This window comes from Pleurodeles waltl, chromosome 7, assembly GCF_031143425.1.
Source record: "Pleurodeles waltl isolate 20211129_DDA chromosome 7, aPleWal1.hap1.20221129, whole genome shotgun sequence".
NCBI lineage: Eukaryota > Metazoa > Chordata > Amphibia > Caudata > Salamandridae > Pleurodeles > Pleurodeles waltl.
In genome coordinates this window covers 132,583,908-132,711,801 of record NC_090446.1, presented here as the reverse complement: position 1 = coordinate 132,711,801, position 127,894 = coordinate 132,583,908, and the positions used below count along the sequence as shown (strand labels likewise).

Genomic DNA, 127,894 nt, shown 5'->3' with positions numbered 1-127,894 from the left:
CTCTGCATGCTTGTATGTGTAGTCTGGTTGGTACAAGCATGGTGTGTATGTCAGAACCAGAGTAATGGGGCCTGTGAGATCCAGTCTGGATACACTTAGCCTAGCTTTGAGCACCTGTTGTGGATACTCCAGGGTGAATACTACCCTGTTGTGTGGAATACCACTCTACACAAAGCCTACACCTGGAGAGCAGCCAGACACTTGAAAGGAGAACCACCCAAAACCAGTTCTGAAAGTGCAGTATGGATCCATAGCTCCAGTCTGCTGTGACTCGTTAAAAATGAAGCCCACTAACCAAACAGTGTTTCCAGTTACAAGTTCTATTTGACCAAGGACGGGAGTGATCCACAAAGTAGTAATGTACAACCAGAGCTGGAAGCTACCTAGGAGAGCCTGCTTTCCAGAAGTGAAGACATCACCTGAGCCTACGAATTCTGTAAGAATTAGACAGACGTCTTGAAGCACCTAGATCACCTGCTGAGCGAGGAAAGGAGCCTGGCTACTTCGTGGTAGAAGTATCTATCCAGTAGGTGCGCAACCCCAGTGTGGTGTGTCTAAAGGAGTGTAACACCATAGAGAGCGATCTCTGTACTATTGTATTAGCAGGTCCCCATATCCCTCTACAATTTCTAACAAGAATCATAAAGATGTAGCGTTGCTCGTCATTGTTCTTGAAGTAGTTACAACGCAGCATTACCTAAGCAACAGCACCTGAACTAACAGCCTGCCACTCTGCCCAGGTTGTGACGGTGCTGAATAACCTGAACCGTTGCAAGCAAAGTAACAGACCAAGACTGTGGCATGACCTTAGCCATGCTCTCCCAACTACCTGAACTCCTCAATGTCTAACACCAATCAGCACCTGCAGAGCCAAGGCGGACTACACAGCCAATCCAGCCAAAACCCAGAACCTTCCTGAGTCACCACTGACAGCTCTGAGCGGCCATAGATGCAACTGCAGAGGAGTCCAAAAAAGGCCTGCTGTCTTGCCACGAGCCCCAGAAGCAAGGGAGTGGCAGAAGGAATCAGAGTGTACACTGAAATAATAGGCCCAGCAGAAAGGAAAAGAAACTCAACCAGAATGGACGAGGAAAAAGGATTTTCCTTTTAGAAAAGCCCTCACCCACCAGGGTTACCTCTTGATGGCATGCTTCCTCATTGGGTTCCTCCTGTTCTGCTACGGAACGGGGTGTGCTACGTCGACGAAATACGCGGAAAGACACCACATTAGTTAAGTGAATTGCACCTTATCACGTAGCATTATTTATGCTTACACTAGTGGTAGTTATACAAGGAGTGGAACCAGGGAATCAACCTTGGTCCTGAAGAGGAGCGTAGGAGTAATGCTCCGAAACATGTAGACCTGGAAGGAAGGTACATGGTATACCCAACTTCCATAGCACCCTTTTTAACCATACCGTCTCCTGGAGATCTATTAAACCATTGGCACCACTAGGAAGCATGTATTTTAATTTATCAAGACACCACCACTCATATCCCTCATTTGATTTAAAGTGACATGACTACATCAGTGCTCTCACCTATTTTGTTGGTCGAGGCACGCCCGTTCCGTAGCGGAACAGAAGGAACCCACTGATGAAGCATGCCACCAAGGGGTAACCCTGGTGGGTGAGGGTTTTTCTAAAAGAGAAATTATTTTTCCTCGACTATCCTGTGGGAGTTTCTTTTCCTTTCTGCTGGGCCTTTTTTTGTAATGTTACTTGGGCCATAAGGAGGACAAACCCAGCTAGACAACCTCCTTCTCCCTCTTTGTCTTTTGCTGAAACAGTAGCCCAATCTCCATCTTGGATGAGACCCAGTTACAAAAGACTAATATACTGCTCACTAATCTGAGCTAAAAGTTGGGAGAGGCAACAACGCACTAGGACACTAAGTAGGTTTGTGAATGTAACTGTGTGAGGAATTTAGTCTAGTGTAAATTAAAGTACTGGGTTAGACAATCTTTTGTTATATTGAGGTGTGCTTGTTGTGTGCTGAGGATAAGCAACCTCATCTACCTCACTGAGAAGCCTGGGACTGCTCATCGGCATAACCACTCAGAGTCACGCGCTGAAGGAGCTGCACTTGGCAGCATTCTGGTTTGCAGAGTTAAACATAACTTGCAAATTTTGCGTATTTTTTTATTTTAGTTTGTAACCAAAGTGGTGAAACTGTATTTTTCAGAGAATTGCAAAATGTTTTTGTGAGCATAAATTAACTTGAGGATATCCTGCCTAACTCATTGTGATTAACTGCCGCTGTAGGCCACAGGGTCTGCCCTTCAACCAGGTACTGCACTCAACCCTGTGACTGGTCAACTCACACTGTGCACAGCTTTCAGCCATGCATAGAAAAAGTTGGCTGTAGGCCCCAACCACCATGAATTAACCCTTTGAAGTTGACAACACCCTTTCGTAATGCAAATACCTCAAAAACTACTGAATAGGTTTACATCAAAGCAAGCTACACCTCTGAGTAGAGTTCTACTTCAATGCGCCACTTGGTGTAATACAGTTGACCACTTTGTGCTGTAGCAGAGGTAAGATTCCCAATGTAGTGAAAACACTTTTTTTGACCTCCACCTTTACTCTTTCTCCACACTGGGCATATTTGTATGAAACGTGGCAGGAAACCCTAAAGTAGGTATATTATCTCTATTTACAAACATGAATCCAGCAGCTTGTAAAACCAGTCCCTTTAGTGTGAGCATCACCTGAATGTTTTATTGTAAATGAGATGATGCACTACATCATCCAAATTGTGGCTGTATGGTTGTAAAGTGTTTATATGCATAATTAGGCAGGATTCTATGTGTCTTAACTTTGTTGGTCTGTCCTCGCCTCTTTCAATTCCATTTGTTCATGTTATAAATATCAACAGATCGTTATTGCCTTCATATTTGTAGTGTGCACAAAAAAGTGTGCAGATGTTCCAAAATGTACTTTACATTTACTTCTTCCACTTAAATAGGTATCACAAGGACAGCTTAGTGCATAAACATAGTTAATCTCACTGGTGATCACCACCTTGATTTCCCTTCTTTATTTATCATCTTTTAAATTCCTTTACTTTCAAGCCATGTTTACAAGCTTTACACTTATTGCATGCCCCAAAATCCTTGTTGACTGTTTCCAAGACAACTGTTTCTTTAATTTGCCACAATATGGCTTTGTATCACAAGTTGTAAATGTATGTAACTCTTTCATATCTTATTGGTGTCTAGACCCTATTGAAGCTTGTAAGCATTCAACCTCATAATATAGGTCAATGTTGCTCTAAGATGTCACTTTCTTATTTTGTACCTTGACTACATTCGTTATAAATTCTACATTGCCAGTCTCTTCATTTAAAGGCTCTACAATTACTTTCCGATCTTTTGATCTTACTTGTTCCTTTTGTAGCTTTATCTAACAAGTTTCACCAATAATCTGTGTGGTCGAACATATACATATACATATAGAACTGTCGATACTTAAGATATTCTTCTCTGAAAGAGCAATCAATTTCCTCAATAGCTGTCCATAAAAATGCTACTGTTAAGGACAGATTGGTAGATGCTTTTAGTGTGAGTATTGTTAGCTGGTGTCTTCTGAAGTAAAGTGGTTGGAATCTTCACATTCTGTAAGTAAACTTCTGGATTAAGTAAAGGTACTTTAGAGCCACTGGAATATCTTTATAAACATCTGATTTAACCCATTCACACTTGATATCTGCAGATATTCTTGAAATTGTCCTTAACATCCATCCCATATGATAAAAGGAATGTTTATTTACCATAACTGCAGGATTGTTGCGTGCACTAATGGATCGACTTTCTTCTAACACCCCAGCTCTTTCATCCACCACACCAATGCTAGGTTCACATAACAGGGTGCTAAAGACCTACCTATTGCAATTGCACATATATGCTTTTAAATCTGTTAATTGAATAAAAAATGTTGTTATTCAGACAGATTGAGAGCATTTATAGCAACATTTTAATATGTCGCAATTTTTGTAAATGTTCTTTTAGAAAGTATTCACAGGCCACAACACTGGCCTATGGGTATGTGGTTTTAGTCATCCTCAGAGAGGCAATTTTGGCTTTTGCTGGTGTAAACATAAAACCTGTAATAAATTTAGCAAGTCGGGTACTACTGGGACTAAATGTATGATCACGCTTTTAGTCTGTATTGTTGATAATTTACTGGTGCAGAAGTAGAGGACTCTATAATTTGCTAACTCCGTTTTTTTTTTTTTCCCCTATACCCTGGCCAAGATCTCTTTGAATGTGAATACATCTTCTACTTGTGACAGTCTAACTGTGGAAATGGATGCACAAACTGGACAATAGTTGTCCCATGTAGGCATGCTAAATCAAGATGAAATTCTTAATGACTATGGGTTATAGCCGAGCTAGTCTAGTTTCTAACAAATTGTGGTATTAAAAACTGGACACACAAGGAAATTAGAACATTTCCCAGGAGCATAGTCAACTCCCTTAACTCTAACTTTGTCAAGTGGCCTGTTATGGGTCTTGGCTTGCTCATCTTTACATACAATAAAGATAACATTAACAAAATGTATCGTCCTGCTACAGGCTTGTACAATAGTAAGATCTTCTTTGCTGCAAAAGCACTTAATGCATTCGGTGGTGTATTCAATTTTCAGCATCGATTACCATGTGATGCAAAGATTTGATACAATCAACGCTATCCTCAATGCCTGTAGGTCTTTAGCCTTCTACGTCAGGTTCACAGTCCATGTACTTGGTAAAAGTATACTTCAACTGCAATTGACTGTTTCTCAGTAAAGCAGGCTTTGAATTTGACAGGTTTCCAAGTAGCAGGTTAATTTCAGACACCAATGAAGTTGTGGGTGATTGTGATAACGTAAAGGAGACAGATGTTTGGCAGGAATGCCTCAGATACTACCGCAACTCAATACTCTTGAAGACGAGTGGGATGCAGTCAAAGCTGAGCAGTCATCTTCCAGATGCTGATCACTATGCTGAGAATGCACTTGTGCCACTGTACATTTCTTCAGGGTTGCCAATTCCCCCTCAGGCTAGTATACTCTTGATCTCTTCAGTCCTTCATAAAAAGATAACAGGCACATACATATACCAGGACTATGGATCTTTCATTGATTTCATTCTGAAACAGTGACCACAAAATGAATGTGTAAGGAGAAGAAACAAAGCGAAAATGTACCTTCTTGCCAAATAAACTGATGTGAATAAAAGAAAACGTAATACAGTGCAACTGAAGCAAAACATTTGAAGAATATTCCCAATCAGGAAAATTGTTAAAAAAAATAGCAAAGTGTTTGGATCCTTAAAAAGGAGCAGGAATGTGTGGCCACTGTGTTCCATGCTGGGATGAGGTGGCCCATTGGCGTCCTTGAAGTAACAGTGCAGTTTTTAAGGTCATGCCTACAGACGGCTTTTAGCTATCATCAAATACCTATTGTGGATAATACAAATACTTACAGGGGACTTTTGGCCAGCCCACTGCTTACATAGGTTGGCTTGTTTTCAATTTAATTTTCTTACATCATAGTCAAATAGTTTTCTTCTTCTTGTTTTTTGTACCTCCTCATAAGCATAACCCTGCAGCGCCTTAAGTTCCTTTATTTATCACCCACTACCGCCCAGACTTCATGACTTTTAAATAAACTAAAAGTCTTAATTTTTTGGGAGGGGCCAAACAGCTGCAATTTGCTGTGACAATGCTCCTTTTTCATGACATGCTTTTGCAAACATTTCTTTTTTTTTTTTTAGTCACTCAAAGACGCTATCCGTATTGGGCCAGTGAATAAACTATGAACTATAACACAAAGATGTCACCACAGCGAGCGATGTCCAACCAGTCAAGAGTAAAAGGGAAGACTGTAAGGAAGCATGTGTAACTTGCAGGGGTCCCTCTGTTAGGTGTATGATTTAGCCCCAAGAAGCAAATTGGGGAATGATCTGGAAGTAGTAGATGGATAGGAGGGAGGGCATACAATTTCTAATGCCTTGGTTTGCAAGACCCACTAACTGCTTCCTAACATTATTATTATTATTTACAATTACTATTGCTTTTTCTGCTCCAGGATAAGAACTGTTCATTATTTTGACTTAGTCGTACTAACACAGAATACACTACATTTCAAAAGCTGGGTTCCCTTTTAAACATAACCTCAGAAAGAAAGGTAATACGAATCCATAGAGTGGGTTTTTGGGTCATTTCAAGTGTCTTTTAAAGGATTTGCGCCTTCTAACCTCAGTAGAAGCAGATGATGATTTTGAGGCGAGTGTATCTCTGCCAGCTCTAAGAACAAAGTCCAAACTAATAGGGTTTGTAACCAATTAACATACATCACTGAAGCTTATGGCTTTTAGGGTTCTGAAGAGTAGATTTCCAGTAGGTAGTGCAGCAAATAACTTTCATCATGCATACTCTAAAGACAAACACATATTAAATCAAGATGTAAACTGAGAAGTAGGTTACTGTACATGATTTAATAGTGGCATCCAGAGAGCTGAATTTGAGTGCCATTTTATAGAAGAATCTTGGTAATCTCATTTTAGGTTTATGCCTAGTTCCTTTACTCCCAAATAACGTAATCAAGAACTAACAGGAGAGCATTAAAAAGTAATTGTACCATATCTTCTATAGTTAATAAAACGCATATAGCCAGTGGACATGATCTTGTCCATGTGGGTTGTTTCCTCCATGATTCTGACTTAGGTGTTTGTGGATCCACCAACACTCAATAAATATACAGAGGAGGCCTGGCTTGTTCCTGACTCTTGGCTAAAAGCTATTACCCCTATTTAAACAAATGATACATTGTCACCTAAAATTACCATTCGGTTTAATCACTGGACACAATAGGGACACTTTTCAGTAAATTGCTATGCTCCAAGCTGAGGATGACCTGGAAACAGGGATATTGCTGATGAATTGACAAAAAGGTTTCAGACAATGTTATACGGCTTTGGCCTTGGTTATAAACTCGACGACGATCAGCACAGCCACTGCATTTGCAGAACACCAGCTGTAGACTTTACTGGATGAAAACTCCTTTCGAGAGTGGAAGTTTTTTGTCTTTGGACAGATCTCTGGAAAAATCCAAGATAAGTTCTACAGCCAGAAGCACAGCTCAGTACAGAACACAAACAGACCTCCTTTTACAAAATATTTGTATTGTATGCAGTCAGGCCAGCTTCTACTGAATGACACTCATGAAACATCTTCGTCTGCACAGACAGGTTTAATACCTTAGAAAGCAAGTCAACAATACAAAATGTAAAAATGACATGTTTTCCTTTTTTCCCACCTAATAATTAAACTTGACAACAAAAATACTTATGGGAAAGGTTATGGGTGGCTGAAGCTGGACGTAAGTTAGAAAGGGGTTTAGGGAAGGCACAAAGACAGCAGAGGTGGTAGCAGTGCCTTTCCACAAAAATGGGGAAAGGGGTTGGGACCCACGCCTGTTCACACAGGGAGTGGGGATGCAATAATACCTGCTCACGAAGACATGGGATAGCGAGAATGCTTGCTCACAGAGTCAGCAGGTATGGTAACAGAGTATGTTCACACAGATACAGGGTATAGCAAGAGCAACACTCGAGGATAAGAGCATCCAGAGAGTGACTGCTCGCAGAGACACTGAATGTCAGAATCTGCTGTTTGCACAATCACTGTATGTACTGAGAGTGCCTGCTCACACGCGGTATGCTAAGACTGCTGCCATAGACATCAGGTTTTGTAGCGATCTCTGTACAGACAGCCAGGATCTCAGCAGTGCCTGTTTGCACCGATTCAGGATAGTGAGAGCACTGGTTCATATGGGCATAGGATCATGGCAGTGGATGCACACTTGAGACACTGGCGGGATGGTACATTGCCTGCCCACAAAGATCAGACAGTGTGGTGTTAAGGCCACCCACACACAAATAGGGATGTTAACAGATCTTTGTCTCAGATGTACATAGTTGGGAGTTCCTTTTCAAATAGAGGTGGAAGCACCTGCTTGCACAGACACCACAACGAAGGTAACAGTACCTGCTCACACAAACATGAGCAACCACGCGTAAAGAAATAGCTGCGGGTGGGTGTCAGCACACAAACCTGAAGGCACCTACTTGCACAGGCACATCAGGTATGATCTAACACATGCTTAGAGAGATAAACAGGAGATCATGAACCACTTGCCTGCACTCAAACATGAAGGTGCCTGTTCTCACAGATAAAACATGAATGGCAAGAGTGTCTGCCTGCACAGACACAGCTGAGATGAGAACCTGCTCGCACAGAACAGTGGGGTGGTGGGAATGCCTACTTTTACAAATAGTTGAAGTGTCCATGGGCGACGCAGTGGGAATGTCCCACAAGCACAGACACAGTACAGATGGTAGGAATGTCTCCTTTTAGACAGAGGGGATATAGGAGGTGACTGCTGGCACAGGCAGTCCAAGGATAGTAATGTGCCTGCTCAAGCAGGCAAGGGATTCTGAAGTCTGCCCTCTATTTTCCCAAAGTTTTTTTTTTCCTCCTGAAATAGGGGGCAAACACTTAGCAGTGTTTTTCTATTGGTTTGGGACGACGGATCCAGGCTGGCATCACGAGGACATATTCAGTTGACATCAACATCAATTGTCTTTCTTCTCAATCTCTTTCTCACTTTCAGTGGCTTCAGAACCTTCCTTTGGGCTCTCGTCATACCTGTGGACAAGGAAACAGAGAAAATATTATACTCAACCCATAAATCTCAATCCTTCTGCATCTGATCTGGGGAGGGGGTGGGTGGGGCCTAGGTGGGAGCACATTACTGTCTGGCATAAGGAGGGTGTTGTACTGTCTAAGAAGGGGGTGGGGTGTTCAGGAGGAACACACTGCTGCTGGTGCACAAAGTCTGCTTTAGAGTCTCAAAGGGTGCCCTCAAAAGGGGTGTAAATAGAACCTCAGTGCAGGTCCTGGTCACACCAGCATCCCTGTGACCAGATACTGCTTTGCAGAGCCTGGGCCTGAGCGCATCTGGTTTAGGGGGGCTGGGATACTCTGCACTGGATGGCTGAAGGCCTTACACAGCTGACTTCAGTGGGACTAACGATAAGCACGGGAACTGGCCATAGGCTAATCTATGCAGAAGCAGTTCCTGGGCATAGCTGGTTTGAGAGTTAGGGTCTGGATGCAAGCAAGGTCTTTCCCTGACCCGACTCTCTACCCCAAGACCGCTGCATTTTGCTGCTGATTGCTGCATTCAGGCAAATGTCATACAAAGCTGTTTTCCAGGAGATTGGGGCTGAACGCTGATCCTGCTAGTTTGGTTGTTAACTAATTTGGGTAGGACATGATTCCTCACATGAAATCTGCTAGGTTGATGATGGGCACAAGGCCTTGGTGTTGAGAACATCTGCTATGAATGGGTCAGGGGTCTGCGTGGTACATCATAGAAAAAGAAATTCAATGAAAAGCTTTATTAAAGCTAGCTTGTGATGACCTTTGCTGACATAAAATTAACACATGCTAATAAGAAGCTCAAAAGTGACCTTTAAAAAATTACCTGTAAAAAGCTGTTATAGTTACAATGAAAAATCTGTAGAAAGGAAATTCGCCACTTTGGGGTAAGCAGCGCATGCCATAACTCATAACCCTGCCTGTGTACCTCAAGAAAGCATTAAGACATCTGAAATGACATCCATCACTGGGAAAAAAGTTTAACCAGACCACACTGTGCGCTACCTAAAAGAAGGAGTTGTTAGTACTGTGATCTTGAGTTTTAGGGAGTTAAAAAAAGATAAGTACATGTAGTCAAAGGCAATGTGCCTTAAAAAGTTGACATTGATGGCATCATGAGATGCAGAGTCCCCAGTCCACATGACCAAAGTATCTGCTCTGTTGACTAACAATTTTACAGGTACCATATCCGCAGTTTCACCCTTTCCGAAGCACTAGGTACACCATGATTTTTGTCATGTTCAGTTACTTGGAGATTATTTGAAATGATAAAGTGCTGTCTTCAAGTGTTTCTTGTACTTATTTCTCACTCACAAACTCATCACACATTATGCAAAGACCATGTGCAAGGCCCTAAACAATTTGTTTTAATCACAATTACCACTGCCCCACATCGTTTGACTCTTTTGGCCAGTCCTGACTCTAGCTAAATGTACTTAGTATACATGGTCTCAGAGAGCCTAGTGTGCAATGCAAAAAGAATAAATACATTTCTCAGAATTCAAAGACATCCTGGTGCAAAAGCTAGAAGCGACTATGGTGACTCCTAGGCAGCAGTCAACATTTTTTTTATTACCAGGGCAGCCCGCAAAAATGGATAGCCCCCAACCCAAAGGTAATATTTTTGCCGAATTAACATGAAGACCATAAACTAAAATGTTACACCATGGCTTTCTTGACAAGAAAAGTATATAAATTATATTTAATCATGCTTACGGTATTACAAATCTATGTAATGTAAATAAACTGAAGCAAGTCGAATATTTCATGAGTGTTTTAAAAGAAATGCCCCAAAATGAAAATGTCACTTACCCAGTGTACATCTGTTCGTGGCATTAGTCGCTGCAGATTCACATGTTTGGCACAGTCCGCTGCCTGGTGTTGGGCTCGGAGTATTACAAGTTGTTTTTCTTCGAAGAAGTCTTTTTGGTCACGGGACCGAAGGACTCCTCCCTCTTTGGCTCCATTGCGCATGGGCGTCGACTCCATCTTAGATTGTTTTCCCCGCAGAGGGTGAGGATGGAGTTGTTTGGTATAAATAGTGCCCATGCAATGGAGTGAATATGTATGTATGATAAGAGTTTCTAAAAATTATTTACAAATGTTCAGATGTTTAAGGTTTATGATCTACTTCTAAACGGCTACAGGCTTCCCGGGGAGGTGGGAGGGTACATGTGAATCTGCAGCGACTAATGCCACGAACAGATGTACACTGGGTAAGTGACATTTTCAGTTCGATGGCATATGTTGCTGCAGATACACATGTTTGGCATAGACTATAAAGCAGTTACCTCCCCTAAAAGCGGTGGTTTAGCCTGTAGGAGTTGAAGTAGTTTGGAATAATGTTCTTAGTACAGCTTGGCCCACTGTAGCTTGTTGTGCATTTAGTACGTCTACACAGTAGTGTTTAGTAAACGTATGAGGCGTAGACCAGGTTGCAGCCTTACATATTTCGCTCATAGGAATGTTTCCTAGAAAGGCCATTGTAGCACCTTTCTTTCTGGTTGAGTGTGCCTTTGGTGTAATAGGCAATTCTCTTTTGGCTTTAAGATAGCATGTTTGAATGCACCTGACTATCCATCTAGCAATGCCTTGTTTAGAGATTGGATTTCCTATGTGTGGTTTTTGAAAAGCTATGAACAGTTGTTTTGTTTTCCTGATTAGCTTTGTTCTGTCAATGTAATACATTAGTGCTCTTTTGATGTCCAATGTATGTAGTGCCCTTTCAGCCACAGAATTTGGTTGTGGGAAGAACACTGGCAATTCTACTGTTTGATTTAAATGGAATGGTGAGATTACTTTTGGCAGAAATTTAGGATTTGTTCTTAGAACTATTTTATTGTTGTGTATTTGAATAAATGGTTCTTGTATGGTAAATGCCTGTATTTCACTTACTCTTCTGAGGGATGTGATTGCAATGAGAAATGCGACCTTCCAGGTTAGATATTGCATTTCACAGGAATGCATGGGTTCGAAAGGGGGACCCATGAGTCTTGTTAAGACGATGTTAAGGTTCCATGAAGGAACTGGTGGTGTTCTTGGTGGTATAATTCTTTTTAGCCCTTCCATGAATGCTTTAATAACTGGTATTCTAAATAGAGACGATGAATGAGTAGTTTGTAGGTAAGCAGATATAGCTGCGAGGTGTATTTTTATAGATGAAAAAGCGAGATTCGCTTTTTGCAAATGTAGTAAGTATCCTACTATGTCTTTAGTAGAGGCATGTACTGGTTGTATTTGATTGGCATGGCAGTAGTAAACAAATCTTTTCCACTTAGATGCATAGCAGTGTCTAGTGGAAGGTTTTCTAGCTTGTTTTATGACCTCCATGCATTCTTGTGTGAGGTCCAAGTGTCCAAATTCTAGGATTTCAGGAGCCAAATTGCCAGATTCAATGATGCTGGGTTTGGATGTCTGATCTGTTGTTTGTGTTGTGTTAACAGATCTGGCCTGTTGGGTAGTTTGACATGCGGTACTAGTGAAAGGTCTAGTAGAGTTGTATACCAAGGTTGTCTTGCCCATGTGGGTGCTATCAGTATGAGTTTGAGTTGGTTTTGACTCAACTTGTTTACTAGATATGGAAGGAGAGGGAGAGGGGGAAAAGCGTACGCAAATATCCCTGACCAATTCATCCATAGAGCATTGCCTTGTGATTCGCGGTGTGGGTACCTGGATGCGAAGTTTTGGCATTTTGAGTTTTCTCTTGTTGCGAACAAATCTATCTGGGGTGTTCCCCAAATTTGAAAGTACTTGTTCAGAACTTGGGGGTGAATTTCCCATTCGTGGACTTGTTGGTGGTCTCGCGAAAGGTTGTCTGCTAGTTGGTTTTGTATTCCTGGAATAAATTGTGCTATTAGGCGAATGTTGTTGTGAATCGCCCACTGCCAAATTTTTTGTGTTAGGAGGCACAATTGTGTTGAGTGTGTTCCTCCTTGTTTGTTTAGATAATACATTGTTGTCATGTTGTCTGTTTTGACAAGAATGTATTTGTGTGTTATTATGGGTTGGAAGGCTTTTAACGCTAGAAATACTGCCAACAGTTCTAGGTAATTGATATGAAGTTTTGTTTCGTGTATATCCCATTGTCCTTGAATGCTGTGGTGATTGAGGTGTGCTCCCCACCCTGTCATGGAAGCATCTGTTGTTATAACGTATTGAGGCACTGGGTCCTGAAATGTCCGCCCTTTGTTTAAATTTTTGCTGTTCCACCATAGAAGCGAGAGGTATGTTTGGCGGTCTACCAACACCAGATTTTGAAGTTGACCCTGTGCCTGTGACCATTGTGATGCTAGACACTGTTGTAAGGGTCGCATGTGTAGTCTTGCGTTTGGGACAATGGCTATGCATGATGACATCATGCCTAGAAGTTTTAGCACAAGTTTTGCTTGTATCTTTTGGTTTGGAAACATAGCACTTATTAGCTTGTGGAATGCTTGCACTCTTTGTGGACTTGGAGTGGTAATTCCTTTTGATGTGTTGATGGTTGCTCCTAGATATTGTTGTGTTTGACACGGTTCTAGGTGTGATTTTGTGTAGTTGATGGAAAACCCCAGTTTGTGAAGGGTTTGTATGACAAAGGTGGTGTCGTTTGCGCATTTTTTTACTGTGTTGGTTTTGATTAGCCAGTCGTCTAGGTAAGGGAACACATGTATCTGTTGTCTCCTGATGTGTGCTGCTACTACTGCTAGACATTTTGTGAACACTCTTGGTGCAGTTGTTATTCCGAATGGCAACACCTTGAATTGGTAATGTATTCCTTTGAATACGAACCGTAGGTACTTTCTGTGAGAAGGGTGTATTGGTATATGAAAGTACGCATCCTTTAGGTCTAATGTGGTCATGTAATCTTGCTGTTTGAGCAGTGGAATGATGTCTTGTAGTGTGACCATGTGAAAATGGTCCGATATGATGTAGGTATTTAGTGTCCTGAGATCTAATATTGGTCTTAATGTTTCGTCTCTTTTTGGAATTAGAAAGTACAGGGAGTAAACTCCTGTGTTTTTTTGTTGTACTGGTACTAATTCTATTGCATCCTTTTGCAGTAGTGCTTGAACTTCTAGTCCTAAAAGTTCTAAATGATGTTGTGACATTTTGCGTGTTTTGGGGGGGATGTTTGGTGGGAAGTTGTGGAATTCTATGCAATAGCCATGTTGGATTATTGCTAATACCCAATTGTCTGTTGTAATCTGTTGCCAAGCTTGGTAGAATTGGCTTAGTCTTCCCCCCACTGGTGTTGAGTGAAGGGGTTGCGTGACTTGAAAGTCACTGTTTAGGTGGAGGTGTTTTTGGAGTCTGGAATCTTCCCCTACTCCTTGGGAATTGACCCCCCCGATATCCCCTGAAACCACCCCTTTGGAAGGAACCCTGATATGGTGTGGTTCTTGATTGTTGGCTGGTGGTGTCTGTGGGTTGGCCACGAAACCCCCCTCTAAATGGAGTTTTTCTGAAAGAGCCTCTGCTCTGCGGGGAGTAGAGTGCGCCCATGGCTTTGGCCGTGTCTGTGTCCTTTTTAAGTTTTTCAATGGCTGTATCCACTTCCGAGCCAAACAGTTGTTTCTCGTTGAAGGGCATATTAAGGACAGCCTGCTGGATTTCAGGTTTGAAGCCTGAAGTGCGTAGCCAAGCGTGTCTCCTTATGGTGACAGCAGTGTTGACTGTTCTTGCTGCAGTATCGGCTGCGTCTAGTGAAGAGCGGATTTGATTGTTTGAGATCGTTTGTCCCTCTTCCACTATTTGCTGCGCCCTTTTTTGGTATTCCTGGGGAAGATGGTCTACGAGAAGTTGCATCTCGTCCCAGTGTGCGCGGTCATATCTGGCCAGCAGCGCTTGTGAATTTGCGATGCGCCACTGGTTGGCTGCCTGTGACGCCACTCTTTTCCCTGCCGCGTCAAATTTTCTGCTTTCTTTGTCCGGAGGTGGGGCGTCGCCAGATGTATGTGAATTTGCTCTTTTGCGAGCTGCCCCTACTACCACAGAGTCGGGTGGTAACTGTGAAGTAATAAACACTGGGTCTGTGGGTGGTGGTTTGTATTTCTTATCCACCCTTGGGGTGATGGCTCTTGATTTTACGGGCTCCTCAAAAATTTGTTTTGCGTGCCGTAACATCCCTGGTAGCATTGGGAGACATTGATATTGGCTATGTGTAGCCGAGAGGGTGTTAAATAAGAAATCATCCTCTATAGGATCGGAATGCAGTTGGACATTGTGGAAGTCTGCAGCCCTAGCCACCAGTTGCGAGTATGAGGTACTGTCCTCTGGCGGTGACGGCTTTGTGGGGTATGACTCGGGATCATTGTCCGGCACTGGGGTGTCATACAGGTCCCAAGCGTCTTGATCCTGATCGTCATGACTTATGGTAGTTTGCGCTGGTGAGTGCATTTGTGGCGGTGTTTGTGCCGGCGATGCCTGTGGAGGAGAGGGCGGAGGCGTGACTTTTTTAACCACTTTGGCTTGTGGTTGTGTGTCATCCTTTGGAAGTCCGATCTTTCTTTTCCTCATGATTGGGGGAAGGGTTGATATCTTCCCTGTATCTTGCTGGATGCACAGTCTCTTTTGTGTGTAGTCCGATTCTACACTTTGGAGCTCTTGTCCAAATTTGTGCATTTGGCCACTTAGTCCTTGTTCCTCTGAGTAGGATGAAGGTGTGGTATTTTTCGGCGCCGAGAGAGAATGGTTTTTCGGTTTCGGCACCGACAGAATTTTTGTTCCTTTCGGCATGGATTCTCGGTGCCGATGTCTTTCGGTGCCGGTATCTTGTTTTTGTCTCTCGGAGCCGCTTTCTCGGCTCCGAGGTTGCTCCATGGCGGTCCCTCGACCGGAGTCGGGTGTCTTCGCTATGGGCGTGCCCTTTTTCGGCCCCTTCGACGGGTCGCCTGATTTATGGGTCGAGCCATGGCCTGTTGGCAGTGGCGTCCCCTGGGCTTGTGGTTTGTCGATGGATTTACTTTTCGACGTCTTACTCACAGTTTGTTGCTGTTGTTCGACGTCGGAGTCTCCGGATTCTGATTCCGGAACCGAGAATGTTTCCTCTTCGTCGTCGAAACGTTGTTTTGTCGACGTGGACGCCATTTGGTGACGCCTGGCTCTTCGGTCCCGGAGTGTTTTTCTGGACCGGAAGGCTCGACAGGCTTCACAGGTATCCTCCTTGTGCTCGGGGGACAAGCACAAGTTACAGACCAAGTGCTGATCTGTATAAGGATACTTACTGTGACATTTTGGGCAGAAACGAAACGGGGTCCGTTCCATCGGCTTCGATGTCGCACGCGGTCGGGCCGACCAGGCCCCGATGGGGGATCGAAACTGCCCCAAAGTCTTCCGATGATCGGTGTCGATGTACCTAACTATCCCGATACCGAACGGAACAATACCGACGCTTTCTTCCGAGATTCTGACTAACTTTCCGAACCGAAACACGGAGCGAAAAGGAATACGTCCGAACCCGACAGCGGAAAAAAACAATCTAAGATGGAGTCGACGCCCATGCGCAATGGAGCCAAAGAGGGAGGAGTCCTTCGGTCCCGTGACCAAAAAGACTTCTTCGAAGAAAAACAACTTGTAATACTCCGAGCCCAACACCAGGCAGCGGACTGTGCCAAACATGTGTATCTGCAGCAACATATGCCATCGAACTTAATATTTTGTTTTTTCCCCCTAACACATACGTGAAATTCTAAGTTGTGTGGGTGGAAGGTACATTCACCAAGAGATATTTCTGAAAGGCGTGTTCAACAGTACCGTTACTTTCTCAGTATAATATCTAATTCTGAAGATACGAGAATGACATTGAGTCCTGTTTCAAAGCACATTTTACCAAGTACATCTTCACATCACTGGTTTTAGGGGCACATGCTGAAAAGGGCTGACCGAGGCTTCCACATGCTTGCCAAAGCCAGCCCCTTGACATCCTTTTTTACCTGTAGTGGAGCTCACCTTTACCTTTGAACATATGCCTTTATTTCAAAAGGTCAGAAGACTGCTATACTGTGCTCTGCAGTCAGCAGAGACTGACATGCATACCCTGGATCAGACAATAGGTTTCTTTCAAAACCAGAGATGGGTCTTTGTATTGCTTTCATGGTGTGATGGACAGACTAGCCTCCTAAACCAAAGCATGGGTTTTCGGGCCCTTTTAGAGGAGCAGATTCAATTAAGACAAATCAGCAGTATTCCCTACCTGGACAATGGGAGAAAAAGTGCTAGGGAGGAGGGAACAGGCTCCCACCCCTACATGGTGCTGGGGTTGAGCTGCCGACGTCGGCGGGGAGAAGCAGACTTCTGCTGCATGGAGTTAGCGAGGCTGGCTGGAGAGCCGGAAACCGTAGGAAAGTGAGTGAGCCGTGGTGTATGTGGCAAGATTTCAGTAGAGGATTCATAGCTGCAGAAAAGAAGCGGAAGAAAGGAGTCCAGTGGAGAGAAAGGGAGGAGACAGCAAGAAGGAAGAACATGTAAGAAAGTTTCTTCTAGTAGCTATTTTGCTTTCCACCCATCCCATCAATATTTCTTTAAATTTCTCTGTATTCACCCTCCGGTCTAATCACATTGCAAAAAATGTACCACTAACATCATTTTTTACTGGCACAGGCCTTAGGGTTAGTAGCACAGCCTTACATCATTTAATATGATGAGATGACAATATTGGGATTGAAATGTCAGCCCAAAATACATCAGCTGTAGATTTCACTAGACAAACACATTTACCTGATCTGCGTTGTATTGAGGAGCTCCTCTCAAAGCCTCACAAGTACTTCAGGTTCAGTCACTATAGCCATGGTTCTGGGGTCTACAGAAATCCTCACCATTAAGTGGCTACTGGGGCAGAATCTGAAAGTCTGGATATGGTGCGGAGCAAACACTTGCCACTTCTATTTCATATACTTATGGCAAACATCTTCTGCATACCACTGTGATTGATGGGACACAAGTGACTACCCACAATGCAACAGGCAGTTCCTATGAATTAAGCTCAACACCTTATGACTTTCCTTCATGGAGAGGTAGGAATGTAAAGGCAATGCATAGAAACGTTGATAGTAAATGTAGTCATTACTTCCTAATTCAATGAATAATCATGTCTGAATAGAGATTTATTTGGGGCACTACAAATTGTTTTTCCAGACCTTCACTGGTTAGAGTGGCTAGACAATGATAGAAGAAAAATTCAGAATCAAAAAACTAAAAGAAAATTAAGTAGCACCTGCTATAGAGAAATAAACCATGTGCAGTACATTTGTTGGGTTGCTTCAAACTCTGGATACAGAGTAACAAATGCAATACACTTCAGTACTCAGAAGACTTTAAGAAAACTGAACATGCCAACAAATGTGAGTCTTCAGTAAGGTATCTTCTTGGGGTCCAGGGCTTGGTGACATTAGCCATCATATAATTAGAGGGAGAGCAACTCAGAACAGGTAAACTTGTTTTGAATATGAACAAACCCCAAGTCAATGCCACACTATTTTAGTGTAATTCTTTCTGCAGTCACATGCTTCCTTCTGGAACTGCCCCTTTGGTCTCATTCCATTAAGAGGAGAAAAAAATCCTCCATGTCTTCTTGACAACAGCGCCGGCCTTCAATGCCTAATACAAGTTAGCAGCTCTGAAATCAGGGTGCCCTCTCAATAGCTATACAAATTTTACAGTGGAACACATAAGATTGTGAAAATAAGTAGGTAGAATTGACATACAGCTGCCAACTCCCTCAGCTTTGAATGGATATTTTCATTCATTCATTGCTTACAATATCATGCCGTGGCACGTGTAATGTATGTGCCTTAAAGTGTTAGAAAACACCTTGCGATCCTAAATAGTGAAGAATCAACACATTTAGCTACCTGTTAATGCGCAAGAGTGCAATTTTGCAAAGGATATGCCTGAAAAAGGCATCAAAATTTTCAACCAAGGTTGTCTTGTCACCGGTTATCTAATTTATTTCTCTTACAGTCTTATTTTTCAGGTTAATCCGTTTCTTTTCTCTTAGGTGTTCTTTTCTCACAAGCTAATACCGCTGTGCGGCCAAATCAACACAGTCAAACAAATGGAACACTTTGTGGTGGTTTCCTATTCTTTTTTCCAGGACAAATAAATGCTTAGTTAAATATGAAAGAATTCATTTGGAGGTTAAATATCTTGGGCGCCCATGTCCAACTTCACTTTTTCAAAAATCTCACTCGTAATTTCAGGAACTATGAGACATATCTCAGATTCTATTTAGGAGTTTTACCAAGAAAACAAACAATACACATGTGCACAAATCTGCACACACACAAAAAGTCAACACGTGCTCCTCCATGCTGATTCACATATCATTATCATTTTTCTGTCTCCAATACCTTAAAATATGCACAAACCTAACACTTAACCAAGCCCTAACTGAAATCTAAACCTAGTCATCCCAAATATTTGCACTTCATCTAACGCTCCCTCTAATCTGAACTAACCATGTTTATTCATAACCTTAACAGTGACATCAATCATAACACTTTGTATGTATATCTTCCTTTAAAAGTTGTCACTAGTGTTTTCTGAGTTTTGTTTAACAATGAATAGAGCTTTGACACCCCCTCCCCCGATGTCTGATACAAAAGAAAGCTATATTATGGTAAATTTATTTATTAGCGCATGAACATGAAGAATGCTTGAACAGGCTAGCCATTACTTGTAACAAACACAAAGTAAAACAACTGCTTATGAATCCATGTACTCAATATTCTGGTAAAATAAACCAGGAAATTGTAGACCTAAGGAAAAGAGGACTCAAGTTCCAAATCCTCTGTGCGTGACGCAGAAAGCAACATGCTGTACTGTCCATGTTTAGTGGATATAGAAGAAAAAACATTAAAAAAAAAAAAACACAAAGCACATGTCGGTCGAGCAAGAGCACACCAGGAGAACTGAAGGCTAAAAACTGAGCATTGTTCTGGTGGATGGCCTTGCGCAGGACAGTCATAGAATTAAAAACAAGCATTTGCAATACAATGGGTCTTGCGTATGCTCGAGTTAGAGCTATTGACATTGTACTCCGACTGCGGATCATCCGTATCTGTCAATGCATTTGTTTTCCATTCAGAGGCGAAAGCAAATGCCAATGAAGTGGTCCACTGGCTGGAGCTAAAAGAGACCCGAATTATAATCTCAGCCCACTAAATGTCGATTTTTCTGTGCACATCACTTTATTGCTATGTGTAAATTTTGAAATCTGCCAACACTTTGCAGATCCATAAACAATCCAATTCAAAGCGCCACCACCGCCATGAGTGTGAGAGTTATTGCCTCCCTGTGTGAATGTCTAAAAAATATTGTGGCTGGGATGAAAGGCAAACCGGAAGAGGGGCCATCACATGATGTAACAGGAGGAAGCGTCACGTAGTATGATGGCCAACGGAAATGTTCACTTAGTTAAGACTCCTAGAGAGGGACCTCAGCACACAAAGGAAGGACATTTCACAAAGTGCACAAACAAAAATGAAGCATTTAAGACAAGAACAACAAAGAATGAATGGCAAGAGTGGGCGTGGCTAAACCCATAGAGAGATTACAACAGGCTACAGCGCCTGCGCGCTCGACCCTAATAACCTTGTTTCATCCAGACAACCAGTGGCGCGACCTCAGGTCTAGAAGTGTGAAAATGTGTGTCACTTACTTTTGCATAATTGTGAAAAAATGTTGAGAAAATTACAGAAAATGCAAATCCATCGTTCAGCATTCTATTTTAGCGCAAAATGCATCTGTCAGTTTTTGATGAAAGGACATATTTTGGCTTTAAAAAATTGCATAAATATATAAGTGCGTCAAACAAAAGCTGCTCACTTCCCGATTATTCTCATTGTTTCCTGCACCGTTGTGCTAAAACTTTGCTACAAACAGTAGCGTAGTAACACAATATGGTCTAATGGCACAATTTGAGGACTTTTGCATTCCAAGCATAACGCAAAAGTTTCGAAATTATGCAAATTACATTGGTGTAATTTAAATTTCACCTGGGTCTACTTTGGATTGGGGAAATGTTCTCTTGCCTAGAAGGGCCCGAGATTACAAGGGCAGCAATGAAATAGTGGCCTGGCAACATGACCGAGCAGTATCACTTCTACATAGCTCCCCGCTGGCCCCTTAATACTCCGGCATAATCCACCTCATATAGTCCCCAAAAGTTTCCCATCAGTAATTTCTCCCCCATCATGACCCCCATAAACCAGTCCACTCCCCGTTTGGGCACTAAAATGTAGAGGAGTGCGGTGGTGAACCGATTTGCCTTGTGGCCGGGCCCGCTGGTTTCGGAGGTGGGCCGTGGTGCAAGGAGAGAGGGACGCTGGTGTTCTACGCCAAGCCCCTGAGTGCTGCTGGAGGTGACGTCGCCCAGAAACAGTGAGGAGACCACATTGTCTTTCTGGCCGGAAAGTGGAGGGGAGGCAGAGAAGATGGCAGCTGGGCGGCCTGACGCAGATGGGGTGTGGTTGACCTCCTGCGTTTGATTGGAGGTGTCTGGGCTCCCTGATGGCTTGCGGTGAGGGGGCGGCCCCAGGTGACTTGACAATCCTGTATCGGGGAGGGCCGGTGCTGTGCCGACCTGTGAGGTCTTGTAGGTGGCGAGGGCCCGTTTGCCTGGCGGAGCAGCCGCCAGTGCCGGTGTGTTGGTCCTTGATCCCCTGGGGTCCTCAATACATTCCTAAAGTAACCCTCACTCTGGGGGGTGTTGAGCCCTACATATGTTATGGGGACACTCTGCTCACCATTTCTTTTTGAGGACGATATTGAGGGGACACTGCTGTACAACGACCTGGTGGTGAGCGGCTCAGTCCGTGCCTGCACCCCGTTTCCCAGAAGTTCTAAGGGCATTGGGGCGCGTCTGGTCTGTGAGGGCATACGTATTCCCCCTTGTGACTTTGACTTCCTGAGTAAGTATTTATCTGCCCAGGGACTAGAAGACTGCTGACCTGCAAAGGGTGTTGTACAACGCATTACTGGGGCCTGTCCGGCGGCCATGATGGCAAAGGATAAACTGCCAAAAGCGGCTTAAAGACAATCTGCAGAATTGTTCTTTGAGAACAGGTTAACTACAGTCCTGAAGCCCAAGGAGCTCGCTAAATTCTTTACTACTGAGCGCACACATCGAGCGTTGGCGCCAATGCCTAGGCCAGGGGTGTCACCTTCAGCCATCATTGCCGGTCTATTTAATTTTCAGGACAGAGACGCCTTATTACAACATGTTTTAGTTGCAAGGTCCAAAATCTACGCACAGCCTATGACGATTAAAAAATAAAAATAAATAAATAAAAAAAAGACAGCAAAACCTTTGATACAGTCTCATGTTCCTGGCCAAGCTGCGGGTACAACACAAGGCCTGGGCACTATATTCCTCGCTTCCCCCTGAAGAGGCTCATGGTTGGCTGGATACCCTGGGCCGTACACCCACTGGACCGTGGCCTGAGTCAAGGTCAGGAGGCACTGCGAATCCCGGGAAGCTTCAAAAACGCTCCTTGGATCCGCTCATAGTGCAGGCAGTTGCCTGACAGGGAGGGTGCTGGTGTGCCCCGAAGGAACCCTGGCAGACTAACTGTGTACTGGATACTGGGGACTCCTTCCAGGGCCACAGGGAAGGTACCAACTGTTGCAGGGATGGCACAGACTGATGGCTGGTGCCAATTTGGTAACGTGTGGCATAACTGATTGGATCCTCCATGGTTGAACTGGAGTTGTAGTGACATTGGGGGGTGAGTTCTCAGTCTGCATGCGATTACGCTGTACTTGTCTGGGGCGCAAAACTTAATGCTTGTGTACTCTACAGGGGAGGGGTTCTGCAGAATGAATCAATAATGAAGCTTCATAAGACAATGCTGTTTGAGGGGGATTGTTTGGAACTTGCTGGCGGGGTGTTCATTGTGGGATGAGGTCCAGTTGCTGGTGGCTCGAGCGTCTTTGGCCTCACCACCTGGGTGGGATGCAAGACGCGCAACACAAAGTGACTTTTGCAGTTATGATCTGATTCTTTGGGGGAGTCGGGGGATGGTAGGAGGTTGTGGGACTCAGTGGTAGGCAGAACATTCTGGGGCCCCAGTTGTTTAGACTCACTGCCGTGGGAGAAGCATATCATTTTCTACATTTATTGTGTTATGGTTCTACTGCTGTATAGGTATTGACTGACTGATAATGACGCTTTGCAGCTCCCTTACTGGAACGTCTGGAGCACGTCAGTATGATCTTGGTCACCAGCAGTGCAATGTGGGATGCTTGAGAACTGGAGAACAACGGCAGGTGACTGGAAGTTGTTGACTTGAAAGGTACATGGTTTGGGACAGTCTGAGAAACAAAAAAATTGTGCTATGGGGGCATCAGTGATATTTCGACAAGAAATGCGCATCTGGGGGAACTGTGTGACCCCCTTGAGATGCAGGTGGAGGGGACAGCTCTTTGCTACCTCATATTCCAGTTACGCCAGAGATGTTCATATCTGGGAGGCCCTGGGGTCCCCTTTGTTGCCTGGAAAACCATGACTGATCCCCAGGGGAGGTATGTGATTATTGTGGGAGCACTGGATGCTAGGGATGACTGCCTGGTGAATGTCTATGCACCTATTACGGATGATGGGAGCTTATTTGTTACGCTGATGGGTTCAGTGGCTAAGAATATGAGTACCAAGATCCTATTTATGGGGGACCTCAACTATTTGCTCGATGGGAAGTTAGATCGCCTCCCCCCTCGAGAGGATATTAAGCCTGCTAACACTGGCGCCCTTAAAGGAGTGATGGCTGTGGCAGGTCTTCAGGATGTATGGAGAGTGAGGAATCTGCAAACTAAGTTGTATTCCTGCCATGGGCCCGCAGCTGGGACTTCTAGTCGCTCAGACTACTGTTTGTTGACTGGCTCAATGCTACACTGAGTGGAAGCCGTGGCCTACCTGAAGCCTTATATTTCTGACCACTCCCCTTTGTTGGTGACATTCCAACTGTCCGGAGACCCCCAAGCATACCCATGTGGAGGAGGACTTAGGCGCTCACTGATCCCATGATTAATGAGGCGGTGCAAGAGACCTCCAAACATAATTTCACAGAAAATTGGGGCAGTGTGTCAGCAAGAGGGGTAGAATGGCATCCTATGAAAGTGGTGCTGCGGGGGTGAGTAACCTACGGGGTGGGTGGAACAACAACTGTTCCAGAGAGTCTAGGGATCTGGTTAATGACTAGGCACTCTGGAAAACATGGCGATAGAGCGGCTCCCGGCACATATGGAGTGGAGGGAGTGTAAGTGTGATCTATTAGAAACCTGGGACCACCTAGACAAATTAGTACACACCAGCTATTGGCAGCTGCTTCATTTGGAGGGAGATAAGGCTAGTAGAATGCCCGCCACTCTCCACCACAAAGAAACGCTGGTTCCCCTGTTGGCAGGGATTCGTGACAAGTCAGAGGACAGGGCTTGTACACAACAGGACATAACCGAGGTATTTGTCTCACATCTGGAGTCGCTCTATGCCAGTTCGCCACCTAGCTTGGCACAGACAATATTGCGTTATCTAGAGGGATTGGATTTACCCGCCCTGTCCCAGGAAGAGAGAGATAGATTCGGGGCCCCTTCGACCAAGGATGAGATAGTGGTGGCTATACAGATGATGAAGACGGCTAAGGCTCCAACTACTGATAACTTACCTGTGGAATTTTATCAGCGCAGGGTGTGGGTGATGGTTGAAAGGCTCCCAGAAGTATATACGGAGGCATTTGGAAAGGGTACGCTCCCGGTTTCCATGCAGGAAGCCATTGTGGTGTTGCTGCCCAAGCCACATAGAGATGCGGAGTACGTCACTTCGTACTGGCCCCTTTCTATGCGCTATTTAGACAAAGAGCCTGAGCAAGGTCTTGGCAGTGCAACTCTTGCCCTACCTGTCCCACTCAATTCACGAAGATTAATGTATTTTATTCCACTAAGAATACCATCTGTAAATTGAAGAGATTTGCGTTGGTCTGGCATGCCTTTGCCCCTGACGAGGACCTGTATGGGCTGGCAATCTTAGATATCGAAAGGGCCTTTGATTCCTTATCTTGGGGACTTTTTATGGGATGTCTTACACAGGGCAGGCATTTGGGACACTTTCCTGCGTTGGGTTCAGTTGCTTTATAAGCAGCTCTAGCCAGGTTTGGGGGGGGGGGGGGGGGTTTGGGTAGCAGTGTCCGACCGGTTATCTCTGCATTGTGGTACTACTCAGCAAGGGTTTGGCATGCCGACTTCAAGATGCTTTACGGGGATGGGGCGTACAGATTGGTGAGAGCACTCACGTGATCTCACTGTATACTGATCACGCCATAATTTATTTGAGACAACCTGAATATTCAGCCCCTATTTTTTGACACTTCTAGCTTGGTTCAGCAAGTTATCCATTCTATCCGTCAACTGCCCCAAATCTAGGCTGTTCCCCATGGGAGTGCTAGCTGGTAGGCCTCTGACGCCTCTCCCCTAGACAGACATACCCTGGGTAACTGAAAATATAAGGTAGTTAGGCATCAGGTTGGCTCATGGTCCGAACTGCTATAGGGAGAGTACTGAAAACACTGAAGCCTTCCATGAAGATTCTGGAACACTTTACACTTATCTCCAATGGGAAAAGTGGAGCTAGTTTTCTGGGTAGGGGAAGGGGTGTCTCTTTGTTGCTTTGAATAGAATAATGGAGGGATAGAGGAGGGAGGAATCCAAATGTTAACTGAGAGATCATAACAGTAAGATAAAGTTTGGAAGGAGTAAAGGAGAGATGGAAGAGTCTATAGAAAGGGATTAGGGAGTTCGTAGTAATTAAATGGGCCTTAGGATGAGTCAAAGGAAAGATAAATGAGGGAGAATGTAGATGGGTTGTTTGGGAGATCATAGTCATAAACTGACTTTTGGGTGAGCTGGGAGGAGTAGAGGAGGGAAGAGTCTAGGAAGGGTTATTATGGAGCTCATAGTAGTAGAAAGGGTTTGGAGTGAGTGAGAGTGGAGCTAGAGGATAGTTTGATGGAGGTATAGGGTGATGGTCAGATAGAGTAAAGAATTTCTGAGTATTTTTCTTTCCTCTTCTAAAGTAGGATTAGAGTAGTAAATATACAGATACCTGATTACATAATTAAGGTAATAAAATGAACAAAGAACATAATATATATACATTGAGATTTAAAGTTGTATTGTATAAACACGGTCTTTCAAGAGTTACAGTTTTTAAAGTTAATCTGTGTACTTTTATAACATTATTTTATCTTTCCTCAATATTTCAATAGTGAAATGCTTGTAGATAAATAGTTAAGATAATATTTACCTATTGTGATAGCTATATTGAAAACAGAGACTTATAAGCATCTAATCAAGCAACGTATATAGAAACTTTGCAATGACCTATGAACATGTCAAGTGAAGAATACACATACACCTACAAATACATACATATATAGGCCTAAAGAGTATGTATATATTTTAAGATAGAATAGTTATTATATGTATTTGTACAAAGAAGTACACATATCTAGATATATACACAAACACACTATCAAATTACAACATGTTTACATACAGAGGGATCTGCAGTCCATTGCTGTTTGAGTATGGTGGTTACGTGGGAAAGAGCCAAATCTTGAGTAGTCTTCTGAAGATTAGATAGTTATCCGTAGATCTTATATTTTGAGGTAATGGTTTCCATAGTTTGTCCGCTTGAACAAATAAAGATGCACTCGGTATTGTCCTTTTCCTATATGGTGGTGTTTTGAGGCAGGATGCCAAGCATGAACGGAGGTTTCTTTGTTGAATGTAGCTGGTGATTTTATTCCTGATGAAAAGTGGTCCAGTTCCATGTATTGCTTTGTGGGTGACACAAAGACTTTATTCATATGATATGGGGCTGCCTGGACATGGTGGGATACCTGGACGACATACTGATCTCCCTTGGCAGGGCCACAAGGTGGGATTCCCCCAGATATATTGGACAATGCCTATTGGGTCAGGTCCTGATTAAAAAGAAGAAGAAGCCGGATGTTTTTATTGCTGGAGCTCACACTGGCCAGGCGTAGGTTAGCTTTACAGTGGTTGTCCCCAAGGGCTCCAACGCCTGCTGAGTGGAAGAGGGACGTGGCTGAATGGGCAAAATGCACAGGAGTGCCATATGCGGAACACCTGTAGAGATGCTAAACTTGCAGATGATTTGTGGGCTTGGATGGCTATACTGGCTGATCTGTTGGACCCTCCCTCCTACCAGATACCCGTCCTCCTTGGGGACCCCAGGAGCGATCTGAATTGTGTGATTTTTGGAAACGGACAGGATTAGCTTCTCATAGTACTTTAGGGTATCAGGATGAAAGTTGAAAGGCTCAGGGATCATTCTTGTTGCTGGACGTACATGCTACGTATGCTTACTGTCGTCATGCTGATCTGTGTTATGTCGTCTTGATAATGTATAAATGCCCCAAAACGAGTTTCAGTAGTCGAGTCTCGGCAAGAATAAAGAAATGCTGAAGGTACATGAAGGTGGGATCCCAAGAAAGGCAGGATTTTCTTTAATAATTTCTGGAGAGCAAAAAAACAGTTACTTACCTTGTTGACTTGGCAGTGAAAAGGAAGGGATGCAACAAGATTGATACCCACATTTCTTACAGCTTTCACTGATGGAGAGCAAGGGTTCATTACTACTGGCCTAGAAAAGATTTCAGTGGATGATTCTTGGGGGAGCAATCAAAACCTCCTTTTCAAAGGGATTCACCGTCAAGGAGTTGCTAGTCATCGCCATCGGGTAACGAAGTGGCGGTTAATCAAGTTGTCATGAACTGGTTGGAGTGTCGCCGTATTACATGATGCCCTTTGTGGAACTTCATGGTGTAATCTCCCCTATGAGAATTTCAACAGGCCCTTCTGCTTGATTTCCCATCATTTCTTCACTGTGTCTTTTGACGATTTTTTCAAAAAACACTTCAATTGTACTGGGCTAATTTACTATTCCAACTCCTGTCACATCGTACTGAAGGCAAATGTTCCGCGAAATAAACATTTATGGGTCATTACTATGTCCGAATGTCTTTACAGTGTATGGTTCCAAATTCAAAAGGGCCAGCTTACTGATAAATCTGCAAACAGGACGTCTCACTCAAGCAAGCTCCCATAGAGCCGCAATATACATGCAGCCAAGCTGGTCTGGTCAAAGATCAATAACCGAACACTGCCAGTGCCCAGGAGCTATAGCAAAGATTTCCTGCTTACCCATGGGCAACTCACATGGTCACAAACCGGTCACAAACCACCCAGCCCATTAGGGTGCCCATATCTTAATCTTTTCCAGCTAAGAGGGGTCTTATTTCGTCAAGAATGAGACACTGAGGTCTAGATCCATTGGCTACAGCCAGTCACCATAATTCGGAAACAGAGTTCCCTTTACAGTTCCAGAGATCATGGTTAAAGGATGGGAATGGTACCCAACTTTAATTACCAGTTCCTATATGGGAAATATAAATATTGAGATACGGTGCAGCTGCAACTGGAAGATGTTGACCATGACTGCCCCTTTGATTTGCCTGTTGTTGACTGGGGTGGGGAAATGGGGCAGGATGGTTGGAAGGGTTAGTCTACTGTGCCACGTTCAAGGATCCTCTGGAATCTCCTCTGGTTCAGTCCTTGTTTCAGGGTCCCCAGTGGCCACAGCTGGTTTTGCAGCTGACAAAGTGAAGTCTTCAACGGAGGGCACAAAGGTATGGCCGTCCTGACCCTAGGATGGTTACACACTGCAATGAAATACTTTCAACCCAATGTTGAGATAATCCCCCTAGAACAGCAAAAATGTTCCCCGCGAATGCCAGTATAAGATATGCACACTAAAGGTTCCATGCTACAGATAATTACCAGCTTTCTTAAGTACACACAACCAATTACAAAAATAAAATGTGAAGGAACTCAGTCACCCAGGACCCACGTAGAATATCTTTGCTCTGTCAGACTTCAGAGACCATATTAGACAGATCTTTGAAAAAATAGCAGCTGAGCACTGTTGCACATTTCAGTCCACGACTTCCATTAACATCTTTGTGCGTATGCTATGCAGAGACGTAGACAAACATAAAAAACAAAACACAATCAAACATGACATACATACAACATAACCATCCACTTAATCCAACACAACACCTGCAGGTATTCTAATTGCACTGTTTTGAAGGAGTCTTACCTGAACAGATCTGCAATTTCACCTTTCACAAGCGCCACCAGCAAGGGAAAACCAATACAGGCGGGAACCAGGTAGAGGAGAGCTGGCTGTGAGAACAAAGCCAAGAGCCGGATTAATGGAAAATAAAGAACGCTCAGAAAACAGCTTCCGCACAGCACAAGTGAAGCATTCAATACAGTAAACGCCACACTCAGTAATACTCATTCTTCCACTATAGTCTCATCACAGCCCATGATGCCGGAGGGTGCCGGCATAGGAAGGCAATGATTTCTATGCTACATGCTTATTCTTCACACTGGCTTCAGCTCTCGCGCACAGGATAGCGGCACAAATGTTTTTTATGACAGACAGGAGTTACCTGTGCATGCTTGAAGGTGTGCATGACGAAGATGGTCAAGCCCAGTCCAAAGATATAAGCCAGGAAGCTGGTGTAGAAGTAGGTATGGGAATTCTTCTTCAGGCTATGCAGAAAGACAAACAGGCTTAGCTCCCAAACCATATAGTCTTAAAGAAAAAAAGCAGCAATGGCTTCTGATGACAGGACAATACAAGGTCCATCCCCTCATTGTAGCCTCATCACAATACATACTGCTGCTTTGCAAACAGATCAAACTTTCAGACATTGCTTTCCCTATCATTCTTTTTAATCAGTGGTTCCCACCCTATGGTCTGGAGACGCCTGGGTCAACGAAACCTCCTTAGGGAGTCCGCGACAACTTAGAAATGTGAATAATATTAACAGATTAGGTCCCCAGCTTTTAGTAATGACTCAGTGGGGGGGTCCCTGGATTCCAAAAATGATAAAGTGGAGGGCCACAGAAGTCAAAAGGTTGGGAATCACTGCTTTAGATTACCACTGTCCTAACATACACAGCCATGTGGGCTAAAGTGGATCTGGGAGCCAGTGACTCCAGGGTGTCCCAGGACCACCTCTCCAGCATTCTTATATATATATATATATATATATATATATATATATATATATATATATATATATATATATATATATATATATATAAAAATAAAAAAACCTAGGCAAAACAAAGAAGTAAAAAAAAAAAAAAAAAAAAAATAATAATTAAAAAAACCAAAACATAACAGGTAAAGCATAAAACTGCATCTGCATGTTCCTTCTCTACACACTGCTGGTGGTGGTTGTTACCTTGGAAGTAGTACAACCCCTTATTCAGTCCAGCACACATGTGGCCGTACATAACACAAGTAGGGTGAGGAACATTTTCCATCCATGCGCTCCACTTGCTGTCATGTACCAACATCTTAAAGCTCATGTGCGAAGTTTAACAGGCTCACAGCACGCACACCAGGAAGGTCTTGGCAGAATGGTATTATGTTGGACACTTACAGGGATCGTGGACTGCAGGTGAAGGTAGTCTCTGCCGTTACCTTCCATGCTACAGTACATGTACTAACGTCCCACTCATCAAGCACAGACATAGCACCATACTACCAGGGGCCCACATTCCTTGTGGAAGACGTGGTTAACAACCTCCACCCCAGCCCCACCACATGAGTGCCTAACTTACAGCTCTGCTGCCATCCTGAATCCACAGCATCCATTCTGCTTGCACGACGCCTTTGCTTCCAGTCCTCTCCTCAAACCCCTTACTGGCTAGTGCCCACTACAAACGTGCCACCCCATCATTATGCCTTCTTCATTCCTGCCCCAAATTTACCTGACGTCAAACCGCAGAAGGAGGGCAATGAAGATCCCTGTTACAAATAGAAGAAAAAAAAAAAAGGTTTAAAAGAAACACAACAAACTGGACAGCTGTAGGCAGGACTCTGTGCATAAGCAAGCAGGGTTATAGAACACATATGCAAGTGCTTTGGAGGACAATGGTAATTTTAATATTTACTCAATCCTAAAATAAGACCGAGGAGGCTGCATCCCAAGCCATTTGTAATGGAAAATTTGGAAAGAACCTTCATAACAGTTGAGTTAAATCACTTGTCCCAACTCCAATCCCTTACTAGTTCTTGCATAGGCCGCAAACACCAAAACATAAGATTCGAGCATGTAGTCGTGATGAGAGCACAAACTGCATCAACCTAGTGGTATTTAGAACCGAATCAGAATTTTGCCTCAAATAGGTGTTCATCCAGACTTGGGGCGAACCCCTCTGCATTTGCCTATTTGACACAAAACATCTAAAGTCAAGACATTCGGATTTCATAAACTGAATAAATAAATTATTTTATGGTTTAATCATATGATCTGTGCTGGTGTAAAAGTCGAATAAAAGATATGGGATCAATATTTATACAGGATTGCTTTCTGTTACCTTTAAAATGAAAGTGTGCTGATCAGGTTTGTAACCTTGGATATGAAAAGACATAATTTGGTACTGTTCATCTAGTCGGTATCCAGAACACTACTATAAAACACTACTTGAATACTACAGAGTGCTTTTTGGTACAAGTACAGTTCTCGTTCCATTTTGAACTAAACAGCAGGAGGTGGTCTCCACCGACAAAACGTGCATGTATGTAAACAACATCCGAATGAAAAGTGGAAAGCAATATGACCAAATTTTTACTACCAAGTATACCTATCATTGGGCAAGAGATTTTATTCTGCAATGAAATATTTGCCATAGGAGCACAGAATAGTCTGTCATTCAATATGTTTTGCTTTTTCACACGACTGGGTGATTACAAGTTGGTTGGTCTATTCCGACCCTTGTTTAAACAGGGGTCAGAATTATGAGTTTGGCTGTATTTAATTCATCTGATAATTAGCAGGTGAGTTAAATGCGGCAACTGTTATTAAATTGCGCTGGGTCAAACCTGTTGAAATTTAATGTGGGAAAGTCATCTATTATTTACTGTAGCGTGCTGATTTTGGGGAGTAAAACAAAAGCTGCATGTTATTCCCCAGAAACTCGTAATATGTGTTATTTATCGCATTCGATAAATAACATACCCTGTGGTATTGTTATTTGTAAGGTGCGATAAATACCAGCGAAACTCTTAATCAGGGCCTCTACGATTCTTTTTTTGAGGAGGCAGTGGGCTGGGTGTGGCAAGTTTACAAGGCCAACACACACTTTCTGCTGGACTGGATTTCGTGGACCAGTGCTGGATGGCCACAGCAGGACGCAATATTATTGCAACAAGGAAGTGAGGATCAACACCAGGAGGAGAAGGCGACAGCTGCGTATCTAAAAGTGCCTATAGTGAAAACAAAACATAAAAAAAAACACACCTTCTCATTACAATCTCAATCCGAACACCTCGACCTTCCACCAACGTCCTGATTCTGAGTAGCGTTAAATTCTGATCTCTATGCAAACACCTGCTTGTGCAGGATTCGGAAGCCAGAGCTCTGTGCTCACAGTATACACTCCCCCACCCTCCTAGGTAAAACCTTCCAAGAATGTATGGGGCTAAAGGGCCTGATGAAAGGGGAAAGCGTGCCGAATTCGGTAATTACTAATTTCACATGTTATGCAAATACTTGAAATATATGAGATCTACCAAAACTTGTAAATACTTCTCCACTAAGGACCACTGTATGGGGGCACAACTACTGTGCGCACTAGTGTGGGATACAATTCACGTTGAAAACGAGCTTTGCGGTTAACGTACAACTTTGAGGGTTACCATGTAATGCTTCTCGTTGTAGCGCGTTTCAGGCTCAGTCTCAAGCGCCCGGACGGCGCTAGGTGAACTGTCTGCAATGGAGACTTATTTTTATGTTATGCTCATTTGCCACCTGTGTAGCACAGAATCACTCTGTACACGATGACTATAGACAGACGTGCATGAACTCTCACTTTTACATTTAAGGCACACGATATTAAACGAAAGGCGCGACAGCATGCATGCTGTTCGCAAGCATGTGCGCGGGTGTCTGCTTGAGGACGTCACTGGGGCAATGCGGCTCGAGATAACTGATAAAGCTACATTCATTCACCCATCAGTGCGCGGCACATTTCAGGAGGCCGCGTCTCAAAGAGGGATTCTTTCCAATGACCACAGAACGCCGATAAGCCTGGAGCCCTGCATGTCCTGGGCTTCTTCTGGCTGACGGTCCCTCTCTTGCACCCTATTCATCTAAACACGTCTGCCTCAGAGAAAAGCCCGCCTAATGTTCGCTCCAGTGACGAAAGCACAGGCCCAGAGAAGGCCCGCCAAAAGTTAGGACAGTGCGCCCTCGTGAGGGAGACATGCATATTACAACACGTTACGGGTTTACAGTATCAATGAGCAGACTGATCAGACGTGAGGCAGGCAATACTACGAGGGAGGCGGGCAATACTACGGGGGAGGCAGGCGGGGCAGTACTCCAGGTGTTTAATTTTCAGTGAACGAACAGTTATACGTCATGGTGTTTCTGAAAGTGTAAAAGTGAAAGGCCATTGTAGACTGAGCACTCGCTGCTTATAGCCGGTAATACTGAAAGCACCTGAATCTATGGCAGACCCACTTTTGGTCATCATATTCTGCTTCAGGCGGATACACATACCTGGAATCACTATATCACCGAGCCCCAACATAGCGAAGTTATTCGCTTGCAGCCCCTTCTCCAGCAAGTCCTGAGGAAAAACCACTGGAAGAGAGAGAAAAAACAAGCATCAACAGAGGGAGAAACAGTGATATGTCCACTGAGGGGGGAGTAGAGAGATAAGCAGTGCAAGAGGAAAAAGGACTTTAAGAGAAGGGAGGAGAAGTAAAGAAGAAAGGAACTTAAAGAGGTGAGTTACAGACAGGACAAGAGTAAATGTACAGAACAAAGAGGCACGAAGGGATGGGCAGGACAAGAGGAAAGAAACAAAGTGGTGTGAAAGGGTGGACAGGACAAGATTAAAGGTACAGAACAAAGAGGCATGAAGGGATGGATAGGACAAGAGAAATAGGACAGAACAAGAAGGTATAGGCAGGATAAGAAGGTATGGGTCAGAACAAGAGGGTATGGGCAAGACGAGATGAAAGGGACTTAGCAAAGAGGCGAGAAGGGATGGCACTACAAGAGGACAGGGACTTAAAGAGAGGCGAGGTACAGGTAGGACAAGGGTAAATGTACAGAACAAAGACGGATGAAGGGGTGGACAGGACAAGAGGACAGGGACAGAACATAGGGGTGAGAATGGACAGACAGGACACGGATAAAGGGGCAGAACAAATGTACCAAAGGATGGACAGGACAAGATGAAAGGGACAGAACAAGAAGGTGAGAAGGGATGGGCAGGACAAGAGTACAGGAACAGAACAAAGGGCCAGATGTATCAAAGGGTTTTACCCATTCTGTGTCTATGGGAAAATGCGTTGGTACATATGGCCCAAAGGGATGTGAAGGGAAGTGCAGGTGAATAATAAAGAGACAAAACAAAGGCATGAAGAGGTTGGCAGGACAAGAGAAAGGGGACAGAACAAGCAGACATGAAGGAATGGGCAGAAAGAGGAAAGGGAAAGAGATGTAAAAACAAACATGAAGGAAAGGGCAGGGCAAGGGGAAACCGACAGGTGAAAGGGGTGTGGAAGTATGGGCAGGACATGGGGAAAGGGCCAGAATAAAGATATGTGTGAAAGGAAGGGACAGGCAGGATAAGAATAGAAGGACGGAAAAAAAAAAAAAAAAGAGGGCTGAAGGGAGGGGCAGGATAGGAGGAAGGGGACAGAGAAATCAGGCATGAAGGGAGGGTCAGGATAGGAGGAAGGGGACAGAGAAATCAGGCATGAAGGGAAGGTCAGGACAAGAAAAAATGGATTCAACAAAGGCGTGAAAGCAAAGGCAGAACAAGAGGAAAGGGACAGAAAAAGAGGGGTGAAAGGATGGACAGGGCAAGAGGAAAGGGACAGAGCAAAGAGGTGAAGGGATAGGAAGGAAAAAAGCAAAAGGACAGAACAAAGAGGTGTGATGTGATGGGCAAAACAAAAGGAAAACAGCACAGCACGAGGAGGAGTTAAAGCTAATCAAGGCTAGAAAAGATGGCAGAGCAGATCAATGGTGAGATGAGAGCCAAGGCACAACGAGACAGAAAGCTAGGGGAAGGTTTATTTGATGGGCAAATTCAGCGTAGAGCGACACAGGTGGAGCCACTGATGGACAGAGAAAGAAAAAATCCAGGAGAGGGTCTATATACTGTTTGTCACTGGTGAAAACGGGCAAAAAGTGAGGAAGAAGAGAGTAACAGAACTCAATCAAGGAAACGAGAAAAAGAAGCATTGGGAGAGCCAACTCATGGCTTATCGTGTGTGAAGAGCTCTGCTAAGCTGCCCAGGGAGAACAGTCTTCAGTGGGTGCAGGTTGGGTGAGAGCCGATAGCATGGCTGCGAGTCTCTAGTCTAAAGCCCCTGCCAGACAGGAGAAGCTAGTCTGTTTGGTGCTAACAAATGTGCACATGTGTGTGCACTAAGGAACTACCCTGTCTCACCCCCAAAGCCACAAAGTGAAGCTAACGGCACAATATAACCATTCACAAAATGCTGTGACTTCGCATTAATTATGCAAGTGGTCACAAAACTAATATGATCCAAGAGAAGAGGGCGAGGTAGTGAGTGAATGGCACTCCTACTTCCAAAAATTATAGCTTAGAGTAACTCAATTAACACGGTGCACAAAACTCAGGTAACCACCCTCTAAATATTACCTCCACGATATACCCAAAGGGATATCTAACAATACATTAAAGAGTAATGGCACACATGCAGTATAACAACTCTAAGTAGATCAAAATTAATCTAACACCAGTCAAAGTAATCTACACACTGTATCTATCTGGAAAGGCACCAAAAGTATATCCTTATACAAATTTATTAATCCTATTTAACATTCTGGAATTCACAAAATTATATGCACTGTATATAACCATAAATGTCACTCCATTTCAAAGCCTATATGTAATCATTAGTACATGAAAAATGAAAATGTCACTTACCCAGTGTACATCTGTTCGTGGCATTAGTCGCTGCAGATTCACATGTTTGGCACAGTCCGCTGCCTGGTGTTGGGCTCGGAGTATTACAAGTTGTTTTTCTTCGAAGAAGTCTTTTTGGTCACGGGACCGAAGGACTCCTCCCTCCTCGGCTCCATTGCGCATGGGCGTCGACTCCATCTTAGATTGTTTTCCCCGCAGAGGGTGAGGATGGAGTTGTTTGGTATAAATAGTGCCCATGCAATGGAGTGAATATGTATGTACGTTAAGAGTTTCTAATAATTATTTACAAATGTTCAGATGTTTAAGATTTATGATCTACTTCTAAACGGCTACAGGCTTCCCGGGGAGGTGGGAGGGTACATGTGAATCTGCAGCGACTAATGCCACGAACAGATGTACACTGGGTAAGTGACATTTTCAGTTCGATGGCATATGTTGCTGCAGATACACATGTTTGGCATAGACTATAAAGCAGTTACCTCCCCTAAAAGCGGTGGTTTAGCCTGTAGGAGTTGAAGTAGTTTGGAATAATGTTCTTAGTACAGCTTGGCCCACTGTAGCTTGTTGTGCATTTAGTACGTCTACACAGTAGTGTTTAGTAAACGTATGAGGCGTAGACCAGGTTGCAGCCTTACATATTTCGCTCATAGGAATGTTTCCTAGAAAGGCCATTGTAGCACCTTTCTTTCTGGTTCAGTGTGCCTTTGGTGTAATAGGCAATTCTCTTTTGGCTTTAAGATAGCATGTTTGAATGCATCTGACTATCCATCTAGCAATGCCTTGTTTAGAGATTGGATTTCCTATGTGTGGTTTTTGAAAAGCTATGAACAGTTGTTTTGTTTTCCTGATTAGCTTTGTTCTGTCAATGTAATACATTAGTGCTCTTTTGATGTCTAATGTATGTAGTGCCCTTTCAGCCACAGAATTTGGTTGTGGGAAGAACACTGGCAATTCTACTGTTTGATTTAAATGGAATGGTGAGATTACTTTTGGCAGAAATTTTGGATTTGTTCTTAGAACTATTTTATTGTTGTGTATTTGAATAAATGGTTCTTGTATGGTAAATGCCTGTATTTCACTTACTCTTCTGAGGGATGTGATTGCAATGAGAAATGCGACCTTCCAGGTTAGATATTGCATTTCACAGGAATGCATGGGTTCGAAAGGTGGACCCATGAGTCTTGTTAAGACGATGTTAAGATTCCATGAAGGAACTGGTGGTGTTCTTGGTGGTATAATTCTTTTTAGCCCTTCCATGAATGCTTTAATAACTGGTATTCTAAATAGAGACGATGAATGAGTAGTTTGTAGGTAAGCAGATATTGCTGCGAGGTGTATTTTTATAGATGAAAAAGCGAGATTTGCTTTTTGCAAATGTAGTAAGTATCCTACTATGTCTTTAGTAGAGGCATGTAATGGTTGTATTTGATTGGCATGGCAGTAGTAAACAAATCTTTTCCACTTAGATGCATAGCAGTGTCTAGTGGAAGGTTTTCTAGCTTGTTTTATGACCTCCATGCATTCTTGTGTGAGGTCTAAGTGTCCGAATTCTAGGATTTCAGGAGCCAAATTGCCAGATTCAATGATGCTGGGTTTGGATGCCTGATCTGTTGTTTGTGTTGTGTTAACAGATCTGGCCTGTTGGGTAGTTTGACATGCGGTACTAGTGAAAGGTCTAGTAGAGTTGTATACCAAGGTTGTCTTGCCCATGTGGGTGCTATCAGTATGAGTTTGAGTTGGTTTTGACTCAACTTGTTTACTAGATATGGAAGGAGAGGGAGAGGGGGAAAAGCGTACGCAAATATCCCTGACCAACTCATCCATAGAGCATTGCCTTGTGATTCGCGGTGTGGGTACCTGGATGCGAAGTTTTGGCATTTTGAGTTTTCTTTTGTTGCGAACAAATCTATCTGGGGTGTTCCCCAAATTTGAAAGTACTTGTTCAGGACTTGGGGGTGAATTTCCCATTCGTTGACTTGTTGGTGGTCTCGCGAAAGGTTGTCTGCTAGTTGGTTTTGTATTCCTGGAATAAATTGTGCTATTAGGCGAATGTTGTTGTGAATCGCCCACTGCCAAATTTTTTGTGTTAGGAGTCACAATTGTGTTGAGTGTGTTCCTCCTTGTTTGTTTAAATAATACATTGTTGTCATGTTGTCTGTTTTGACAAGAATGTATTTGTGTGTTATTATGGGTTGGAAGGCTTTTAACGCTAGAAATACTGCTAACAGTTCTAGGTAATTGATATGAAATTTTGTTTCGTGTATATCCCATTGTCCTTGAATGCTGTGGTGATTGAGGTGTGCTCCCCACCCTGTCATGGAAGCATCTGTTGTTATAACGTATTGAGGCACTGGGTCCTGAAATGTCCGCCCTTTGTTTAAATTTTTGCTGTTCCACCATAGAAGCGAGAGGTATGTTTGGCGGTCTACCAACACCAGATTTTGAAGTTGACCCTGTGCCTGTGACCATTGTGATGCTAGACACTGTTTTAAGGGTCGCATGTGTAGTCTTGCGTTTGGGACAATGGCTATGCATGATGACATCATGCCTAGAAGTTTTAGCACAAATTTTGCTTGTATCTTTTGGTTTGGAAACATAGCACTTATTACCTTGTGGAATGCCTGCACTCTTTGTGGACTTGGAGTGGCAATTCCTTTTGATGTGTTGATGGTTGCTCCTAGATATTGTTGTGTTTGACACGGTTCTAGGTGTGATTTTGTATAGTTGATGGAAAACCCCAGTTTGTGAAGGGTTTGTATGACAAATGTGGTGTCGTTTGCGCATTTTTTTACTGTGTTGGTCTTGATTAGCCAATCGTCTAGGTAAGGGAACACATGTATCTGTTGTCTCCTGATGTGTGCTGCTACTACTGCTAGACATTTTGTGAACACTCTTGGTGCAGTTGTTATTCCGAATGGCAACACCTTGAATTGGTAATGTATTCCTTTGAATACGAACCGTAGGTACTTTCTGTGAGAAGGGTGTATTGGTATATGAAAGTACGCATCCTTTAGGTCTAATGTGGTCATGTAATCTTGCTGTTTGAGCAGTGGAATGATGTCTTGTAGTGTGACCATGTGAAAATGGTCCGATATGATGTAGGTATTTAGTGTCCTGAGATCGAATATTGGTCTTAATGTTTTGTCTTTTTTTGGAATTAGAAAGTACAGGGAGTAAACTCCTGTGTTTTTTTGTTGTACTGGTACTAACTCTATTGCATCCTTTTGCAGTAGTGCTTGAACTTCTAGTCCTAAAAGTTCTAAATGTTGTGGTGACATTTTGCGTGTTTTGGGGGGGATGTTTGGTGGGAAGTTGTGGAATTCTATGCAATAGCCATGTTGGATTATTGCTAATACCCAATTGTCTGTTGTAATCTGTTGCCAAGATTGGTAGAATTGGCTTAGTCTTCCCCCCACTGGTGTTGAGTGAAGGGGTTGCGTGACTTGAAAGTCACTGTTTAGGTGGAGGTGTTTTTGGAGTCTGGAATCTTCCCCTACTCCTTGGGAATTGACCCCCCCGATATCCCCTGAAACCTCCCCTTTGGAAGGAACCCTGATATGGTGTGGTTCTTGTTTGTTGGCTGGTGGTGTCTGTGGGTTGGCCACGAAACCCCCCTCTAAATGGAGTTTTTCTGAAAGAGCCTCTGCTCTGCGGGGAGTAGAGTGCGCCCATGGCCTTGGCCGTGTCTGTGTCCTTTTTAAGTTTTTCAATGGCTGTATCCACTTCAGAGCCAAAAAGTTGTTTCTCGTTGAAGGGCATATTAAGGACAGCCTGCTGGATTTCAGGTTTGAAGCCTGAAGTGTGTAGCCAAGCGTGTCTCCTTATGGTGACAGCAGTGTTGACTGTTCTTGCTGCAGTATCGGCTGCGTCTAGTGAAGAGCGGATTTGATTGTTTGAGATCGTTTGTCCCTCTTCAACTATTTGCTGCGCCCTTTTTTGGTATTCCTGGGGAAGATGGTCTACGAGAAGTTGCATCTCGTCCCAGTGTGCGCGGTCATATCTGGCCAGCAGCGCTTGTGAATTTGCGATGCGCCACTGGTTGGCTGCCTGTGATGCTACTCTTTTTCCTGCCGCATCAAATTTTCGGCTTTCTTTGTCCAGAGGTGGGGCGTCGCCAGATGTATGTGAATTTGCCCTCTTGCGAGCTGCCCCTACTACCACGGAGTCAGGTGGTAACTGCGAAGTAATAAACACTGGGTCTGTGGGTGGTGGTTTGTATTTTTTATCCACCCTTGGGGTGATGGCTCTTGATTTTACGGGCTCTTCAAAAATTTGTTTTGCGTGCCGTAACATCCCTGGTAGCATTGGGAGACATTGATATTGGCTGTGTGTAGCCGAGAGGGTGTTAAATAAAAAATCATCCTCTATAGGATCGGAATGCAGTTGGACATTGTGGAATTCTGCTGCCCTAGCCACCAGTTGCGAGTATAAGGTACTGTCCTCTGGCGGTGACGGCTTTGTGGGGTATGACTCGGGATCATTGTCCGGCACTGGGGTGTCATACAGGTCCCAAGCGTCTTGATCCTGATCGTCATGACTTATGGTAGTTTGCGCTGGTGAGTGCATTTGTGGCGGTGTTTGTGCCGGCGATGCCTGTGGTGGAGAGGGCGGAGGCGTGACTTTTTTAACCACTTTGGCTTGTGGTTGTGCGTCATCCTTTGGAAGTCCGATCCTTCTTTTCCTCATGATTGGGGGAAGGGTTGATATCTTCCCTGTGTCTTGCTGGATGTACAGTCTCTTTTGTGTGTAGTCCGATTCTACACTTTGGAGCTCTTGTCCAAATCTGTGCATTTGGCCACTTATTCCTTGTTCCTCTGAGTAGGATGAAGGTGTGGTATTTTTCGGCGCCGGGAGAGAATCTTTTTTCGGTTTCGGCACCGACAGAATTTTTGTTCCTTTCGGCATGGATTCTCGGTGCCGATGTTTTTCGGTGCCGGTATCTTGTTTTTGTCTCTCGGAGCCGCTTTCTCGGCTCCGAGGTTGCTCCATGGCGGTCCCTCGACCGGAGTCGGGTGTCTTCGCTATGGGCGTGCCCTTTTTCGGCGCCTTCGACGGGTCGCCTGTTTTATGGGTCGAGCCATGGCCTGTTGGCAGTGGCGTCCCCTGGGCTTTCGGTTTGTCGATGGATTTACTTTTCGACGTCTTACTCACAGTTTGTTGCTGTTGTTCGACGTCGGAGTCTCCGGATTCTGATTCCGGAACCGAGAATGTTTCCTCTTCCTCGTCGAAACGTTGTTTTGTCGACGTGGACGCCATTTGTTGACGCCTGGCTCTTCGGTCCCGGAGTGTTTTTCTGGACCGGAAGGCTCGACAGGCTTCACAGGTATCCTCCTTGTGCTCGGGGGACAAGCACAAGTTACAGACCAAGTGCTGATCTGTATAAGGATACTTACTGTGACATTTTGGGCAGAAACGAAACGGGGTCCGTTCCATCGGCTTCGATGTCGCACGCGGTCGGGCCGACCAGGCCCCGATGGGGGATCGAAACTACCCCAAAGTCTTCCGATGATCGGTGTCGATGTACCTAACTATCCCGATACCGAACGGAACAATACCGACGCTTTCTTCCGAGATTCTGACTAACTTTCCGAACCGAAACACGGAGGGAAAAGGAATACGTCCGAACCCGACAGCGGAAAAAAACAATCTAAGATGGAGTCGACGCCCATGCGCAATGGAGCCGAGGAGGGAGGAGTCCTTCGGTCCCGTGACCAAAAAGACTTCTTCGAAGAAAAACAACTTGTAATACTCCGAGCCCAACACCAGGCAGCGGACTGTGCCAAACATGTGTATCTGCAGCAACATATGCCATCGAACATATACATTTCAGTGTTAACTTCATTGTTCATATACACAATCCCATGATTGATCTAATTAACATAACTGCCTAAACCAAAAGCTCCCCCCTTGCTCGTCCGTTGTCAACACGTGTTTCATCCGGGGGAGTGCCCCTACGATTTCCTCAGGACTTTCTTGTCAAATAAAGATCCATCCAATACTTCCTTACTAACTCAGTTGTGCCTAATTTCTTTTAATGCTCCAATGTACCTCTAAGGCAGTTATGTTAATTAGATCAATCATGGGATTGTGAATATGAACAATTAAGTTGACACTGAAATGTATATTCTTTTGTATATTTTTTCATGTACTAATGATTACATATAGGCTTTGAAATGGAGTGACATTTATGGTTATATACAGTGCATTTAATTTTGTGAATTCCAGAATGTTAAATAGGATTAATAAATTTGTATAAGGATATACTTTTGGTGCCTTTCCAGATAGATACAGTGTGTAGATTACTTTGACTGGTGTTAGATTAATTTTGATCTACTTAGAGTTGTTATACTGCATGTGTGCCATTACTCTTTAAAGTATGGTCACAAAACTAGTTGTAGCTAGATGCTAATGAAGAGTATGGAGAGGTGTGAAACAGTGACGATGAGTAACGACAAACAGAGGTGAGAGCAGAGGCTACGCAGGAGCCAGAGAAGGTGCCAAGCATTCTGCACCATAGTAAGAAACCAAGAGACTTCCAAACGGGAACAGGATAGAGGAGTTGAGGGAAGGGAAGAGGCCACAGTGACCGTGGAGGAGGGAAAAACAAATATATATCACACGCAAGGCTCAGTGAGGGGACATTAGAGAGGAAGGCACCTAGTTAGGCAACAGAGGAGCATGCTCTGCTGGAGGGCATCAGAAGAGAGAAAGTCCAAGTTGGGGGACGGCAAAGATAAAAAACCAGGGAGTCAAACGTGGACATGCGAAGCAGAGGCTTAGCACAGTTATAGAGGTAGAGATCAGAGGGCAAAAGGTACTTACGTTTAATTGGTGCCTCAAATGATTTGGCAACAGTGACCATGACGTTAGTTCCGAACACCTAAGAAATGATTTAACATATTGTAACATATATACAAAAAAAAAAAAAAAAGTTCTTGTTCACAAATACCTAAAAAGTACCTCCCTAAACTGCTCTTCTGCCCACCACCAGATCTCATGTTGCCCATAGCATCTAAGCATCATGTGGCTTTCGCCTCACCAACTCAAGGAGGAAGTCTGTGGGCAGCGAGGGAGGTCATGACTTCGGAAGCGTTTAAAGTGGAGGATAGATATAGCCGTTATGGCAAAGAACAGGGACAAGGCATTGCTCACAGAAACACTAGATTTCTTTTATGTTTAAAGTTTTTTGACAGCCACTTAAATAGCAGAGAGCAATCAAAAGGAACAAAAAAAAAACAACAAAAAAAAAACTCAACTATTAGGAATGGTTAGAAATCTATGAAGGTTGAAAGCCCACGACAGGGCAAATATAAGAATTCCCTAGCACAGATAGACACTCCTATCTATTAGAGGATGATAAAATCACGATCTTGGACTGATCTAGGCCTCTTCCTTCACAGTACAACAGGTCAGTTTAAAAAAATGAGATTCTGAGGGCAATTTCCTCATCCCGCCAGCAAGCAGTGACCATGCCCCCTCCTTTAAGTCATGACCCAGGGTTGACTCTCGAAAAGTAATCCGAACTTACTTCCCCGATATCTGTCTGCTATGAACACTAGATCACAGGTCAGATGCTAGATAATTTGGCTCACCTACTGACGTAGGCTCGATTGTTTGTGTTTCTTTGTCCGCACAGAACTTGATGGTCATCAATAGGGACCAGAGTCCAAGAGGGGTGTGGAGGGATGGTGTCTGTCACCACGCACCCCATGCTCGCATGTTCACGGGCATGACTGGTGGTGGAATGAGGGGTCTTGCTGGTATTCACAAAGGAAACTGTATATGTCTCTCCATTGGCGGTTGGTCTGCATGGGTGATTCGGGTCACCTTGTGTAACATGTGCATAAACCTTTCGATCTCTCCATAAGCCTGTGGCTAGGATGGTGTTATTTTGCGGTGATGAATGCCCGATGACCAGAGGTAGTCTGCAAACTCCTGGCTCTGGAAGAGCGGCTCCCTGTGGGTTCTTATTTCTTTCATCACGCCCTGGGAGCTATCATTTTTTCAAATTTAGAGGCAATTTCAGGAGCAGTTTGGGAGCGGATGAGCACAACCTCAGGGTATTTGGTGTATTCATTCATCCATCATAACTAGGGTGTACCGTCCATCTGGTAAATGGACCAAGTCTAGGCTGGCACACTCCCAGGGCAGCCTGGGACATTGCTCTGTAATTATTGGGGGTGGTGATTCTGGAGCCCCCATTACCTGACACCACCTGCATGACATCACAGCGGGTTCTATCATCCTATCCAATTGGGGGAATAGACTTTTGTCCGGAGGCTACTTTTCATTTTAACAATTACTTGGTGATCATGATGGGCAAGTTGTACTGTTTGGTCCGCCAGGCTGTGGAGAATCACTAGGCAGGGTCCCCCCAGGAGGCATTCCCGACGTTAAACAGGGCCTCCAAGATTAAATTTTGTTTCTGGGGTACATTACGGTATGTTGGCCTTTAACTCATGCCATGGGCCTGACTGAACTGCCCCAATGGCGGCAATGATGGCGTCTGAAGATAGCAGGAATGGCCTGCATCGCTCTGCAACATAGTGGACACACTCTTACATTTTCTCCGCTACGTCGGCATCCTTTTGTGTGGTAGCCCGGGAGTGACAGGAGAGATAGTCGGCAGGGTCAGTTTCACGAGCTCGATATTCTACTTTACAGTCGTACTCTTGCAATTGAAGCATCCATTTTCAATAGGCTGTGGTGGCTCTGTCTCTGATCCTTGGAAGAGGGGCACCAAGGGTTTGTGGTTGGTGTTGATTACAAATGGGTGTCCATATACATATATGTGGAAGTGCCTGCAGGCCAAGTGTATTGCCATGGCCTCCTTTTCAATCTGGGAATATCTATGCTCCGTGGTGGTGAGTGATCTGCTTGCGAAGGCCACTGGTGCCCAGTCTCTGTGCAGCTGTGATGTGAGGACTGCTCCCAATCCTTTAGGGCAGGCCTCCACCAAGAAGGTGGTGGGCTTCTGAGGGCCAAAATACGACAGGGTGGAATCCGCAGACAAAGCTTGCTTAGTTCTCTTAAATACCTCCTCCACGTCCAGGGGGCAGTGACTTGGGAGAGTTCGCAAAGTGGCTGGGTGAGATTAAAGAGGTCACGAATGAAATGTCCACGGTAGTTTACCATTCCGAGAAAACTCTGGACCTCAGAGATATTCATGTGTGATGGGGGGCTTCCTGTATGCTACGCATCTTCTCGGGGTCAGGTGCCACTGCTTCGCCCGAGAAGGTGTAACCAAAGAAAGTGAAGGTTCGTTTCATGAATTTGCACTTTTCACAGTGGAGGGTCAGACTTGACTCTTGGACCCTCTGGAGGACTCCCCGCAGGCGTTCGTGGAGTTCTGTCACTGGCTTGGGGGAGATTAAGATGTCATTGCTGATGTTAATGACACCCGGAAGACCAGCTTGCATTTCTTGAATAACATTTTGGGAAACTTCGGCAGCGCTAGATATCCTGAAGTTAAGGCAGCCATACCTTCCAAGGCCTACATGAGTTCAAAAAGTGGTGATATATCAAGATGCACGGTGGAGTGGTAGCTGGTGGTACCCTGACCTCAGGTCCACTTTAGTGAACCATTTGGAGTCTGGGAGCTCTCCTAGGATATTATCAATTGTAGGGGGTGAGTTGGCGTTTACTTCTGATCACAGCATTCCAGAGTCTCATATCCACTCCGATGAAGACGTCAGCTGGCTGTTTCTTCTCCACCACAATCGGAAATACCCACGGTGTTGGGCCAGTCACTTTTTTGATGATGCCAGGTCATTTGAGCTTCTCCAGTTATTCCTCTACTTTTGGCCTAAGATGAAAGGTTATGCACCGGTGTTGCAGAGCTATGGGTTGAATAATTTGGTCAATGTGATATCTTATTTATTTTCCTTTCAAGCATCTGATGACCAGGAAGGCTGCATTAAACTTGGTGAGATTTTAGATAGGTCCTCCAGTTGTACACCAAATGCAAATGAGATCAGGTTCAGGGCTTCGGCGGTGTGTCCGATGATCAGTATGCCGTGGCCTCCACCGGTCACATAGACGGTAGTGTCCACACTTGCCCCTTTGTAGAGATAGGCGACTTGAAACTTCCCAAGATAGTTAGAGGTTGTTATTGACCATATGCAAACTCGCTTTGTCTAGGGAATGGGAGCATGGCTAGGGCAGGATATGTGTCTGCAGATATGAGGTCAATTGAGGTGCCTTTGTCAAAGGGTGCGACATCGGTGTGGGGGCCTTTCTGCATTTGGCATTGGGGGAAGTGGGCACCAGGAAGATCGCTCGGACCTACAGCGAAGACTGTGTGGACAACATACTCGGCAACATCGTCGTCCATGTCTTCTGGTCCACTGTTGTCTTCGGTGATTGCATGGACAGCGTCCTTCGGAGTTTTTCTTTTCGCCGATCAGCAAACGTTTGCAAAATGATTATGCTCGTCACAGGTGGAGCATTTTGTGCCCTATGTGGGAAATTAATTTGACCTGTGGGGGATTCTGCCACAGTACCAGATTGATTTTTCTGCACCTGTGGGTTGTCTTGTGACACAGCCCATCTGAAATTGCGTTAATAGGTTCAGTTTTTAAATTGCTCTGTGGAGGGCGGCTTCTATATGTGAGGCTCTTGCTTTAAACAGTTCTTTAGATCTTCGAGGGTTAGATTGTTGCGGAGCAACTTCCCTGACACTTGAAAGATTGTTTCATTGAGTTTGGCTGATGAGCACTCCTGAATAATTAGGCCTCTTATTTCCTCCTGTTATTCTTGAAACCCACACAAGCTAGTGAGTTCTGTGAGTCGACCATAGAACGTGTTAGGTGCCTCCTCTGGCTCCGGTCGGGCTTGCTGGAGATGAAACCTTCGTAGTCCCTGTTGGCCAGGGGCTCAAAGAGTGCATTCAGGGCAGTGACTAATGTTGTTTAGGTCCTCGGGGTCGTTTTAACCAGGGTTTTGTAGATTTTGTTAAGTTTATACCACCTAGAAGGAGCAGCAATGTGCGATGATGTTCTGGCTCAACTTCAGCACCTTCAAACTAAAATTGGAGGCGCTCCACCCAATTCTTCCACTTTGGCACCTGCAAGGAGAGTGCACCTTCGACTACCATGATGTCACGTGAACTAGTTGCATGTCAGATAGTGCCCCCTCGCGGCACGAGCACTGTGACCTCATCGCGGCACGAGCACTGTGACCTCATCGCGGCACGAGCACTGTGACCTCATCGCGGCACGAGCACGGTGAATGCTGTGTGCGGAACAGCAGTCTGGCTTAGGCACTGATGCCTATAGATTACTGGCTTTGGTCTCTCCGGATTTTCGCTACTGAAAACATGGGAGTGTGCCTCCTCATGAGGTTCTCAGCAATTCTTTTATTAATGCAGAGGACTTTTTAGTAGCTGTAACCGTGGTGCATGTCTCTCTTGCCCTTAACGTGTGCCATGGTGGCACTGGTTTGCAGCTGGTGTGGGTGAGTAGGCAGAGACTCTGAGGCCATGGGTCCCCCCGACCGGGCCGCTCGCTACGTGATCCGGGAGCAGCATGTACAGTGACCTGCAGTGGTGCATCTTCTTTTGATGAATGCACAACTTTTATTCTGTGATCATGACACTTGGTAAACCGAATTTGCCAGGATTATAAATCTTCATACCAGTCTTCATGCTCCGCTAGGAGGGGTGCGGGACTGCACTCGCTATGGGCGGGCAGTCGAGCACGTGGAGTGACGGCCGCAGGCACTCTGTTGGTAGGTGCCGGCTCCGTGCGCTGGGCAGGGGTAGAGCACGAAGGGGTAGGGCCTGGTTCACGTACTGGCCCAGTCACCAGTGTACAGTTTTACTGCATGCTGGGGCCTATACTGTGCAGCCACTCCACGTGCTTTTATTGCATGGGTAGGTAAGGTGCTGTGAAAAACCAAATCACTGCCACAGTCGGTGCATCAGAAAGACCACCCGTGCATCCCCCGTAACATAATAGCCACTTTCAGCTCCCTCCTGGAAAACTTTGCTGTCAATGGGCAGAGAGGAGAGGCTTGGTCCAGGAAGATGATGGTGGTTCCTGCACCCCCTGCCAACAGTGCAGCAGGTATAAAAAAAAAAAAAAAAAGATGGTAATGAAGAAATTTCTGGGTGGGGCCATTGCTTCTGACTGCGAGCAGGGAACAGTGGTAGTAGCTGCTCCAGCTTAACATGTGCATGTCACTTTCACCAGCTGTCTTACAAAGGCCAGCGGCCAGCCTGACATGCACAATATAAACCTCTCCACCCAGCGGTCTTAGATAGCTGAATGGGTGCAGGGACAGGCTCCCAGTGCCTGAGGGCCTAACATATTTTCTATAGCACTTTGGACAAAGGCACTGTGCAGGATTTCAGTCTATGCTGCAGCCGAGATTGTGTTATATCTAGGATGTAAAAGCCACTAAGCAAGATGTGGGCCCTATTTCCACAATCACCAGCCCTGAGGTACGGTGCTCCAGGACAAAGCAGTCTTGTCCATAATGAGTGTCGTGCAGAAGATGCAGACCCTATAACACACTCCAGCCTTTTGAAAGTAGTGAATGGAATAATCTCCCTTGTGTAGACATCTCATTCGCAGTCTACGAAATGCTATGACTGCGTCTCAAATCAGAACCCTTAGGAAGCTGGCATTCACCATTTGCCTGTTGAGGGAGGCTGGGAATCAGGGACACAAAGCAGCCAGGGGCAGGTGGTATAATTGTCTGCCTGTGTTGAAGGATAAGGAAAATGGACTGTAACGGACCTACTCTATCAAGATGGCAGGCGTTAATTGCTCCTTCATTATGCGCCTTTGTCACGGACCGAAAAGTCATGGCAAACAAAATTACCAGTGGTTAACTTAGAAGTTGCTGGGTATTAATGAATTAATCAGTGTGAGATTAATGTATCTAATGACTGACGTTTACTATTTTGGGTTCTTTTATTTTCATAAGAAAAAAAAAATCTGGTTTCAGCCATACACAGATGTGTGCAGAGGAATTAGAATTCTAGGTGAAGAAAAAAAAAAAAAAAAAAAGAGATGGTTAACTCACTCTACAGACTTCGATAAGGCTTAACTGGCAGGAACGAAGATATTGGCTCAGCTAATGGGAATGCTAAGGTTGCTGGCATAAATTACTGTGTTCACTGAACACATTCCAATTCCTAGAGGGAATAAACACAGCAAAGTAAAAAAGCATTTTTTTCCATTGGTAGAGTGCTTCTAAAACTAGAGGTCTGTCATACGATAATTCAGCCACTAAGTGGAACATTAGTAAAGACAAACAACCAAACTCCCAGCAGAAGAACAAACAGTCAGAAAGACACTAAGACACAAGAGCCCTGAAAACACAGGCACATTTGAACATTCTGTGGACTGAGGTGCATCCAGTTGGTCAATGGGTATGCTTCTGAGGGACTAGCAGCCGTCATCTATGCCCACCTGCTAGGCTGTGATAACTTCACCCAAAATGAAAGACAACCAATTTAACTCAACATGTTTTTTTAAGCGAATAGGTGAACTGGAGAACAGCATCCACTTTCACAAGGTGCACAAAATTAAGCTCACCTCCCTGTTGTGGTAAGACCACAAAGCATATACACCAACAACCATGTCCCCACATGCTAACTTCCAAAAGGCCCTAGGTATGATGCTGATGATTTCTTCCTGCACCAGCTTTATGTGTAGTTAGAGGCCTCACCCAGAACACATCATACACAAAAAGTCCGCCAAGCAGTATGCAGCCAGTGCTGACGTTGTTCAGGTGCAGCAGCTCTACGCCATTGAGCGCAAATGCCAGGCCGAAGAGGTTATTTGCTATCCAATGCTGAAAAACAAACAGAGAAGTCAACATGAGCTTTCAAGGAAAGAAAATGACACATGAAGGCACTGCACTTATCGGCCTGTGGCGTCAGTAAGAAGGCAACATCCACACATCCGCAATAAGTACCCGCCCCCAACAAATTATTTTTTTTAATTCAGTAAACGGAGATAACTCCCTCTTCTGCAAAGATCTACAGCTCCCCAGAAGTAGGCATTAGAGGCTGCCACAGAGTACTGGAATACTGGAGGCCAACTGTACCAGGAAACTACCTTGATTCTTCATAATATAGTGTAGGCACGGTAAGAGGAGGAATCCTTCTTTCGGAGGGACGGTAGAACAGTAGCACAATGAGTAACCAAAGACCACATAAATACATCGGTCTACCAATGTTCAGAGTTAAAATGGGACAACAGGAAGTAAGAAAAAAAGGGCAACTTCCCGTCTTGCACGCGCACTGATTTACAGGATGAAAGAGCACGTAATTCAGACACAAACTTATTTTCTGCAAATACTATTGAGCCTGTACACCCTATGCACTCTCAATGGCTTACCTTCTTCAGCATGTACCAGACCCCGACAATGCTGCTGAGGGCTACACATACAAGGTCCTTGGTGTCGAATTCATAGTTCAGAATTTCTGCAAAACAAAATGATTTGATTTAATTCGCAAAATTTCACCATGTTATTCAATGAGGAAGCAACGTGAAAAACCTGAAGAAAACTGCATGCTATGTGTCAGTAAGCAAACCAGAGGAAGTCACCTGAAAGGAAAACAACAGAAAGCTTCTAGCCAGTAAGAAACTTCCAGCCAAAACATAACACTAACAGTCATTAGCTGCCACCAAAACCGTTAGATTCTGTTAACTGGTGAGCCAATCAACTAGCAGCCAACCAAACCAGAAGCTAAGATGGACTATCGAAAAAGGGGTACACTGTTTCATAAACGAGAGGGAAACGAGAAAACTAATCAAATAAGAAATTGGCGAATCTATACTGAGTATTCTTAGGAGGGCCCTCAAGCACCCACTAGGGTGACAGGTATCATCATCGGGCTCACTCCTCGCCAGACTGGTGCTGCAATGCCTGGCGGGCCTCCCAGCATTCTGGGTGGCACTCAACCATTGTAAATTCGCTAGCAACGAGGGTCTGGGAACAAAACTAAGTAAGGAAAGGAGAGTGTAGAATACGACAGAAAAATCTTAAAATTAGTTCTGAACCTGAGCCATTATTTTAATGTGATAGAAATTGGGTTCAGGCCAAGATTAAAAACAATAAATATAAGAGTGTTTACTGGAAATAATGTACCGTCACACTCTATATTTCAGGGAAGGTAGTTAGCCTAATCCTGCATGGTCAACATGTTTCGCGTCTGTAGTTGGTCACAAAGTGATCCAGTGACGCTTCTTCAGGACCCACACAAAAAAACTATTGATTATTAAACTACTTCTCCTATGTGTCAAAAATAAATTAAGTGCATATCAAGTCACTTACAGTGTAGAAGACAGACTATGTCTAAGTCAATTGGTCAGTAGTCTACAGGCGCGCGGCAGGGGGGTAGGTTTTCCCGACGAATCAAGGATAAAACCAATTTGTTCTCCTTGGTTGATGCTAGCGCAGACCTAGGGAGCCCAATCTCTAACATGGGATGGGCGACTGTACTGACCAATTGACTTGGACATATTCTGTCTTCTACACTGTAAGTGACTTGATATGCACTTAATTTATTTTTGACACAGGCAAGCATAATCAATTGCTGGCCTCATCATCCAAGTTCTTCCTGCATCATCCTTATTTTTAAGGACAAAAAGGACACTGGACTGAGTATCTAGTCATTCTTAAAGGAAGCTAATGGACACACATTCTCACTTCTTAATACGAGGAGACCAAAAAAGGCCTGAGGTTATGGGAGATATTTTGCAGCAGTGGACTCAAACATGCAGAGACATCAGTCTGTGGTTCTCCTGTGCAAAGGTCAGATTTTGATCCATGTGGAATGATTAAAATGTTTTAAATCCTGCTGCAGTCCTTCAGGGGATAGCTGTAAGGCTCTGGGAGTTGGGCACCATCCTAGGTACGTAGTTAAGCTTTAATGCACATTATTTGCATGAGCCAGGCATGTTCACACAGGCTTTCTAATCGTCCAGTGGTTTTGTATTGCTAAAAGGTAAAATCAATGTGAACTTCAAAACACGAAGGGTTTTTAAATCTACTTACTTAAAATATGGTGTTTATGATTCCCACTGCAGCCCAGGACATAAATGACCTGCCGCACTTGCCTATTACATACTAGCTTCTACAGCACTGAATGTCACCCCATGTTTCTGGCGGGGTGCAGATTATCACACAGATTTAAACATTTAGGGTAGCTGGAGTCCAAACGAGGTGTATAACCGCCAACAAACATTTCTCACTCACTCCTATACACTACTGGTACATTTTTATCCAACCTTTGTCCTGTAGAGTTTAGATTTCTGGCTTTCTGAAATGAAGGTGACTAGGTTTAGCTGTCAAAACGACATTCAAAGAATTGCAGGGTTTGGGGCCCTCGACTTCCGGTGATCTGCCTTAGTGTTGCTATCATCTGACGGTACATTGTTCGGTAAGGCATATGTTAGAGGACTGTGTGCTTTTGGACTCTGCCCAGCGGGGAGCTAGGTTTTAAAAAATTGTGTCCTTGGTCCCAATGAGCCTTTCCGATGGTAGAGAATATCCACCAGAAGTGAGTGTAGAGCTCGCAGGGTGTGGTATCACAATATCGACTTTTAAATATAATCCTGCAACGATAAATGCAATGTACTATTGTCAAACTGTAGTTCAAGTGAGATGAATATGGTTTTGAGGGCGTAAGGGGTCTCCAGAAGGGGTGTGGTTAAAGTCGCATAGATAGGAATCACTTCCAAGAGGCACGGCCATGCACTTAAGGGTGTGGCTTAAAACATCTTAAATAAAACCCTGTGCTTGATAAAGTGTGCCACCTGGCAAGTATTTGGGTACTTCTGTTAATACACCCAGCCACAGCACACAAAAACAAACATGCGGCTAAAACAAGCCAGAACAATGACTTTGCCAATCCATGTTAGCAATATCAGATAAATGAGTAACAATTTTGTTGTGAATAATTAGAACTGAAAATGTTTCAAAATCTAAAACATGAGATTATGTAGGAGGGAGTGGCCTTCAGGGTGTCTCAGTGACTCATGTTCTCTCCTTTACATCTCTTTCATTCACAGTCCCCCCATTCTGTAAGTCACTTATGTCATTATTCTCCCGACATCTTGGCATTCACCGAAGTTGTTGCTGGTGTTGAGTTGGGTTATTTGACCCATCAATTAAAGTAGCCTATGAGCAACAGAAAACATCAACCAAGCAGTGCTTTAACAGAAAGGTAAAGGAGGTGGGTGTTGGAGAAAGCCATACAGTGGGTGCACATTTCCACTGAGAGAGACAGGCACTAAAACATACCTTCCTTGTTCTCTCCCGTTCCCTGCACAAAAAGCAGGTGGTACTGCTTATTGGGAAAGTTCTCTGGAAAGAAGCGGCTCATGATGGGGCTGAAAAGAAAAGGGGTGTAGGAAAAGAACGAGAGAGTGAATCGGTAGATCAAAACCTTTATCACAAGAACAATGACCTGTTTATACAGCATCTCTATCAAACATGTCCCACTGTGCACCGTTGTAAAAACAACATTTATGAATCAAATAAATGCTACTCATTTTAACGATCATTGGAGGAGATTTAACTGAGCGAGCCTGTTGATCCGGTGGCCTGCAGGCTGCACACATACTTGCTTATATCTAAGACATCCTATGGAGTTCCCACCAAGAGGTTGTGGGGGATCTTAAATCTCCCCTTTTTTTACTGCAAGTGATCACGCTGACTGAAGAACAATCCAACCGATCCAACCGAGATACCTGTGAACCAACATACACTTGCGTTGTACACTCTCACACACATGATCCCCCCAACAGGATGATCCAGGCTACAAAACTGATGACAATTGTTACCTGATGGTATGAGATAAGGCAAGGATGCCCAGGATAAAGAAATACATGGAGAGAAGGAGGTTGATGTATTCTTGAGAAAATATCTGAAATGAGAAGAAAATATCAATTTGAATTAGGAAGCCAAATAAGCTACTCGTCCCAGAGTTTCATTCTTTTGAAGTAGTGCCACTGCTCACCTTGAAGAAGAGGTAGAGGCCAAAAAGGGTGCAACTGGCAATGATGGGAAATCTGGCCGCATCCCGACTTGTGATAGTCTCCGGCATGTCCGCAGGGTTCTGCATTGAAAAATATAATGAGACATTAAAAAGCAAATCTATACACATACATCCGGTAAATACCCACATGCAACCCTATACGAAGGCCTTCAGATCAGAGGGGGCATACTCACCCCCAGCCAAGAGACCCACAGTCCGCTCCAGCAGCAAAGCACAGTTGACAGGAGCAAGGCTCCAAGATAAACTAGAGCCACAAAAGACAGTGACCACATCTAACCCCAGCAAACAGGCCTGTACAACATTACACAACTAATTGCATACACTTCTGCAACATCTGTGTTTTACTATCACACCTCTGCATTTGGCAGTCCCTTCAGGAGCTTCGTTTCAAAGCTCTGCAAAGATGTTTTTATGCTGCCAAAATCTTTGTAGATATACTCCCGCCAAAGAGCATTTGCTGCACCGTGTCCACAATGTTCCTCCCTTAACAGTCCTTCACATGTTGCCTCCATCAACCTTTCCTAAGAAGGTTCCTACTCAAATATTTACTTGTACAGTCTGTCACAGCCATCAGCCAGAAAAGTAACACGAGGATCAAAAAGTAGTCAGAAAGTTAAGAAAGAACAAAATAAGCCCATGAAGGCGAAATTTATTATCAGTAGTTTACATCTGACTAAAGAAATACCAAATTTCAGAATATAGGCATACCATGTCACATATATTATCCAGAACAGACACACTTTGCATTCAAGATATGTGGCCAATGGAAAATGTTGCCATTAATGCTGTGTCTCCTATCAAAGAGAGCTGTCTGGTATCTTAACTACCGCTCCTGACTCACCCCACACCTCAGTTTACTACTATGGTCTCCCAAGCAACCCAACTAAATTCTCCCTCATTTATCTCACCTTTAACTCATCCAAAACCCATTCTGCTACTTTTATCTCCCTAACCCCTTTCCACAGACTCCTCCATTACTCATCCAAGCCTCATCCTAATACTATAAACTCCCAATTAACACTTCTGGATTCTTCCCTCCTCAATCCGTCCATTATTCTAGTCAATCCAACTAACAAACTCACGCATCCTCTGCTCAAATTAACTTATACTAATACTGCACTCATATTTCCCTATACTAATCAAACACTAATTCCTCTTGGGTTCCGGAGTAGCGTGCTACTTGCCGAAAAGCGATTTGACACCTCATCAGTGGTAGTACGCACTATATGTACACATTAGACACTGGGCAAATCAAGGAGTCCTGAGAGAGGAGGAAGTATGTTAAAGTTTCCTTCCTGACAGACAGGTTCTTTCTTAACAACAATTGTTTTTACAGAAGGGCCAAGAATATGAAACTGAGACGCGCCAAGGCCCCTTGAGATCATCTTGCACATGTATGTTGTTTAGACAATGAGTGCAGGTGGGGAAGAAGCACATTCACAGTCCGCTGTCAGGATTATAATCATTTCTATAAGCCTTCCCCCAAAAAACAGGCACAGTGGATGCTGAAGCAATGAATCACGGTCTACTCCCTTTGATTCTTGGTTTGTGCACTTATGGCGTAATACCACTTCCAATTTAGTGTACTGCTGTTACTGGCACAGTCACTCAAATAGTGTGCTTCTTTCCTTGCATATCACTTTAGAAGGCTTCTACAGAAAAGTTCAGACATAGCAATTCAGTTTGTGTCTTCCAATTTACACTTAAACAAAAATATTGCTTGGCTTTACGTTTACTCTAAACTCTTCAAGACCAGGAAGCATTTTCAGGTTACAGCCTTTGCTAAAGACATCTTGGGGACATTCAGGAAGCTGACCTAGGAATGCACTCCACCCGTTGCTAAACACTGGCTTTGTGGTTGGTAACTCACATTTTCTTGCTTTTCATTCGCTGGCTTTATTTGTTTTAGGCTGTCCAGCTTCAGTTTGTACCTTTCCTTGCCCACACCTTATTCACAGTATCCTTCCAAGTGCTCCCTTTCTGTAAGCAAGCCTGTAAATCTTGTTCTTATCTCCTCACAACTGCTGTGCATTCAAAGACCAAGGCCAAATGTCAGGCCTAGCCTTCGGAGAGCACTTGTTTACTTTTCTTTCTCTGACTTCAAAGTGAGAGGATTTATGAGGCAATTTTGCTGCATACTGTGGGTAGGAAAGAGTTTTTTTTTCCTAGCACACAACATTTTAATGAACTGTGTAAGAATTTCAGAATTAGGAACACAAATGAAACACAATTTTCACTATTTCTGAAGTATGTTGGAAAGAAATACTTTAATATGATCAAAACAAATCACTACGATCGGTGATGCAACTACCACATGTTTGGTCTGTGCTCTGTATACTTTTATTAGAAAAACTGTTATGTCTGTGCACATGTAATTGTTATTTCAATTGAAAACGTGTTGTCTAATAGTAGTGTGCTACTACACCATGAATACTCTACTATGCCACGCCACTGTATGCTGCACCACTCCACTGCACTCTACACCACTCCATGGCTCTCTACTCTATGCCAATGCACTCTTCTCCACACTAATCTACTCTATGCCACTCTGCAACACTGCACTCCATGCCAATACACTATGCCAATGCACTTTACTCTGCAACTCTCAACAAATCCATGATATGCCACTCTAATCTACTCTGCTCCACTGCACTCAACACCACTTTATGCATTTACACTCTATGGAAATGCACTCTATCCTGCACCACTCCACTTCATTCTACTCTGAAACAATCTCCTCTACTCCACCCCGCTCCACTCCATCCTAAGCCACTCTACTCTCAACCACTGCACTCTACTCTGCATCACTGTTCTCTACGCCACTGTAATCCACACCCTACACCTATGCACTCTGACCATCTACTCTGCAACACTGCACTTTCCGCCATTGAACTCTCCACCACTCTACTTTGCACTACTCCACTTTACACTACTGCATTCATGGCGTTATACTCTACTCTGGCCCACGCTATGCCACACCATGCCATTGTGCCCTGCGCCACTCTGCTCTGTGGCGCTCTACTCTACAATGCTGCATTGTATGCCACTGAATTCAATGCTACTGCACTCAACATCACTATACTCTTCAACACTCTACAACACTCCAGTGTATGCCACTCTACGCACCTCAACACTTTGCCACTCCAATACACGACACACTGCCACCCCACTCTACAACACTCCACACTCACTCTCCTCTGTGCCACTAACTTTTAGCCATGCTGAAAAGCAGCCACTCTGGTGTACAACATGCCTATAACACATTGGCAAAGCCAACAGCTGTTGCATAGGAGACCTATTGGCTTAGCCAATGCTTGTTTAGTTTGCGTCCAGAGTAGGTCTACCCAAGTTACAATACTCTTAGTTCCACACAAAAAAAAGTTACAATACTTCATCTCGACACTGCTCCCATCCTTAGAAAGTCATGTTTTTTACATTTACAGAAAAGTACATTGCATTCAGGGGCAAGCATATACAACCCACCAAATCAAGATTAATGTAAACAAAAACCCAAGCATGTACGTGTGCGCGTTTACACAATAAACAAATGTCTTAGGCCCAGCATACGTTTTACTCCATCGACATCCTACATTTTCAAAGCAGTGTACATCAAAGTGCTTCTCCATAAGCATGACTAAAATGGGTAACACACACCTCAATCAGATGCATGCCATAGAGGGTATTTTGATCTTGAAGAGGAAAAAAATATCAAGGCGAATCTTTAACAGCTCTTATGTGCATCACCATTGCTGTGACGGTGTAGTCTGCACCTCTAGCGCTTTTACTGCACAACTTACTTAAGGATATACAAAGTGGATAGCCTACCACAGCACCAAAACCAAAGCTGACGCTATCTACAACTCAACACCTTTTTAGTAGAACACACAAAAGATATCTGAAGTTGTCCCATAAACTGCCCGAGTTTTATGATGTTTCTTGTCTACAATGTAGAGGAACTTTCAGAAGGAGCCTAACTGGTCAACAGGGGATCTCAGCCTAGGACCACCACACTGAAAGTGTTTATAGGAGACTGCTGAGAGGGGAACACCGTGTTCTGCGGGCCAATACAGTTAGCTGGGCAGTGGACTAACCTTTGGGCTGGGTACACTAATAGTAAGAAGTCAAGGGAAGAGTGCCACTTGGCACTAGAAACTAAGATGTAGATATGGCCTGGAATCCAGTGAGATCTCTTTCCCTACTCATACCTGCCAACATGTTCTCTGACTCTCCATCTTAACATGGACAGCTCTCTCCATTCCCACCTGGGATTGCTTCCTCTCTTTACCTAAGCAGACTGGCCCTAACCCCTTATAGTGTTTATTGACACTGGGTGAATAAGTGAACATTTAGAAAGAGACTAAGCAAAAGGAACAGCCTCAAAGACACTGATCAAATACCTTGTTCCTTTTTAGACTGGACATTTTGAAGAACCTTTCAACAGTCTTGTAACTCATCTGGTGATGGTCATGTTAAATTAGATTTCTCCACTAGAAATAAATGGGTCACTTTGCTTAAATTCACAAATTACAAAAGTTGGAAATGGTCTCAAACAAGTGACAGAGAGAACTCTACACCCCTTGGGGTACCAAGGCAGCTATCTAAGGAAAGAGGAGTTATATTGTGTCCAAACAGGGCCAAGTGGATCTGCAACTAGGAGGATTAACTTACATGGTGGAAGAGTGTGAGGGGATGGTGCAAGTGATTTTCAATATGAACTGTTATTGATACACCCTTCTGACTCTTTATTAACATATTCATGCCATAAGATACTAAAAATAATGTTTGAATAACAATAGACTTTCCAGTTATACAGAACAAATCAATGAAAGCCCAGTACAACACAGTCCCAATTGGATAATGCTATAGGTAATCAGTAGCCATGGCAAGGGCTACTCTGTGCCTTTTGTGTGATAAACCATGCTTCCATAACATACCTGGACACAGGCTTGTAGATGGTTGTTAATTCTGATCCGGTGCAAAGTGCTAGTGCTTCTGTGAAAGAGGAGACTGAATATTGTTTGGACAGTGGGATAAGCCATTTAGTGTCCAAGTTCTTAGTCTTAGTGCAAGACTGCATAAAGTGCTTTACTGACTCTTTGCCACCCACTTTGCAATCACAGACCTCAGAGTTGATGCAGCGGTTATAGAATTTAGCAGTATACATTTTAATGGGCAAAGTGTCTAGGAGGGATTTTTGATATAAAGGGAGCTGTGCATCGGGGCTAATGCCATTCAGATATTGCTCCATGCCAAGGTGTGCTTTGTTCGCAAGTAGTTGCAAGTTAAGATAGATTCCTTGGCATGCTATACCAATATGGGCCTTTAGTATAATGCCAATAATGCTTCTCTGACCACAGCTGCAGTGATACTGGTAATGTAAGCTGGCTCTAACCAAAGATGCTCAAGACCAAGATTTTGGAGGCAGTTTCTCAGGTACACACTTCTGGGTAGACGCTGTGCTTAATTATCATATAGGTAGTGGTGCTCCTAGGGTACAACGCAATCTAAGGCAAAGTTCATCCATGAATTTTAGTTATCAAGTCCCACGCACCGTTCATGCAAGACCAGAACTAAGAATTTATGCAGACATCTGGCAAGCACCGTCGCCGCTAATAGACTTGTCCTATCAGTCCTTGGAGCACTAAACAGGAATCAGAGTATGCCACTTCATCTATGTTTGCGCCCACATATCTGTTCACCCTAGCTTTCCAAAGCGCCTTGGACTCATCTCTTATAAAGGGGCGGACAAGCTGTAGAAGACAAGTGAATGCATGCAAATAGTGCAAGACATCATACATACCCTTTGATCACCGATCAGAACCTGTGAAAGACGAGTAAGCAGGGGCAGACTGCAAGGTCTTGAAGGGGCAGGGGCAGACTGCAAGGCCTTGAAGGGGCAGGGGCAGACTGCAAGGCCTTGAAATACCAATAGGCTGTTAAAGTGGCCTTCTGGGAGATCTATAGTCTTCACCCATTTAAGATGCTATTATTAAGCATACAGAAGCTGCCAACGAGCTACCAATCAAAACGCTTAAAGCTGCAGGGTACTGGATGGTTGAGTATGGGGAAGGTTGCCTCAGAGCAAGGTTTTTATGGTGTTCAGTTCGACCATACCCATGGCATACAAACATCAAATATATTGTACTAAAAAGCAGACAAAGGGTCGTGAAAATGGATGCTAAAGAAAAAAAAAAAAAAGAAAAAAAAAAAAAAAAAACAAGGCTTGCTTTATTTTCTCCAATATCCATTTTGTCAGGGATTGCTTTCTTCCCCAGTATTGCTGGGTTGTCACCCACTGATTTCAGATGTTCAGAAGTACCCCATGCATTCCAATGACGAACGAAGGGTGCAGCCAAACAGTCAACAGAACAAACACTGGCAAGACAGGTCTTGCCTTTGAGCTTTATTGGCTTTACCAACTACTCTTGTTCAAGCTCTACAACATCGGCAAACGCAACCGAGGAGTAGGGGGTCCGGGGATGGAAGCAGTGCTTAATTTGTAAATAAAAACGTGCCGGTGCCCAAAGCCCTCCTCTTAAACACACGGCTGCTGCTATTAAATGTGCCAACACGGAACACTGAGGCTGGGTAATCCTGAAGCCATCTCGGGCCTCGTCAATCCATTTACAGCCATTCCCTGTCCCTTCACCCTTCAGCTCACTCTTCCAGGTTTCCGTTTTCTCGCTTTGTGACGCTTTTTCGATTTCCCCTTCCTCCGTCTTTCCCGTAACTGTCTTTTGCTCGCAGCAAATGCTTGAGGCAGAAGAATAAGCCCCGGCCCTCAAAAATAAGTGCAGGTGCTCCACACCGGAAAAAAAAAAAACGAGCACAAATTAAACACTGGATGGAAGGAAAAGAAGCACTTCAGTGAGGGGGGCAACATAGTGGGCGCTGGAGAAACATATAAGGGAGAGAATAACAGTGGGTGAAGGGAGAAACACACAGGTGAGAGCAACATGGAGAGCAGTTGGGGGGGGGGGGGCTCACGGTGGAGAAGCACATGAAGAGAGCAACATGAAGCATGGGGGCCGACAAGCACATGAGGGAGACAGTTCGGAAACACATGCACCCTCAAGGACTGCTTAAGCAAAAATGAAATAAAGTAGTTCCTTAAAAGTTAGCAGGGGAAGAAACACAAGTAAAGGCCTATACTCTAGGGAGACAAACTCAAGATGGACAAGGCAAGTCATTGGTAAAAAAAAAAGAAAGCAAATGACAGAGACGATAAAGCCAACCAATGAGCAGGTTTTAAGCCCACTGTACATTCTTGGTAAACTGACAACAGTTTTTTTTTTGCAACTTGTTTATGCTGCCTGGTAGGCTCGACTGAAAAACTGCTAGACAAAGTACTCTGATTGGCTGGTCCAAGATGTGATTCAAATGCTTCAAGCCAACGGAAAAAGGTTCCAGAGCAAATAAAACCAACGACTGAAAGAGACGGGATCAAAGCCCCCTACATAAGTTTAGAATATAATGTTCACCATGAAAGACGTAAGTGCCATAGATAAAAGACATTAAAAAAAATGGAGATAAAAAAGAGAAAGTGGAAAACGCAGATTGCGAGCAGAACAAAAAAGAAAAAGAGAAAAGCAAAGAGAAAAATGAAAACGAGGTAAATGAGCTATGAGTGGGGTCAAGCACGGAGGGAAGGGAAGAGAATATGAGATATGAGATGGGAGCAAAAGAGCAGCAAAAAAGGAACAAGAGGTCAGCAAAAAAAAGGGACGATGGGAGCAAGAACAGAGAAGAATTAGGACCCATGGGGGGGAAGAAAAAAAAAAAAGTATTACATATAGCCTCGGTATTGCTAAAATCTATATTTTGGAAGCACCATTTTATTGAAGACCTTTTTCTTAAATCTTTTTGTGAATTTTGTAGCTCTGTTTTATACTGTGTATAATGCAAGTGTAAAATAATGACTTACATATTTACATACCTCGTAGCACTAAAAATACACAAGTCACTATTCTCCAGTGCACCAAGCTTTAGCTCGGTTTCTCTGGTTATACACAGACCGTTGAAGTGCATTAGCTAATAGCGGTTTTGAATGTATGATGGTGCATTTCCCACTAACAACTTGGTTTTATTTATTTTTAATGTAAGATGCGCGTTATTTTATATTTAGCTACCCGACTGTGAAAGACAAAAAAAAAAAAAAAAAAAAAAAAAACACACTTACAGATTTTTTTGTTTTCTAACCACTCTTTGACCCCACCGGTGCGCTCACCGACCCCACCTCATTGCGTGCAGCATCACAGTTCCCATACTATTTTTAAGGCACTTTGAACACTGGTGTGATAACAGTATGTCTAAATGCAAGTTGATCATGTCGAACAAGATAGGCTGACCAGAATTTTAAAGGCCAAACAGGGACATTTCAGAAAAAAAAATATATATAGAAAGACTACAATTGTACTTCAACCAAGAGCACAGAATGACAATGCTCTTCAGCATAGAATTACAGAAGAGGCAATAAGAACATAAATAAAATCCTATGTTTTAAAGCCAGGGTAACGCTTGTTAATTAAACTGTTTTTTTTAAATAGTTGCTATCTGTGCTTTGGAAAGAAAAAAAAACAGAAAAAAAATAAATAAAAATAAACACACAACAACACGCCTTCCACCGTTTTCTGACCACGCTCTCTGAAAACCGGGACATGAGGTACGTTTCTCAAAATCTGCTGGGACGGCTGGTGAAAACAACGGGACTGTCACGGCAAATCCTGGATGCCTGGTCACCCCAAGAATAGGACCCGCCATCGTCACCAGCTCCTGCTTTATGTCCTGCATGCCCAGTCATCCCACCGATGCCAGGAGACGAACAGAGATGGGACACAGGGAGATTGCTAACAGTGAGAGGGTTACCTTGCACAGCTACAGCGAATACACAGCAGAGTTCATCTGATACTTCAAGTCTCGTGCACAGTCCCAGCTTCCAAGAGAACAGGAGCGGATGTCCGCTGTCGCTTCAGTCCAATCTTCCATCAGTCTGCTCCGGACAAAAGTGCTTACCCAAACATTACTGGAGGTTATAACGCTAGTGTATACGGGGAATAGACAGACATGTTCAAGTCCCCAGCGCCGGAAGTAACTGCCACATGTAGAACCTCCTGCGCGGACCAGAACACATTGTCCCGTATTCTAGTTCATTTAGAAACCTGCACACGCCCTCCCTTCCAACACTCCATGTCCTCACTAGCAATATTCTGGAAAAAACGCCCTGAATGCAATTATTAAAACAATCAGACCGTGATATCAGAAATCAAAACAGAAACGCATCAAAACAAACGGACACTATGTAGATCAAGGCAAAGCAATTCAAATACGCCAGTTGGTGACTGATTATTTTATCATCACAACGCAAGCGTCCATCTACCGCCCTTCCGGAGTCTGCCACCCGTGCAATGTTTCCACACACACCACAACAGGTGCAGCAGACAGTCCTTTCCTGCCCCACACCCTGCCTCCTCAAAAAGCACACACTCGTGATGCCACCTTTGAACATGAGCAGAAGATACCTGTTTGCACACCGTTCACGTCACAGGCTAACGCCCACACTATTGTGCCAAGTGCCAGTCCAGGCCCAGTATTGTACCAAGAAAGGCAACACTGCATCAAGCCGTGATTATCAAACTCCTACAGAACACTGCCGACAATCATGTTCATCGGAGTAGTTCAGGCCTATTACTATGCCAGGTAGTATACAACACAACATCACAAACTATGACATGTTTATAAATGGTACAGCTGTTGTAATTCAGTTGCTTTGTATCCGCACTTTACCATTTGTTCGATGAGGTGATGGCACTTTATCTTGTGATTTGCTGCTATTATAATGGCACTACACCTGTAAGCGTTGACTAGGAATAACTGGCACAAAGGCACTTTAGGATTTCTTTTTACCTTCTTCTCAACCTGGCAATGTGGTTGCACTTTACCATCTGTATAATGATATGATGGCACTTTATCTTGTGATTTCCTGCTATTTCTGTGAGTGTTGATGAGGAAATTGGCACAAAGGCACTTTGGGATCTCTTTTTACTTTATTCTCACCCCTTCCATCTGTGACCTGTGCCCAGCTGAGATCAATGTTTTAAATTGTCAATTCTGTTCTGGCTATATCTCTGTTGCTGTATTTTGTGATTGAAATATCTTTGATGTCGGATAGTTTTCATGATTCTGCTCAATAAAAAAAAAAAAATATATATATATATATATATATATATCTTATTTTAATATTAGAGCATGCCCAGTACTACACCACAAGCATCAGGCAATGGCTGTGAAATGTTACAGAATATTGCAGATAATCTTTTCCCACTATGTGGTGTGGGTCTCATAATGTGCCTGGTCATAAAACAAAGCATTACATAACCGTGGAATATTTATAGAACAGTGCATAAGTAATTTTGTGTGGGCTATACAACAGTCATCGAGCAAACGATTTGAAGTGTTAAATGAATATCGTCTTTGATATTTTTTTAAAGTGTAATCGAGGCCTATTATTGTATGAAGCCAATAAGATTGAAATGTTTATGGCCAACAATAGTGTGCAAGGGTGTAGATGAAGCCTTGTATTGTGCCCGATACGTCAAGGCATCAAGAAATAACTGAAAAATGTTAAGAGAATGAGGCCATGTAAGAAACTAGATTATTATGCACAATTCAAGCAGAATTACAAACCGTATCAGGGTGAACCCTCCAAGTCACTAAAAACTTACCTGAGCTCAACCCAGTGGTTGCTATTGCACAGAGTAGACAGGATTATCTGGACAATGTGAAGAAGAAAAAGAAGAAGAAGAAGAAGAAGAAAAAGAAAAAGACAACAACGACAACTCTGGTTGTTGTGGACCAGGCGTTGTAGGCCTAAGCAAAATTTCAGGATGACCACGGTGAAGCACGAGCCGGATACACCTTCTCTGGTCGTTGTAGGGCTAGGTGAAATTTCAGGATGACCAAGGACAAGCACGAGTCAGATACACCAGTCAGGTTCGTTCCGGGTAAAAGATTTTATCTTCTGACTTTAGTCTTTGAAATCCCAATCAACAATAGGAGTATACTTCTAAGGCTGCCCCAGCACCACTGGGGAGGCACTTAGAGGCACACAGGGTGTCAGGCAGAGGCCAGGAACAGGGTCCAGTGTAGGTGCTGTTGCCACTGTTCAGCCTGGTACTTCCAGTAAAATGACTTGTATAGCTTGGTGTCTCCCTATAGCCACTCGGGAGATAAATCAACTATCCTTGGAGACTACTGCTTTGTCCTGGCTACATGAAGGAGCAGGGCCAGTCTTTCAGGGGTGCTGTCTGCTTCTGATATTCCGCAGATCCAGAAAATGTTCTGAAGTGGGTGCCTGGAGGTGCCACATTTATTCCTAGCATCAGAAAATGGCTAGTGGCGATTCCTGGGCACCCCCTAACCAATGATGTAAAAGTTCCCAAGGCCAACCCTGGTCACTTTTTCTGTAGTTCCTGTTTGCCTTACTACAAATAGGCTCAAATGCCACGTGACAGCACATTTTCAAGATGGCAAAAGTTTCAGCCAGACTAAACTTACGCTCTGAGGGCTGGATGAGTGTGTGTGAGTGTCAAAGGATAATCATCAATGTCCTCCCACATCTAATGCCAACATCCAGTTTGAAACAGACACTATGGATCAAACAAATCCAAAGACGGCAGCCACACAGGTGATACACAAGAATTATCTTGGTATCCTGTGCTTTCCTTTTCTAGTGTGCCTTAAGTGTTACCTGTGGCTCAACAGACCTGCCAAGCAAGATTTGACAGTGTGGTGTCAGAAGATACCCACAGCCCCACTTTGAATATTCTGTGGAATTCAGGAGTCACTTTGTCAATTCAGGGTAGCCTACTATTTGTTCCTGGGGGGCATTTCACATATCATTCAAGGCTGAGAGCTGGAAGATGCTTAAGTTTAACCCCTTTGGTGCCAGGCCTTTACCCCTCAGGTGCCAGGCCTTGTGGCTATTTGCGGCAGTCCGTGCTTAGGCCCTCATAACTTTCTGTCCACATAAGCTACCCACGCCAAATTTGCATCCTTTTCCCCCCCCAACATCCTAGGGATTCTAGAGGTACCCAGACATTGTGGGTTCCCCTGAAGCAGACCAAGAAATTAACCAAAATACAGTAATTTTTTATTAATGGGAATAAAAGGGCTGCAGAAGAAGGCTTGTGTTTTTTTTCCCCCTGAAGGATTTGTGGTGCTAAAATCACCAGCTTCCCAGGTTTCAGAAACAGGCAAACTTTCATCAGAAAACCCCATTTTTCAACACAATGTTGGCATTTTACTTGGACATGTCCCATTTTTTGTTCTTTTAGCCTCCTTCCAATTAGTGACAGAAATGGGTGTGAAACCGATGCTGGATCCCAGAAAGCTAAACATTTCTGAAAAGTAGACAAAATTCTGAATTCAGCAAGGGGTAATTTGTGTAGATCCTACAAGGGCGTCCTACAGAAAATAACAACAGCCGAAATAAAAAAATATTGACATTAAGGTTAAAAAAAAAAAAAAAAAAAAAAAAAGCAATTTTTCCCCAACGTCTTACTCTAACTTTTTCCTGCAATGTCAGATTTTTTAAAGTAATATACTGTTACGTTTGCTGGACTCTTCTGCTTGCGGGGATATGTAGGGCTCGTCTGTTCATCAAGAACCCTTGGTACCCAGAGCCAATAAATGAGCTGCAGCTTGCAATGAGTTTTCATTCTATACCGGGTATACAGCAATTCATTTGCTGAAATATAAAGAGTGAAAAATAGGTATCAAGAAAACCTTTGTATTTCCAAAATGGGCACAAAATAAGGTGTTGAGAAGCAGTGGTTATTTGCACATCTCTGAATTCCGGTGTGCCCATACTAGCATGTGAATTACAGGGCATTTCTCAAATAGACTACTCTTTTTTTTTTTTTTTAAACACACCGTCTTACAATTGGAAGGAAAAACTGTAGAGAAAGACAATGGGCAATAACACTTGTTTTCCTATTCTGTGTTCCCCAAGTCTCACATTTTTACATTGAAATCTGACTTGCAAAGTGCCTAGCTGTAGATTTTGGCCTCTAGCTCAGCTGCACCCTAAGGAAACCTACCAAACCTACGCATGTTTGAAAACTAGACACCTAGGGGAATCCAAGATGGGGTGACTTGTGGGTCTCTCACAGGTTCTGTTACCCAGAATCCTTTGCAAACCTCAAAATTTGGCCAAAAAAGATAAAAACACACTTTTTCCTCAAATTTCGGTGACAGAAAGTTCTGGATTCTGAGAGCAGCCTCAAATTTCCTCCCACCCAGCGTTCCCTCAAGTCTCCCGATAAAAATGGTACCTCACTTGTGTGGGTAGGCCTAGTGCCTGTGAAAGGGAATGCCCCAAAACACTATCTCGACACATCAAAATTATCAAATACAAAACTTTAGTGTGTGGGGGAAGAGCTGAAAGACTTTTACCCCCTTCAGTTGGGGTGGGGGCATAACCAGGCCCATACTGGTTGTTAGCCACCACCCCAATTTTTTTTTTTATATATGTTTTTTAATTCCCTGGCATCTAGTATGATTTCTGCCCCCCCCCCTGGAGTGGATCCACGTTAATTGCCCCATCCGCCCACCGGTGGGCAGAACAACTTTGGCCCCATTTATTTGGGGTGGGGGTATGGCCATACACCCAACCCTCTTATTTTGGGGCAGATGGGCCTTCCAAAAATAGGCCGATCTGCCCAAAGGGGGGGCAGATATGACCAACAGTAATGTTCCCCCATGGGGACCGACCTTCGACCAAGGGGCTGCCCCCCCCACAAAACACACACACACCAATCCCTGGTGCCTAATTGGTTTAGATTATGAACTGTATTATAGGCCTGTAGGTAAACAAGCTAATGCCTAGTATTGTGCCAACTTAGGCAACATGACAAGAAGCAATGTGTGTGAAATATTTATAGAATATTGTTCAGCAGTACAATCCATGCCTATTATTGTGCAAGACCATACAATGTACATCAAGCAACGATGGAAATGTAAACATAAAATATTGCTCAACAATATAAGTTATGCATGTCATTGCATAAAGCAATGACTATTTTTTTTAAGCCGTAGACAATGATGTTTGCTATAGCAGCTATAGCAGCATATGCTCCTTTTCCAACACTGAGGACACCTATAAGCCTAGTGACAACAAGACTATGAGAGCATATCTCAGGAACCAAAACAAGCAAAAGGTACAGCACATTTCACCTGAAAAGGAAACTTTTGATAATCTGCGAAATGTGCAGATGAGTACCTGCTCCCCTGAAAATATTACCAAATAATGTAAATAGTACTCATATTTACATTTATACCCTAGTACAGTACATATTGTTGTTTACACAAACATTTTGGAGTTCAGCAGAAGAAAAATACAATTGTGGTAAAAACATGTTGGGAAGTGAATGTCTCCTAGATACTTATTATACACATACTCTGAAGAAGATAAATTGCCACAAACTTATGGGGCGCTCACTAATTTGAAGACCTATCACTAGAGGCACTACACTCCTTTCGTGGGGTAAATATTCTGCGCCAATGTATCCTGGTAGCAATCGAGTCTTTCATTGTATTACAACGGCAGACCATACATAAATGGATGCAAAAATCATAGTCACCCCCACATAGTGAATCATAACCAAAGCTACAGCTTCATATCTGCATTTCTCAAGCTAAGAATCAAGCCATAGCATGGGTGCGTTTGTGGAGGTTAATTTTTTTTTATATAAATACAAAGTTAGGAACGCACACCAAAAAGTCTATTTGCAGACTTAACCGGTCCGTCCAGATGGCCAAATCTTGACATAATCAGATGCAAAGTAGTTGAGTTCTAGAACTGTTCGTAAATGTTGTTTCGAAAAAAGTAGGTACAGGTGTAACGTGACTACTGACGTCACATTACAACTCAAAACGCCATAATCTATACGTTCTGTAATGCCTGTTATTGGCGACTGTTAGAGGTGCAAGACTGGTAAAGGCAACTGTTTTCCTCTCGCTGGGTGGCCCCTTTATGGATGAAAGACCACAGAAATACACCAAATTGAATTGCTTAATGCTGTTCTAACCATTGACCCTCCCAGATGGTATATTTTTTTCTGTAATCTAGGTTTCCTCGCATACAAAAGCATGCCCTTAGCTAAAAACATAATGGCACAGGCAAAGATGTCCGTTTTGACATATCAGCTGGCCAAAACCACAGAGAAAGCATGAGGCGGACGCAAAAGTCAAAATACGCAAATACGCTAGGTTTCAAAGGGTGGGGAAAACATGTGCCAGAAATGTGCTCGTTGTTTCTTTGCAGGTGGCTTTATCAGCAGCTGTGGCCAACAATGCACCACAATTCTGAAACGAGAAATGCTCTGACCACACCGGCGCCTTAGCCCCGCCTACTTGATCTTTCAATATGATCCTTTGCCACTCTCCGGACGGTCTCTAAATCTCGCTTCTCTGGCCCTCGTATTTCTCACATCTTCTCTATCCTTCAAGAATGATCCCTACAAAACATTCATCTTACGGGATGCGACGAACCCGATACAGCTTGAATTGATTAGGACACTGCCCAATTCAACTCAGACGTCATTCCGCTCTTGACCATTGAGGATGCCCCCTAAACTCTCTCCTTCGGCTATGCTCCTTCCATCCTCTCCACCAACAGCCCCCTCCTGACTACATTATGTATAGCCTTCCTAAAAAAGACCCCCCATGTCGTCACTGATCCTCTAGGTCTGTCCTTATCTCTCTGTACCCCGCCCATTGTTTCCTCCCTTGTGTCCCCTACCGGGTTGTAACATCCCAATCCTTGCAGCTGCCCCTACATTTACAGCTGCGCACACACACATGGCCAGTAGCCCTCCTCCCCGCTGGGCTCCATACCTTGCTCTTGGCGCAGGTCACGCTTCGCAGGGCTCCGTAGAAGATGGGCAGCAGCGCCATGATCACCAGGCTCCCGTAGGCCAGCGCCGTCCCCTCGGGGGAGGCCGGCAGCCGGGCAGAGGCGTTGGCAGCCGCGGAGTCCGAGTCATTGATCAGCGATGGGGGTGGCTCTACTTCTGCCATGGCTGGAGGTTCGCGGGGGGCTGCGGGGTTCAGGGGCCGGGGATCTGAAGGGGTGGAGCAGCGCCGGGGCTGCGTGGAGCTCTGCAGGAGGGCTCCGGGCAGGGAAGAGGATGCTCTTTCAGGCTCCGCTGCTTTTTGGTACCGGTAAGGCCACGTTACCTAAACAACTAGGAAGTGACGTCCCTCCCGGATGAAGCACTGCGCGTGCTCCACCTTGTCCTTAGCAACGGACGGCGACGAGGGGCGGGCCCGGTGACTAAGGAAGTGCGTGGAGACGCAGAAGGCAGGTTCCAATCCAGCTTTACTGCACTTTTGAAAGGATTTCTGTAAACGTTCATGACCCCAAAGACAAACTGTAAAGGAAAGCTTTTATGTATTTTAAAGATCCCGAAGAAGTGTCGGATTTGGAACTGGCACTGGCTGGACTGCCTGCTGGCCTGCCCCAGGTTGAATGGCGCACCTGTTCTCAGAGTGAGGTGGGGTAAAGACGCATCTTTGCTTTCGAGAAACATAGGAACATTGTCATCGTCAATAACGTTCAACTGAAACGTTTATTCTCCCCAATTGAACTTTGTTAATGCACTATATTTCCCTTCTAATTCAGATTATAAAGAATATAGTTAATATTTGTCATTGGCGAAGTTGGAATCCTTTAAACACAAATCACCTTTACCAGATTATGTAACGTTTCCACATACATATTATCCTGGGCAACTTGGTTTCCATATCATTTCTTCATCTCCACAGCGACTAAAATGTCAAACATTTTCTCAAATATAGTATAAAGTTGTAAATACTGTATGCAGTTTCAAGTTTATTGTGGTATTGTAGCACACGCTCTAACGATAGAGCCAACTACTTAGTCCCACTACGTGTATCACAGTAAATCGTGCTACAAAAAACCTCTGTTCTGCTCTCAACACTGCTCATTTGTATCTGCCAGGCATCCTTTGCATGCACTCCCTTTCTCTCCCAGCCCTTCCCTCTTCCTCACTACAACCAGACTTCTGTGGTCTTGCACAACTGTATTTCAATCTGTCTACTCGTCCAGTTAACAAGAGTGGGCTTCACCCTTTCCCCAACACTGACTCACCCCTAAACCCTGTCACCTAAATCCTAATAATCTACTTCTATTCACAAAATTGGCAGTGAACACTTGCGATTTTAGAGCGCACAAGTATTGGAGACAGCACTTTCCGGTTGGCTGGGGCGAGGGACTAGCCAGGCAGAATCTGCCACTCCCGTCAGGGGTAACTGACTACACTCACTGCATAACCTAAGCTCACCTTTGGGTAACTTTGCACAGAGCAGTCAGGCTTATCACAGTGGCAATGTGCAAAGCAATGGCACAGCACTACCACACAACAACCGCACTGAGCGACACAAAAGAGACTTCACACGAGGTGTTGTAACTAAAGTTTGTATTCAACACACATGTTAATTAACACAACATGAACATCATCTAAATCTGAACATCAATAACATTTAGAATTATAGCTAGTAGTACTAAGCCCAACTGTGTTAATACAACATTATCAATATGTATATGTGAGAAATATAATACTTTTCCTCCCAGCACCCTCGTGCAGTGCAACCACATTGGCAGCATGAGTGATCACTCCAATTCAATATCAGTTATAGGATGCATCCCGTTTCCCAATGGTAGCAGCAATGTGTACATACAGAGAATCTCAGCACTTTTAAAATAGCTCAGTGGCCTAGGCCTCACAGGTAAACATCAAAAGCAACCACAATAGTAAACAACAAGCTCTGAACCCTCACTGTGCGGTGTAGTCACTCCCACACAATCACTCCCACACACTCGCTATGCACCACTACATGGTACCACATATCAGTAAGGCTAGGAAACACGTACTTGCACACACTTGCTTCCAGCACCCTAATGCGGGGCTCTGACATGCAGCAGGTGAGCTATCAATGGGTTCGCAGTCTCCTCTTGGAAGCAAACCTTCCTCCACCCTCCAACCAATGCTCACCCCCAAGAGCTAGAGATGTAGTTAACTTTCCCGGGATTCTTGGCTGCTCACGGCCGATGGTTACACTTATTCAGGACCCCTGGGCAAAGGAGGAGGGAAGAGAGAAAGAGAGAATGGCTGATCAGGCAATAGTCGACAAATTGTGGTTTGGCCACAACTTGGGAAGTTCACTTAGGGGTCTCCACACCAGCCTTCCGGCGCAGGCCCCAGCCTGCAAAGCACAGGGGGAGGGTTGCCTTAGGGCACACGTTCTTCACAGTGGCACCCAGTCAAGCCAGACACTCCAACCCACATATAGTTACCAATTTCACACCTCCCAGGAACAGAGGCATCACATTGGGTGCGCAATAACTTGGGCTGCCCCAGGCGTCCTGGTTGCACATGAAGAGTTACCAAATCTGCACCTCCCTGAAAGGGAGCAAAACGTCGGGTGCACAATGACTTGAGTCCCACCAGACGATTCAATCACCCACAAAGAGTTACCAATGTCCGTGCCCCCCATGTATGGGCACAATGGTGCACAATGACCTGAGTCACACAAGATGATTCTGATTGCATACGCAAAGTGACTAATGAGGTGCCTCCCTGGAATAAGGCACAACATCTGATGCATGATGACTTGAGTCGCAGCAGACAATTCAGTTTGCACACAAAAAGTTATCAATGCAGCGACTCCCTGGAATGAGGCACAACGACTGGTGCATGATGACTTCAGTTCCACCAGATAATTCTGAGCACACTATTAGTTCCAATCCTGCACCTCCCTGGAATGAGCCACAACGTCTGGTACGCAATGACTTGAGCCTCACCAGACTGAGCCGCTCACACATACACAGATGCAAGTTCAGCTGTGCCACACAAGATAGAATGCGGCCCTGCTCTGGGTACACCCCCACCTCAGAGGGTCGCAACTAGTGACCCCACACGGCAGTCGGGTGTCGCATGAGAGAAATGCGGCAAGCTCAACATAAGTGGGCTATGAGGAGTCCCGCAACCGGTGAAACAGCTCACTGCCTACCAGATGCTTATGCATGATGTGGCCCCACAATGAAAGGCCACATTCCTTGAGCCTTTGAAGGCTCCACAGCAGACAAATCTGGTCTCCAGGCGCAACACTTAGTTCTACGCTCACATCGCTGCTAACTGGTGGAATCTAGCAGGCGACATAGACGCGCAGGAGAGCACCGCTCTCCACAAGACACAGGTAGAAGGTGTAGGCCCTTCGCTGGAGGTCTTTGATGTCCCTGAGACCTCCACAAAGAACAGAGGGCAAGCCAACCAGCCCTTGGAGAGCGCACTTCAGAGTGCCACACTGCAGCAAGCAGTTTACCTAGGTCAGCCATGATGTAGGAAGGGTTCCCGTTCTCTTCCCAGTACAGTGAATACTCCTGTGCACATCAGATTCCTCTGGCAGTGTGCACCACACAGGTCAGGATCTCTGTTCCACGTTCTTGCAAATGTATCTCTAAGTTGCTGAAGTGTGGTACCCCTAGTTATACTGAAGTGTGCTTTTGAAGTTGGGGGGTGGTTCAAAGGGTTCCCCTTTGAACCACAGATGTCTACCCTAAATTTCAGTCCTCTCTGCCATGGGTCCGTGGAATTCAGATCTTAATCTTTAGTGGGGCCATGATCTTGCTCTGAGAGACAAAGTGTCAAAACCTCTCCCTCCAATCTATCTAGCCAGGCCTCAAATGGCAGAGGTATATCGTTCCAGTCACCTAAGTTTTATAGTTGTCACTGGCAAATGCACAGATGTGTTTTCCCCCAGCCTCCAGTGGAAAGAAGCTTGAATTAATAAGGCACACAAAAACAGTTTTAGAACAGAAATGTTCACTCTCTAGAAGTGGCATTTCCAAGGTATTATTGCCAAAGCCACCTTTACCATTGGATAGCAGAGGTTGCAGTTTGGATGCTATTAGCTTTGCTAGAATCTTATAGTCAACATTTATAAGCAACAGCAGAATGTATGAGTCGCATAGACATGGGTCCTTGCCGGGCTTCAATATAGTGACTATAAGGGCTTTGCTGAGCAAAGGGGGAAGCATCCCCTCCTCCAAGGACTCCGCATACATTTCTAACAGATGTGGCACCAATATGTCCGCATACTATTTATAAAAGGATGCGGTTAGACCATCTATGCCTGGTGCTATATAGCCTGGAAGGTCGCTGTTGGAAATGGCCCTTTTTGCAGGGTTATCCTCAAACTTTTTGCCTTCTTTCTCCTGCTTTTTCTGGTCTGTTTTTGCTGGTTTATTGTCGCTGCACACTTTACTACTGCAGATCAGTGCTAAAGTGCAAGTGCTCCCTATATAAATGGTACTGTTGATTGGTTTATCCATGATTGGCATATTTGACCTACTGGTAAGTCCCTAGTAAAGTGCACTAGAGATGCCTAGGGCATGTAAATCAAATGCTACTAGTGGGCCTGCAGCACTGGTTCTGCCACCCACATTAGTAGACCGGTAAACATGGCTCAGACCTGCCACTGCAGAGTCTGTGTGCGCATTTTTTAACTGCCAATTCGACCTGGCAAGGCCTAACCCTTCCCTTTTACTACATGTAAGGCACCCCTAGGGTAGGCCCTAGGTAGCCCCATTGACGAGGTGCAGTGTATGTTAAAGGTGGGACATGTACTGGTGTGTTTTACTTGTCCTAACAGTGAAATACTGCCAAATTCGTTTTTCACTGTTGCAAGGCCTATCTCTCTCCTAGGTTAACATGGGGACTGCCTTTAAATATACTTAAAGTGCAGCTTCCCTTTGAGAGCAGATGGAAATATGGAGTTTAGGATCCCTGCACTCACAATTTAAAAATACATCTTTTAGTGGAGCTGGTTTTTAGATTGTTTGTTTGAAAATGCCACTTTTAGAAAGTAGGCATTTTCTTGCTTAAACCATTCTGTGACTCTGCCTGTTTGTGGACTTCCCATTTGTCAGTCTGACGGTTGGGCTGTTTACACCTCTCCTCTAGACAGTGACACAAAGGGAGCTGGGGTGTAGCCTGCATATGCTGATGAGCCATCTGAGCTAAAGTGGAGGGAGGAGTGGTCACTTAAAAGGAATGTGCTTGCCCACAAACAAAGCAGCCCCCATCCCCCTGGTGTGTGTCTGGGGCCTGGCCTGGACAAGGAAGGATCTTACAAACACTTGAGACTTTGCTTTGAAGTTTTCCAACTTCAAAGGCAGAAAGGGGTATAAGTATTGGACCCAAAACCCCAGACTTTTAGAATCTTTCTAGAATCAAGAGGAACCTCTGCCAAGGAGAAGAGCTGAAGAGCTGGAAGAGGAGTACTGTCCCTTTGCTGTGTTGCTTTGCTGGATTGGCCTGCAGTTACTGCTTCCACCTTAAAAGAGAGCAAAGGGTGAACGTTGCTGTGTATCCTGCTTTAGAAAGTTCTCCAAGGGCTTGGAGCAGAGCTTGCCTCCTGTTGGAAGTCTCAGGGACATCAAAGACTTCAGTTTCATCTTCCTACATCGTTGGGAACTGTGTGTTTTGTGCTGTTCAAGGAGAAAAACCACGACGACGCCATCAACAACGCCACTGGCCTGCACCGTGACCTGCTGATGCCACATGAAGCTGCACTGCCCCGCTTCGCACCACGACCCTGGCGTCACCGACTCCATCATCGGACAACTTCACCGAGCCGCTGCTCGCACTGCGACCTGTGGGCCCAGCCCTCCGGCATCGCCAGCTCCCACCACAGCCTGGGCATCCCCGATGATGCCACTCCCACTGACACCGGCGCCGCTGCCTGCACCGTGGCCTGTGGACATCGCTCGTGAGGATCACAAAGCACCTTCCCGTCCCGCAGCCCCGGTCCACCGAAGCCAGCACCTTTGACTCCAGTGTCGTCAACAGATGTCCATGTCTGACGCGACCCGTGAACGCTGCACAGAGCCCGTCCCAATCCGGAGCGCCGACTTGGGCCTACAGACAACAGCAGTTCAGCAACGCTGCCTTTGCTGCCTGCACTGGTACCTGGTGACAACGTACGTCACGCTGCCCCGCTTCACACCACAGCCCTGGTCTCACTGACGCCGCTGCCCATTGTCCCGCTTTGCACCGCACCCCCGACGCCATCCACACCAGCACTCCGGATTTCATCAGCCCATAATTCGATCAGCAACGCGTGTGACTTCAAGGGCCTGATGACTCCGGCACAGACACCGTGACATCAGCAACGCCCCTCTCTGGAGCTCACCGTGAGGATCACGACACCCTACAAATTCAAAGGTACTGTTTGTGTGTCTTCCCGACTCCGTAGTTGGCCTGTGACGCTGCGGCCGGCTTGAACTGTTGGTTTTGTTGATCACTACGCCTTGATAGCCCCGGGTGGAGCTATCAACTTCAAGGAACTGTATTTTTAAGTCAAATCTTACACAATTCATATCGTTAGCACTGTATGTTGGATTTTTATTGTTTTGGTTTTGTTTTACACATATAAATTTTGGCTATTTTTCTAAAACTTGGGTGGTGTCTTTTTGTAGTGGTTTTCACTTATTACTGTGTGTTAAGTGCAAATGCTTTACACATTGCTTCTGAGATAAGCCTGACTGCTCGTGCAAAGCTGCCAAGGGGGTGAGCAGGGGTTATCTGAGCGGGTATCTCCCTTATCCTGACTAGGGTGAGGGTCCCTACTTGGACAGGGTGCAAACCGACTGCCAACTAGAGACCCCATTTCTAACATTGATGTCAGCCATGGGATAGGACTTACATTTGCACTTGACCTACAGTGATTGGTGTACTCTACTACCATATCACAGACCACTACGTGTGACATATAGATTTTTGTTTTTGATTTTTCTCTTTGACCTATTTTTGATCTTGAGTTCAAGTGAACTCCAACGTCATCATTTCTCAGTCAAGAGCATCATCAGTGGCATCCCACGATTTAGTTTTTGAGGAGGATAGGTTGGAAACCTACACCATAAAGGAACTGAAGGCAGTTTGTAAAAACCTCAAAGTCCAAGTCAGAGGTCTCACCAAAAAGGAGGAGCTACAAAAGGCGCTGGGGGCCTGGCTAGTAGCCAGAACTGCCAGTGGGCAGTCTGTGGATCCAATGGGGGAGTCTGTGCACCCAAATCCTAGGGAAGATGGGCTGAGGGTGCAGGAGCTGCTATGGGGGGAAGTACCTCCTGGGTCAAACAGCAGTGGTGGATCAATAGGCCTTGCATATTTCCTGGGTGACATCTTCAACTGAGAATGGGGAATCCAGGTATTGTCTATGGGAGTTATCCAGCCAAAGCAGGCTGATGATGTCAAAATACCCTGGGTATTTCACAGGGTCTGGTTCCTCTGGTGTAGAATATAAAGAAGTGTAGAAGTCTGCCATCAACCTCTGGACTTCCACCGGCGTGGCGCACGCCGATTGAGTCTGTGAGCTCAATGATGTAGTCACCTGCCCATGGTTTGCGCAAGTGTTTTACCAGCTCTCTCGCCCTCCCCTAATCTCCTCGCCTGTGCCTCTTTCCCCAAAAAGCAAACTTCGCAATGCGCAACTTCCTGCATATTGTGACAGCTTTCCCCTTGCCTAATCCAGGAGAGCAGTAGCCTTACTTTTGCAAAAGTGACGTTCCAGTGATGACAGCTGCGTTTCCAACTGAGCCAACCATGCGGCGGATCGTTCGGAGCACTCCATGCTGCTTAGCAGGACAAACTCCACGAATCACAACCTTAAAGGCTTCCCAAAGCATGCTAGGGGAGGATACAGAGCCCTTGGTGTGGTCAAAATAATCCGCTATTGCGCCCGCACTTCTTCCCTAAAAGCCTGATCACGTGGTGCCCCACTTGGCAGGCGCCAGGTAAACTCTCGGTGAGCACCCCCGGGATCCGCAGTTCAAGGAGTACCGGAGAGTGATCTGATAGAGATTGGGACAGGTGCTCCACCTCTGCAGTCCAGAGCTCTACGTCTCTAGTACCAAGCCACATATCTGTATGTGACCAGCTGTTGTGTACTGTGTTAACGCAAGTTCCCTCCCAGCGCATACCATGCCCTGACTTCCATGTATCTACTAGGGTATGTTCTGACATGATATCAGACAAGACCGTTGTCGCTGCCTAGTGAGGGGGGTGTGCATGGCTATCTTGGTCTACAACAGGGTTGAGCACCACATTGAAATTGCCACCCCACATCAGGGTCCCTGTGCCCAGCGAACTCGCCAGGTGCCAGTTCTCCGCAAAGAACTCTCGATCAACAATATTAGGGCCATATATCTTCCTGGAGCAACCACTGCATCATTTCAAAACAACCATTCAGATCGCAGAGTACCCTCCTGGTATGCCATGGCAGTCTATTGCGTATAATTATTGCTAACCCACGCGCATAGCTTGAGTATGTAGCTATGTGCCACTCCCCCATCCATCCCGCGCGCAGCCACGATTTAGTTTCGGAAGTTAAGTGAACTTCCTGCAACATGCACATGTCAATTGTATTGTGCTGTAAGTATGCCGATAGTAGCCTAATTTTTCGGGCATCATTCAGTCCCCTTACATTCCATGACAAGCATCTCACTGTAGTGAATTTACCATGATCCATCATATAGCCGCCCCCATCTCGACCACACAGCGACGCCAGCCAGTGCAGCCACTACCAGCATCGAGTGTGAGTACAGGGAGAAGAAAGGAAAGGAATTCAAGGAAACAAGTGTAAATCTTTCTAACCAACATCTCCCAACCAACCCACCACCCACGTCGGCCCCCCAATCGGGCCAGACAACCTTTCCCCACCCAAAGCAGTCCCATGTACAAACCCAACCCTAAATGTGCAACCATTCTGGTGGACTCATCCAACTGGGCATTGGTGTGGCCGTAGGGCCCACCCAAGAGTGGGTGGGTGGGCAGGAGATACAGCAACCTGAGACAGTTGGGCCAGGAGTCGCCTGGCTTCAAAAGTTATCAGCGCTTCCAGGCCTAGTGACCCACAGCATTATGTTACTTAATCAACAGTAACGTTATAAGTTAGTCACTGTTGCAGAGGTGGTCCCCCCTTTCTCCATTGTCAGGTGCTCAGACCTGGACCAGTTTCTTAGGGAGTGTTCTTACGAACTTTGCAGCCTGTTTCGGATCTGTGAAAAAGTGTAGTTTGCCGTTATGCTGGATTCTCAGCTTGGCTGGGTATATTAGGGGGTATTTTGCTTCAGTTTGGTTCAAGGTGCACTTAACCAGCGTAAAAGCTCTGCGCGCCACCTGTACACCGGGGTTGTAATCCAGGAATATGCTGAGCATGTTATTGTTGTATATAATGGGTCTATGGTCACGGGCAAGATGTAATACAGAGTTTCTCTCTCTATAGTTTAGTAGAAGTGCTATGATAGGGTGGGCCGGGGCACCGGGAGGCGGCCTCGGGCCCAGCAATCTATGAGCTCGCTCCACCACTAAAACCTGTGAGAGCTCACCCAGTAAGAGGACAGTCAGCATAGTCTCCATGTAGTCCTCCATGCGGCCTATGTCGGTTGACTTGAGGACTCCCAGGATGCCGAGGTTGTTTCTGTGTGAGTGGGCTTCAACATCTTGATTCTTGTTGAAAATCAACTCCAGCACCCGCTCCATCTGGAAGGCATTCGTCCTCCCTGCGCCGTCCATCCTCAGGTCTGAGGTACGGGACTCCACCTGGTCTAAAGAGGTGTCATGGTCATCTACCTTATCCTTCAAGCGATCCATGCAATCTGTGAGGTGGTCTAGTTTAGCATCCATGCCTGCCAGGCTTTGCTTGAGATCCATAAACATGGCTTTTATTGTGGATGACTGGGCCTCACTCTCCTGAGACTCCACCAGGTCCATCTCTTCTGCTGGCCTGCTTGCATTTCCAGCCTTCCTCTTGTTCTCAAAGGAGAGTTTGGCTTGTTTGTGCTCCGACTTCCCCATATCACCGGTGTGGCTTCGGCTTGTCTCCTCCCAGGATCCATAAGGCTCCCTCCACCACACAACCAGCAACGGGTCAAGCGATGCAGCCGTTGTGGGGTTACCCCACCTCTGACAACCTCCCCACACAGTGGTATCCGATCTGCACTCTCGTAATGGTCTTCAAGGCGCAGAAGTTCTTAGTTTTCCAGCCACTATATTTTGTTTTCCGGTCTCCAAGTCGCCTGCGCTCCAGGCCCCCACTCCCCTGGGAGGGCCCACAGTACTTCCTGTCCTACGGGACAAGCCACCCCCAGGCGCCAGGCAACCGACCAGGCTGTTGAGCCCCGCTGGGGCCAGGCCCTGCGTATTTGAGCCGGGCACCTCGATCATGCATTTCTCCTTCCTCCGCTGCACTTCGCTGCGCTCACCTGCACCACCAAGGACCTCAGAGTCCGACCGCCTGGGCAGGCAGGCAAACCCAGTGAAGCACCACCGTTTTGTGTCCGCCGGATGTGGGTTCAATGTCTTCTCACGCAGCTATCTCATCACCCGGCAGGGCAACGTCTCCGGTCAGGACAAGGTTGAAGGGCCTTCCCCACCAGCAACACAGGATCGGCCGGGCCCAAAGTCCTCCCCGGCCGCATGGTGGCCCATCCTGCAGACGCCGATTCCACAGTGCATCCGCTCTCAGGCCTCAACTCCGCAGGTCCACCGGCAGATGGGGCGCCCACCTGGCAGTCGCACTCATCAGGCCACAGCGTGGCCATGTGAAGCCACAGACTATCGCAGCGTCCCTTTTTCGGACCTTGGTCCGCCGTGGCCCATTTTTTTTGTGCTCCTTTGGCGTTTCTTGCTGCGGTGCGGCCCAGGAGGCACATTTCGTGCTTCGGGTCGTGCCGCAGCCCCTGGCAGCCTCCCTGACTTTCCCTTCCACTTACCACCTTAGGTCCTTTCTCTTTTTTCTTCTGTCTTCATTTCTTCTTTCTTCTTGGTCTTCCATATTGTCTTCTTCCTTGGTGTTTGGCCTCCCAGCATGCCTTTTACTTTTTCCTTTTCTACTTGGCCTATTTTCTCATTCATTTTTATCTGGTCTTTCCCAATCCAAGATGGTGTCATGCGTTCTTCCTGTTTTGTCAATTCCTGTTTCATGGTATATAAGCACTGCAGTTCCTTCCTTCCTTCCTTGCGTTACAAAACACTTCCGTCTTGGTGGTGATCCGCACTTCTGTTTCCGGCTTTCCACACGCTCCTGCTTCTTCCCTGAAGAATTGTCTTCTATTTTTTTGCCTTTTTTCATTGTTTTTTTCTCTTTTTCAGGAGTTCCTGTTATAGAGGTTTTTTCCCATTACTTGGGTTTTTTCTCTGGGACTCCTTCTGGAGGGTATGGTCTGCCTTGGTGTTTTTCTAGTCGGCAGCACCGTGGCTATTAGAAAAGGTCGCCCTTGGCCAGTCCAGAACCAGTAAGAAACCAGGTGTTCCTCCAAGTCATGCAGCCTACGGCAGTAAGAGGCGTGCAGACCGTGACAGGCCAAGGCACAGGCCCGTTGGCCCCATCATTTCCTCCCTGCCGCAGGGCATCCGTGGGCCCACCTCCACCTCCACCACTCCAGGTCCCTGCCAGCAACACAGGAGGCACCTCAGAGAAGTCCGACACCACACGGCCAGGCCCGATCTCAGCAATGGCAACGCGCCTCCACACCAGCCCTCCAACAATTTTGCCTCAGTTTAGCCCCTGGTCTTGTCCCCATCTGGATTCTTCGGCAGGCAGCACCTGTGCCCAGATAATTGTAGGATTAATCCTCCTGCCCTGCGGAGCCTCACAGATTGGCGGCCATCTTGCGTGCTGCCCAAACCACGCCCAAGCAACTCTCAAAGTTAGTGAAAACACACATGGATATTGTTGATTCCCTAAGCACATGTGCCCTAGCGCACGCACAAGCCTGCAGGAGAAGACTGGACACATGTTTTAAGAACACCACAAAGGTGCAAGTGGGTTCTGGAGTAGCATGTTCAATGCCTAATCAGGAGTAGTAACCCTGCTTAGGCACGTCACCTGGCCAGTAATATTTCGTCAAGGTCAACAACAAAATTGAGAAATTCAGGGAAATCCATTTTTTTCCCCTTTGAATTATACGCTTAAAATAGCAAAAATAAGAATCACTTTAAACAATTTTAGAGCAGTATTAATGATTTCCAAAAGATTATTGAAGTAAAATAATAGGTGAATCATGCTATAAAAAAGAATACAGAGAACTTGCACAAATTCTTGTTAGCGACTAGCCCCTGAGAAAGAGGACATCCAGGTTGGAGAAACAGCATAGACTCCAGTACACTGTCTGATCAGCAGACCAAGCTACTCAGACCAATCCTGCCACTGTTCTCATGCTAGGTATAGAGGGGGGCAATGTAGGAGGTGGTTTGGTTTGGTTTGGGGCTGGAGGTCAGGTATTTTTTTGGTCCACTTTTTAGTGGGGTAGAAGGATATACAGAAGTTGGTGTGGGTGGTGGCTGGAAGACAGGTATTTTTTAAAAATATTTGGATATTGGCAGCAGAGGGATTTTCCCGGAAAATAGTGGGGATGGCTGGCCAGTGGCCAGGTATTTATTTTTTAATTTTAGGATGGGGAGGGTATATGTTGATGGTGGTGTGTGTCAGGAAGAGAGTTGTTTTAAAAAAAATGTTTTTACTTAGTAGATATGGTTCCCTCATTATACCTCTGTCCTTCAGTGAAAAACATTCCCATTATTCACAGTTGCACATCTACAATTCTATATGTTATGTATGGCTCTCCCTGAGAGCCACTCTTGTGAATATCAGATTCTAAATCAGGCATTCACTTCTATGACATGGGAACAGTGGATTGTTTCCTGCTGTTGCTATGCCGTAAAGGAATTTCAGGCTGGTCTGACTGGGCTTTCAGAAAGCCTGCCAGTGCAGCTGTGGCTCTAGCAGAGCTTTGGGAGAGAAGAGGGTGAAAAGGCATCGATGATGGCTAAAGTTGGCGGCAGAAGGCCAGTTTTTTCCATTAGGAATAGGCAAGAGAGGCTATTATGCATGGTTCCCCCATTACTCCTCTGCTCCTGCCTAGAAGTTGAAAGCAGGACAGATGATTTTGCTGACTATACATAAAATAACATTATAGAAAAGTAAAAAGTGAATACCGGGGATCTTTTTCACCTCTGGGTTATGAAAAACATCATAGACAATCCAATCTTCACTCTTGTTGGCTATTGATGTCACTCCCTCGCTGAAAAACATCCCATTATTCCCTGTTGCCCATCTGTAATGCTCTATGTTATTATGGGGGTCATTACAACATTGGCGGTAAAAGGCGCTTACCGCCGTGCCGAAGACCGCCAATACACTGCCGCCGCCGCGGGAGACCGCCACAGCTATTATGACACACATCACGGAATCCGCCGAAATTCAGACACCCACACAAGTCCGCCACACCAAAGATCAGCGATAAATATGCGGAAACAAATCCTCCACCTCCACGCCAACAGAAACACGCCCATGCTATTACGACCCACGAATCCACACACATCTCCAAAACACCTCCACATTGGACAATTCAAAATACACACACCTGATACACATACAAACGACACTCCCACACATCCAATACAATATAAAACACACACTCACATCACCCACAAACCCCTACGACCACAAATTAGAGACGAAGGCCAGAGAGAGACAGCACAGAATAGATAACACCATCACACAGAGGCACACTACACCATCACCCACACAACATCCACGCACAAAACACCACATACCACTACACCCACCACACTCATCAACACATACGCCACCCCACACATCACACACACCACCCCATATCACGCCAAAGACACCCCCGCTTCTCTGAGGAGGAGCTTAGGGTCATGGTGGAGGAAATCATCAGGGTAGAGCCACAGCTATTTGGCGCACAGGTACAGTACACATCCATAGCCAGGAAGATGGAGCTATGGTAAAGAATAGTCAACAGGGTCAACGCTGTGGGACAGCACCCATGAAATAGGGAGGACATCAGGAAGAGGTGGAACGACCTACGGGGGAAGGTGCGTTCAACGGTATCCAGGCACCACATCGCGGTACAGCGGACTGGCGGCGGACCCCCACCTCCTCCCCCACAACTAACAACATGGGAGGAGCAAGTCTTGTCCATCTTGCATCCTGAGGGCCTCGAAGGAGTCGTCGGAGGAACGGACACTGGTAAGTCTAATCTTCACTATCATATCCCCGACCCTACCTGCATGCTATCACACACCCCAACCCTCACACCCTCCCCTATCACCCTAACTCTTCACTAATCTACCCATAACACCAACCACCCATCCCAACCCCAAGACCTGCATGACACAACTAAGCATGGACACCCATCTCTAAAGCATGCCCACTGCACAGACCCACAACACCCCCCAACCATCACCACACAAGCCCCCACACAGGAATGCCTGCACTGGGGTTCACGCACACCCATCCATAGCACACCATGAAACACACACATGCAATAATCATGTTCTCATACCCCTGCAGGAACCCGAAGGACCGTCACCACACCAGAGGGTCCAGACAACACCACTCCACCCCCAGAAGAGGCCCACAGTGACGACAGCAACTGTGCCCTACTGGATCTTGATGACCAGCCCGGACCATCGTGGGCCTCGGGACAGTCGGTTCCCCTTGCCCAGCCACAGCCCAACACCGAACTGCCACCCTCTGGGAACACCAGCACAGCACCCACCCAGCGGACCCATACCTCCCTACCCAGGACAGGTCAATCAGCGGTGTGTCCACCACTACAGGGCACCCAGGCTAACCCACCACCTCAACAACAACAGGGACCTGAGGGCAGTGGTAGTGGGCACACGGTCCAGGGGACGGAGGCACAGGAACACAGGGGAACTGGGAGGGCTGATGTGCGACAGAGGGAGAACAGGCCAAGGGAACCCACTCTCCACGAGGCCCTATCCTCCATCATGGGAGCATACCACCACTCCCAGGAGACGATGGCAACGGTCCTGGACAAGTTGCAGGAGACCCTGCGCCTGCAGGAGGAGCAGTATTTGGGGTTCAGGGAGGAGCTCAGGACCATCGGCTCCGCCCTGGGCACCATCGTAGGGGTGCTGACGGACATTCAAAAGACTTTGAGGGACACCGTGGCACTCCAAGGGGCCCCTGACACTAGCCAGGACGACGAACTGCCCACCACCTCCGCCGGCGCTAGTGGACAGGAGGCCCGGCCACAGGACCACCACACCAGCACCCCACCCCCTGCAGACGGACAACCACCACGCAAGCGGGCCCTGAGATCCAGGAACAGGACACAGCAAGATGGCAAGACCCCCGCCAGGAAATAAGACTACCTTGATTGTACCCCCACTGTCCCACTTTGTTACCCTGTCCAGATTGGAACTGCCCCAGCTCCACTTCCAATGGCCAGATGTGCAATGTACCTGTGAGACTAATAGACTGGACTCTGCCATGGACATTATTCCACCATGACCTCTCCCCATTTCACAACCCCCCTACATTTTTATGCACTTCAATAAACACCCTTGAAACCTCAATAATATTGGAGTCAGTCAATGATTGTGAACTTTGTATTGTCAATTACAGTGTTAAAAAAGGTTAGCCTTTGGAAGGTCAACATACCTATGTCACACATCACAAGCCTTTCAAGGGTGCAAGCTGTTGACACGTAGGTCAACACATTAGTGAAACTGAAATGGAAGGGGACAACTCAGTTAACAAATAGGGAGTGAAATGTAGGTACAGGATAGAGGTAGACGTGTGAGATGAAATTGTACTACCTGTGTCTCATTGAAAATATTGCTGTATGACTGACTCCCTGTTGTCGTTTTCATCTTCATCAGCTTCATCCTCATCACTGTCCACAGGCTCCCCAGGTTCCCCCACTGCAACAACACCGTCATCTGGATCATCCTCCTGCAGAAAAGGCACCTGGCGTCGCAATGCCAAGTTATGGAGCAGGCGATGATGATGTTGCACACCTTCTTCGGTGAGTACAATAGGGACCCACCTGTCATATGGAGGCACCTGAACCTGGCCTTCAGGAGGCCGAAGGTCCACTCGATTACCCTCCTAGTCTGCCCATGGGCCTCATTGTAGCGTTCCTCTGCCCTGGTCCTGGGATTCCTCACTGGGGTCAGTAGCCAGGACAGGTTGGGGTAACCAGAGTCCCTCAATAGCCATACACGGTGCCTCTGGAGTTCACCCATCATATCAGGGATGCTGCTATTCCGCAGGATGTAGTCGTCATGCACTGAGCCAGGGAACATTGCATTTACCTGCGAGATGTACTGGTCTGCCAAACAGACCATCTGGACATTCATTGAATGATAACTCTTCCGGTTCCTGTACACCTGTTAATTCCTGCGGGGGGGACCAGAGCTACATGGGTCCCATCAATGGCACCTATGACGTTGGGGATATGTCCGAGGGCATAGAAGTCACCTTTCACTGTAGGCAAATCCGCCACCTCAGGGAAAATGATGTATCTCCTTACGTGTTTCAGCAGGGCAGCCAACACTCTGGACAAGACGTTGGAAAACATAGGCTGGGACATCCCTGATGCCATGGCCACTGTTGTCTGAAAAGACCCACTTGCTAAGAAATGGAGCACTGACAGCACCTGCACGTCAGGGGGTATTCCAGTCGGATGGCGGATTGGTGACATCAGGTCAGACTCCAACTGGGTACATAGTTCCCGGATTGTGGCACGGTCAAACCGGTAGGTCACGATGACATGTCGCTCTTCCATTGTCAACAGGTCCACCAGCGGTCGGTACACCGGCGGATTCCGCCATCTTCCAATATGTCCCAACTGACGGTGCCTGAGAAGGACAACAGCGAAAAAACTGTCAGCATTCCTCCAGGTATGTACCCACAGTCATATACAAGACTACACCAGACAATTAACCCATCCGGGAAAGGTTTTGAGTGTAGGCCTCGGTATGTGTGACGCAGTAGTAAATTAAGCCATGTGGGACCCTGAAATGGCGGCTGCCTGACCTCTAAAATGGGACAATGGAATTGAGGGGTAACTGCGCTGGCGTTGCACACCGTCGCGGTAGGCGGTCGTAGAGCGCGCCGCAATGCTGCATTGGTTAACATTGGACCCTATGGGTCCCAGGAGCCAATGAACAGGTGCGCTGGTGGTGATGATGCGCACCGCCGCGGACGTCACCGCCGCGGACGTCACCGCCGCGGACATCACCACCATTTTCTATCTGTTCAATCACTAGATACCTGACCTTCGACAGGAGAGGACCTACACTGCTAGTGCTGCTGTGACCTCGGTCTGGAAGCGACGATGGCTGCTGCGTCTAGGGAAAGGGCCCCTGCCTTCACTGCACAGGAGTTGGAGAAACTTGTGGATGGGGTCCTCCCCCAGTACACGCTACTCTATGGTCCTCCAGACCAACAGGTTAGTACACAGGGAGCACGTTGTATGGGCTACGCCTGGGTGGATGAGGGAAGGGGTCAGAGTACATAGAACAGTCATGCATGGGGATGAATGGGCCACAGGGATAGAGTTGGGAGGGGGCCAATTACAACAACGGTGCAGTAGGTAATGACTGTTCCTCTTTCCTTGTGCGTGTCATGTAGGTCAGCGCCCACCAGAAGAGGGACATTTGGCATGCCATCGCCAAGGAGGTCCAGACCCTGGGGGCCCACCAGAGACGGGGCACCCACTGCCATAAGAGATGGGAGGACATTCGCCGCTGCAGCAAGAAGACGGCGGAGGCTCAGCTGGGGATGGCCTCCCAACGTGGGAGGGGTGCCCGTCGCACCATGACCCCTCTGATGTTCCGGATCCTAGCGGTGGCCTACCCGGAGTTGGATGGGCGCTTAAGGACATCACAGCAGACACAAGGGGGTGAGTTCAACCTCATGCAATGGACTTTGCGTGCTGTGGAGCTGTCTGGGTGTGGGTGGTGGGCTGTGGGTGTCCCTAGGCCAGGGCGAGTTAGGTAGGCAAGACCCCTCCGTTATGTAGGCCATGTGGCACTCTACCTCAGCTAAAAAAAAGGCTAATTGATGTATAGTTGCCCCTTTGCCATCCATGTGGGCAGATGTCTACCATTGCCATGTAGGCCATTTCCCAGGAATTGCATGTGCAGAGGGCAGGAGCACGGCGTAATGCAGGGGGCTGCTGCGTTTGTCTTGTCCGCCAACGGTAGCGGTATGCCATGCACTAAAACTCTCTTTCTTCTGTCTCCACCCTTTTTCAGCTCTCCCTGTCCTTCTGTACATCAGCATCATCAGGCGGAGGTACAGTGGCACCGGAGCACGAGGGAGCTGCATCCCACATGGCCATGGAGGGCCACACCACAGACTCTGATTTCATCAGTGGGACGGAGGGCGAGGGGAGCTTCACGTCGGCCACAGGATCACCAAACAGCGATATGGACTCGTCCCCCGATGGGAGCTCCCCTGTGGTGGCGGCACCATCTGTGCGCCCCACTTCTACAGGTACAGCCGCCACCTCCCCTACAAGCACCGCCCTCCCAGCAGCCCCTCAGCGTTCGCCCCGTGCCTGCTCACCCAGGAGGGTGGGCATCACCTTCGCCCCAGGCACCTCAGGCCCTGCCCCTGTCACCCCTGCTGCCCTCAGTGAGGAGGCCATTGACCTCCTCAGGTCTCTCACTGTTGGGCAGTCTACCATTGTGAATGCCATCCAGGGTGTAGAACGAGAGTTGAAACACGGTAATGCATTCCTGGAAGGCATTCATTCTGGTCAGGCTGTCCTTCAGCGAACCCTGCAATCTCTGGCCTCAGCACTGATGGCAGCCATTGTCCCTGTGTCCAGCCTCCCCCCTCCAACTTCCTCCACCCAGACCCAATCCCCTGTACTCCAGCCCATCCCAAGCACACCTACAGACCAGCATGCACACAAGTCAACACCCAAAAGTAGCTCAAGCAAACATAGGCACCACACTCACCACAAGCACTCACACAAGCATCAGACCCATACAGACACAGCAACATCCACTGTCTCCACTGTGTCCCCCTCCTCCTCTTCTCCCTCCTCCCTCCCAGTCTTGTCTACACACACACCTGCATGCACCACATCTACAGGCACTAGGACTCGCACCAGGACACCCAGCACCACAAGCCGCTCACCTGCACTCACCACCTCCACTGCCATATACACGTCCCCTGTGTCCTCTCCCAGTGTGTCTGTGACGCCCCCTCCCAAAGTACACAAACGCCGGCAATCACTCACCCAACATCCATCCACCTCACGACAGCCTCCAGTACCTGCACCTGCACCCAAAACACCTAAAGTGACACCTCCTACAACCACCTCCTCTTCCTCCACTCCCAGAGCCCCTCCAACTACCCATCCCAGTGTCCGTCAGAAACTTTCCCTATGTCAAATTGACCTTTTTGCCCCCACCCCCACCAATTCATCAGTCCCATCGTAGCGCCTCAGCCAAAATGCCTCCAGTACCAGTGGTGCGTGTTCCAGGTTTTTGGAGTGCCCCGTCCACCAGGGCAGGCAGTAGGACCCGGAGCCAAGGCACTGTCAGCCCACCCCCTGTGAAGGCTCCGAAATTGGAGATTGGACGACGGGACCGTGTCAAGACTCCTGGTGGTACAAACAGTGAAATGGGATCCAAGGCGATTGGTGAGTCATCTGTAACTCAAAAGAAGGTGGGGAAGGTCCTGAGGAAGTCTCCCCAGCTGTTGTGAGTGTCACGGCAGAGAAGTGCGCCATCATTTCCGGCGGTCCAGACACAACCGCCAGCACTGTCGTTACTAGTCAGGAGACCACCGCCAGAGTCATAGCCCCGGAGGGCTCAAGTATTGTTATTGGTCAGGAGACCACCGCCAGAGTCATAGCCCCGGAGGGCTCAAGTATCGTTACTGGTCAGGAGACCACCGCCAGAGTCATAGCCCAGGAGGGCTCAAGTATCGTTACTGGTCAGGAGACCACCGCAACCGCCGGAGTCACAGCCCAGGAGGGTCCAGAATCTCACAGCCCCGCTGGGCAATGATGGAACGTCATGCCACACACCAATGTCAGTATCTGAACCGCCATCTTAGGCTACCGCTGAACAGTCCATAGGCAGCCATGGCAAAGCACCACTGAACAGTCCATAGGCAGCTATGGCAAAGCACCGCTGAACAAGGCCAAGACCGCCATGGTCAAGACCGCTGAACAGGGCAAAGACCGTGTGGGTATGAATAGTCCGGCACATCAGGCATCGTTCTCCCATGTGCAGCTAGGACAGTGACAGGACAGGTACTTCCACGGGGAGACTCATCCAGTCTGGGCACCAGTCCCCCTCCAGAACCAGTGGAGACCTGCATCTACCTGAGAGACTGTGGCTTTGCACTCCCCAGGATGGCACAGTTGGCAACCCACCCACTGTAGACACTTGAGAGACTGTGGCTTTGCACTCCCCAGGATGGCACAGTGGGCAACCCACCCACTGTAGAGACTTGAGAGACTGTGGCTTTGCACTCCCCAGGATGGCACAGTGGGCAAACCACCCACCGTAGTGACTTGAGAGACTGTGGCTTTGCATTCCCCAGGATGGCACAGTGGGCAACCCACCCACTGTAGAGACTTTAGAGACTGTGGCTTTGCACTCCCCAGGATACATCAATGGGCATGGAGCCCCATCGTGGATCTGGCTTCGCATTCATGTGGCTGAGGTGCCCCCCCTTCCCTCTGAGGTGCCTGTAGTGTTTCTATCTGATGCCCCGGCAGTGTTCTCTCCGATTGTGGTCAGGTATCCTTTGTGGGCCTCGCCCATGCGTTTTTGGACTGTTGGTGCACGGACATTGTTGTGTACATATCTGCACTACTTCTTGTTTTGTATATTTATTTTAGACAGATTTCGTGATATATATCCATATATTTTTGGATGAGTTGTATATTGGCTAAATACAAAGTTTGGGCGCTATTCGCTTTGTCATTGCATTCTTTAATATGCGAGGGTGTGGGTGGTGGTGTTTGGTGGGTGTCCCCGTAACTTTTGCCTCCCCCCTCCCCGTGTTGTAGGTGCAGTACTCACCGGTATGTTCTGCGCCTACGTCGCTGTTGGTCGTAGATGAGCAGGAATGCAAGGGCAGGTAAGATTTGTAGTTCCGGGTCCATGGAGTCCTCGTTCCTCGTGGGATGTGTTGAGGTGAACGTTTTCCCATTGCAAAAGCTGTTTCCGCCGTGTTTTTATCCACGGTGAATCCGCCCCGGAAAAGGTGGCGGATTGGTGTGTTGTGATAGTGTGGGCGGTACATTGTCTTCCGCCTGTCTGTTGGCGGTGACCGCTGCGCTGATGTCTGTACAGCCCTGGCGGGCGATGTGTTAAAGTGGCTGTCTTTGTTGGCGGTTTCCACCAGGGTCGTAATTCCATTTTTTTGTCCGCTTGCCTGTTTGCGGTATTACCGCAGCTTTAACACCGTCCGCCAGGGTTGTAATGACCACCTATATTTGTTTTACATTAATTTTGAGATTTTTAAATCATTTCTCTGATGTCTCCTTATTTGGAAACATTGGTGTGAATGATAATGTGACCTTTCTTCCTGTGACATCAACAAATGTGTTAAAACTTTAGAGGAGTTATTTATTTGTTGACATTTTTTTTATTTGAGGTAAATAGCAGGTTAACAGACTGTGATTGAAAGTATGTATGAAAACAAGCTGCCAAGACCTATGAGGGATTGCTTGAGAAGATATATATCAGAGTTTTATAGATTCCAACATTTGGGCAGTCTGCACTTATCACACATATTGGGCCTCATTATGGGTTTGGTGGACGGCAGAGGTGGCCTGCCAAACTCAACATCACCATGCCGCCAATGCGGGCTAAACCCCGCCAGCCCAGCGGGGAACAGGGACATAACATTGCAGTTGGCTCGATTTTGTAATTCGGGCAGGAGAATCCGTGACAGGGCTGTGCATTGGGGCCCCTGCACTGCACATGCCAAGTGCATGGGCAGTGTAGGGGCCCCCAAGGGGCCCCCAACACCCCTATTCGTCCAGCCTTTCCATGGCGGTGTAAATCGCCATGGAAAGGCTGGCAGATGGGGACTCGTAATCCCCAGGGCAGCGCTGCTTGCAGCACTGTCCTGGTGGATTACAGCCGCCGGGACCGCCAGGCTGCAGGTTGGCGACAGCCTGGTGGTGCAGTTGTACCGTGGCGGCTCCGCCGCGGTCCTAATAGGACGGTCGGACCGCCCTGTATGCAGTGGTCCGAGCGCCATCGCGAGTGTGGCGGTCTTGAGACCACCACACTTGTAATGAGGGCCAATGTGTTAGACTACTACATATTGGCAAATCTCAGAAATCTCCACAAGATCTTAGATTTCACAAATAATTGGCTCAGCATGGATGATGCATTAATCACAAAGATACCAGACGCACTCAAACTTAAAGTCCAACTGTAAGTTTTTGATCCGAATAGTAAGGGTGGGCAGAAACCAGATGAAGTCTGAATCTTTTATTGGCATGTAGCAAAATCAATTCTTCAAGATATACATATTCTTTCCTCAACAGCCGACACGTTTCGTCACACCTGTGACTTTTTCGAGACTGTGATGGTACATGAAAAACCATACAAAATAATATCTTCTACCAGGGGTACAAAATGAGGATGTATGTACACACAGTCCTTATGAAAAAACAAAACCTTTCTCAGAGAACCAAGTGATCACAAGATACACCATGAGAATAGTAGATCATCATAGTAATGCTCAAAGATTTCAACCAAGAAGGCCCAAACCCCATCGTGCAAAGTCGTGAGAAGCTTGATAGCTTATATACTGAATGAAGTCAGTTCAGAAGAAGAAAGTGCGATTCCCCCCCAAAAAAGTGGAAAGGGTGAAAAAAAGCAATTAAAAGTACTGAAGCAAGCGGGCTGACCTAAAAAGATTTCAACACTGGTCCATTCTTGAATCGTATAGGGGCCTCATAAGATAACACGTGTAAGCCTGGAACCACAAGAGTATAACACAATTGTTATGTAAGGGATGTGAATGACTCAATTCCTATTGAATTCTTGATAAAAGTTTCGGTAGGCAACCTACCAAGGAAACCAGCTGTAAACCATGGGAGTGTTATGTAGTACTGACAAAAAAAGTCTTAAGGATGTCTGTATCCAAAAAACGCTCAGTTCTGTCAAGTTACTAAACTTGGTCCGCAATTATATTAACAATAAAGTCAGTAATCTTAATCATGCACTGTATTTAGTAACTATAGAATTATTAAATAGAAGACCAGTTGTTTACTGTATTTTCTGTATTGGTGAGCAAATCTATATTGGTATAACAATACAACCTCAAAAGGTAAGAATCCAGGAGCACATTAGAGTGACCAAGAATAGGTCACAGGTCCTCGAGAGGAATTAATGCCCATCCCTCTTCCAGACGTCACCCAGGTGGTCTATCCCAAGCAGTCCCCATCTGTGGAGGCCTTTCCGAGCACTAAGATCGTAAATTGGTCACTACACCAAAGTGGGGTCATATTAATCAGTTTGCCTCCCCATTCCAAGCTTTTAGTGGCGTCTGTCCACGCTCTCATAGTCGCCTGCTTATGAGGCGGGAGCTGGCTGTCCTTTTTTTGGGAGTATAACACCGAGGGGTACCCTCCGTCTCCCTGTAAACCCTATACACTGGTTCCTCTACCTCAGCGGATACCCAGTCATTAACCGAAAGCAGCTGGGTAGCCCACTAGTACTTCTGTATGTTAGGAACTGCTATACCTCCGTCAAATACTCCCATTTGCATCTTGTTGAGGGTAATACGAGGGCTACCTACATCCCACAAGAGCTTACGTATTTCTCCATTAATCTTTATGAACCAGTCTGGAGGCACCTTGTACGGTGTATTTTGGACCATGTATAGTAGGTGGGGTAAGGACATCATTTTAAACAGAGCAGCTCTGCCCATCAAAGAGAGCAGGAGTTTCCTCCAGTGAGCAACATCAGCACAAAAATGCTCTAACTGTGCATCGAGGTTCATTCTGAGGAATTCTGCTGGGTTCCATGTCACATAGATTCTCAAGTAGGAAAAAACTTCAGGTGTTACCGGGGCCACACATCTCGATGGCAGAGTCACTCCATCTTTAGTTAAGGTAAAGACTCAGGATTTCACCCAATTTATCTGATACCCAGAGTAGGCCCGAAGAGTTGAAGGATATGTAACAGTCTATCTATAGAGCAACAGGGTTTGGTGACATATAGGAGGACATTGTCTACGTAGAGGGATATCCTTGCCTCCCACCAGCCTCCCCGGGTATGCCCCACATGAAGGGGTCCTGGTCCATCCACGCAGCCAGTAATTTGTTTGCTTTATCACCAACTTCATATATACACCGCTGAGTAGCTAGTGCGTGGGCTCAAGCCTTATTGTCTGCTAAGTCTCTGAGTTCTTGTTGCTTAAGTAGAAGCCTGTGACAGTGCTCATCCTTTTGCAGGATGCTTGTTACTAGTTCAAAAATGTATTTCGCTATTGCATCAAATTGGAGGCGATGCTCCTTTTTTAGGCCCCCTATTAATGCCTGAGCCTGTCCCCTAACTACTGTCTTGAAGGCTTCCCAGAGAGTACTAGCCAAAGTCATTGTCCCCAAGTTTTCAGAGAAGTACCGCTCTGCACCCTCCCTTATCTTTTCTGGAAAATCTTTCTCTTAAATACCAAGGATTAATTCTAGTTGGTAGCATTGTGTCTCTGTCACAACTTCCACCGGGGAATGATCAGAAATACCCTGCGCCAAATGTGTCGCCCCCCGGAAGTGTCCTATCTCCGAGTGATGGGGAAACAGATAATCAAGTTGTGAAAAGCTTTGGTGGGATGCAGATAGAAATGTGTACTGCTTCTTGTGCGGGTTATGTGCTCTCCACAAATCTTCTAGTCCCATCGATTCTAGGAAGGATTTAAGTGTGCTGGCGCCAGTGCCTTCCCCTGCAGGAGTCAGTCTATCATACTTCAGTTCCATGGTGTCATTCATCCCCCCCCCTTATTAGGATCCCGGGGGGTATTTGTAGTCGCAGGGTCCCCGAGCTGGGAGGGTATCCAGGTGTAGCCTCGGGGTACGTATACTGAACAAAGATTGAGTGTTTTGCAATGCCAAGTGCCGGACTGTGCCACAAACCGGCCAATTGCATTGGTCCACGTAGAGCCTGAAATGAATAGTGTAGCATTTCTTAGTAGAATCCCCATCCCTCTGGAGTTAGAGGCAAAACCGGTGTGTGCCGACATGGAATAACCCATACGATCCAGGGCCTTATGCTAATTGTCCTTCAAGTGGATTTCTTGCATGAATACTAAATTCGGAACATGTCTACGGAGGTACTACAGGACTAGAGTGCGTTTTATTTTATTACCCCGGCTTAATACCTGTCATTTTGGTACCAATCCCGCCATATCCCCGGACAAATAAAACCACAACCCGTCTTCCCATGGACCCACACCCACCAGGTCCTCACCCCCCACTCTCAATGTACGCATCCTGAGCACACTCTAAAGAAACATCAAATCTTCTCAAATAACTTCTGTGTCTCCCAACTGCCCCTCGCTACCCTGCTTTGTTGGCCTACAACTGCTCACCCCCAAAACTTGCAGAGCTCCTGTCACCTGAACTGTAAGATTAAATATGTTAAGGGTTGGCTGGATCTGCCCAGATATGCCAAGTACCATATGGATGTACCAAACCCTCTAGATCACAAACACATATTTAACAAACAACATCCTGCCCAGCATCATCGTGATTGTGTCGCCCCCACAGTCTACTGGAGCAGCAAAATTTGTCTCACTGGCACTGTCTCCATATTATGGTGGCTCGCAGTGCGCTTCTCACTCTTTCCTTTCCCCTATCCACCAAAAAGTCTGCTCCCACAGTACTTTAGACCCTCCCAACCCGCTGACCAGGAGACAGGTAGTCTCTAAGACTTGTTCTGGTCCTTCTACACCACGCTGGCGCCTTCCAGGGCTTCTTTAAGGAGGTTATCTTTTTGTTGGGACCCACCGCGTCCCCTCGCTCCTTTATCTCGAGTTTGTTGTCTCGCCTGGCGTCAGCCCTCCAACAAGTTTCATGCCTCCGCCGGGGTGGCAAAGTACTAGGATTTGCCCTCCGCAAGTACCCAAAGCTTAGCAGGAAAAAGCATCATGTACTTAAGTTCCTTTACATGCAGAGCTTTTTTGACTTCATCAGAACCACAGCATTGTTTCTGGACCTGGATGGTAATGTCCGGAAAGAACAAAATTACTGCATTTTCATAGTGTAGGTCCCCATGTGTGCGAGCCGCCTGAAGGATGGCATCACGATCACAATGATTAAAAATTCTGGCAATAATGGTCCTTTGGGGGGCCCCAGGCTTCGGGGTGGAATCGGTGCCTGATGGGCCCTGTCCAATGAGAAAAATTTTGATAGGCACTTTGGGCAGAGCGTGTTGAGAATAGGATCGTCCACAAAGCAGTCCACCACCACCCCTTCCGGGACCCCCACCGCTCTAATGTTGTTCCTTCTTGCGCTGCCCTCCTGGTCTTCTAGCCTGGCAGCCATTACCGTTTGCTGCTTTGTCAGGCATTGCACCTGTTCCTTTTATCATGTTTGTCTGAGAATTGGAGGTGCAATAGTTATACTACTACTACCTGTGTATTTGTTTATGGATAAAAGCATGTTCTTTTAGAAACTATTCCCTCTATGTGCGTCTGGCACCGCCCCACAGCTGGCATAATCAACCAATCTGAAGGATTGTTACACCGGTCCTTAGATAGAGCATTTAGGTTCTTCACCCTTGTTAGTGCCCCAATCCTAAATAGTCAGGATCACCTTCTATTGCCAGCTGTGGGAGGGATGTGTATACACTGCATGTCTTCTGATAATGGTGTGGATTGCTGTTCTCAGTTTACAGCACAACTAACTGCTCAGATCCAAACTGACTTTGTATTACTACATACATACCAACAGACCTGATTCACGCAGGATACTCGCAATTGTTCAAAACTGCCATTGCTTCAAAAGAAGTCAAACTGGAAAATATGTTCCCCTGATTCTTTTTTTTCTTCTCAGAATCTTCCACTTTCATGTTCTAAAATGTTGGCATAAATGTTACTAGAACACAGTGGACACTACCAGGCAGCCTCTAAGCCACATTGCTGACCCTCTAGAGTGCACCTTGATGCCCAATAGGTTCCTTGCAGGGTGGCAAAAAGACCTCAGTAGGGGGTCTAACCCTGACAGTGAGCTCCAGCCTCCAGCACTGACAGACAGCCCAGCACATCTTTGTGTCATCCCTTGCTCAGTAGTCACTCAATAGCATGTGTTTATGAGAGGCATTTCAATTTCCTGTTCACTCCTCAGACACTGTGAAGTATCCAGTCAGAGGGAAAGTCATTTACCAGCCTTACACTATGCATCCAGCAGGCCACTGGAGGATCCTTTCCCTTTCCTCAGCTGACTCCCTCCTCTGAGGCTGATCCTTGCGCAGTTGGGTTATCACCTGGATGGGGATATTTTATCATTGCAGAGCTTAAGCTGCTGGCCCTGGACAGACACAGGCGAGCCAGTGAGCACAGCAGTGACAGCCCATGAGTGCTGCAGAGGTTCTGGCACAGGCTGAGAGGTGGGAGGTGCAAGGTGAGTAGAGAGAGCAGTCAGACATTGAATTTTACATTGACACTTTTTTGATGTCTTTCATCACATTTGTTGTTTGCTATGTTGATCTTGTAATCAGACATAGGTGTATGTGATGCCCATCTTAGAAGCAGTGATGGAAACTCAAACATAGGCTACAGGAGGGCTAGAGTCTCTGCGTCACAGGAACTGCACATGGGTACGTTATCCCCTTGAGAGACTTATGCATGCTTCAGTACAAAGCAGCAGGCTCAACAGTTGGATTGGGAGTCCCATTCGGGTTATGCTACCTATCACAAAAGTCAAGGCTAAAAGTATTGCATGCTTAAAAGACTCCTCTACAAAGACCTGCTTCGATTTTTCTGCCAGTAGCCGCTAAACAATACACAGGTCTGTTCGAGATTTGCCAAGAAATGTGGAAGGCTAAACCGCAGTTAATTAACTTACTTTGCATTTATATTTTCTGTCTATTAATTTTGCTGTGCTACATGGCCCCCACTGCAAATCATCAAAAAGCTTAACCATTTTAATTAAAGCGTGTCATGGTAAATCTGGCCAAGAATGAATAGATGAGAAACCCTAGCAGATGTACCTAATTTATTGGGCAACCTTTTCCCAGTTGTGAAAGATGACTCAAAGACTGTTGCTCCAATTTTTCTTTAGCCAAATCGATTACATATTATAGATTTCCTTTAATCAGGTCATGCATTTGTTTTTTGGATCCAGGCTCCAACATAGATTTTTTAAATGTTGACCAATTTGATACCCACGTGTTAAAATTGATTCTGAAATAGCTTTTTAACAAGCACAAAACTTTAATCTTTTAATTATTGATGTTTGTGATCTGGACCCAACTCAAACCTCTCAATAAGGTTCAACGCTATCTCTTGATTAGGTTATGAAAAAGAAGCTATCATCTACATTCATCAACTCCTGGGCTCACCCTTGTTACAGACATCTTTGAAAGCTTATCTAAGGGTTTTTGGAAAAGCATCCAGATATATGTATCAAAAAGGAGTTGTGGCAGCACTGTCTCATCACTTGTAGAATGGCAAACCAAAGTGAAATAATACTTTGTTTAAAACTGCATCCCAAAAGTGAATGTAATGTGATGATACAATTTAAAGAGTCTGAAAAACCCACACCATCAAATCTTGACAACTAAAACGGCTGCTCAGTCCAGTCAAGTTTAATTCTTTTTACCATCAAATGTGACTGGAATAGTCATATTATTCTGTAAGATATCAATCATGTTACCCATTTATAAAGTGTTTTGCACACATAAATGCCTCCTCAGTTCTAAGAAAGTGTTTTCTCCTCCCAAAGTGACATATTCTGATTTACCGAATAAAGATCTGCTAATATTTATGGGTTCAGATGACACTAAAACGGCTGCAAAAACAACAAGACGCATAATTTTCTGAAGTCGTAAATTTACATACTAGTGAGAAAATGGGAGATCCGAGGAGAGGACCACGGGTTGTTTTTGAGAATGCTGTCAACATACACGAAATCACAACTTTGTGAATATTCACACATATTCACAATGCCCTGTCCACGTTACTGCACAAGTGATATTATTTGTAAAAACAAAGTTGCAGTAAACAATTGAAGTGAGAAATTGCCCCGGACAGCTACATATATTCAGTGGATTCACTGGAAGATATTCCTTCACAGAGGAACTAGAGAAAAATGTGGAGAAATGTGTGAACCAGGATCTGAAAATTGCACACCCACTGGCTTGTGAAAAGGGATGCATTTTGCGACGGAGGCTATGTACAGATGTGACATTACACTTTGTCCATTCACAGAGGGTCACAAAATGACATACCCAATAAATATTTCTTAGTCAGGTCTCTATTTGAAACCCATGCAATTGGCTATGAATGAAGAAATGTTTCTATGGAAGGGCCTGCAGGCATTCATCCCTGCATTCGCATTCCAAATGAGAAATATTTTTAAATAGTTCTTGTTCATTGAATGGATTGGTACTTCTTTAAAAATAAGTTTCTCATTTAGAAAGATATTGGATGGAACAGACTGTGGTTCCAGGGGCGGCTCCTCCGGTAGGGTGGAGGAGCGTCGCCCCCCGCAACAGCTGAAGCTGCAAAACTTTCACAACGAGGGGATAATTATCTATATTTATTATCCCCTCGTTGTGAAAGGGGCGGGGCATCTGGGGTGAGGAGCTGTGAGGGGGAGTGCTCATCACTTCCCCTCACTGCGCATGTATGTTTGGCCGGCTGGCTTAGGCCGGCCAAACACACACCCACGGTAGGCTCTCTCCAGCCCGGCAACACAGTTGCTGGGCTGGAGAGAGCCTGCACAAGCTCCCAGTCTGCCTGGGAGCGCCCAGCCAGGGCGCTCCCAGTGCCAATCCTGACGCTGCTTAGCAGCGTCAGTATTGGCCGCAGGACAGGCTGGGAGCCTGTGCCTGCAAGCAGCAGGCAGAGAAGAGGAGCGCAGCGCAGGACCGTGCCGAAAAGGTAAGTGTTTTTTAAAATTAAATTTTATTACATTTTAGGTGCCCCCACCAGTCCCCACCCACGTGCCGCACCTGCCCTGCTCCTTTTGAGCGAAGCGGGCTGCGACTGTATGGCGGTGGTTCCCCTGGACCACCGCCACCACCTCTGAGAGACTGCCCGATACAATTTCCAAAGGAAAGTTGCCCCATATGGAAAGGCTTCCCCTTTACAAATCTGTTATCATCCCGACATTGGAATCAGAGATTTTTCAATTGTTTGCTACTGCAATTTCAAACTTCTGATGCATTTCATTACACTTCGCAATTAAGAGGACAGGTGCTTTTCAACCCCCTATCTAGTTGTGATTTGTAATGTATCAGAAAAAAGATTTTTGTTCCCCAGAAAGACTTTACAGACTTACAACCTGCCTTTGATACACTGAAGTATTGCACTTTGTGGTCACAAAGTATGCAATTTTGAGAATCACAAACTTTGTGACAGCAAGATGCAATGGTAAGTAGACCCTCAGAGTTCAAGCATCAACTTAAAGAAAATAGTTATGTCTAAAATTCCCAAATAGATCTACATTTTACCTGGAGACATATCTGTATTTCTTATATCATACCTGTCAGACCCCCATTCAGAGGGCCAAGGGGCATGCAGGAGTTAATGAGCCACACTGTGGGTGTTGAGATCTTTTACTGCTGATGTTCAGGTGCTCGACCTACTATAGATTCTGAGCAACTGGGGCAAGTACCCCTTCCGCACTTGACTCTCAGGAATAACGTGGTCTGAGCAGTCCAAGACTCCCTCGGGAGTGAGGGGAGTGAGCACAGGCTCACTACTTAGACCGAGACAGCATCCTATAGTGGGCCAGAAAGAACGGAGATCCCAGATTTGAAGGAAGCATGATACAGATTTTTCAAGACTACACACACAGGATAAAGGCCCAAAGAAAATAGTTCTTGGATGTTAAACAGAAACTTCAGACACTTAACCTTTAATACATGCTCCTGTAGCCGGCCAGGCTGAAATTGGTGGAAAAGGTGCCGCCGAAAAAAGGAGAGGAGCCCTGTGGAAGGACGACGCAACAGAGGTGTGAGCAGAATCCTGGGGATGGAGGAATACCTCAGAGGATGCCAGACCAATCACACTGGTGCCGAACAATGCGGAGTGTGAAGCAGCAGGACCGGAGAAGCCTGGAGGCCACCGGCAGGATGCTCTTCCCTGCCATGTTCCTGGAGGAGCGTGGCTTGCACAGCTACACGCTAGTTTCCTGGGCCGATACGGAAAGCAGGAGGGGGTTGACACGAGGCTGGTTGGAACCACTAATAGCCTGCATATACAACCGGCTCCTTCCTGATTATTCAAACGGCATATTGAGTGGTTAGCGCTGTTCCCGCCTTCTACAGCGCTGCCTACAAAGAAGGAACTATCACTTTTTACAGTGTTGGTGGAGGACCAATATGGATAGAGTGACTCATCCCTCAATAATCTGGTGAAGGCTAACCAGACCTACTATGCATCTTCTGTTGAGCTACTCCTATTCCCTAGAGTAATTGGAGGACTCCTATACTCCAGAGTTGTGTTTTCTCTTTGGTTTGAATATGTTTTTACTTTTTCTTTCTATGACACACTGGGTGATGGTGGTGGATAAACAAATACTCCTTATTAAACCCCCAAACCATAAGAGAAAGGGTTATCCCTCAGAACACTTCCCTGTGCATTTCTTCTTCTTCTGAGTGGCACGAACCATACCGGTGGACCAGACCTCCAGACACCTGCAGGAGAGAAGAGAGAGAAGACTATACTCATTCTTTTTTGGATGCAAAGCTTGTGAAACAAGGAAATTAAATACCAGTAAAGCTTGGTTATAGTTATCAGTCCCGCATATGCAACACACTGCCATATGATGGTCTATAAGACTGGACAGCCCACAGCAGGTGTGTCTGCTGGTTGTAGGGTGAGGCCGGTCCACTATAGGGACTGCTGAGGGGGATTGACCCTTCCCATCTAGGTTCTACCCCATGGGGGAGTTCTCGGGTGGGGGGTGCCATATCTTACCTGCATTTGAGCTTTTTTCCTTTTTTGTTGTGTTAGACCGCAAAGTTGTGCTTTTGGAATGCGTTCTGGAGGTAGAGGGAGGTGAGGAAGGGTTTGACAACTAAATGCATGGGGAGACATCATAATTTGAAGGTTTTAGGTGTTTACCCGGGAGGAGGGAACTAGGTGTGGTAGGATTGTGTTTTTCTATGTTATGAAGTATGGTCAGAGCATTGCAAATGTTTTCTACGAACGTTCAGGGTGGTAAGTATGGTGCAGACATGGGAGGGGTTCTCATGGCCTCTGCCTCTGGCGAGATGAGATGATGGTGGCAGGGAAACTCACAAACATGGTAGGAATGGTGAAGTTCATCTCCTGGAACACAAGAGGCTTGCATGATTTCACCAAGCGCTATAGAGTGCACACTTACTTAAGGCACCATGGGGCGGGTATAGCAATGTTGCAGGAGACCCATTTGATTGATGATGAAGCTGACAAACTTAAGAGAAAATGGAGGAGCCAATTGTACTCCTCCACTTTTTCAACATACCCTAGCGGTGTATCTGTATGGATAGCCCCAGGAGTGCTGTTCCAGCATAAAGAGACCCAAACTGATGTGGAGGGTTGATATGTCCTTGTTCATGAGCTTTTGGATGGAATTAAGGTGTGCCTGTAAAACGTATGTGCCCCAACCATGATGACAACGGCTACTTTTAGAAGCTACAAGATCTCTTTGCCTTATATACGAGTATCCCTCTGGTCTGGGCAGCAGATTTCAGTTGTATCCTTAAGGGTCATCTTGACAGGAAAACCCCATGAGGTTTGGTGAAACTGGGCATGGCAAGTGCATTAACCGAAGTTATGACACAGGTGGACTGCATAGATATCTGGAGAGCTCTTTACCCTGCGAAAAGTGAGTTCACCTATTCGGTAGTTCATCATGTGTGAAGCAGGCTGCAAAGGATATTGGTTTTCGGGGAGCTGGGGGACCATATACAGTTGGTGGGGCATCTGGAAAGATTCCTACCGGATCATGTGCCGGTGTTACTTACATGTACTTGTGCTCGCACCCGACCAGCTATCCCTTCTTGGCGACTTCAGCAAGATACCTTGAAAGAAACTGCTTTTCGCTCAGACATCAGTGAGGTGCTAGCTGGTTATTTCACCCAAAATTGGGGGCCTTGAACGCCAACCTCACCAGGGAGGAATTACTTAAAGCTATAAAGGGCAAGCACTGCTGCAAAACACCTGGCACAGATGGCCTTCCCTCTGATTTCTACCAGAGCTATTAAGATGTACTTGTTGATAAGCTGTTGGAGGTGTTTCAGGAGGCTCGATAGTCAGGCAGACTACTAAAGTCCATGCAGGAGGCTCTTATAATCAAGTTGCTCAAACCAAATCATAACCCGCTGCATATGGGCTCATACTAACCATTGTATATGATCAACACAGATGTTAAAGTGCTAGCAAAGGCCCTAGCTAGCCAATCAAGATGTTAATCCCCCACTTGATCCACGATGATCAATGCAGGTTTATGTCACAACTCAGCACCCTCATGAATATCCGTAGCTTGAACCATGCCATCCACTCCATGCAAGGTTTCATGATAGAGGAAGCGTTGATTGCCTTGGAAATTGAGAGGGCCTTTGACACCTTGGATTGGGTCTACTTATGGGAGGTACTGAAGCCGATGGAATACAGCCCTGTATTTGTTAAATGGATCTCCCTGCTTAATGGGAATCCCTCTGTGAGAGTCAGGTCAGGCGGCTATATATCAGATGTCTAGAACATAGAGCGAGATACAAAGCAGGGTTTCCCGCTCTCACCACTGCTGTTTGCCCTGGCAGTGGAGCCCCTAGCAATTTGCTTACAGGCTGAGTTGGAGAGATGGGCCATATGAGTGGGAGCAACAGATCACTTTGTCTCGTTATACGTTGATAATGCCCTCATTTATCTACAATTGCCCAGGATCTCAGTGCCGCTCCTTATGCAGGAGCAGTGGGGATTCAGTGAGGCATCTGGTTTTCGGGTAAACCAAGGTAAATCATTAATATTCCCCCTGGTGGGACTGGAGAGCAGGCCTTTGGACACTTTTCCACAGGTTAGGCTGTGATGGGAGCTGGAGACGTTCAGACATTTGGGGATCCAAGTAGAACAATCAGAGGAGAAGCAACTCTCTCTCAATATGGGTAGGATACTGACTGGTCTGTTAGCCTCGGTGACATTTTGGCAAATATTGCAAATGCCCATAGCAGGTAGAATTTCCCTCGTGAAAATGGCATTGCTCCCAAGGTGTTTGTATAACTACAGAACTCACAATGTTTGATTCCTGAAAGCACCTTTACGGAACTAGATAGTCTACCGGTAGCACTGATCTGGATGGTAGGGTGGGTGAAAAAATTCTCAAGCTAGACTCCACACAAGGGGAACTGGGACTACTACACCTGTGGCACAATGGTGTGTGGAAGGCGATAACTGGAAGAAGGGCCTCCTACCGGAAGCCCTGGGTGTGGAGCACCTGCCGATAATATTGATGTTGGGGTCATGGTGTGATATATCTCTCCCATTCATTGCCCAGCAGGTCTCTTAGGCTTGGGTGGGTGCCACCAAGAGAGGGCTCATTATCCAGGAAACTTCCAATGTGGTGCATGTCCCGGTTTGTGAAACTCAGCGGCAAGCTGTCCCTGGCCAGGTGGAGGGAGGGGGGATGTGAAACACTCAGGATCTCTACCAAGCAGACAATTGTATCACCTTTCATGAAGCACATGAGTTGTTTAGGATGGGCCTGATCAGTTCTTTCAATTTGTTGTCCTGACCAGAGATGCTGGAACTGGGATCTTCCAGACATTCCGTGTCCAACCTATACAGTGCCCTCAACACGATTGACTGTAGGCTGAGTATTGAGCATGGGGTGATTGGGAAGCAGATCTACCAGAGCCCATAAGTGACACAGTGCACCCTGGTGCAAGACGTGTCCAGTAATAGTCGCTTTGAATTAGCCCCCTTTTATTTTATACACCAAGGGTATCAGGCCCCCAGAAGACTTAATTAGAATATATCCCACCCATACGGATGAATGCTTGAGATGCAGGGAGGGTGGAGCAGGACTTACTCATATGATATGGAGTTGTGTCAGAATAGCGCAGTATTGGCAGGTGGCGGTCAGCTGCTTGCAATAGACCACCAACATTCGCCTTGAGGTTGCGGCTAAGTACTGCCTGCTGGGCCTTATCCCATGCCCCAACAAGGATAGGGCACAATATAGATTTGGACAACTGAGGCTTTAACTGGCCAAGCGCAGAGTTGCTATCTGGTGGATGTCAGCCCTTCGACCCACAATATTGGCGTGGCCCGGGGATCTGGTTGAATGGGCTTGGGCATAACTGAGGCACATTAAAGAGGATTGCACCGTGAACACCTCGAGGATTGTTGTCCAGAGTGGAAGGGCATGCTTCATGGAAGGGCAGAGGTGTTGGGTAATGCACCTGCTGCTGCAGATTTGGACTGGGACGCCCAATCCCCTTGATGGGACGGAGGGGCACATACACTACGATGTGGTAGTGCGTGGCCTGAAGTGCAACACTACTTTCAATTGAAGCAAACCTGGCTGGTGGTGGTAGTGGTGATGATGGGTACTAATCACAGGTCCAGTGGATACAGTGGAAGGGGGGCCTGTCCCACTGAGGTTCCACTGGGGTGGTGACTGACTTTGGGGGGAGGTTGAGGCACACATAGCTCAATTGTGAAGAATTGCCTGTTACTCTTAAGGTCAACTGTATGACTACGATTGCAGACAACGGTGCAATGAATTGTATGTTCAAAGCTCTATCATAACTGCAAGTTACATGTTATCATGTTGGCAGCTGTGACTGTGTCACTATTTGCTTTTTATGCTATGTTTCCTGGAAACTTGAAAATAAACAACAATAAAATCTACACTCTCCCTTGGGTGTAGGCCCCGGGACAAAAAAATGAGAGTTATTGTGACATAGGCTATAACCAACTACTGGAAAGCTGAATTAGGTAGTTATGAATGTTTTTTCCAATATGCAGTCATTTTTAATTTGCAATTCTCTGATGTGTTCCTCAGTGGTTGTTAGGGGCTGTTGCCACAACAAAGAGCAGAGCATAGCTCCTGGCGAAAATATATCACAGGCTGTCCTCTTTTTTGTGTTTTACAGCAGATAAAAATAGTTTTGAGTTGCTAAATACATTCTGGGGAACGAGGTGCTCCTTTTACTCTCAGTGCTGCACCTAAATTCGGTCTGTAGACTAATTAAACTACATATTGATTAAACTATGGCCCTCATTACAACCCTGGCGGTCGGTGTTAAAGCGGCGTTAATACCGCCAATAGACTGGCGGTAAAACAATGGGATGTTGTCAGGGTGGTAACGGCCGCTGGGCTGGAGACTTTGGTCTCCAGCCCAGCGGTCGTCACAATCCCACCCTCTGGATTACGACCCGGCCTACCGCCATGGTTTTGTGCCAAACTTACCGCCATGAAAACCATGACGGTAGGCACTATCAGTGCCAGGAAATCCGGTCCCTGGCACTGATAGGGCTCTCCCCCGCCCCCTTCCCCAGAGTTCTCCCCCATCCTCCCCCTCCCTCTCCCGCACATAAACACACCCACACCCATTACACACACGCATACCCACCACCTCTCACGCATGCACACATACATACCCACACACCGCAACACACACCAACATACCTTGTCACACACATGCATTTACAACACACAACACTCACAATTACTCATTCATGCATGCATTCAACACGACTCACACCCGCATGCACCCATACAAAAACATACATTCCCCCCACATACACACAACACCCCGCACCCCCCTCTCCTGTCTGAAAACCCGACTTACCTGCTTGCAGGGGGTCCTCCGGCTGGAGACGGTCTGCGGCACTGCTGTCAGCAGCAGTGTCCGCCAGCCAAACACCACCAGGCCGAATCATTGGTCATGATACGGTCAGCTGTATTTTGCTGGCATTGCGGTGCTGCTGTCAGCAGCGCCGCCTTACCGCCGTCTGCCGCCATGACCGTCGGCAATGTCCCGCCAGCATTCTGACGATATACCGTTGGCGGTCATGATACACGTAGATGGCTGGTAGCCACGGCGGAAGTTTGTTGGTGGCCGTTGCCGTGGCGGTAGTTACCGCCAATGTTGTAATGAGGGCCTATATGTTTTATGAATGACTTTGGGAAAAGTGAGGCCCCTCTTCCAGGAGAAACATAAATATTTGTTGCAGTAAATTGAGATGTTCTGCTAACATCCTTAGCACGCAAACCCTAAAAAAAGAAGCATTTCTTTTTGTGAAAACTGAGCATTCAGGGCTGTGTGCAGGAATTAATTCCTGGAGCATTAACTCTTTGATTTCTAGGATTCAAGAGTATGAAAACATATTCTGTTGGTTAAATGATCTAGGTATTTTTTACGTTGAAAGATTTCTCTTAATTGAAAGGTGTTATATCTAAAGAAGTGGCTTGTACATGTTCAAAAGATGTTGCTGGTCGATCAAATATATTGCAATTTACAATGTACAGTTTACTGTTTCTTTGTCACAGCCTGCAAAACCCTTTGGAGCAATCTTGTTGGTCATGTAGACACTGGCTGTGGCCCACCACCCTGTCGAGTCAGCGGACATTCTGTCCTCCTCCTGGAACAGAGCGCTCCACACCATATCAAGAGATTCCCCATCTGCCTCAGGTGATCTTTGTGCCTTTCAGTGCAGAAGATGGCACAGCTTGCTGAGCTGGTCTCATGATATTTTGACCCCATTCGGCAAAGTATTTTGTTTTAGTGAAGTAAACTCCCAAAGCGCAAGTTTGTGAAAAGCAGGGTCCCTGATGTTGGAGGTGCTGAGTTTTCTTCATGCATTTTGACGGCATTGACTGGTTTTCCAGTCTGGGACAGGTATACAGCGCATGACGTTCCAGGCAAGGATACCGATTGACGGCTGCTGTGCTTAGTGGCCCAGTAGCGTACAGAAGGCCCCCTTCTGGAAGTACGCTAATTCCCCCATCTCCATAGGGGGCACTGTAACTGCAAGGATGACAGTTGTGGGGTCTGACATTTTTTTACATTTTTGTCCCACACTCACCAACGTCTGAATGAGGCCTGTAGGGGCATATTTACAATAAAGTGGTGCTGCGTCACTTTAGAAATGCTGGGATGGGCAGTATTAACAGAAATACCAAGTACCCCTGTGTTTCCATCTGCATCAGCGCTAAATTTGCTGCTGAGCGCCCACGCAGCCACCCTTGCGCCATGGTGCAAGGACGGCTGCGTTGCCGGTAAGATTGTTTTTGTGCAGAAAGGGACAACTTCCTGCACAAAAACAATCTCTGTGCCGCCATGCTAATACCATCCCTGGGGTGGCATTAGTTTTTGGCGCTGCCTCAGATTTACGATTTCTCGTAAATCTGGGGCTGCGCCAAAATGCAATGGGTGTTGCAGAGGAACACCCACAGCAACGCCCATTGCACGCCCGTTCCACGCAAAGTGCTGCGTGTAAGGGGCCATATTTACAAGGTGGTGTTAAGCAACAAAAAGTGCCTTGACACTACCTTTTAAATACAGTACAGTGTACAGAGCCACAAAAAGTGACAGTCTGGTGGTGCTAGGGGATGTAAATATGCCCCATTAGTCTTTAGTGCTAGAAAGCTTTAAATAGGTTAGTCATCTTTTCATTAGAATGTGCCATGTGTGCAACAAATACACGCAATCCTGTACCAGGATCCCTTGAATGTATGATCAGCCCATATGTTATGTTATGTTATGTTACATAAATTTATATAGCGCCTAACTGCCCGAAGGCAACGCAGTGCTCAAAACTGAAACAATAACATCACAGATTAGTACATTGGGAATCAAGCTTTGAATAGCCATGTCTTCAAGGCCTTCCGAAAGGAAAGTTCTTGATTTATTGCTCGTATGTTAAAAGGGAGGGAGTTCCAAAGCTTCGCGCCCTGGTATGCCAGAGATCTTCCACCCCATCTAGCTTTCTTCACTTTCAGAATCACTGCCAGAAGTGCTGAGGAGGATCTAAGTGATCTGTTAGGTGAGAATTTTCAGTCGTATCAGCATTTCTAATAGCATTTAGCTCAATTTTGTTTATACTGAAGTGAAGACATGAGAACATGGAAAGAAAAAAGCGGTATACATTCACATATTTGAAGGTTATCAATTACCTTTTATATATATAACGGTGTCATCTTCTGTCTTTTCCGCGAGGCTTCTCTCAACAGAATCTGCAGCTGTACCATCTTCCTGCTCTGATTTGTGTAAAACAGTAGAAGTTCAGCGATAATATTGAATACAAAAGAAGACGCAAGGCTTGGTTGCAGAGCAAATCTTATTGGAATGCAATCACTTAAAGTCTCCTAGCTGTTAATGCCTTTATGCAGAGTTATGTGAGCTTTACCAAGCCAGCTGTTTCCAAAGCAGAGCACACTGAACGGAGAAGGTCTTGTTTCATTCAGTATGTCATGGATCAGCTCATTTTTATTTGTCATCATCCATCCTTTCTAAAATCAGCTCAGATTGTTCCTAATTGTCTAATTCAGAAGGTCGGCAAGTAAAACGCCATGTTAATCCTACCATTTTTTGACCTATGTTCAACAATGTTATATGTATCCTTTTTCCTAGTAGCTTTTTTGTGTTAGGTTTTGGAAATAAGGCAACTTTCATAATTCTGTTCATTTGAGCCTCCTGTAAGCAACTCACTGGCAAGAGGAGCAAGAAACCATTTGGTGTGCGCCCATAAATCATTCTATCCCTTAGCAGTAATGTACAGGAACGAGAACTCTAAATTGTATTATAGCATTTGTGTAGCGCTTTATAACCCTATGTGGTGGATGTATGGCATTACCACACATGCCTTTACCACACTCAATAAGTATGTTTAAGGTAAGTAAAGCTTATATACATATATAATTATAATAAAATTACCCTTAACACCTGTTACCACTACCCACCTATAAGCCCTAAAATTAACTTTAACACTCTATACTAGTACCAGCCCATTAAACCCTAAAATGACTCTTACCACCACTCACCCCTAAACCCTTAAATTACCCTTACAACCCTATAACACAACCCACCTATTAACCCTAAAATGAACCTTACTACCCTTTTTCACTCCCAACCCCCGTTCCCCAAAATTACCCTCACCCCTTTTACCACTACCCACCCATAACCCTAAAACTACCCTTACAACAATTTACCACTACCACCCTAAATCCTAAAATGACCCTTACCATCCTTTATCACAACCTACTTCTAAACCCTAAAATTACCCTTACCACCCTTTACCACTACCCCCACAAAATCCTAAATCTTTATATATGTTTACTGAAAAAACACAAAGGTGATGGTATAGTTAGGTATAGTAACAATATCTTACTTTGCATTAAAAAACCTCAGAAATTCACTGAAGAAACAACGGATAATGTGACATTATAGTTAAGTTAAAATGTCAGTTTATAAGTAACATTTTAAACGAAAAAACACTGATATATATATATATATATATATATATGTATATATATATATATTTTTTTTTTACCGGTAATTATAACTCACTTTAACTCATGCCTTGACACGCATAGAGTTTTCGTCAATGATGTCAGTTCAGTTGTTATCAGTTATGTTAGCAATGAAGTCACAGAAAATATAATGAATGTTGTAATATTTTAGGTTGTAAGCAGTGCATGGTGAGGGGGTCATGTTATAGTTACTTGAAATATCTATAACTGTTGAACTTACATGTTTTTTTCAGTTTACAACTTTACGTTTACACTGAAATTTTCACCTAACCATAATGTCACTTTAAGCTTTGAATTTCTAGGAACTTCCTGTATAATTCCGTCCAGCCATTTTTGTGGTATCGCTATTCAATTTTTAATGGGGAAATTGCCTTTTGCCTCCCCTGCTTTATTCTCGGCCTCCTGTTGAAGGATCACCTTAACACTTTCCAGGAACGAGCTGCAGTGGATGAACTTTTTTTGGAAAGTTTTGTAAAGATTCATAGGGCCATTTGTACGAACACATTTTCCCATTGACACAGAATGGGAAAAACCCTTTGCTACATCTGGCCCATGGCACCAAATAATTAGCAAACCAAAAGACGCTTTTCCTATGGTAACTATTTGTGTGTGTGTGTGTGTGTATAGATATATAATATATATATATATATATATATATATATATATATATATATATATATATATATATATACATCCAATATAGTTAATCAATCAACGACATTCAGTCTCATTGAGTGCAGTGGTTGCATTACAGCGAACCCCTTCAGAATTCATTTATCCACAAAAGAAGGTGGCACGCCAATGTGGTAAAAGCTTTTTTTAATATGCCACTGGGTTAGATAATGTAATTGTAATTGTATTTATATATTGCTTACTACCCCTGACGAGATTTCGAAGAGCTTTTCGGGGAGTAGCATGCTACTCGAGAACCCAAGAGGAATTAGTGGTGGATTAGTGTAGGGAAATATGAGTACAGTATTAGTATTATTATGAGTTAATTTGAGCAGAGGATATGTGAGTTTGTTAGTTGGATTGACTAGAGAAATGGAGGGACAGAGGAGGGAAGAATCCAGAGGTGTTAATTTTGGGGTCCTGGGGAGCCTACCCCGCAAGCTGTAAGTGGAGGGAGGCTGCATGGCCCCTTACATGAGCTATTATAGACGCCAGGAGCCCACCCCTGGGGCAGCATTAATTAAGGGAGGGGGCATGCAGCATCCCTTCCTGATCCATTATTGCACTGGGGAGCCCACCTCAGGGGGCCAAAATCCATGAAAGAAGGGAAGGGGGCCTGTGCGACCCCTCCTCCCAGAGCCTTTGTAAGCCCTGGGGCGCCCACCTCTGGTGCTTAAATTTACCATAAAAGGGGACAGCCCTCCTCCTCGAACACTTAAATGCCCTGTGGCCAAAACTCACCAAAAGGGGAGGCCCCCTCCACAAGCCTTTAAAAGGCCCCTGAGGACCCCATTCAGGGCGGCAACTTTACAGAATAGGGAGGGGATCCATGCTGCGCCTCCTCCCTGAGCCATTATTGGCCATGGGTACCCTGTTCCTGGGGTAGGATTATTTCCTGTGTCCCAGGGAACTCACCCCAGGGACACAGCGGTTTCGCTGCCCACACCTGAGATGGCAGGGAAATGTATGTTTGCTCCCACCTGGTGGGAGCAGACACAAAGGGCCTGATTTTAAATCTTGTTGGTAACGGTCCCACTGTAAATTTTTTGACTGAAATCCTGTCCGCCACCGTGACGGACAGCCCGCCGTATTTAGATGTTGGCGGTCCCATAGCCAAAAGCTTGCGCTGAACTGCCATTTCCACCAAGAAACACCACCCGTGACAACGACGAGATAGGGAAAAGTGGCTGCCAGCAAGACCCCAGCCACTCTTCCACTGTGCAGATTTGGACGTACCTTACTGCCAAGCAAAAAGTGGCGGTCCGATCTCCACTTCTGAGTTGGCATTTTTGGGGGAGGGGAGGGGGAGAAGGAGAAAAACTAACTTTTTTCTCCATTCCACCTCTGTCTTTCACTGGATATGACTGAACAACACCTGCTGTGACTGCTGCCACCAACCAATGGAATCAACATGAACCCCTCCCCTGTCACCAGACTCAAAAGTAAGGACGCAACGATTCCAGGGTGCGTTGGGTAGGCACTGCATGGGAGGTCGGGACTACTGTAGACATATACATGTCACAATAAATTTTTAAAATCACTGTGACATGCATATGTCGGGAACACAATTGGGTCAGACATGGCTGGGGACCCACTTGCAGGACACGGATATCACACACATACACACATAATTGTGGTGTCATTATTCATTACCAAATGAATGCTGGCACCACAATGAGGGTACATTCAAACTTGACAAAGGAGTCCATGTGTGCGCATTGCAAGGGGATCTGTACTAGTAGGTTTGTGCTATCTGTTGTGTATGTGAGTGGGTACATGTATGTGTGTGGATTGGCTGGTTGAGGTGGAGGGAGCTGGAGTGTGATGTGTTTGTGTTTGTGTCTGTGTGTGTGTCATTTGCATGTGGGATCGACCTTGTTGTGTATGTTGTGTTGTCGTGTGACACATTCAGGTGAGTGTTGTTGTGTGATGGAAGTTGTCATTATGTGTGTAGTTGTGCTTGTGTATGAGTGTGTCTGTGTAGCTGAGTGTATAGTTGTGCTGGTTGTTGTGCTTGTGTCAGGTGTGGGTGCAGTGTCAATTGTGTGTGTATGTTGTTTCATGGATGTATTTCAATGTGTGTTTTTAGCATGTACCATTGTGTTGTGTTAGAATTGTAATGGATGAAGGTGTGTATGTGGTGTGTTGTTTCGTGTGTGATGCAGGGGGACACATATGGCCTAGAGACAGTGTGTGTGTGTCATTTGCCTCCATTCCATAACCCCTGCTATTGCACAAAGTCCATTGGGTCCCGCCACCGTCTCCCTACGTCAGAAATCCGTCGCCAGTCCTCTAATTGCACAGCTGTGACATCTAAATACTGCAGTCAGAACACCGTCGACTTGATGGTCTTCTTGGGTCCGCCGCCGACAAGGGCTTGGTGTTAACACTACCAAGATCTAAATCAGGCCCAAAGTCTGCTCCCAGCAGGCGGGAGCTTTAAAAATGCTGCCGACGTCTGGGAGCAGACTTTTGATCTGTTTCCCTGCCCACACTGATGCAAGCAGGGAAATAGATCAACAGATTGCTCCTCCCCAGAGGGATCAGCATAAATAGCTGCTGCCTTCGGGCGAGAGCAATATGTGTTTTGTAAAGTTAGCAGCCGTAGGTGATGAGATCCCTTTCAAGGCTTGGGGGGGGGGGTCAGCATGCCCCCTCACCCCTTTTTGGTGAATTTTGGCCCTGGAGGTTGGCTCCCTGGGTCCATTACCAGCTCAGGGAGGGGGGACCGCATGCACCACTCTGCATTTTTAAAGAATTTCGGCCCTGGGGGTGGGCTTCCCAGGACCTATAATGGAGCGGGTGTGGGGTGCCTTGTGCCCCTTTCCTTTTATTAAATGCAGCCTCGTAGGTGGACTTCCCAGGCCCCCTTTGATTAATGAAACTGGCCCACAGCCAGCACTTTCTTTTTTTACGATTCTGCAGGAGTCCCTAAGGAACGTGGCAAAAATTGCTATTCTTTTTTTTATTTTGGCTCCGGGGGGTCTCTTTACCCCCATCCCTCCCCCATGGGGCACAGGGGGCAGGGTATCTCTAACCTGCCCCCTTATATTTTTTTAAAATTACTACTTCAGGACAGGGGACTAATTCCCTGAATCCTGTAATGGCTGCCAGCAATTTTTTTCTGATGTTTCTGGCAGCAATTTGAGCGCTCACTCGCTGGAGTCTGACTCTAGAGGGAGCGAATTGGCCCAAGGGAAAAAACTCTCTGGGCCAATCAAAACTCTCTATTTTTAAACTGCCGCTTCTGCGAGAGTCTCATGAGCCTCCTGCAGACCCAACCATCCAGATATACAAATATTTTGACCCTTAATTTCTAAAAAACTACTTAACAGATTTACACTGAATCACAAAAAGCACAATCTGCAGAACAGGATCTAGTATCCTGTCAAATTTGCTGTAAATCCGTTTTGCAGTTTTTGCTGTAGCCCTTCTTAAAGAGGTCAGTAGAAATTGCATGGGGATCCTTTGTTTTGGGACCCTTCTTTTTTCTCATTCCCCACTTGATAGGTCACTCCTAAATGTTACATACATAAACTAGTCAAAAACCCGTAACTTTTTGTAACGTTTTGTGGAAATTTGTCAAACGCTTTTCCTTTGGAATAGATGACATAACTATAACTACCCAATGGTGATTGCCACTGGGTAATATGTATATTACCTTATCTACCGGGCACAGGAATTATGTGGTATGAGAAGACCAAATTATGTGGCAGGTTTTAGTAAATTATGCGCCAACAAAAGGCAAATTATACAGTATAATCCAGCACATTTTGTAATAGTATTACTTCATTATTTTTGTCATTTTTAAACTTGGTAAAACTGTCTGGGCATTGGTTGTACCTCATTAGAACCATTTTAGTACCCAAATATAGAAATGAGCAACAAAAAGATAACTAGTCCAGCTTTCCAAAGGGCCTTTCACATTGCAGCAACACTTTTTGCTGCATTTTTAGTAACTTTTGACCTGCTTGAGCTAAAAATATTTGGACTATGGACTATGTGGCAAATGCAGCAAATCTATATCTACGCAAAAATCACCACAGCCGCATAATCGCGTAATTCCAGTGCATGGGCGTAGGAAGTGTGGGGGACGTGGGGGATGTATCCCCCCCAGATTTTGGAGGGTGGGGGACACTGGGGACGAAGGTGGGGGGGACAAGGGGACAAAAATTATTTCCCCTCTCACATCTATTATTCAGAGGGCCATTAGCGCACAAAAGCGCTATTTATTATAATAGCCTTATACGGACCATCCTCCAATCTGATGCGAATAGAATGAAGGTGAGTCCAGAGGCCCCCTGCGCCCTCTGCCGTTTTGTTTGTCCTGTTCACAGCTGTGGGCATTAAGGGTGCTCATAAGAACAAAGGGCACAAGGAGGAGAGAAGAGTTTTGAATGATTACTGTCTGCATCACCTGCCACCTTGAAGAGGAGCACTGCAGGACACCTTCAAGAGGAGCTGCAAGACAATGAGGAAGATCTAAAGAGGAAACAGAGTCCCACTCAGCCTGATGCCTGCAGGCTAGAAAGGGGACTCTGTGAAACACAATATTTGTATTTGCCTAAGATCACACCATGTGTTTAATGTTTTGTTATCTAGGTAATGAAGGGGTTGATTACAGCGTGGCTAACAGAGAGAAGCCATATTTCATTTTGGGCCATTATGCCTAGCGTTATTTTTTATGTTGTTGTTATTGTTACATACTTAGGCATATTGAAGTATATTATCTTTTCTCTATCTTTTCTTCACTCTTCTCTGAAACAATCTACCCTCTGCCATTGCAACCTACACCACTTTTCTCCACTCTGTGCTAATCTACGCCACTGAAATCTATGCTGTAGCACTCCACTCTACTCTGCAGCACTCTACACTACGCCACTGCAATCTATGCTTTCCACTCTAACCATTGTACACTACACCCCTGCACTCTGCCAGTGCACTCTTCACCACTTTACTCAAAACCAATGCATTCTATGCCACTGCACTCTATGCCAATCTACTCTGCCCCACAGCACTCTATTCCACTGCTTTCAATGCCACTGTACTCTGCACCACAGCACTCTATGCCACTCTACAATACACCACTGTACTCTGCGACCCTCTAATCTGCAACATTACATTCTCTGCCACTGAACTCCACGCCTCTCTACTCTGCACCACTGCACTCAATGCCACTGTACTCTGTCCCACTGCACTCTCTTCTGCACCACTGCACTCTAATCTACTCTACACCACTCCACTGTAGGACACTTCACTCTACTTTGAAATCATCTCCTCTATGCCACTGCAATCTACGCAACTCCACTCTATGCTATGCCAGTCCAATCTACCCTGCACCACTCCAATGTACCCTGCGCCACTCCAATCTGCTCTGCACAGCTCTATGCTACTGCACTCTACATCACTGTGCTCCACACTGCAACAATCTACTCTTCACCACTTTACTGTACCCTGCAGCAATCTACTCTATGCCACGGCACTCTATGCAACTCTATTCTACTCTGCACCATTGTACTCTAAGCCACTCTTCTCTACTCTGCATCACTCTACATCACTGCACTCTACACCAATGCATTCTATGCCACTCTACACCACTGCCCTTTATGACACTCTACTCTGCAACACTGCACTTTGCCACTGAACTATACTCCTCTCTACTCTGCACCATGGCACTCTACTCTGCATCACTCTACATCACTGCACTCTACACCAATGCATTCTATGCCACCCTACTCTACACCACTGCCCTTTATGACACTCTACTTTGTAACACTGCACTCTGCCACTGAACTATACTCCTCTCTACTCTGCACCACGGCACTCTACTCTGCACCGCTCAACTTTATGCCACTCTACTGCACTCTACACCAATGTACTCTATGCCACTGCACTCTATGCCAATCTACTCTGCACCACAGCACTCTATTCCACTGCTTTCAATACCACTGTACTCTGTGCCACAGCATTCTATGCCACTGCACTCCATGCCACTCTACAATACACCACTGTACTCTGCGACCCTCTAATCTGCAACATTGCACTCTGCCACTGAACTCCACGCCACTCTACTCTGCACCACTGCACTCAATGCCACTGTACTCTACACCACTCCACTGTAGGGCACTTCACTCTACTTTGAAATCATCTCCTCTATGCCACTGCAATCTACGCAACTCCACTCTATGCTATGCCAGTCTAATCTACACTGCACCACTCCAATGTACCCTGCGCCACTCCAATCTGCTCTGCACTGCTCTATGCTACTGCACTCTACATCACTATGCTCCACTCTGCAACAATCTACTCTTCACCACTATACTGTACTCTGCAGCAATCTACTCTATGCCACGGCACTCTATGCAGCTCTATTCTACTCTGCACCACTGTACTCTAAGCCACTCTTCTCTACTCTGCATCACTCTACATCACTGCACTCTACACCAATGCATTCTATGCCACTCTACACCACTGCCCTTTATGACACTCTACTCTGCAACACTGCACTCTGCCACTGAACTATACTCCGCTCTACTCTGCACCACGGCACTCTACTCTGCACCGCTCAACTATATGCCACTCTACACCAATGCACTATATGCCACTACACTCTATGCCACTCTACTCTGCATCACTGCACTCCACCACTGCACCCTACACCAGTCTACTCTACCTTGCACCACTCCACTCTACCATGCACAGCATCATTCTATGACACATCACTCTGCCCCACTGCACTCGGGCAAAACTGCAATCTATGATGTGCCACTCCACTCTGCTCCCCTCTACTCTTCGCCACTCTACGCTACTGCACTGTATGCTAAACCAGTGCAGTCTACGCCAATGCACTCTACACCACTTTACTCAAAACCAATACACTCTATACCACCCAACTCCACTCTATGACACTTCACTCTGACATTACACTCCATGATACTAGACTCTGACACTCTATTCCATTAAACTCTAACAATTTCTCCACTCTGTAACTCCCTACACAACTCCCTATACGCCACTCCATTCCACTTTACTCCACTCTATGTCACTCCACACCACTCTATGCCACTTCAATCTATGATACTCTACTCAACGCCACTGCACACCCCTCTATGCCACTCCACTATACAACTATGTACTATGCTCAACACTCTACCAAACTTTCTCTATGCCAGTTCACGTTACTTTACTTCACTCTACTCCAGTACACTCTTCTTTATGCCTTTCCACTCTACGACACTGCCACTCCACTCTATGACACTCTATTACACTGTGACACTACTCCACTCTACTACAACTTTATGGCATTGGCGCTTGATTAGAGATTCAGATCTCCATTGATTGCCTTCTCACTCATGAGACGTGAGTCAGATTTATCTTCGCCGTTTTGGTTAGAAGCACTCGGTAACCCTTTTAACTCAACGTTAACGAAGGCTTAGGATGCTCCTGATACTTGTTTAGGGGATCGAAATATCATCAGCCAAAGTACCTTGACTTGATTTTGTGATATTGTACATAAGTTGGCATAAGCATAGGTACCATGAGCTAATTACTTCTTGATTCGCTATTTGAGTCATTCTTGTAAAAGTCGGTGTATAAGAGCTTGTAAATCATTATTGTGGATGCTAACCTTGTAGGAAAGTAGCCTCTTTCTAGCTCGGTTACCCCCACATTTGGCCTGTTTGCCAGTGTGTTTGAGTGTGTCTACTGGGATCCTGCTAATCAGGACCCCAGTAGTGTTACTCTTTCCCTTCAATTATGGTTGTTGCCTACTGGTAACCCAGTATTTCACCCACAATTGGCATACTGGTGCCTCCTAATAAGTCCCTAGTATATGGTACCTAGGTACCCAGGGCATTGGGGTTCCAGGACATCCATATGGGCTGCAGCATTTCTTTTGCCACCCATAGGGAGCCCATGAAAGGCTTCTGCAGGACTGCCATTGCAGCCTGGCTGAAAAGGTGCATGCACCCTTTCACTGCCAGTTACACTGCACCAGGTCACTTATAAGTCACCCCTATGGCAGGCCCTCCAGCCCTGAGGGCAAGGTGCAGAGTACCTGTGTGTGAGGGCACCCCTGCACTAGCAGACGTGCCCCACGACCTCCTGGACCATTTTCCCAGACTTCATGAGTGCGGGGATGCCATTTTACACGTGGACTGGAAATAGGTCACTACCTATTCCAGCTACATAATGGTAACTCCGAACATAGGTATGTTTGGTATCAAACATGTTTGAATCATACCCCAAGGCTTTTGCTTTTGGTTGTATGTTTTCATGCACTCTGGGGGCTCTTTAGAGGACCCCCAGTATTGCTATTCCAGCCTTCTGAGATTTTCCAGGCAGCCCCTGCTGCTGCCGCCTCTCAGACAGGTTTATGCCCTCCTGTTGTTGAGCAGCTCAAGCCCAGGAAGGCAGAACAAAGGATTTCCTTTGGGAGAGGGGTGTTACACCCTCCCCCTTTGGAAATAGCTGTTACAGGCTTGGGAGGGGTAGCTTCCTTCCCCAGGCCACTGGAAATGCTTTGAAGGGCACATTTTGTGCCCTCCTGGCATAATCCAGTCCACACCGGTTCAGGTACCCCCAGTCCCTGCTCTGGCACGAAACTGGACAAAGGAAAGAGGAGTGACCACTCCCCTGTCCATCACCACCCCAGGGGTGGTGCTCAGATGTCCTCCAGAGGGTCCCTGGGTTTCGCCACCTTGGATTCCAAGTTGGCAGCGAACTCTGGGAGCATCTGAGTGGCCAGTGCCAGCAGGTGGTGTCAGAGCCGTCCCTTGATAGGTGCTTATCTGTTTAGCTGACCAATCCCCTTTTCAGGGCTATTTAGGGTCTGTCCTTTGGGAGGTTCTTCAGATTCAGATTGCAAGACTCCAGCAGGAATCCTCTGCATCCGTTACTTCACCTTCTCACCGATGAAACTGCATCTGGACCCTCCAGGAACTCCACAAACTGCAACAACGAAGCAAAGACGACTTCTGCAACATTGTATCTTCAGCTCTTGCCAGCAACTGTTTCCCGGTCGTGCATCCTCAGAGGAGAGCCTGTCTTCAGCCTGCACCAGAAGAATCAACGAATCTCCCTTGGACTGAAGGAGTCACTCCCCTGCTTCAGCAGGCACCTCTCTTTAACGACAACTATCTGCGTGGGTCCCTTCTCCTGCCGAGTTGCATGGATCCTGCATCACGGGTGGTGGACTGAAGTGGTCCCAACGGTCTTGACGTCCTACTGTCCAACTTTGGTGGAGGTAAGAGCTTGCCTTCCCACGTAAGACAGTACCTCTGTGCACCACGTGTTTTTCAGTTGCCACGGCTTGTTGGCATCCTTCTATGAAATTCTTTGTGCACAATGTAGCTCCGGCCCCCAGCACTCCTTCCAGCGATGCACAGCTTCCTGAGTGGTTCTCTGGCAGCGTGGGATCCTTTGTTTTTGTACTGTGTGGGCCTCCTTTTGCAACTCCTTTGTCCCCGTGCTGGGGGACTCCTGTGTGCGCTGGCTGGTCTTCTGTGGACTCTATGAGTTGCTGAGAGCCCCCTCTGACTCCTCTTCCTGGGTAGAGCCCACCAGGTCCCTCCTGGTCCAGGTCAGTGCCATTTTCCGCTAACTGTGAGCTTTGCGTGTCCCAAGGCTTGTTGGCGGAATCCAGCGATGCAAACCAGACTGCAATCATCCATCCAGTGTGGGATATCATCTGCACCAACCAGGAACCCGCATCCATTTTCTTGGGTGCAGTACTGACTGTAGTTCTTCACCAGAGGTTCTTCTTTTGCACCTTGATTCGGGTTAGTAGGGGCTCCTGTCCTCCCTGGACTCTTCTGTGCTTCTGGGACTTAGTCCCATTCTTCCACAGGTCTTTAGGTCCAGGAATCCACCCTTTGTGTCTTGAAGTATTTTCTGGTTCTTTCATTATCTTCTTTCTCGTGTTCATGTGTGTTCTAGGAAAGTTACGGAAAGTTACTGTGATTTACTCCTGCTTTCCTGGGCTCTGAGGTGGGTTCTATTACTTACCTTTAGTGTTTTCTAATACTCCCAGTGACCCTCTACACACCACACTTGCCTAGGTGGGAAACCGACATTAGCATTCCACTTTCTTAGTATATGGTTTGTGTTTCCCCCAGGCCCATTTCCAACTATTGTGATTTTCACTAATTGCACTGTTTTCTAACTGTTTTTATGCCTATTTCTGCATACTAGTGTATATAATTTGTGTATTACTTACCTCCTAAGGGAGTATAGTCTCTATGGTATTTTTGGCATTTGTGTCACTAAAATAAAGTACCTTTATTTTTGTAACACTGAGTATTTTCTTTCATGTGTTTGAGTACTGTGTTACTACAGTGGTATTGCATGAGCTTTGCATGTCTCCTAGTTAGGCCTTGGCTGCTCATCCACACTACCCCTAGAGAGCCTGGCTTTACACTGCCTACATTTCACTAATACTGGATAGCTGGACCTGGTATAAGGTGTACGTACCATAGGTACCCACTACAAACCAGGCCAGCCTCCTCCAAACCACTGTGCTATAAAGGTTACTTTTTACATTTTTCTTGTTATTGGTGACATTGAGTCATCCAGATAACTTGTGTAATGCCCGAATACCAGTCTTTCTTCATTTCCCCTGTTGATGTTTTTCCACTACATTTGATCTTTTATATTTTGATTGAATACATGCATGAAACATTCCATTTGCATACTACTTTAATATAATTGTTTATGGGAGTGGTGTTGCATTTTATTCAAGGGACCCTTGTTCCTTTAAAGTTAGTTTACTGCTCCACTCCTCCACTCTAGGACACTCTACTTACTCCATGACACTACGCCACACCAGTCGATGACACATCATTCTCCTTTATGCCATTTACTTTGAGCCATGCTGAATAGTAGTCTTACTAGTGTACAGCATGGCTAAAACACATTGGCAAAGGCAATAGAATATGCATAGGCGAGACCTATTGGCTTTGCCAATGCTTGTTTATAAGGTATGAACTTCAAGGTGACTTGCAATATCCTTATGTACGCAGGGGGTATTTTACCCCATATAATACATGGTCACACCATCAACTTTCCCACATACCACTTAAACCCTTAGTGCATAGCTTTTGTCATTCCAAGCTATTAAAGTACAGCAGAAGAAAGAAAAGCAACATTCCATTTGTTGCTTTAAACAGCTGCATTAATTATGCTCTGTGACCTGATCTGCCTTTTACCTTGGCTGCTGGCTCTCGCAGAAGGCATTGCAATGTCAGAACTCGAATTTAATAACCCTATCATAGTCATTTTCTGATGTCTTTTCTTTATAATCAGTGAATGTCTTTTCTTTATACGCAGTGACTTGGTGCATCACAAACAGCCGATTCTAAGGGAATTAGTGACTGCAGTTTATACAGAGATTAGACAATCCATGTTTATATAGCCTGTAACTCCAAGAGCGTCTTCAGTTGAAATGCTTCTAGTTATGACTGATGTGGAGCTGAGCTGCCCAAGATCACACACAGGAGTAGAAGTGTTATTAGAACTCTGGTTTCCGAGCACAGTTTACAACTGTTGTACCTAATCGCTTTTGATATCTCCAGTGCGGTTCCAATTGGCATGAGGCGAGGGGCATGATGGGTGTGGGGCGCAATGGGTATGTTCTTCCTTTTTACCCTCCTACCTTGATTTGCTTGGTGCATGAAGATGCAAAGTTAATCAACATGTTATTTTCACATTTGAGCTAATTACTTTGTGAATGTAAATAACAATAAAAGATACTTTCAGACTGTGAAAACATGCCTTCCTTTCTCCCTATTTCACTTCCAATATATATGATTGTGTATATTTATCGGAGCCTGCAGTTCGTAAACAACGAGCGATTTGTATAGGGTTGATTGAAAGTCCCCAAGGCTGTCCCTGTCCCCCCCAGAAATTTATTGTCTCCTACGCCCTTGTTCCAGTGACCCTCTTTATGTACTTACCGTGCGTGGTAAAGGCACCTGCTTGGTAAAGCCACTACGAGTTGAAGGCTGTGTAGTAGAGGCTGTTTGCCGTAAATGCAGGTGCGTATCAAAGGCTCCCACAGAACCCGTGGTGCGGGGGGAGGGCATGAGAGAGGGGGGATGCCCCCAGCCCAGACCCTGGCCTTATAGAGTCGGGGGAGGGGGCTGGGAATCCATGTTCTGTGCAGGAGTACGCCTCTGAGTACGTGATGCGCGAAGCGCATTTTCTGAGGTCTGTCTCCGATTAATTAGATGTATGTCCATTGTGCTATCGTTTCACGAGCAACTTTCCCATAAATAATCGAAGCTTGAGCTCTAAGCTGAAAAGGAACGACATCCCGCTCCCTCTAACCAGTTTAATTGCAACCTCAAGTAATGACTTTCTGCCTTTGGTTACAAGCTACTTCCAATATAGGCCGAATCCCATTTGTGTGGGTGGGTAGAACCCCCTTGTGGTCACTTGTGAGTAAGCAGGAGTTCCCCAGGCGATTGGTAATGGGGCCCTAGACATTGTTAGGCGACCTAAATTCCGCAACACAGGCATTGTATCGATTTAAACTGGAATTTATACAGCCTTTCCATACCGTTTGCGAGACTTAAAACATTTTCTTGATTGTGGAGTGAATGGATATGCCATATGAACAACTTATACAGCTCTTCGTAGCCATGACAAGTATACGGAAGCACAGAGACGTTTTAAGGCATGGGCAGAGTGGTTCTGGCCCAGGGCCCCAGTCCTTTAGGGTGCCCCGTGGTAGAGCCTGCTCTGTTCGGAGGAGCCTTGCCCTGGTGACCTTGAATAATTCTTAAACAGATTGTGTTAAGTACTGTTTTCCTTTAATTTATTTTTAATGTGGGTGATGTGTGAGGGCCTATTACAGACATTTTGCAGAGAAGTGTGTTGATTTTCATGCAATATCTATAAAAAATGTCTTTCAGATCAAAACAGGGGCTCACATATGAGAAATGGAAGGATGTCACAGAGTTTATTTGCAGTATTATTAGTGAGCTATTGCAGCTATACAATATTGAAAACACATCAGTATCCCTGAGGTAAACACATTTAGAATTTGGACGAGTGTGCCTGTACTCTGTCAATGACTTGGCCAAGGAGGGCAGAAACAGCTGAAACTGGATCATAAATTCAAAGCTGTTCCAAACAGGGGCCGCCAAAATCCTTATGATGTGCCTGCGGGAGTACTCTGATTTTTTATCAGCTTATCGGACAACCTTCGATGCATGACTGAGAGCACGTTGGTTGTAGATTGTCCGAGGTAAGGGAAAAGTTGGATGTCAAGAAGAAGTTTCTAAGTAGACTACAAGTGCTGCATGGGGCTTTCAGCACACAAAAGGGTCAGGGTCGTGGAGAGAGTGAGAGTTAGATGCTGCCGCGCTTGCAACTAGCATGTATAAGCTGATATTGTTCTATATGAATTGATGGTGCCTGTATAGTCCTTTCATCATCTTATTCGTCTCCTCACAGTTGTGGCGCAAAATAAGAGACCTCCAATGTCGTTCTGGCCCACCAGGGGCGCTGTAGAGATTTGTTAATCCATTCTGGAGTGTTATGGTCCATTTAATGTGAAGATCATATACGTTTTTTCTGGAGTTTGATACATATGTAGCAGAATTTCTGAGTGCCAGAACACTGGACCCAGTTTTCCCAGGAGGAAAATCCATCCGGTAACATCATTTTAGGATTGGGCTGCAAGTGTGGCCTATCCGTGGCCTCCCGACTCCTTTCTAAGGAAAGGGATTCAAGCAGGTAATGCTCCCTTCCCTCTTGCAACCTTTTCCACCCACCATCGTGCACTGGGCTCCTGCTCATGTTTGCCACCTGCTCAGGTAGTAATTGTGAGCATCAAACCCTACAGTAATGGCAATTCGATGCAGTATACTACCTAAAATAACTAGGTCCACAGGGTTATTCCACATTCCATGGCGATTAACTCATAATAGGCGTAGCTAGGTGTTGAATATTACCCATGATTTTTAGTTCCAGACCACTGTGGCCTAACTGGAATGACTCCACGTTGAGACTCTTCCACCAGGTTAGACTAGGGCAAAAAACAGTCTGGGCCCCAAAATAAAAGTGGCCCCCATTAGCGAAGCATATAGCAAAAAAATTGTAATATCAGGGAAATCAACAGTTAAGCCCAGCCTACCTGGTCATAAAACCGACTCACAGCAGCTAAAAAACCAGCCCACACACTGATCTGTTAGAACAGCCCATTGGGCACGACATGATTGCACTAAGGGTCAGTCCGACCCTGGCTGTCGATTTAAAAAAAAAGTGTTGGTAGGTGTTGTTGGTAGTGGTGGTGCCGGTGTAAGTTTCATTGAAATAAATTATATGGTGATTGCTCCAAGTGATGGGCAGCATCGGACTGGCCTTTAGGGCAATCAGGCATTGCCCGATGGGCTGGTCTGACAGTCCAGTCAGTAGGCCTTTTTTTAGTAGTTGTGGGACAATTTTATTGCCTGGTGGGCTGGTTTTTACTGCTGATTACCGTGATATTACCACTTTTTATAGCTATCTGCTTCGCTAATGTGGGCCACTTGTATTAGGTCTGAAAATTGCATGGGGATCCTTTGTTTTGGGACCCCTCTTTTTTTCATCTCATCCATCATCCCTACTTCTCACCCATCATACATCGTCCCTACTCCTGATCCATCACACCTACTTCTCATCCATCATCCCTACTTTCCTTCCATCATCCCTACTTCTCATCCATCATCCCTAATTCTCATACATCATCCCTACCTCTCATTCATCATACATCATCCCTACTTCTCACCCCTCATCCCTGCTTCTCATCCATACTATTCATCCATCACCCCTACTTCTCATCCATCATACATCATCCTTCTCATCTCTCATCCCCACTTCTCATCCTTACTTCTCATCCAACATCCCAACTTCTCATCCATCATCCCTACTTCTCATTCATCATCCTTACTTCTCTTCCATCATCCCTGCTTCTCATCCATACTTCTTTTCCTTCATCCATACTTCTCTTCCATCATTCCTACTTATCATCCCTCATCGCTGCTTCTCATCCATCTTCCATCATTCCTACTTCTCATGCCTTAGCCATCACCCCCACTCCTCATTCCTCATCCCCCAGTCATACCAACACATTTCCAGTTTTGTGAAACACGCCTTCACACTGATTGGTTAGCAACAACCATTCAGAGTTATGAGAGAGAGCTGCATTCTATTGCACTGAAAAACAGCCTTCTCGTTGCATGTGCTGGGTGTAGAGGGAGGAGAGGAAATGCAACTGTGTGTTTGTTTCCAGTGAATTCAAGGCTGTACAACATTTCATTTTGTTTAACTAAGTTTTGGGAAACACAAGGAGCCCACAACTTGGGCCATAAAGCAGCTCTTGGAGAAAGGGTTATACAGTTCATCTACAGTTCAGTGAAAACCTTTCTGGTTTCAGTTTCATATGTAGAAAGAAAATGTTTAAAAACAACTCTGGTGACAGTGCAATCCAATTCATCCAAACCTTTTCTAGTTTCATTTTTATTTGTAACAAATAAAATGTTTACATTTGAGGCTGCTTTTGTCTCTGAGAGCTTTTTTTTTCTTTTATGAAACCAGAAAGGTTTTCAATTAACTGTATAACCCTTTCTCCAAGAACTGATTTATGGCCCAAGCTGTGGGCTCCTTGTATTTCCCAGACCAGCAGAGCTTTCTGCAGAAGCATGGGTAAACAGAAAAACACTTAGTTAAATAAAATGAAAGGTTGTACAGCCTTAAGTTCACTGGAAATAAACACACAGTTGCATTTCCTCGCCTCCCTCTACACCCAGCACATGCAATGGGGAGGCTGTTTTTCAATGAAATAGAATGCAGGCCTCTCTTCTGATTGGCTGTTACGAGCCAATCAATGTGAAGGTGTTTTTCACAAAACTGAAAATGTGTAGGTATGACTGAGGGATGAGGAATGAGGAGTAGGGATGATGGCTGAGGTATGAGAAGTAGGAATGACGGAAGATGGATGAGAAGTAGGGATGAGAAGCAGGGATGAGGGATGAGAAGTAGGAATGATGGAAGAGAAGAGGGGATGATGGAAGAGAAGTAGGGATGAGAAGCAGGGATGAGAAGTAGGAATGATGGAAGAGAAGCAGGGATGATGAATGAGAAAAATGGATGATGTATGATGGATGAGATGCAGGCATAAGGGATGAGAAGTAGGGATGATGGAAGAGAAGCAGGGATGATGGACGAGAAGTAGGGATGATGTATGATGGATGAGGAGTAGGGATGATGGATGGGAAGTAGGGATGATGGAAGAGAAGCAGGGATGATCGATGAGAAGTAGGGATGAGAAGTAGGGATGATGTATGATGGATGAGAAGTAGGGATGATGGATGAGAGGCAGGGATGATGGATGAGAAGTAGGGATGATGTATGATGGATGAGAAGCAGGGATGGTATGTGATGGATGAGAACTAGGGATGATGGTTGAGAAGCAGGGATGATGGATGAGAAGTAGGGTTGATGTATGATGGATGAGAAGTAGGGATGATGGTTGAGAAGCAGGGATGATGGATGAGAAGTAGGGGTGATGTATGATGGATGAGAAGTAGGGATGATGGATGAGAAGTAGGGATGAGAAGCAGGAGTGAGGAATGAGGATGTCCTAAAATGGATGCTGTATAAATAACCCCCATTCTCATAAGATCTGAGCAAAACAAATTGTCCATAAAATCTATTTCCTAAATCTACAGCTGGGCAGTTTTCCACTTCTGACCCCTCCCACCTGGGCAACAATTAATCTTGTAACACATTATATAAAATAATGAAAAGATAAAGGCGTTCATTCTGCCGCCATGCGGTTACCGC

General features: G+C 45.6%; 1 protein-coding gene across 2 annotated transcripts; it reads right to left on the bottom strand.

The window, feature by feature from the left end:
- Positions 1–7,220: 7,220 nt before the first annotated feature.
- On the bottom strand, positions 7,221–70,050 carry HM13 (histocompatibility minor 13). Of its 2 annotated transcripts, XR_011205457.1 has the most exons (13): positions 69,682–70,050; positions 53,749–53,847; positions 53,573–53,655; positions 53,031–53,119; positions 50,120–50,205; positions 49,446–49,571; positions 42,591–42,648; positions 33,356–33,439; positions 30,561–30,597; positions 29,225–29,327; positions 28,867–28,952; positions 16,885–17,085; positions 7,221–8,696 (listed from the first exon to the last, which is right to left on the bottom strand). XR_011205457.1 is itself a non-coding variant. In XM_069243339.1 (12 exons), the coding sequence occupies exons 1-12, from the start codon at positions 69,862–69,864 to the stop codon at positions 8,624–8,626; spliced, it is 1,107 nt and encodes a 368-aa protein (XP_069099440.1). In that variant the 5' UTR covers positions 69,865–70,040; the 3' UTR covers positions 7,221–8,623. The 2 variants fall into 2 exon arrangements, 1 of the variants encoding a protein (XP_069099440.1); XM_069243339.1 differs by lacking the exon at positions 16,885–17,085 and having other exon boundaries at positions 69,682–70,040.
- Positions 70,051–127,894: the final 57,844 nt, after the last annotated feature.

Bases quoted from the DNA above. Each gene is read 5' to 3' on its own strand.
- HM13 (XM_069243339.1), bottom strand. From the start codon at position 69,864: ATGGCAGAAGTAGAGCCACCCCCATCGCTGATCAATGACTCGGACTCC. The intron at 53,656-53,748 runs GTGAGCAGTGGC...TTCTCATTTCAG, and splicing joins GCCTCTACCTCTTCTTCAAG to ATATTTTCTCAAGAATACAT. The intron at 50,206-53,030 runs GTATGTTTTAGT...TTTGTTTTGCAG, and splicing joins AACGGGAGAGAACAAGGAAG to AAATTCTGAACTATGAATTC.